Source organism: Puccinia triticina, chromosome 13A (genome assembly GCF_026914185.1).
Source record: "Puccinia triticina chromosome 13A, complete sequence".
NCBI classification, from domain to species: domain Eukaryota; kingdom Fungi; phylum Basidiomycota; class Pucciniomycetes; order Pucciniales; family Pucciniaceae; genus Puccinia; species Puccinia triticina.
The window spans coordinates 5081187-5182942 of NC_070570.1; the positions used below are offsets into that span (position 1 = coordinate 5081187).

The 101756-nt window shown below is 46.2% G+C and overlaps 15 protein-coding genes across 15 annotated transcripts in view; 8 read left to right on the forward strand and 7 right to left on the reverse strand.

Moving 5' to 3' along the window:
* PtA15_13A479 (uncharacterized protein) overlaps positions 1-129 on the reverse strand; it is a gene marked incomplete at both ends in the record, with an annotated part of 3391 nt that extends 3262 nt beyond the window's left edge. Inside the window, one exon of the mRNA XM_053162680.1 lies at positions 1-129. This exon is cut by the window's left edge and continues 279 nt beyond it. Coding sequence (XP_053026633.1) covers positions 1-129 — 129 coding nt within the window.
* Positions 130-8689: 8560 nt separating this feature from the next.
* PtA15_13A480 (uncharacterized protein) lies at positions 8690-9569 on the forward strand (the record flags this gene model as incomplete). Its single annotated transcript, XM_053162682.1, has 5 exons — positions 8690-8786; positions 8868-9033; positions 9147-9213; positions 9298-9375; positions 9525-9569. The coding sequence occupies 5 exons, from the start codon at positions 8690-8692 to the stop codon at positions 9567-9569; spliced, it is 453 nt and encodes a 150-aa protein (XP_053026634.1).
* A 1481-nt stretch (positions 9570-11050) lies between these two features.
* Positions 11051-12296, forward strand: PtA15_13A481 (uncharacterized protein; the record flags this gene model as incomplete). The annotated part of the gene is made up of 4 exons (XM_053162683.1): positions 11051-11230; positions 11335-11454; positions 11547-12018; positions 12283-12296. 4 exons carry the CDS (start codon positions 11051-11053, stop codon positions 12294-12296), a joined length of 786 nt encoding a protein of 261 aa, XP_053026635.1.
* A 9900-nt stretch (positions 12297-22196) lies between these two features.
* On the forward strand, positions 22197-22991 carry PtA15_13A482 (uncharacterized protein; the record flags this gene model as incomplete). Its single annotated transcript, XM_053162684.1, has 3 exons — positions 22197-22571; positions 22668-22770; positions 22885-22991. 3 exons carry the CDS (start codon positions 22197-22199, stop codon positions 22989-22991), a joined length of 585 nt encoding a protein of 194 aa, XP_053026636.1.
* Positions 22992-29655: 6664 nt separating this feature from the next.
* On the forward strand, positions 29656-34224 carry PtA15_13A483 (uncharacterized protein; the record flags this gene model as incomplete). The annotated part of the gene is made up of 8 exons (XM_053162685.1): positions 29656-29772; positions 29838-30552; positions 30635-31059; positions 31129-32656; positions 32722-33506; positions 33580-33653; positions 33721-33851; positions 34019-34224. The coding sequence occupies 8 exons, from the start codon at positions 29656-29658 to the stop codon at positions 34222-34224; spliced, it is 3981 nt and encodes a 1326-aa protein (XP_053026637.1).
* Positions 34225-34740: 516 nt separating this feature from the next.
* Positions 34741-35209, reverse strand: PtA15_13A484 (uncharacterized protein; the record flags this gene model as incomplete). Its single annotated transcript, XM_053162686.1, has 2 exons — positions 34741-34953; positions 35018-35209. 2 exons carry the CDS (start codon positions 35207-35209, stop codon positions 34741-34743), a joined length of 405 nt encoding a protein of 134 aa, XP_053026638.1.
* A 650-nt stretch (positions 35210-35859) lies between these two features.
* Positions 35860-36596, reverse strand: PtA15_13A485 (uncharacterized protein; the record flags this gene model as incomplete). Its single annotated transcript, XM_053162687.1, has 2 exons — positions 35860-35972; positions 36059-36596. The coding sequence occupies 2 exons, from the start codon at positions 36594-36596 to the stop codon at positions 35860-35862; spliced, it is 651 nt and encodes a 216-aa protein (XP_053026639.1).
* Positions 36597-39505: 2909 nt separating this feature from the next.
* PtA15_13A486 (uncharacterized protein) lies at positions 39506-39868 on the reverse strand (the record flags this gene model as incomplete). Its single annotated transcript, XM_053162688.1, has 1 exon — positions 39506-39868. One exon carries the CDS (start codon positions 39866-39868, stop codon positions 39506-39508), a length of 363 nt encoding a protein of 120 aa, XP_053026640.1.
* A 6966-nt stretch (positions 39869-46834) lies between these two features.
* Positions 46835-47094, forward strand: PtA15_13A487 (uncharacterized protein; the record flags this gene model as incomplete). The annotated part of the gene is made up of 2 exons (XM_053162689.1): positions 46835-46883; positions 46961-47094. The coding sequence occupies 2 exons, from the start codon at positions 46835-46837 to the stop codon at positions 47092-47094; spliced, it is 183 nt and encodes a 60-aa protein (XP_053026641.1).
* Positions 47095-52520: 5426 nt separating this feature from the next.
* Positions 52521-55478, forward strand: PtA15_13A488 (uncharacterized protein; the record flags this gene model as incomplete). The annotated part of the gene is made up of 9 exons (XM_053162690.1): positions 52521-52577; positions 52668-52680; positions 52814-53187; positions 53295-53622; positions 53700-53918; positions 53987-54501; positions 54607-54664; positions 54725-55113; positions 55209-55478. The coding sequence occupies 9 exons, from the start codon at positions 52521-52523 to the stop codon at positions 55476-55478; spliced, it is 2223 nt and encodes a 740-aa protein (XP_053026642.1).
* Positions 55479-57855: 2377 nt separating this feature from the next.
* Positions 57856-59000, forward strand: PtA15_13A489 (uncharacterized protein; the record flags this gene model as incomplete). The annotated part of the gene is made up of 5 exons (XM_053162691.1): positions 57856-58053; positions 58139-58319; positions 58389-58642; positions 58752-58897; positions 58961-59000. 5 exons carry the CDS (start codon positions 57856-57858, stop codon positions 58998-59000), a joined length of 819 nt encoding a protein of 272 aa, XP_053026643.1.
* Positions 59001-63298: 4298 nt separating this feature from the next.
* On the reverse strand, positions 63299-63823 carry PtA15_13A490 (uncharacterized protein; the record flags this gene model as incomplete). The annotated part of the gene is made up of 3 exons (XM_053162693.1): positions 63299-63537; positions 63659-63675; positions 63777-63823. 3 exons carry the CDS (start codon positions 63821-63823, stop codon positions 63299-63301), a joined length of 303 nt encoding a protein of 100 aa, XP_053026644.1.
* A 5311-nt stretch (positions 63824-69134) lies between these two features.
* PtA15_13A491 (uncharacterized protein) lies at positions 69135-71921 on the forward strand (the record flags this gene model as incomplete). The annotated part of the gene is made up of 4 exons (XM_053162694.1): positions 69135-69707; positions 69779-69905; positions 69991-71656; positions 71807-71921. 4 exons carry the CDS (start codon positions 69135-69137, stop codon positions 71919-71921), a joined length of 2481 nt encoding a protein of 826 aa, XP_053026645.1.
* A 4553-nt stretch (positions 71922-76474) lies between these two features.
* Positions 76475-77378, reverse strand: PtA15_13A492 (uncharacterized protein; the record flags this gene model as incomplete). Its single annotated transcript, XM_053162695.1, has 3 exons — positions 76475-76483; positions 76534-76835; positions 77054-77378. 3 exons carry the CDS (start codon positions 77376-77378, stop codon positions 76475-76477), a joined length of 636 nt encoding a protein of 211 aa, XP_053026646.1.
* A 1412-nt stretch (positions 77379-78790) lies between these two features.
* On the reverse strand, positions 78791-79129 carry PtA15_13A493 (uncharacterized protein; the record flags this gene model as incomplete). The annotated part of the gene is made up of 2 exons (XM_053162696.1): positions 78791-78817; positions 78923-79129. 2 exons carry the CDS (start codon positions 79127-79129, stop codon positions 78791-78793), a joined length of 234 nt encoding a protein of 77 aa, XP_053026647.1.
* Positions 79130-101756: the final 22627 nt, after the last annotated feature.

Genomic DNA, 101756 nt, shown 5'->3' on the forward strand with positions numbered 1-101756 from the left:
TGTGAGTTTGCGGATGGTTTCTTGTTCTTCTTCGGATGTTGGTGGTGGTTTGTTGCTGCTGATGGAGTGGATGTGCTGGCTGAGGCTGCTGGTCAGTTTGTGCTGGTAGGCCGAGTAGATGTTTTCCATGGTGAGCTCGTCAGGAGCAGGCCGAGGCGGGCATGCGCGGGGACGGCAGCATGGGCTGGATCAGCCGAGTGACAGCCGGGGGAACACCCTGCGACACCTCACCACAACATATGTATCAGCTCACATTAAAGAACTCTCAAGAAGCTCTTGAAATGGTTCACAGTCAACAATCTGCGAGAATACACTGCGGGTGCACTTCAAATTTTCCTGAAAATCACTAACCAAAAAAGAGATTGTGAAAGGCTAGTGATACAACAGTTGCCGGGGACATTGGATGAACAGCCAGCAGTTCACAGACTCAAAAGTCAAGTGACACTCACTGTCAGGAGTGAGAAAAATGGAGTTCGGATTCACCAAAGAGAGGAAACACCTGCAGACGCAACCTACTACCTAGTATAAGCTATGTATAGCATTGCTTGTATTATGGTTAGAAGCACACTACATATGGGATATGGGCATACTACCTCAACATGCACACAACCTTGCTGAAAACCAGAAATAAAATATTTGAAATACTCAAAGCTACTCCAGATCAGAAGTTAGTTCTTATGGGGGACAGAAGTCAAAATTAAAATCAGGTCAGAGATCCAATGGAAATAAGGAGCAGAGAAAAGTCATGATAGCAGATATACTCTAAACATATGGATTATTGCCATGCGGAACTGGCCATCAGGCTGTGCCTGAGTTGCACTCAAGATTTTTCTTTTTGTATACCTCTTTTGCTGTGAGAAAGAGGTCTGTTTTTTCATAAGAAAATCACAGTTCAGAGAATGCTGGATGATTAAATGAAGGCAAATTGATATATGACTGGCCCCAGGGGATTCTCAATGGAGAGTTAGCCTATGTGGCAAGTCAAGCATGCACCATTCAGAATTGTACAGTGTGAAGTGCTCAGGCTCTATTACTCTATGTTTGAGCCCTGTGCCAATATTATTTTTTGAGCTAGGAATGCCAGCTGAACCTCACAGAAGGCCATTGTTGGAAGATGATCAGCCAAAGACTTCCATTGTGCAGGCATTGTGCAATGAATTTTGTGTTGCGCAAGCCTGGCACAATGCATTTCATGTTGCGCAAGGCCTGCATCAAGGATATTTTGATGCAACTCCTTTGCAAAGGTGTTGTGCAGGAACCAGGAAAAATGAATTTTCCCCAGACATCAGGTGGCATCAAGCAAAAATGGCTGTCACTTTTTTCCAGCTGTGGCAGCAGTGGGCAGATACATTACTTTACGTTACAGCAGTTCAATTGGATAACATAACATCTTTTCAGTTATCCAAATTGGCCATTTGGGTAATGTACAAATTTTTTGCAGTAAAGTAAAGTAAAGTAACTTTTTTTCAACCTGATTCTTTATGTTTTGGGTAGCATAACCTTTTTGATATGGGGATTGACATGATTTCAAAAAAAGATCAAGGCGGTATAATAGGGGGTTTCATAGTTGGCCAAGTGCAACTTGAATGCAATTTTGAAAGTCAGTGTTCAAGTTTATTCTTGAACACCAAGTTGCAAAATTGCATGCAGGCCCCTAAGCCTTCTTGAATATCTTTTTGCAAGTTGGTCATCAAGAACAGCCTTGAACACCAACTTGCAAAAGTGCATGCAAGTCACAATTGGCCAAGTTTGAATCCCCTTAATGTCTTTAGCTTACACAGCCAACAAACAGGTGTCGTAATCCGGATTTCATCATCCTTTTGTAATCCAGATTCCAGTTTAAACCCGCGCCCTGCGTGTGTCGTCACCTGCCATTCTCAATGGCAGGTGCAAGAGGGAAGCACAACCCCCTTGATCACCGGTGCTAACCGGTCATTGAGGGCACATACACACCTCCCTTGATGGCCCGTCTGTACCGGTGTGGTGTTCCATATGTGTGACAATGCCAAAAGCCCATTGCAGAGGTATTATAGTAGAGGGAGTGTGTAATACAGTGCGGGGGAAGAAGGGAAGAAGGAGCAAGATGGGAGGAGAGGCCTTGACCCTCAACATTGGGAATGGAACAGGTTAGACAGTGGATGCAGAGTGTGTGGAAGAGGATGAAAGATGGCTTGGTTGCATAGCAACACATGACATCATGCAGCGCAGTACATGCATGAAAGTGCTGTGTAGCTCAAGCGCCTCATGCAGCATAAATCTCTCATTGTTTGTACATGAAGCACATCATATGCAGGTAGATAAGATGTACAGGAGGCGTCTCCTGCAGCATAAATCCCTCATTGTTTGTAAGGCAGTGCAGCACACGCATGCAGATGCTGTGTAGTTGAGTGTCTCCTGCAGCATAAACCCCTCGTTGTTTGCACATGCAGCGCAGTACATGCATGAGAGGCTGTGTAGTTGAGATCCCCTGCAGCAATAATCCCTCATGAGGAGCTTCCCTGGAGAAAAAATCCCTCACCCTTCAATATACAAGGAGGCCCTTTCCCCCCTCATCAGACTTTTCCCCATCAGCCTACAGAGGTTTGGTCACAGTGGTTAGTTAGTTACGGTAGTTAGTTAGTGTCGCGATCAGCCTACAGAGGTTTGGTCACAAGTGGTTAGTTAGTTTAGTTAGGATCAGCCTACAGAGGTTTGGTCACATATGGTAGTTTAGTCAGCAGTGCGGTTATTAGTGGTATTAGTGGTTAGCACAAGTAGCGTAGAAGTTAGTAGCAGTATTAGTGTTTCGGAAGTAGTAGAACCAAGCATAACACAACAACAAGTTCGAGTTAAACAGCATATTAGTAACATGTAGTACGAGTATAACAAAGTAAGTATATTGCCTGCAAGCGAAGAAGTTATAACAGATTTGTTAGCCTGTTGAATCAAGTGATCTAGGTCTGATAGAGATTACTATATGAAAGTAAGATCTATCTTGGAATCAGCCATATCTTTATAAATATTGATTACAAGACTCTTAGATATTTGCATAGTATTATTAGAGGGGCAGGTCTTTCAAACCACCCGTAAGTTGTAATAGCCTTTCAACCTATTAAGCAATTTATTTCCCCCTCAGCGGATATTTCACCAAATTATATTTAGTGTCCCACACGAGTCCTACACCGGCCATCAAGAGGAACACCCTACACTCTTGTTGGCCCGTCAGTACCGGCCAGCAAGAGTAAAGCACTATTTACACACTCAATGGCCGCTACTGACCAGCCATTCAAAGGCACATAACCCTTGGTGGCCTGTCAGTACACCGGCCATTGAGACAAAAACACCAAATTTTTGATGGCCTGTACTGGCCGGCCATCAAGAGCAAAACTCTTTTGTTGATGTGTATACAAATCACCCTCAATGGCCCGTCAGTACCAGCCATCAAGAGGAACATAATACACTCTTGATATTATATTCCTCTCAATGGCCAGTAATAACAGACCATCAAGTGGGGTGTGTATGCCATCTTGATGGCCAATCATTTCAGGCCATCAAGAGTGTATTATGTTCCTCTCAAATTCTATTTTGCTGGATCAGGAAAATGATCCAATACCAATAAAAATGCATTTATCAGTTTGGATTGGATTCTTGCATCTTTGCCTGGAAAAGATCCTCATGAGATGAATCAGCAGGAGCCAGTGGTCAGGTTTGATACACAAGGGAGATTCAGGCATTATTGGGTTACCACCCCTGATAACCAACTTGCCCAAACAGCTTAGTCATGGATAGGGAGGCGCTTTGGCACCTGTGAGCCTGTGTCTCTTATGTGAAAGCAGGACACAAGGAATTTGGGGGACACTGATTGAATTTCTTGGAATAAAGAAATACAAGCAGTAGAGAGAAGAGAGAGAGAGAGAGAGAGAGAGAGAGAGAGAGAGAGAGAGAGAGAGAGAGAGAGAGAGAAATAGATCTTTCAATGTTATGATTTAATATGGGCCAAGCTCTACCTGGAAAATTAGGCTGCCAACTGTGCTGAAGGAGTGCAACAGTCTCCACTCACACCAAGGAAACGGTGGTGGGAATCAGAAGTAGGGTTACTACCCTGCTCTGGTTTTTAAGTTCTTAACCAGAGATAACCTATAGATCATTTGATGTTTGAAGAGAGGAAGAGAAACAGAGAGAGAGCAGTCAAGAGCAACAGAGTTTCCTCTGAAATAAAAAAGGTCAGTGAAAGAGGGTACTTACTGTCAATATCCTGTGGTGATACTGGGAGTGAAGTGGCCTCTGGTTAGTGATCCTGGGTGTCTCTGGGGTGTGGTTCTGGTGTGCTGAAGTCTGTGGATCCTCCTGAGGCATGGGGGATCCTGACTTTGAAAATTTTCAGAGTTTGCTTACATAATGTACAGGTGGTTGGCGCGCCAGGTAGTGCTGCCACGTCACAACTGCGCATGCGCGCCATGACTGAAGAACTCAGGGAAGGAGTATAGTTACAAAGAAGTGGTGAGTTATAACTAGGGTTAAAATTGAATGAGGAAACAGAATTTGAAGTCAAAAAAAATAACTCTTAAGATTAAAAGGATATAAGGGTATTCAGGTGTAAAAGAGTAGAAAAGGCAGACTTTAGGCCAACTACGTTGGCTCTAAGGCTGACAGCACCTCTGGAACTTATGTGGTATTTTTGATGTAGGACTGTGAGGGATGGCCAAAAACATCATTTCCACTCCCGCTTCTGTGGCACTCAGTGAGTGGGTGATGGAAAGAGAGGCAATGAATGCAGCCCAGTGGCGGCTATCTTTACCCAGGTTGCCTGCCTGCTGCCCTCTTTGTGCAGGTTTCTGAACCTGACACAGTCAGTTCCAGGAAAAGACAGGGCTCCAAATTTGCAGAAGCCCCGGTTTGTTGGCCTGCGGGCCAACTATGTGCACAGTGTGGGACAGGGGAGGAGGAGGTTCCTTTGATGTGTCAGCTGGCTAGGCCTCTCTGATGACTCATGAATCTCCTCTAAGCAGTTTAGAAGCCTAGACTTGTCGGAGAGTGGGTTTTGAGGCGCTAAGCCCACTCCTTGCTGTGCTTGATGTGCGGGGGGGGGGGGGGGGGTGGAGCAAAAAAGAAAGAAAGCAGGAACAAAGGTCCTGCTCACAAGTATTGAACAGAATTGAGAGCTAGGAGACAATTCCTTGAGCTAGGAGACAATTCCTTGCTCAGAGTCATACTCTATTTTCTATGGTGGCCTTCTTAAGAAGGCCGCTGCCAATTGGCAGATCTTTGCTGGGTCTGGAGATCACTTTTGGCCAGAACTATTCAGTTTGCACACTAGCTTTTACTGCCTGACTACATAGCTCTACCTGCAGAGTGTAACCAATCTGGCTCAGTAGAGTCTTGCTTGAAATTCAAGACTCTTGAGCTAAGGTTACTAGCTCACCTCCGGCTCCCGTGGACACTGGGTGCCTCTGAGCTGCGCTCTGCTGGCCACCTAAAATCAAACAAATGTTTCTATAGCTCCCTTACCTCCAAAGACTTCACCAAGATTTTTGTATATAATGAAAGCCCAGCATCTTGTCTAATTTTTAAGGCTCTTCAATCATTTAATTTCCTCATTCCTTGCTCATAATAGAAAATTGAAGATGTGGGGTTTCAAAAGCCAAGCCTGAGAGCATCTCCACCGCGGGTGCTAAGCTGCATGGCCAAATCTTCACGTTTGGCAACTGGAGCCCATTTCAGAAACCTTCAGCAAGGCAGATTTGCACTTCAAGTTGCCATAATTAGGGTCTGTCCCAGTCATTGAGAGGGTTTTTTACTCCTGATGACCAGGATCTGCCCCGGTCATCAAGAGGAGCCAACCCCTTTGATGACCAAGACAGAACCCGGTCATCAAGAGGAATCAAGCCTCTTGATGACAGGGGTCTGTCCCAGTCATTGAGGGGGTTGATTCCTTCCCTCATTCATCCCTTTCCGCACTCAGCAGAAGTTTCTCAGGAACACTTTTGAGCTTTACAGCGTGTCGCCTGATAAGATAAGGTGCTCCACCTCATTTCTTGATAAATCTGGGTTTGAATGGTTACCAGCGCTGGGCTTCCGCAACATTCCTATTTCTTAAGTGCTCTGCAATGTGCCTGATATGATCTGCCTAGTCTATGTAACGTCCAACCGCTCCGCTTCTTCACAGTAAACTTTGCAAGAAAGTAAGAATTGGGGTGGTGAAAACTCTCCACAATGTATTGATACACAAAAGTTGAGTTAGAGTAAGAATAGCAGTAAATAAAATAATACCGTAAAGTGTGTATTATATAGAATGATATAATAGAATGAGATGACTATGAGTGAGAGAAAAGCTGCCCCAAAGTCCCTTTTCCTCCACTCCCTCCGCCCGCATGTCTCTGCTCCCAGCCAAAGTTGCCTGTGTCCTTCCTTTCCTGCACTCACCATAACTTTGCATGCATTTCTTCCCAGCCTAGTAGTTACCTCTCCAACACCTGCTCTCCTGCACCCTCTGACTAGCCTCCAACCCCATTCTCTACCTGGCACTTCTGCCCAAATGTCATCCGCTTCCACTGCCCCAGTTCACCTGGTGCCAGTCTGCACTATTCAGTCCACCCAGAAGTCCCGCCGCAGTCCTACTCCAACTATTCCGCTAAGTCCGCATTCCCAGAACGTGGCTTGAACTCTGGTTCCCTTGCACCTGTGTTGAGTCCCTGGTCCCGCAGCTTGCCTTGTTTGCCAACTTTCCACATGCTTTTGAAAGTGGTGCATTCAAGGTTTTCCTCAGTCTACATATGAAAACGCATAAGCACGCCTGCTTATCATTTGTTTGGATATGTAGACTGAGCATTTGCTCAGCAGCCCCACTGCATTTCTGCTTGTGCTGCAGTGAGCGGACATTCTACACCACTCATCTATATAAACCACCACACCGTAAAACATAATTTTCAGTGCAAATCCATATACTTGCCTCAAGAAAAAAATGACAGGTATCCAGGACTGAGGTAGGACCCCGGCAAGCTGTAAAGGGGGGTGTTGAAGCATGTAGGGCAAATGGACAAAAAGCCAAGAATCATACTCTTGAAAGAGGTATGAACTGAATAATTATTCCCAAAAGTGTAGACTTCATGAGCTTCAATATTTTTGAGTTCTTGATATGTGGAAATCTTGCATTTGTTGCTTTCATCAGAAGTCACGGCTTTCTTGCACAACAAGGGAGCAATGGTTAAATGCAAGTATTTTACGGGCTTGAAATTCAAGTCTCCCTCTTGCAATGTTTGAGAGTTGGAAGCGGTTTGGAAAAGACTATCTTCAATATTCCCTTCACTATTGTTGGAAGATTCTAATGCACACTGCACAAAGAGTTTTTTGCAGTGCACAAAGTAGGCCCATTTGGATAATGTAATTTTTCTGGAGTGAATTTTTTTGCTCAATAGTTGCAAATAAACTCTTTCTCTGAATAATGAATTCAGCTAATTAGTGGTTAATGCTTGGCTCTTGTGTGTTTTGCAAAGTGGAGGTTGTGGGCTCAATCCTCACAGCACACCTGTTTTGACCTGTTTTGACCTGACACCCTGGGCACAAACTGAAATTAGTGGGTGTTTTCCATTAAATTAAGCCCAATAAATACTTGCATTGAACAAACCAGACACACATAGCCATCTCCCTTGGAAAGTTACAGCTAAGTTACTCAAAATTGTAATGTAACCCATTTTGTTGGAAATATCTGGGTAACTTAACTAGCCAAAAAAGCACCCTTTTTCTGCAGCGGATATTTTAAGCTGTAACTAAAATTAAGATATCTGTAAATATTAGATAATGTAACTTTAAAGGTTGTGGTACAGGCATGTTCCCAATTATGGGTAACGTAACAGCCTACCGTTGCAGCTGCACGCAGAAAAATTAATCAATTTTGGAAGTGTGTTAACCTTTAACTGCTTGTGGAAATTGCCACAACAACTATATTGAAATCAAGATTGTTAAGCATGTTAGTTGTGGAAAGGGCGGCTGTAAGGATTTTACCTTTTGGGCTGTATACACCTTGGTTCAACAAGCTGCCAATTGCTAAAAAGAGCAAACCATTGACCTATGTGTCTTAGCATTGAGCAAGGGAGTCCCATGCAAAAAAAGGCTTCAACCAACTCCGCTTGCTCTCCCTTTCTCTTTTGGCTTAGACTAGTAACACCAATTGGATCTGGTGCTTTGAAAATATTAATAATTCTCTAGTGGCTCTCTCACTGACACACATGTGAATGTTGAGATCCTTCACCCATTCCTTATAAACATTCAAACAACTCTACTTTCATTTTTGATGTCAAATTATCTTCTGGCTTACTTTTATATGGCGGAAAAAATTGGATGCCTTGAAAATCATTGCCCAGTGTCCAAAGGATTATGGTGTTCAAAATTGCATATGACACTATTTACATAAAATCATAAAGCCAATTTTGGCTGGGAGATGTCAGCGTGCATAAAACTTCAAATGACATCTCCCAGCCAAAATTGCAGTTTATGATTTTATGTAAAAAAATCTTATGCAATTTTGAACACCATAGATGGTTTTTGGTGAATTGACTCAGCATATTGTCGAGTGAACTTCCTGAGCTCGGGTGTCGGCGGGGGTGTTGTCAGTTTGGCGGCTTGACAGCCCGGGGGTCAATTTGCGCATGCCTTCAGCCTTCCACCGTCAATCTGATGGGTGAGACCTTAAAACGTGCGACCGCCGTGGAAGATGCCGAAGATCAGAACCAATCGAACCAAGCCGCCTCCCGAAGGGTTTGAAGAGATCGAAGGAGTGTTGGACGAATACGAGCGAAAGATGCGAGATGGTAAGCGCTCCTACTAGAAGAGTCATGCACACCCATGTTACGTTCAACTAAAACAAGGGGACTTGGGACAATGATCATCAGCCGAATCAGCGACACATGAAGGCAAGAGGAAGAACGAATCAGTCTGGCCAATCATTCGGATCACTCACACCCGCTCCCGCTACATCTACGATCTGTACTACAAGCGTGAGGCAATTTCAAGAGAGCTATACGACTGGCTCCTAGAGCAAGACTATGCGGACGCCAAGTTAAGCATCCCTGCAAAGCCCTTCCTTTTCTACTTCCTTCCTGAATACTTTCTAACTGACCAACAAGGGCTTTTTTTGGTTGATTGAATGAACGTGGTGGGTGTACGTTCAGCTTGATCGCCAAATGGAAACGGACTGGGTTCGAAGGCTTATGCTGTGCCCGATGCGTCCAATCCAGAGTAAAACCCCCCTGCTTTCTTTTGTCTCCATCTTGGAAATATAGTTTGGATAGGGTGGACTGAGATATTTCTGTTTAAAAATAGGACATGAACTACGCCGGGTCGGTGTGTATCTGTCGGGTCCCAAAAGCTCAATTGAAGCCTGGTACAGTCGTCGAATGTGTCCATTGCGGTCGGTCTCTCTTTTACCTACCTGCTGTCTCACCCTTTTTTTACTTGATCTCCTAGAAAATGCCGGGAAGGATCATCTTCTTGCATTAATTCGGATCCTTCTGCTTACTCATACTTCTCTCCTCCTTCAATTTATATAGGGTGTCGTGGCTGCGCATCTGGTGATTGATAATTGGAAAGAATAGAAAAAGTGTTGGATTTTCACTCCCGCCGTACCTCTGAAGGTCAAGAGATATGGCGGCATGACCATGATCAACCCACCGCAGGTCTGCCGGTCTGTTGCCGGGCGGCCACTTGGTGGCTTGACTAACCCCGGGCTGACTGTTAGCTACCCGATCGCTGACCTCGTCTGCGCCCGCCAGGCTGCCGCTAGGCCTTGACGGTCACACGCCGAGCAATTGACGCCCATGATTGTTGGCAGTCCACAATCACACAAGATGTCGGTCAGTCGACCAGCTTGTGAACTGGCAGCCCGACCATACGAGTTCTATTGTACGAGCTTGCAATGCCTGCCAGCCTCTGCCAGCTAGCCATGAAGGCTCGCATGGTCAGCTGCCGAGAATTTGAGTTGTGCTAAAACCAACATGCGGCCTCCCCTAGCCTAACTACCTCTCGAACAGAGGGGGGGAGGGACTCTCCGTAGGCTCCGGGACTTCCGAGGTCGCGCTTCGCGCCAGCCCAGGCTGTGCCAGGGCCCTCCGAAGTGGGGGACTGTTGAGTTAGCGGCCTCCCTACTGCCGCTGGTTTCGCTCGCTTGCCCGCTCCGGCATTTCCATCGATCCGAAACCGTCACTGCCCCCACCAGGAGCTGCCCTTCAGCGAACTGTGTACATCTGATAGCTCGGGACCGGGAGGATGGATGTCAGAGTCGACTGACAGACCGGTGGCTGCAACACCAGTTTTCCCGGTGTGCAACAGCGCGGCTGTGTCACATCAACCACGGCGGGGCGCCATGGTCGACCTGGTGTGTGTACTCACAACGCCTAGCGAGTCGCTTACTCCGGTTCCTAGGCCTGGTGGATGGAGCCTGCGTTGCAAGACTCGAGGCCGCGGCACATCGTCATCAGCTGATAAACTGCCCTGGTAACTCGCATCGTCATTTCTCATTTCCTAACCTACGAACCAGCCATGTTGGCTATAAGTATTCCCGGTTCTCTGCCGCTAAATCCACCTCACGTTGCTTTGGTATCCGTTAAGTTATTTATATACATGCAACTCGCTGTTTTAGTTAGATAGCTTGAAGAATCCTCAACACGCAAAAGATGATAGTCGGCAACCTTATTAGTATTAGTATTTATGTATTGTTTATAAGCCTACAGGATAGGACAAATAGCTTGAAGCTCCGTAATACCTCCTTTCAAAATTCGATTCATTCTCGTCAGTCCCCGTTTGCCGGTCTGGCGACCAAACCTTCCAAAAGCGCGGGCGGTAGTGGTGGTAGTGGTGGCGGCGGTAGTGGTTTAGCAGATTTGGGGAGTGGTGGATGTAAATCTTACATGATGATGGGGTAAGTTTTTTTTTCCCTCAATCACGATACATGACAAAAATTCGGCAACGATTATTCGATGCGCATGTTTCGTACCAGAATAACCGACTCCTTGCTTATCTTCTTTTTAGTGCTCGAGGTACCACGGAGACCCAAGGAAGATCGGTGGCTTACACAACAATGGCACAGGAGGTCATGAGAGCTGTTCCGGGCGGAGTTCTCCATGATATCAAATACTCAAGTTCAGCCGAGTACATGAGAACACCCAAAGAAGGAGCGCAAACCGGCCTCACATATCTCAAAGAACATGCCAAAAAGTGCCCAAGGATGGTTTTCGTCTTGATGGGTTACTCCAAAGGGGTAAGTTGATTTACCATAACTGAAAATCAAGAAACGAACTTGTGTGTTAACCATATATACCTGAACAATTTTCATCATCACCTCCGCCTTTTTTTTATCTGAAGGCGATGGTCGCGACTCAGATTCTAGCCTCCAAGGACTTACCAGCCGGTAAAGTTGTGGCCGTAGTACTCTTTGGAAATCCATACTATAAAGGCGGCCTCCCACAGAACAAGTGTAGCGCGGTAAGTGGTTTTTTTAGGATAATTATTTGGTTCTTACCTGAATAAAAAAATGATAATTCTTGATTGATGATTCTTGAAATTATGGCATGAAGAAAACTGGAAGAGGAATTGCAACGCCCGTGATGGTCACCGCACCACAAGCATACGCCTCGATCATTTGGGATTGCTGTAATACCGGTGACATGATCTGTTATGGGGGGGCCAATATGGGGCCCCATTTGCAGTACGGAGGTAAAAAGGACGAAGCAAAAGCGTTTATCATCAGTAAGTTGAAAGCAGTGTCGGCAGGAGGCGGATCCGGAGGACTTAAAGATACCACGAAAGAGACCGAGAGCGATACCGGGGCCGGGGAGTCAACCGGTGGCGGGTTAGGTGGTGGCGGGTTAGGCGGTGCCGGGTTAGGCGGTGCCGGGTTAGGCGGTGCCGGGTTAGGTGGTGGCGGGTTAGGTGGTGGCGGGATTCTCTCCATATTTGGCGGCGGGTCGAGGTCCGGTGGGGGGATGGGCGGCGGCGGGTCGAGACCCGGTGGGAAGGCACCGAAGTTCGGGGGGATGGGAAAGCTCGGTGGAGGGACGGGCGGGGGGTACACCACGGCTGCAACCTAACGTTTTGAAGTGGTTTTCAAAGCCACTTCAAAACCTTTCGAACTCAATTGCAGACGACGTCGGTGGTGCAGTCGCCATAGGTTTTTTGAAACGTGTTGGAAAACGCTCCGTGAGAAAGGGCCCGAGACCAATTTATTTACCTTGAAAAGTTTCCAGAACCATGCTTTAACCTGGAAACGTTACAACTTGGCCTCAAGAAACTTTTCTTGCAGCCATGGTGTAGGGTCGCCGGACTAAACACATAATAACTCCTAGTCATGTATATATTTATGAATATGTATAATACGACCACAAGCCTGTCAGACTTGGCTGCGGAACATGAAATATGTTTATCACACAGAACAAGGACAATACAGACGGCCAGAGCAATAACAAACGGACTTTGCGCACTGTGCAGTACGCAGAGTACCAAACACTTTGCGCACTGCGGGTTTTCAAAATAATCATTTCAATATTTTTCTTGATAAATCGATAGAAAGGCTCTTGATCAGTCTCTGTGAACTTTGTGGGTATTTTTGAAGTTTCCTTGTATCAATGCTGAAACCATTACACTACATGTGTTTAATACAATGTCATGTGGTAAAATTACAGCAGGCCCAATATATAGGCTTGCTAATTTTGCCTTGACTTCAAGAGTTTTCGCGGCAGAGGCCAAACTTTGTGCAGCTGGAATTGGGGATCACCAATCACAGGGGGATCCACACCAAGCCTGCATGACTGCTGCTGCCGCACCAGATTTTTTTCTCTTCTTTTTGGCAACTTGTTTCAATATCAGCGGTAAATTGGTTTTGCCTTTGATGCCATTGCTTCTTCTAGAGCAACCTGATTGGCCCATGTCGCCATCACAATGCTTCATCAAGTTTGATTGAGTGTCCTTACCTTTTTTGTAAGTTTTATGGAACCCTTTGCATTTGTACAGAAGCTTTGGTCTGATAGTCTGAGAAAGAAGATGAACAGGTGATAAGTGAGTTTCAGAAGTTAAAAACGGACAGAAAACAGCATACTTTGCCTCCAGCATGCACAGGCTCCTGAAAGTACAATTCAATATCATTGTATTTTGTCACAGCATTCTCTCAATTCTTTTTTTGCTTCCTAACCTTATCATTCTCTCTGTCCAAGTCCCAAGGGAGATTCATGAGTAAGAGTCCTTTTTCTGTCTGAATCAGACTCTGGAGTCTTCCACTTTGCTTTGGTGGCTTTTCTTTGCATTTGAGGTGACCACTTTTTCCTTTTTGTTTGAGGTGGCTTGATTTTATTCTGAGAAGATTTCTTCTTATTTTTCTTCTTGGAAGGTGATTTTTGGGAGTTGGTTTTGGAGGAATCAGATCCACTGTTGCTAAGTATAGAACAATGGTTGTCATTGCTCAATTGAACATAACTCCCATGTGTTTCAACCAGGGTGGTAACTTGGCTTGATTGGCGCGATGGAGGTCAAGAAGGAAGGCCAGAAGATGGAAGACTGCCAGAAGGAGGTGGTTAGGCAGAGCCTGATGGAAGGATTCATTAGGTCAGATGCCAAGGTTTTGAGAGGAGGTGCTGTATTGGCTAACAAATATTCCAGTTTGTCTTGAATCATGTTTTTAATCTTGTTTGAATTTGGTGTGCATTTTCTGAGAGGCAAGCTGGATGAATTTTTCACAAAAGCTTACACGTGTACATTTTAGAGAATGTTGATTGGTCCCTGTGGAAGGTTCCTAGTACTGCTTGGCGGGTACCAATCACACCCGCCTCACACCTGTGAAGAGGTGCCAGGTGCAGTGCAAGGTACTGTGAAGCCCACACACCCCTTTGGTTTCACAAGGTTACACAAGACTTGTTCTTTGATTACATCAGCTGTCAATTGTCTCTCATCTATATATTCCGTACTTCCCCGCTCCCCACCTAGCTCAGTAGAGACCCTGGACTGATCCCTCTCTCACTGAGCTACATAGGTAAGCTTCTCTATTCCATTTCTTCATATTACTCCATGATTCATCTTGTACAGTAGAGACCCCGGACTGACCCCTCTCTCACTGAGCTATCTACATGAAATAAAGCCCTCCAAGAATTTTTCTAGAATTTCTCCAAGGCATCCCTGCCTTGTCCCTTTGTCCCCTACAGTTAAGACAACGGTGGGCCATTACAGTTACCTGCTAACTTAAAGGTTTGTAAAGTATTGAAAAATAAGTTACAATACCAGAAATATGGTTATCTATTTTGCCAACAAAAGTTAACTATAACCTTGAGGGCTTAAAAAATAACATAAAATACCCTCTATAGCAGCCAATACAGGCCATTTTTCATCAATACAGCCAAAAATGTATTGTAATCTATTGTAAAGTATTGAAAATTAAATATTTTTTTGTTAAAATTAACGGGTTTTCCTTGAAAATAACGGCCGATGTTTTACACAAATCAGCCCATATATTGCAACACATCAAATCGGCCCACCATTGGCTAAGAGCATTTACATCTCTTACAGGTCCCTCCCAAGGACAGTGTGGTACCCAGATACCGCCCAAGCTTAACAAAGCCTCTCTGGAGGTGTTCCCCACAGGGTCTCTTTCTCACACGTGGGCTTGCCCCCAAGCATCAAAATTTGGTGTCAGTCCTGACGGGCCTTAGGCCCGGCCAGCACCCATTTTGCACTACATAGCTCATTACACATCAACTGCTTCCCCAATGGGTTCAAGAGTGGCACAGCCTTGAAGGGTAGCTTCTTGCGCAGCCATCCAGCCATCCATCATCCATTTAGAGCTGCTGGAAATGCTTGCAAAAAACATACCAAGCTTATTCCAGTGAGCAGAGCATTCTTTTTTCAACTCCTGTACACATTTTATATGTGGCCTGTATGCCAAATTTAGTTCATTTTGCTGTACGGTGGGGTGGAAAAACTCCACATTTGGAGTATGGCAGACATAGGAGGCGGGCGAGTTGGAGCAATACAGAATCAAGGATTTAGGCAACAACACATTTTTCAGTTCAAACAATATACATACCAAGGTGGGCAGTTACGTTACGGTACGTTACGGAGGGCTAATTGGATACCGTAACTTTTTTTTAGTTATCCAAATTAGCCATTTGGGTAACATAACATTTTTTTTGAGTAACGTAACGTAAAGTAACTTTTTTTATTTTTGAGTTTTGGAGGTTTTGGATAACGTAACTTTTTTGGGGTGGACATTTTTTGTTCAATATTCTCAAAAAATAGTTCATTTGAATAATGAATTAAGCATAATGGTTAGTGCTTGCCACTTGTATGTTTTGCAATATGCAGGTTGCGGGTTCAATCCTCACTGTGCACCTATTTTGACCTGACACCCTGGGCAGAAACTGGCATCAGTGGCTGTTTTACATCAACTTGAGCCCAATACGTACTCATATTGAACAAAAAAACCCACAAATAGTCATTTCTCTTGGGAAGTTACGGCAAAGTTACCCAAATTTGGGCAAAACTGTAATGTAACCCATTTTGTTGAAAGCTTCTGGGTAACGTAACTAGAAAATAAACAGCCCTTTTTCTGCGGCAGATATCGTAACTAAAATCAAGGTATCTGTACCTACTGGGTAACGTAACTTTAAAAGTTACGTTACAGTTACGTTCCCAATTACGGGTAACGTAACGGCACACCCTTGTACATACATATTCATGTACTCATGAGCAGCAATTAAAACTTTCATGTAATTATCCAATAGTACTAGAGGCCAAGGCGGCTGCACCGCTGCAGGGCATTCATGTCCCTCTTTGAAATTCTGCATATTTTTTATACTGAGTCCTGTAGAGGAGGATCTGGTTCTGTGTTCAAGATCTTGTGTGTATATTGCAAGATGAAGAGGAATTGGGTTCTCTCTCCAGCACGGCTCTATAGATATGAGCCATGACATGTACATGCATAGAGCCCTCATGGCTCATAACAACAATTCCCATTGCCCTGAAACTCCGCAAACCCTCAACACCAAAACCCTGTGTCTCACCATCACTTCTCTCCCCAAGGAAAGCAGTTGTGATCTGCCCATTGATCTCCTGTCTTTGTGAAAACTGGCTCAGCGCCGCAAGCCATAAATTTCAAGGTCTCTGGTTACATTCAAACTAACCATGTAAATAGAATTTTTGCAGAGTTGAATGTAATAATTACTGTCTAATTTCTCTTTGATGCCACAACCTTGGTGAAACCTGTTGGATTTTAGAAGGGAGCCAAACTGATTGGTGTCAGGTTCAAAAATGAATCTGTTAATTAACAAGAATGACCACAGCCTCCCAAGCACAGGCTGGATTGATATTAATACTTTAAATTGCTTCAATGCTCCACTTTTCAATACCGGAAGATATCAGAAGCCGACAATTGCAAGTTTAAGCAATACTAGAGGCCAAGGCGGCTTCGCCGCTGCAAATGCAGAGATTGATTTCTTTACTTCCTTGGTATTAGTATAATCCTCCCTGCCAGGAAGTTTTATCCAGACATCATGTCACAGCCTTAAAATTTAAGCACTCCCCATAGGCTTAGTCCAAAGAGAAATAGGACAGTTTGCATCTAAGGTTTTAGAAACTCTTCTTATCGCATGCGCAGAGTGGCTAAAAAGCCAGATGTGAACCATCCTAAAGTCAAGGCTTTAAGCCTTGCACAACTCTCCCCAATGTGGAATATTCATCCTCCACTCTGATTCTCTTTCTGCACAAATTTCCCTTGACTGGTATTACCAGAGACCCATAACACAATTATGGATTTGATAATTGTTTTTTCTTATCATTTAGATATTATGGCAGATTTCTCACCCGTACCACATTGGTTATCCTCAAGTAGATAGATGAGAATCTGATTGTTACAGAATTTTCAATTGAGCTGACAACAATTTTCCATGCCTATCCATCCCATTCATCAGCTCATCACAATTGATAGTCTTATGATCCAAAAATTATCAGATCTAAGTGTTTTTTCTGTTATTGGGCACTGTGGAAGACCTTTAGTTAAGTTAATTAAGGGTGTTCAAAGTTGAAATCATAAAATTTTCAATGCATAAAATCATAAATTATAAAACTTTCAAGTGATGATTTCATATGTACCATTCTAGAAATGTTGCTCTAATTTGAGTGCTTGGGTGCAACATATTTTTTTCAGCTTAGAATTTTATGATTTTATGCAAGTCAACTTTGAACACCCTAATTGAATAAATTGACAGCATTCAATCATAGCATTGCAATTTTTTTTGATCTATACACATTTATTTATTAGGGCAATGGATTATGTGATGTTTTCTGCCCAGATTCCCACAGTAGATTGCAAATAATCAATTGATTTTCACATGTCAATTAAGTCAGTTGTGTAGCCCTGCTTTGTGAATCCCACAATTTAATGGTGTTGTCAGTGAAGCCAGATACTGCCTTATGATCACGCGGGCTAATTCCAAGAACAGAATCCTTTTTTACAAGTGGAAAGATAATTTTTGTGCGTAGTGATTGTATTCTAAGAGCCAATGATGATTGACCTTTTGATTGAGCTAGGGAAGCCAAAGGGTCAGCTTTTATGCACACCAAAGAAATACCACATGCACACCATTTTTGGTGTGCATTACCCATGCACTCCAAAGAAATGGAGTGCACACCCACGCACTCCAAAACATTGGAGTGCACACTCATGCACTCCAAAAAATTGGAGTACACACCCATACACTCCAAAAAACACGGTGTGCACACTCATGCACTACCTGATTAGTAGGGGATTTCTATTTATTCCCACCAATGGTGGGCTTCTAGTAGAAGCCCACCAAGTCTAGCATAGAAATTCTATGCTACACTACACTTGTGGGCAACTCTGTTTTAGCCAAGCTGTGCTCACAGCAGCCCTTTTGCCTGTAGTGTTAAGTTGCTGCTACCACCCCTACCCTACAAAGATTTTGGCAGCAAGAAAAGACAAAAAACCATTCCAAAGAGCTTTAAAAAAGTGTAGAAGGATTTTTTGTGACCTGTGCGAGTTGCATAGGAGCAGAGAAGATGCAATTCACCTAATTCTACCATACAACTTAGTGGAATCCTGCAAAAGTTAAAACTACACCATAGCAATGCTTTGTTTAGCTTAGCTGGAACACTGTTGATCCTAAAATTGAATATTAGTCTCACCAGGATATACTTGCTTGATTTATTCACTTCTTTTAGCTTGGTTATTTCTGCCTCTTTTTTACATTGCTGGATTTATTGATTTCACACGGCTGCACCCCACTTTTTTCAAGTGATTGGGTGTTGTGGAACTCCAACCGGTGCTGGGCCGTCGGCAGTTACTTGAAGGGAAAAGTGCGCTGTGCGCTGCCTTTGCGGTGATCCGGAAAAAAAAGAGCCGTGCAGATTTGAAATATAGCTTTGGGAGGGGGGGGGGGATTTGTATTGAGAGGCGACGGGGGTTAGATCCTCGTCGGCGGTGGTTTATTTTGGAAAACTCAAAGGAAAAAAATTCCGGAAGGAAGCCGGCGAGAGGGGCCGGAAGTTGTGATCAGGAAGAGGTTTCTGCGACTCGGGAACCGGCAGCTGAGAGCTTGTAACTCAGAAGCCACGCGGGGAAGTGACCAATAAGCTCTTGATATGTAATTGCTAGGATTCGGGGTTGACGGATGATCTGAGATGAAAAATATGGTTCAGACAAAGTCCATGCCGCTCCAAAGCCTGAGTTTGAGCTGAACTCAAACCTTGGAGTTGGTGACATCTGTGGACAGGTCATCATAACACCCACGCGCACAAGCGCGCAACAACAACAAGAGAAGAAAGGAAAGAAAGAAACAACACCAACAAAAGAAAACCAACGGAGACAAAACAGAAACAAAACCAACCCTCCGCATAACAAAACCTCTCCAACGCGCGCATTTTAGAACCAAAGAAACAAAAGACAGGAAAACAGAAAAAGAAAAGACACAGAACAACCAAGCAAGAAACCGGGGTCCTTGATCCTGAAACATCTTGAGGATTCCGCCGCGCGCAAGGCGCGCTGATTGATCTTGACGTTCCATGATTTGTTGTCTTGATGGCTGGAAACCTGGAGAAATCCTCTGCGCCACGGGCGCCGCGAAAATGATCACCACAGTGTGCACTCCAATTTCTTGGAGTGCATGGGTGTGCACACTAATGCACACCAAAAATGGTGTGCATGTGGCAACGGTGGGCCGCTACGCTACGCCAAAAAATGAGCTAACAGCGGATTACGCGGCCCTTTCCGCAGCATTGAACCACTTAAACTGGTGAGAATATTCTAGGAGCCTCCCTGATCAAAATGGTCCAGCAGGACCATTGCATCAGGGAGTCAGGACATCCTGGTTACCAGATGCAGAGCCAAAATTCCATTTTGAGGACAGTTCAGCTCACCAGGAAAAAAAAGTAGTCACTTGATGGCAAGTGACATGACACAGCTTTCTTTTCAGCTCCAACACTGCTCCAATGCTGCTCCTCTCCACCAGCACATCTAGGGCTCACATGATAGGTGTCAGGATCAAAGCACTCAATGTGAAAAAACCAGATGATGCTCAGCTTTTGCCCTGGCCCAGCTGATGCTCAGCTTTTACCCTGGCCCAGATGATGCTCAGCTTTTACCCTGGCTCAGCTGATGCTCAGTTTTTCCCCTGGCCCAGCTGATGCTCAGATTTGGAACTTGCCACCTGATGATCATTTTTGGCCCTGGCACAGCTGATGCTCAGCATTGGCCGTGGCTCAGCTGATGCTCATCTTTGGCCCTAGCCAGCTGATTTTCAGCTCTGATCCTGTTCAAGCTGATTCCCATCTTTTTCCCTGGTCTGGCTCAGCTGATACTCAGCAAGCTGATACTCAGCAAGCTGATACTCAGCAAGCTGAGCATCAGCTGGCCAGCTGGCCCAGGACTGGGTCAAAGCTGAGCATCAGCTGGGACAGGACTAGAAAAAGGCTAAGAAAAGACTGGTACAAAGCTGAGCATCAGCTGCGCCAGGACTAGTAAAAAGTTGAGCATCACCTGGGCAATGTGCATAAGTGATTGGGGGAGAAGGGTAAAAACTAAGGGCGGACAAGTTCGTTGGTGACAGACGAGGTTTTAACATTCCTTAAGGCAAAATAAAACTTGAAAATGTTTGTTTGGACCGGGACCGGGTGGCCCCCACAGTCGACATCAATCGTGAGAAAAGTTGCGATGGAAGAATGATCAGTCGGGCTTTGGAATCAAGTAGGATGGTTAGAGAACCAATACTACTGCAATTTATCGCGGTTCATAACTAAACTAGGTAGGTTAAAAAAACTACGGCTGCGGAGTACAATGTGACTATCAATGGTAGTAATAATAGTGACGTGGCCCGGGCCCCATACATGGTGCTAATGCAGATGAACTAAGAGCACGATGGTAAATAAGAGCAGTGGGATTCCGACAACATACAAGGAGGGATTCTTGAGGATAGAGGGGCAGTCACATTTGTAGCGCTCTACTGTCTTCACTTTCTTGACCAAAAGTTCAGATCCAACTCCAACAACTGGATAATCTTTCAAATCTGAACGACTCGGATTGGCATTCTGGTTGTACCTGCAGAGCTGACAGATGTCGTACCATACTACCTGGCGTGGTCCAGCACATTTCCGATGGAGAGCGTGTCCGCATGTTGGCCAAGCTAATATGGGGCTTTCTGGTTCCTCGTTCGGGGCATTTTTCGGATCATTTGGCGGATCGTTTGTCGAGCCAGGGCTTGGATGACTATCTTTCGGAACACTTTCTGGGTCTTCTTTCCGATCATCAACCAATTCCTCACGGCAAACCGGACATTGTCTTGGATAGTCTTTCCCATTAATCTTTATTGTCATCTGTTGCGGATCCTCTATTGAAATTACATGTGAATGAGGAGGGGAATCGCTAGAATGACCGTGGCCATTGAGCATCTGTTGATGAGTATGAGAATCGATTTCTGAGACCGGGTTCCCGCTCGAAGTAGTTCCGCCGTGGCTTATTTCTTCGATTCCTTCATCAAGCATGATCTCCCATTGGGCCTTCTGGGGCTGCAAAAGAATACATGAGTGTGGTGGTTAGTTATCGAGAAATCATTGAAAGATTGAGTCTGCTTTGGCAGAGGAGAAATAAGAATTCTTAACAAACTTCATGATTCGAGTGTAACGCCGGGTCTTCAGTTCCACCAGATTGGGATATACCCTTTGGAGATGATGGGAGACAGATGGGAATGGAATCTGATAATTCGCTGCTGCTGCTTGTCGGATGATGTCTTGCGGCCGATGAACACTCAGTCATTTCAGTCATGCGATCGGCTCCTACCGACTCGAGCTGAGTCGCGGGTTCCTCATGGAAGACGTTCATCGCAGCCACAGTGCTTCGGTCGACGAGCTGTTGATGGGCATAAAACACAGAGATCGCTTGGTGAGCTTCATGCATACTGTTCCGGAGCTCCAATCCTCAAGTAGGTGTAACGTAGACTTACACATGTCCCGAAAACTAGGAGAATAAATAACTTAGTAAAGGTCGGGACCAGGTTGGCCATTGGGTATGTGCAATAATGATTGTTTCACTGGCGGATTGTGATCTTTAAATGTGGTCAAAGCTAGTGGCGAATAGGAGGAAAGGCATTATATATTCTTCAGCCCGCTTCCGCTGGGCGATTTTTCTTTCCTTGAAGAGTGCTCTCAAACAGGTACACTTTCAGAGTAGTTTCACGCTGATACATACCAAGGTCTTTGTGAATGGTAAAACTCTCTAGACTGTTCCTCTGACATATTTTGACTGGGATCTTCTCCAGAACTCTTGAAACTAATGCCGAACTAATCTACATACTAATCCTCTTGTTGAGCGGTTAAGCCGGTCATTGAGGGGTGTGTCACCACAGTGAGTCCGTGAGAATATGGTATCTTGGTATCTTCGAGCATCACCCGGGCGGCCAGGTATGTAGAGACGAGGGAATAAGGATAAGATGAGGATGAAGCCATGCTTCCTCTCTATCGTTTGGTGTAACATACCATACAAAAAAGCCACGAAATGGGGGTATAAAAATGATGCAAAAAAACATCTCCATTGAATTTGAGGCTCACCGCTTTACCTCAAGGTCCTGCGGAGGGCCTTCGGGCCCCCTTGGAGGGACTTCATAAAAACCCCCGCTGTGTGTCGGTATGACACACAACCATCCAGACACAGAACCCGTCCGATTCGCAACTTATCATCGATGTCATCCGTAGCGCCACGGGCTCCGCCATCCACCACGATTCAAAACCGGCCATCACCATCGCAGCGACCCCAAGATGAAGCGGGACCAAGGCCGACGATCATCGGGCCTGATAAAGGCCCCGAGCCCCCATTCCCGGTCAAGCTTTATGGCAAAGTAGAGCATGGATTCAAACGCGGCTCACGAGAGTTGGGATGTCCGACTGCAAACCTGCCCGCATCACTCACAAACAATCCAGCACTCCAGCGGAACGGCGTTTACTTTGGTTGGGCATCCGTTTGGATCACCTCGCCCAATCCGTTGCCACCTGTCATCAAACCGATGGTCATGAGTGTTGGCTATAATCCAGTTTATGGGAACAAGTCTCGGACGATCGTCAGTTTCACTCCTTACTTCCTCCCGTTTACATCTTCCAACTTGACTCACATCTCATCATCACTTGGCGTTCTGGCTCTCTGTCCCATCTACCAGGAGGTTCATGTGATCCACACATTCGACCAAGACTTCTATGACGAAATCGTCAAAGTAATCGTGACCGGTTTCATCCGTCCGGAATATAACTACACGTCGAAAGGTGCTCCCGTTTATAACTATGCTCCCCGGGCCTCGCATTTCTCATTTTTTTTTTGTGGGGAAACTGATTGCAAACATCTTCTTTGGCTTGTTGACGGGTTGCAAAATTGTTCAGAGGCACTGATTCAAGATATTGAGATCGACAAAACGGCGGCTCTTGAAAGCCTCAAACGACCCGGATATCAAACGTTTTCTGAGGATGATTTCTTACTGAACATCTAGAGTCCGTCTACGATTACGGAGAATTCCCAGTATTTAAATGTTAATCCATAATCTAAAGATCATCTGTATATCTACGACGAGGTTAGCTACATACAACTGGCCAGAGCTGAGTAAATAAGACACGCACCAATGAACTGGAGACATGAGGATGCGCAGAAATGTTCGTCTTTCTCTTCATGGTCTGATTGACGAACTTAACCCCAGGCCTTCACTAATGTAGGCCTGTGTCTTGCGAAGCGAGCCTCCAACAGCCCTCGGCAGGAGGGACTTGCACCCAGTTGACCCATTTTGCGGGGGCTAGAATCTAACTAGAGGTGGGGGGAATTTCCAAACCTTTACGATTCCTTGCTTCTGTAACTTTATTTTGAATAAAACTGCCTGCATAGGTTGAAAACTAGCCTGCACCTGTCCAACCTATAGAATTTGGGACATTTGACAGCATTCCTTCCACTCCAACAAAAAAATGTTAAATACACCCAAATTGTTGATTTTGGACAGGGAAGGTTTGTGCTGTGGTTTATGAAGGTGGGATAAACAGAGATAGAAAAAAAATGTATTCTTTCCTCCAGCATGTTCTGCTGACATTGAGCTAATGACATAGGAGCAGGTGTGGTAGTTGAGCTGTAGGAAAAACAAGCAAACTACCTCAATAATACCATTGTTGGTGTGTCAGTTGGGGGAGCTAGGGTCTAAGTTCCTCCTGGTGGTGTGTCAGCCACAGAGTGCATGTCACAGTACTTTACACCAGGAAAAAACAGTAGTGACTTGATAACAATTGTCATTCTGCAACTTTGTTTATAGCTCCCAGGCTATTGCAATCCTGCTCTGCCTTTTATTTGATGCTTGCTGGTGGCAACGGTGTAACCAATACAATACATGTATCTGTATTGGTCATGTATTGTATCTGATAAGGGCCAAAAGTATTGTATCTGTATTGTATCTGTTTTACAGATACAATACAAATTGTATTTTAGTTTTGTATCATCATTTCAGATACAATACATGATATCACATTTCATGTATCTGACTGATCAATACAATACAGATGAATTACAGATACATGCACACATGTATTCAAATTCCAGCAGACAGGCCCAGCTGTCACAGCCTACTCACTTTGACTCAGGGCAGAGACCGGTTGGACTTGTTTGTAGTCATAGACGGTGACCACATATATACAATATCACATCCTCCACGGCCAGTATCGTTCAGTCTCTGTTTCTGTTGCAACCATCACCATTGCCGTTTCAGTCCGTCTGAATGCCTCGATCATCCGCATCTCCAGCTCGCGTACGGCCTCCCTCCCGCCAATCAACCCGGGCGATCACTCCTGCTCTTACCAATCCAAACTTTATCCAACCAAACCGAGATGGCCGTAAATCACTTGCTTCAACTCCAATTTCAGCTGCAAAACACGCCCAAGCAAGATCGATCTTGACAGCGGAAAGCCCCCAAACCTCAAGAAATGCGAAGAGGAAGCAAAGTTCACGAGTGGTTGAATCTGATCTAGAGAGTGGCTCCCTCGCTGAGCATCCCCAAAATGCAATCGATATCCAACAAGATTCAGAAGACGAAAACTCCAAAGTTAAAACCGCCCAAAAAAAGCGAAAGAAGAGGGATGATGATCTTAACTTGGATGATGTCGAGGATTTCTTCCATAAGCCCACATTAGCTGATGGTCAGGTAGGCCTCTTTATGATCTGGCCTTCAAGGCATCCGTTTGCTCAATTTGTTTTGTTTGAAAAGAAATCAGGCCCTCCTGTGCTGTACAAATGTCGATGGTGCGGGAATAGCTACAAACAGACATTGGGAACTCGCGCAAACCTATACAAACATCAAGACGGGGACAAAAACCGAGCACCATGCCCATCACGAGCGGATGCGATCAAAAACGGGGCCAAGCTACCGTTAACTCCTAAAGAGATCGAGAAAAAATTGACCCAGAAAGAGAAGGATCCTATTGAGATCATGCTGGAATCTGGAAGCTATGACACCAAGGTATTCAACCACTTGATGCTTTTTTGGTTAGTTCGACATTCGCTTCCGTGGAGTCGTTTTGAAGACTTTGGACTCGGGGTTGCTTTAAGCTACCATCGGAAGGGCGGCGGTCTATTCTCTCGCGCATGGGTTGCAAAGGAATCCCACAAGCTTTACTTGAATTTGCAGACCAAAGCCATCGACCAGATCAAGGTAACATTATTTTCTTTTGTTGATTGAAATCTATCGATCCCTTTTATCTTGCACCTCAACATGCAGAAACTGATCTGCTGATTTAATTACATTAGGAATTGAGCTCGAAGATAACTATTATACACGACGTTTGGACGACTAAGGGGAACCGACAAGCTTTCATGGGAATCTCAGCAGCTTATGTTTCGGACGACTGGAATTTCCGCATTGTCCATTTAGCGTTGAAGTATATTGCATGGACACATGCAGGGAAGTATTTAGCTATTCCTTTTGCGCATATTTTGAAAAAGTCGGGCATTCATACTAAGATAAGTTGTTCTAACCTCTATTCTTCTCTCTGATTTTTCATGAAGTTAATTTGAACGCCACAAACTGATGCCTACTTTGCTTTTTTTTGGAATATATACATATTAGCTCACACGACTGATTCTGGGTCAAACAACCGAACCCTTGCTGCGGAGGTTGATCGTATCATCCTCAGGGATACTTCGGAGAGTCTCAACTTATCCAAAAACCACATACGATGCTTTTGTCACAAGATCGCTCTCATTGTTAACGCTGGTCTCCGGGCCCTTTCGCTTTCTTCTGCTGGACTGACCAAGGCCAAAAAATCAACTCTCGGATTTGTACCGGCACTTTTCGATATTGAAGAAAAGAACGAGAATGAAAATCAAGACTCTGATGGCTTAGAGGTTCAAGTTGGTCGGTTCCGAGAGAAAATACCAGACAATGGACCTTCAAACAGCGATGATGAAGTGGACGATGAAGATTTCAATATTGAAGGCAAACCAGTTGCGACAACATTGGAGAAGGTTAGCAATAATCAATCCAATGAACTGATCGTTTTTTTTGTGAAGCAGCTAACATACCCATTTTGCTGTTGTAGGTTGACTTCATTATTTCGAAAATCACTTCGTCGGCGGCACGACGATCCGAGTTTGACACGTGGTGCAAGAAACTCGACTACTCGGGGCCTGGCTTGATTGCGGGCCATGGGATTCGATGGAATATTAAATTCCAAAGCCGCGAACGGGCTTATAATGCTCGCCACGTGATCAACAAGCTTATCGACAACGAGAAGGACCGGCAAGAGAAAGACGATGACTCGAATTACTTTGACAATGTAGAGCTCGCTCGCTCCGATTGGGAAGTGGTGAGGAAGCTAAATGATACACTTTCTGTTGGTATTTTCATTTTGAATACATGATAGAGCGATCAAAACTGATTTCTGATTTGCTTGGCAGGAGTTTTATTTTATTACCAAAAGGATGGAAGGAGATATCTCCTCTGGTAGTATGATGCTAGGCAAATACTGGGGCATAACCTCGTTCCTCAAGAAAAAACTTGCCTCCAAAAATGAAGAGGAATTCCATCCTATGTTCGTCAAGATGCTTGAAAAAACAAGAACTTATGTCGATGAGGCTATCAAGTGCGACACAATTGTTCTTGCAACAATTTTAAATCCAAGTTACCGGCTTTCGATCTTCCGAGCGTGGTACCCATCCGATCACTCACATGCCGAGTCCCTAATTACCGAACACTTCAACATGAGAAAGATCGAATACGAAGCCAATCTGGTGATCAGTGAGCCACCTGCCTCGCTTGAACATTCCGAGTCAGACAAACAAAATCTTAGAAAGCGGGAACTTGAAGAGGTTGACTTGTTTCCGGAGACTGTTGAAACGACCCCCACCGACGAGCTATTGCTATACCTTTCGGGGAAATTCAAGCAGCCTACGTCTCAAGCACATGAGGCACTACAATGGTGGAAGGTTTGTAAAGCATATTCATACATTGTTCCACCGTCATAGTCAATTTCGTACTGACCTCAATCTTAATCTTAATAGGCCCACAGCCGTGATTTTCCTATCCTGGCACTCCTTGCGCGTGATTTTTTAGCTACCTGCTCAACCTCAGCAAGCGTTGAGAGGTGTTTCTCGGCAGCATCAGACACTTGTGGACGTGATCGTGGAAGTCTTTCTGTCCGAACCATTGAGAGGTGTGTGAGCTCCCACCAATGGTTGCTTCAAGGATTCAATCCAGATGGTGAATTTGAGCTTCCCAACAGTATATTTGTGCATGCCGAGCAAGAGCATGATCACATGAAAAAAATATGTCTCCCAGAAGAGTTGTAGTTTTCTTTGACATATATTACCTTTTTATTTATCCTATTTCTTCCACGCAGACCAAGAGTTTCCCAAAGAAACATAGTTTTTTTTATTTGTTTCTTTTTCTGTTTTCAGCAGGTATGACAGATACAGTACCAATAATGTATTGGTATTGTATTGCCTAAGAAATACATTACACAGTATTGCTTATCCATGTATTGGCTTTCCAATACAATGTATCTGTATTGTATTGGTTAGCCAATACATGACCAATGTATTGTATTGCCATGTATTGGCTAACAAATACAATACAGATACATTGACCATTATTGTATTGTATTGTATTGGTTTCACCGTTGCTGGTGGTTAAACAAATAGTTGATTTTCCACTTGAACAGCTCAGTTTTTGTTGATTCACTTGGTTTTCACTGAATCTGCTCAGTTTTCACATATTCTGTTCAACTTTGACATATTCTGCTCAGTTTTCACTGATTCTACTCAGTTTTTGTTGATTCTGCTCAGTTTTCACTGATTCTGCTCAATTTTCATATATTCTGGATTGGGAGCCACTGCTTTTAACAGCAGAGACTGTGTAAAAGGATAACCAGCAGTACACGGCCACCAGAGTCTCACCATTCAAAGCAAATTAAGGCTACAACCCAATTTACAGTGTGGTGATTTATGTGGGCATGTGTGGTAGAATGTCCACTTGGAGATAGCGCGGGCAGGAATGCACAGAGTGGCTCAGGCAGAGTGCATTCCGGTGACATAAGCACTGAGGATGATGTCAGAAAGCACGCTAAGAAAGCTTACAAAAAGTCACGCATAGATGGAATGCGGGGATTGCGGATTGGGTGTTTGGACTGGAGCAGAAAGACAGGACTGGACTGCGGCGGACTACACACGTGGACTGGTAGCAGCGGCGCGTCAGCAGGTGAGCCATGGCAGACAAAGCGGGTTCCACTACAAGGGTGGAACTGGGGCGGAGGCGGTGGCAATAGACTGACTGACGGTGGGAGGTCAAGCGTTGGAGAGGAGCGGAGTCTGGGACGATGACATGCGGAAAGCGGGCGGAGCTGACGGACTAGTGCGGAAAAGTGTTGGATCTGCGGGATCAGGTGGGAACAGCGATGCGCAAGGAGAGAAGGATGGGGGTAGACGCTCACGGTTTCTCTTCTCTCTTCTTCTGCTTACTTATCCTATCATCTTATGGAATACTCACTATTGTACTTACACTTACGGAAATACTAGAGTATTAGGGGATTTTTCTGTGACCTTATCTTTACTTACAGGATTACTTGTGGATTCTGTGCTTGCGGAGTGCGGAGCTTTATTCACTTGCGGATTATTACGCTATAGATCAGGCTCAGAGAGGAGTGCTGAAGGCTAGTGGATGTGAAACTCCATAAAATATTATGTGTCCTATGGGAGTTGAACCCATGTCTCTTATATCCATGTCAAGTGTACTAACCACTGTACTAGGGAAGCTTGGATATCAATGGCTGCAGGTGGGTCAAAGAACATCCACTGGTGTCACATGAAGATCTCTAATTGAGGGTAAGACCTGTAAATGACAGGTCATGAATGAGTGACACCAGCAGGTATGATATAGCTAAGAGTAGCAGAACCACAAGCTGACAGCGGATAGTAGCAGTGCGGGGCTGAGACACCAATAATCACACAGCCCCAACACATATATTCTTGAAGAGGGCGGTTAGCAGACATTTCTACCGACCAACCAGCCTTTATTCTCACAATGGTTGAGTCCCATTGGCCAAGCAGTGTGCACAGCTCCACCGATTAGCAGAGGTGCAGATGGAGCTCAAACACTGCCTTGAAGTGGCACAAGAGGCAGATCCCTTTCAGCCAGGGGGTGAGAGATACGCTGGAATGGGCTGTTGGAGACAAAGTATGGCTGAACGGGTGCAAGATTTTGACCACCTGGCTGAGCCTGAAGTTGGAGCACCACTGGCTAGGACCATTGCCTACAGCTAGCAGAGCTTCCAAGTCAGTGTATAAACTGGCACTCCTGCTCTCTATTCAATGTTGAGGTTTGGTGGCTGCTGTCTCTGCGGCTTGATAAAAAGTTACAGCTCTTTACTAGTTCAGAGTCTGTGTTCTCTTGGCCTGTCTTAGCCCGGAGAGTGTGATGCTGGAGATGATTTTCTGGCTGGTTGTCGTGTATGGTATGGTAAGTGAGTGTGGTTTGGGGTGTGTTTGGGTTAGGTTGGGGCTGCAGATCGGGATCGGCTGGGTTTCCATTTCCGAGCTTCCTCCCTCTGGCCAGCTGCCAGCACTCGACTTCGATATAAATACTCTCGATCTCCATCTTCTTCTTCTTCTTCTTTACTCTCCCCCAGGACACGATGATGATGATGATGGGCCAAGTGCAGCGGATGGCCAGCCGGACCAGCCTGAGGATGCTCACCCGCTACGCCTCAGTGTGCTCAGCCAACCCGATCGAAACCATCGTGACCACCCTGGTGAGTCGACAGCACTCGGAAAAATCGAACACAGAAGAAACTAACCACTAACCACAACCATCCAGATCATCATCACCCTCGCATACTTCCAGCTGCTCCAGGCAATCAAACACTCCGAATTCCTCAACATCCCCCCCACCAACTCATACCACCCCACAAACACCCTCACCCTCAAACTAAACAGCAACCACAACCAAAACAACACACACAACATCACCCTGCTCACCCTCAACCTCGCCTTCCCCCCATCCACACTCGCCTACCCCGCCGCACAGGCCAACCACACCCTCACTCAGGCAGCCAGCCACCTCAGCCAGCTGCTCGCAAAGAAGAACTACGCCGAACTATGTCTCAGACAACCCACAAACAACAACAACACCCTCCTCCCCCACAGCATCCGATCATGCTTCATCCACATCCACCACACCTCCACCACCAACCAGCCCAGTCTGCCCCTCACCATCGCACTCAACGCAACAGCCACCACCACCATCCAGCCATGGATCGACAGCTTCCTCAACAGTCTGCCCCCCACCATCCGCCTCCTCTCCCCCGGACCCACCGCCGCCGCACGCGAGGCCCACGAACGGCTCGGCGAAATCAGATCCATCCGATGGATCGCATACGCCACTCGCGCATTCATCATCCGCTTCTGCCAGCTCATCGCCAAGGCCGACTCGGCCGACATCTTCATCATGCTCATCGCCTACATGCTCATGCACCTCACCTTCTACAGCCTCTTCAGAAACATGGCCAAACTAGGAGCATCCATCTGGCTCGGTACTCCCATCCCTCTATCTAAACAAACAAACAAACAAACAAACAAACAAACAAACAAACTGACTACTTCTTCGTCCACCAGGCGCCCTCACCGTCCTCTCTGCCATCTTCGCCTTCATCCTCGCACTCATCACCGCCCACCTCCTAGGCATCAGGATCAACCCCATCCTGCTCTCCGAAGCCCTGCCCTTCCTGGTGATCACCGTCGGCTTCGACAAGCCCTACGTGCTGGCCCACGCCATCCTCAGCCGCTCCAACCGCAACCCCGCCCTCCTCCGCAGCCACCAACAGCTCCCACCGGCACGGGATATCGTCGGCGACAGCATCGCCAGGGTCGGCGTCCGGATCGTCAGAGACTACGCTATCGAAATCACCGTCCTCGCCCTCGGCGCTATCAGCGGCATCAACGGCCTCACCGAGTTCTGCCAGCTGGCCGGCCTCAGTCTGCTCTACGACTGTCTGCTCTCCTTCGGCTTCTACATCTCCATCCTCACCGTCTTTGTCGAGGCAAGTCACATACACACACGCACACACACCCTGAGCTCTTTGCTAACACACTCTCTTTTCTCCACACAGATCCATCGGATCCAGGTGGTCCGTGAACTCGCAAAGAACGACTCGACCACCGAGCTCTCCAAGCTGCTAGACGACGGCGTCGAGCCCTCGGTCGAGGAGGTCAAAGAGCAGATGGCCGAACAAGAGTCGATCCGCGCCAAGCTCATCGAGACCTTCATCAACGACCCCAAACCGCACCAGTCGGCCGAGAAGATCATCATCGGCAGCAGCCGCCTCAAGCTCGCCCTCCTCAGCATGTTCGTCGGCCTACACACCCTCAACCTCTGCACCACCCTCACCCTGCGCACCGCCATCACCCGCCACTCCTCCCACCCCCCATCCTTCTCCCTCACCCATCCCGCCAACCTCTCCACGAAGAACTCGGAGCTGGGCGGAGCACTGGCCAGTCTGGTCATCGAGCAGACCAAGATCGACCCCAGTGCACCCATCTATGCCCAAGCACTCGAGAAGCTGTCCCAGGAGATATCTCAGTCCGAGGAACATGCCCACTCAGAGTGGCTGGTCCAGATCAGCCAACCGATCGAGATGCGCGTGGCCCGGAACACACGCTTCCGGAGCTCCCAGCCGGGCAAGTCGTCCCTCGTCTTCCTCGACGAGCTCATGTCCTCGTGGACCGAGTTTGTCGGCGACCCAGTGATGTCCAAGTGGATCGTGATCGTGCTCGCACTCAGCGTGCTCTTGAACGCCTATCTCCTGAAGGGCATCGCCATCAGCACCGTCGACCAGACCCGCAGGTTCAACCACCATCTGTCCGTCCAGAGGGCCATTCGACGCAACAAGGATCAGCCAGCCACGAGCGACGACGACGAGGACGACTTGTCCTCCGAGAGCGAAGCGCTCAGCCCGGCCGAACGCGCCGCCCGGATCATGCTCGCCTCCACCCCCGCCGGCGACGGGCTTGGATCCGGGAATCAGCTCAGGAACCGGAAGACCAAGAAGAGCCGCCACCAACGGCGCTGGAGCAGCGGCCTGATGGACACGGCAGACCGCAGCAGCAAGCCGCACCAGCTGATCATCCCTGCCCATCTGCCCAAGGTGGAGCTGCCGACGGAAGAGGACGACGAGGTGCTGGAGATGCGCGGGCCGAACAAGACCCAGCCCGTCTGTCCGCCCCCCGCCGCAGTCACCCCGACTCTGAAAGGCTTCGGGGCGGCCGAAGAGGGCGGCAACAAGGCGCTGGTCTCGCTACGGCTGATCGACGAGATGGGCCGGACGTCCAAAACCGACGAGGGCACGGACAGCGACGAGCCCATCACTACCACCACCACCACTACTACTACTACCGCGACCAACACCGAGTCCAACCGGGCCGACAGCCCGCTCCTCCCCGACCAGGACAAAGCCCCCTCCCCCCGCTCCCTCGACGAAACTCTCGCCATCTTCAACGACCCCGTCAACCGTGGTCCCGCCTGCCTCGACGACGAGGAAATCGTCCTCCTCGTCCAGCAGGGTAAGGTCGCCGCCTACGCCTTGGAAAAGCTGCTCAAGGATTTCCCTAGGGCGGTTCGGATCCGACGGGCGCTGATCTGTTGAGTGAGATGGCTCTTCTGTTTCCTACGTATACGAGACTAATCACAGGCGGCGTATGTACAGCTCGGGCGTCGTTGACGAAGACGTTGGAGACGAGCGTGTTGCCGTATCTGCACTACGACTACGGATTAGTGATGGGCCAATGCTGCGAGAACGTGGTTGGATACATGCCGATCCCCGTGGGCATTGCGGGGCCCCTTCGGATCGACGGGACGGCGTTTCCGCTGCCGATGGCGACGACGGAGGGTGCGCTCGTGGCGTCGACGTCCCGGGGGTGCAAGGCCCTGAACGCGGGGGGCGGGGTGACGACGGTGGTGACGGCGGACGCGATGACGCGGGGCCCGGCGCTGGAGTTCCCGGACCTGCTGGTGGCTGCGCGGGCGAAAGCGTGGGTGGAGTCGGAGGAGGGCCGGGCGGCGTTGAAGGCGGCGTTCGACTCGACGTCGCGCTTCGCCCGGCTGATCTCGCTCAAGACGGCGCTTGCGGGCCGGACGCTCTACGTGCGCTTCGGCACCCGGACGGGCGACGCGATGGGCATGAACATGATCTCCAAAGGCACCGAGGCCGCCCTCCGCCTCATGAAGTCCCCCACCTACTTCCCCCAGATGAAGGTCCTCTCGCTGTCCGGCAACTACTGCATCGACAAGAAGCCCTCGGCCATCAACTGGATCGAAGGCCGCGGAAAGTCCGTCGTCGCCGAGGCCGTCGTCCCCGGCGACGTCATCTCCAAGATCCTCAAAACTTCTGTACCCGACATCGTCAAGTTGAACATCTCTAAGAACCTCGTCGGCAGCTGTCTGGCCGGCTCTATCGGCGGCAATAACGCCCATGCGAGCAACATCTTGACTGTACGTGTACTGCTCTCTTCTTTTTTTCTTTTTTTTTTTGTGGAGGGTGTTGATGTGGGAGTTGTTGGTGCAGGCTATTTATTTGGCGACGGGACAGGACCCGGCGCAGAACGTCGAAAGCTCGAACTGCATGACCCTAATGGAAGCGTGAGCAAGCCCGGCCTCTGTGTGTACAAGGAGACGAGATCTAACGAGAGAGAGTATTTTGGGACAGGGTGAACGGGGGGCAAGACCTGTTGATCACATGCACGATGCCGTCGATCGAGGTCGGGACGATCGGGGGCGGGACGATCCTGGGCCCGCAGGCGGCGATGCTAGAGATGCTCGGGATCCGGGGGCCGCACGGCCAGTCTCCGGGCGACAACGCGCGCCAGCTGGCCCGGATCGTGTGTGCGGCGGTGATGGCGGGCGAGCTGAGTCTGATGAGCGCGCTTGCCGCCGGCCGTGCGTCTTTCTCTCCTCTCCTTGTGACTTTCCCCGGGGGCTGATTTGAAAACCGCTGTGTTTGGCAGATCTGGTCGAGAGTCATATGACCCATAACCGCTCCGCACCCCCCACCCCGCAACCCCAGCTCAGCCCCGTCGCCAGCAGACCCGGCTCCCGCGTCGGCTTCGTCCCGCCTACCCTTGCCCCCGTCGCCACCCAGGGCTACCCGGCGCCGATGACCGCGCTCATCGGGCACGGCACCGGCGCTCCTCGCCCGCCCCGCCCCGAGTGACCCTTTCTTGCTTCTAGGTCCGTACATCCCTTCCCCCCCCCTCTTTTCCTCCTTGCGGCCGGCCCACTCATGTGCTCGCCCGTCGTCCCCCCTTCTCATACCCCACACAGATCTTCTCTTCATCTCACTTTGAAAAAAAAACAGCATCTCTCGGCTGTCCATGCTTGCTTTATCCCCCGCTTCACTGCCCACATCCGGCGCCCGACTCGCCGACGTCTCCGCACTCCCTCTCGCCGACCACGCAAGGATACGGTGGGCGCGGGGCTGTCGTGTCTGCACACGCCGCCGCCGCCGCCGACGACGAGCCCGATATATATATACATAGATACACGTGCAGTAATATAGAGCTTGATTTTGTGTGCTCGGCTCCGCAGTTCATCTGTGCCTCGGGCCCCGGCGTTGGATCCTTCGGGGCGGCGCTTGCGGGCCCGCGTGGTGCACTCTCGGCCCTGGTGGGCCCGGATAGGCCCGCACGGACGTGCCGTGTCTCCCCCGGTTGGCCGGGAGCGCACCCGCTCATTCATGCGCGGCCGCTCCGGCCTTGCGGGGCGTTTTCCGGGCTGCTGCATCAAGGTATCTTTGGAGGGGGTTGTGGACAAGGCAGTGCGCCCGCCGGGCCGTGCGGGGTAAAGGATCACGGTTTCTTGGCTCTCCCCGGCGCCGTTGGCCCTCTGGGGCGCTCGCGATCGGGAAGGTGCCCGGGGTCTGCTGGGGCCGGGAGCCTCGGGTCTTGAGACGAGCGCGAGCATGGGCTAGAGGTGCCGAGACGCCCACAGACGCGCAGAAAACAGACGTGGATGATCCCTTCCTGCTGCCGCCGGCCCTGTGCGATCCTCGCAGGCCCGCTGAGGAGGCGGTTCGTCAGCGCGTGAACTCGCCCCGGGATGGCCGGCACGCACTCGCGGAGCGAGGCAAGCTTGTGCTCCTCTCGATGCCCGGCCATCTGTGCGGGCCGGCCGGGGAGTGTGGCTCCCGCTCGGGCCATCTCGGCCCCGCGGCTGGGGGGTTATTACTGGGGAGGTCGAGGGACAGGCTGTGGCCCGAATAAATTTTTTTACATGATGGGATTGGAGGACACCTCCCAAGATTTTTGGGAGGGGGCAAGGAAGACACCCTCTTTTGATCCCTCAAAAAATCCGGGAACACCCCCTCCCTCCTTCCGGGGAAGTCGACGTGCGCAAAGTATTTTTCGGCTTGTGCGCACCGCGGGCTCGACGTCGGGGGACGGTTGGTTCTGTGCGCGAAGTAGGTCCGTATATAAATTGTTGGCGCTGGATTTTATGGATTTGTAACGGAAGTCAATCACAGTGCATCAACCAAACAGGAACTGAAGAAATTTCTAGAGATTTGTTTTATGTGTTCAGAGCAGCTTTTTTTGAGACTTGGAGTGAAGGTCAAATTGACAGTGATAAGCTATGCTAAAGAGTGTATCTATTGATGCAAAATCATAATAGAATCAGTAAGGATGAGATTCTGGATACTACTCTATGGTGAGCTAGAAAGACTAAGTTGTAGGCATTGATTTTACAGCTTGTAAGAAATGGTGCACAGTTATTAAGCCTGCAAGTGCTCCAATGATTTCTAACTATGTGCACATAGGTCTCAGCCAGATGATAAATTGATTGTTGAAGATTTTCAACACAATGATATGGGCATAGACTTGGCCTTTGCCAAATTTTGCAAAGGTTTTGATGCAGATGGTAGGTCTTCTTGAGGAACATTTGATCCCTGTGATTGTTTGCCTGTAGCTGAGATGGGAAGAGATGGGAGATTAGGAGTCATTTGAGCAAGCTGGAAGGATTCTATTTTTCGATCATACTTGTGAGTCACTGACGCTGGATTTGTGGTTCTCGTATGGATGACGCGGGTTCTAAGAGGAGACGCTCATGCATCGGCCTTATGAAGGCAGCCTTCAGGCCCGGCGGACCTATTGCCAAATGGTTAACGATTGTATCCACTTGATTTGCATTCAAGTAGTAAGAAATTTCTATCAACGTTTTCTTCCCGCTTTTGCGGTTTAATGTGCCAATAAAGTCGCCTGACGGCGTGCTTGTTTGGAAGTAATGTTGCTTGAGTTGGTGAGAATCTTGAGTGATTCTGTACCAGCATCCGCAGGGGAACGGATTGTTTGCATAGATGGCTCCATCTGGGTCCACTTGAATTCTGGTGTAGAAATCGTACTTGCCCACCACATGCGCCTTTTCGTGGCCAGGATGGGAGAAGGGCGCATCGATCGCTGCCGGCTCATCGACTGCTTCTTGCGCATCGATCACTCTGCTTTCAATTACGACCTCGTGATTAAGCCACAAATGTGCAGCTTTAACAATAGTCAGAGTAGTAAAGAAGATGAATGCAAACGACAGCCCATTCATCTCGCGGGGAAAGACACTGCGTAATTGTGTATCTAGCAGCAAAACTGGTCCACCCACTTGAAATGGATTGGGAGGAGAGCCTAGTCCGGGAACGTCTGGTGGTGGCAAGGGAAGGAATGTTAAGACGACGAACGGAGTCGATTGAGCAATGGAAAAGACCAGCTCTGTAATGATAGATCCCCTTGCCAAGACGTTTACGTCATCTTGAGTGCCTGCCAGTCAGGCGAGTTGTTCATGAGGGGGTTACAAGTCCCGAGACGGTGAGATTCGTGCACATGTGACTCGGGCTCGGCAATCGACGGGTTGGTGAAAAGATCGTTTGAAAGAGATACGGCCCGGCGGCTGACGTCAAGCGTTTTACAGCTGACTACATTACTCTAACTTCATCGAGACGGTTCTTCCGGACTCCACTAGCCATCCCCTTACAGCCACCAATGGAAAGGATTAGGTAATGGGTATTACGCGTTGAGGGGGTGATCGGCTCGGGTGTTCCATGAGGTTGCTGAGCCTCAACAACAGCGTGAGGTGTTTGAAAGGCTCTTGCCAAACCGGTTTGAAGACGTTTTTGTTTTCCAAAACCATCCAAAAGTTAAAACCTTCGACTGCAGCCTGCCTTCCCGCCTAGCCTAACACAATCTCCTCGTTCCAGGGGCCGGGGGCGCCTGCCTCTGAAAGAGGCAAAAAGTCAACTGACTTTGTTGGGGGCAAACAATAAAAACAAATTATGAACTCCGACAGGACTAAATGGAGGCGCCGGACCGACGACAACGGCCGAATATTTAAGTGTTTTTTTTTTGTGAAATGCTGGTGAATCCACGACAAAATGGACAAATGAACCAACAAAACGGCAATTGTTAGGGCCCAATTATAAACGGTAATTGAAAATTATGGTATTCAAAATTGCATAAGATTTTTTTACATAAAATCATAAACTGCAATTTTGGCTGGGAGATGTCACTTTAAGTTTTATGCACGCTGACATCTCCCAGCCAAAATTGGCTTTATGATCCCAACCAGAGATTTCCCAGTTTCTGAAAAAAAAATTCCAGCATTTCCCACGACCTGAGGGCTTCCATAGCAAGCCTGAAACTCCGGAGCCCTGGTCCATTTCCTCTCATCAAGATGCCCTATTTATGTATACCTTTCAAATCCCCTCACTCAACGCCGCCGCCGCAGACAAACATTGTTCTCAATTCTATTGTATTCCTAAGGCCATTGTTCCTGTTCTCTGTTCGCTATTCACCATTTCCATCTGAATCACACCAATAAATATTTTATTTTCCCGATTCGTGTTTTTCCCCATCCCTCCTACTTTTATTCCCTGATCAAACAATCTACAATCACCAGTAATACAGCTTCTTCCTTTACCAAAACAATTATTGACGAGGTTCCACATTGTTCACCCGGAAACGTTGACCGACCACTACGAATCCAGCCTGTCATAGTAATTCTAACGTGCTCAAAATATTCCACCCGCGCTTCACAGCCGCAATAGGAAGGCCTCGCTCACAATTCCAGGCAGAAATACCAACTCGTACGCTCCTCTGCCCATAATTTCCCTTTACCCAAGACTGTGTTCATATCTCAGCCAAACTCCTCCAGAGTCAATGCTACCGCCGCTCACGTCCAATCAGAACCGCAATAGGAAAGCCTCGCTCACAATTCCAGGCAGAAATACCAAATCGTTGCTCCTCTGCCCGTAATTCTTCATCAATCAAGACCGGGACTGGAAACTCTTCTCGCCTCAAATTCAACTACCCGCACCCCTCCTCCCTCTATCCGAGACTGTGTTCATATCTCAGCCGAACTCCTCGAGAGTCAATGCTACCGCCATTCACGTCCAATCAGAATCTAACTTCTTTCCTTTCCCGGATCTCAAAGGTATCTCGTCCTGTTTTACCTCCCAAAATGGCATTGTTTGCGGGCACATGAATTCTCGACAAAGTTACTCTGAAAATCAAATGCCTGACCCGGGCATTTTGCTACCACTGCATTCCCCGCCCACGGAGTGCGCTATGTATAATAATTTTAATAGGAGATTCATTGATTTCATTTTTTGAGGTGCTCCCCCTGGTCTCCCCAATATACTTGTGTTAATCCATTTGCTTACCTGTATTGTACTACTTGATTGGCGAGTATTTCCATAATTACACAGCTGCAGGAAATAACCGTGACAAAACCAACCTTGACTCGATGGCTGATTTCGTCGTTTTCTCTGGTGAATTCTCTCCGATACTCTATTATTTTTGGAGACCACCTTGACGTAGCTCTTGGCAAAAATCAGGGTTTGGCCGACAAGCAGGCCAACACTACAGGCCCAGATTCCTCATGGAATGGTCGGCGCGGCTGAGCAACCATCGCCCGATGGCGCCCTTGAGGCCTTCTGGGAGCTTTGTCGGGAGCGAGAGGAGGGGGGCAAGGAAGGCGGTGGTGCGTGTCCGGACCCCTGTTCGAGCCATCCGCATCTCCGCCCCAACGCAGGACCATATTCACATCCGTGGCCTCGTCTCGCGAGATCTGATTGGCCTTGAACGTCCGCTTCTCCACATATGTATGTTCGCCAGGCAAAGGACCAGAGATTCAACTGTCTCAAGGAGGACCAGATGCGCTATCCAGGCCGGCCGGGCCCAGAGCGCTTCCAGGGTGGAAAAAAACATGTTTGGCTCCTCGTTGATCCCCGCTTGGCGGATGTTCCCAAAGCCAATGACCCCAACGACCCCTAATATCAACACTACCGTCCCAACTGCATCTATCGTCGAGATCTTTGTCCCGAATAGCCATCTTGCAAATAGAATGCTGAAGATCAATGAGGCCTATCCTAGAGGCACCACCTACTCTGTTATTTCAATCAAGCAAAATCCAGAATCCAGACTCGAGTTTTGTCCAACAAGCAAGAGAAAAAATTGCTCCTACCTATCTGATTGCATGTACTGTAGGGCCAGAATGCTACCCATGACTTGGGAGAGGCCGTAGAGAAACAGTTCAAGCAGCCAGATTGGTCTGAAGCGCGATTTCTGGAGGTGAAGGCTGGTGGCCAATTTGGACTGTTTATTGAGGTCAAGTTTCTGGAGATTGTTGCCAAAGGCATTGAGGATAGAGGAGGAGATGGTGATGAGGAAGCCAATGAAGAAGTAGCCAACGGTGTAAAGATTGGGCCCCGGTTGACAATGATGGAGGCCACGGAGGTTGTGCTGTTGCTCTTGCTGCCCGTGGTTCTGTTCAGGCTGGCCATCGTCTGTTTGATGCACAAACTTGCGTGATTCAATGATCATGACATCCTCCTTCCTAGCACCAAAAATTGGCCCTGAATGCTGTATCCCCTCCTTTCTTGAACTATGTATCCCCAACACACCAGTTTTCATCCTCTCTTCTTTCCAATTTACATTTGAAAACAAGAAGCAAATAAATAAATGTTGTGCTTTCTATCACGGATGGATAGATATGGACCAATTTTCCCAAACTCATAAATTCCCTCAGTTCATTTTTTCTTACAATTTGTATAAGATAAGAAATAAATAAAAAACTGCTGGTTTATTATTCTGTGCCAAGTTCATCTTCTGTGGCGTATGAGATGAGTTCATTTTCCGCGGCGCAGCCGCGAGTTCCCTAGTTTTATGTAAACAGTGGCATATGCAATTTTGAATACCGTAATTTTATTGTAATATTTTCCAACCTTGTTTGAAAACAGAATCTGTTAAACCAACCAGTGCCATAACCACAACCACACAAGATCAATTGCTGCAAATGATCCCCCCCCCCCTCCCCTTGAGCCCACGCAAATTCATATGTTTGCCATCTGGAAATGACAGCAACTGCAGCAAGTCCCAGAACAAATGAATTTACGCGCTGGCCTGACCGCCTTCAAGAAGCCCAATTGCTGGGAACCTTGGAATGACAACTGGATACCCGCAGTCAGGTTTGTTGAATACTTCCAAATGTCTTTGGGGGATTTCAAATGGCTTTGCAACAAATTGTGTGGTGAATTGCAACAAGATCTGCTTGGCCAAGGGGAGCCACTCACTGTTGAAGCCCAATTGGCTGGGTCATGGGGCTACATATGTCAACATTGCCCATGTATTCAATATAGGCAAGGAGACCGCGGACAAAGCCTCAGGTAGATTTGTCAAGGCAGTGCTCCGGGGGCTCAGAAATTGCTCTTTAAGGTGTGTAATCTTTCCTCCCGCTACCGCATGTCATATTGCACCATTTAACTGATTTTCTTCCTCTTGATAGCTGGCCTGCTTTGGACAAGCCTGAATAATGGGATTTGATTAAAGAATCCTTTTCAAGAAAACAAAAAATCCCCAACCTTGTGGGGGCAATTGACAGAACCCATATTTCACTGGCTGCATCCCCCAATGAAAAATGGAAGGGTTAAATAAACCGCAAGAGCTGGGCATCCATTGTATTCCACTGTGGGGTTGACGGCAACGGTAAATTTTGCAATTTCAGTATCCTTGCTTACCCTGTCATGGGAATCCTGCACTAATTTGGCGCTGGTTGTTCTATAGGTCAGTGGGGGAGGACCCGGGTCCATGCACGATACACTTGTTTTCAGGCGGTCCTTGCGGGTGCAAAGTCTCCTGGGGTTTGTACCTCCAATGATACCACCAAGAGCCATGTTATTCAGGGAGGCAGGCTATCTGGAGAACATGGCAACATCTGCCACCTGGCATTGATTAGGAATTTTTTCCACTTGCTACTCTTGTAGATGTAGTGTGACCAAACCCAAAACTCATTAACTCTGTGTCACATAATAGAACAGAGCTGACATATAAGGTCTCAGGCATCAATAGATGCACTAACATCCTGGCTATCCATCTATGGTGTCTGTTTTGTGATTACCTGTGAATCAGCCTTGAAGGCTGTATCTTGTGTAAGTATTCCGTGGCCTTGGGGGAGGGGGGGGGGAAGTACTGGTCAGGTGTATGGCAGGCATGCTGAGCTGTAATCAAATTCAAAACAGTATTGGGGGAACAGTTTTCCCCAAACCATCTCCCCAAGGTGGGTTGGGTTGTTTTGATATTTTCTCTTCTGGAAAAATTAGCAAAAAGCTATCTCAAACTTATCTGGAACCCAAACCAAAACCAGCCCAAAACTTGTTTGTAATTGGGCCTTAATATGTGTGCCTTTATTTATTTATGTAATAACTGGTGACTAATCTTCATCTTGGGCCTGACACCAGTGACTTTGGTGTTTCAAATTCAATATGCCTTGAAAGCTATGTGTACCTACACGCCCTTGCGCATACTTGTTTTGACGACCAATATTTGTTTTGACATCCCGGCAAGCTTGGTAGATTTTGTATTTTCCTCAGCAGTTTTGGAATTTCCTCACGCCAACAGCTATGTTCAGCTATATATATATAGGGGGTTGAGAAATTGACTCCCAAAAATTAAACATTCGACTCCCAAATCGAGTTTACGTCGTGCGGACCGCCGCGCGACGTCTGTCCCGGGTCCCCATGACCCAATTTTGACCCGGGGGCATTTTGGGAGTCGATTTTGTAATTCCGCGATCCCAAACGGGAGTCGGAATTTTAATTTTGCAAAAAATGCCGGAAAATAAAGAAAACTTTATACCTCCGCACTGGGGCACCCAAAGCCCCCCAAAGTTTTACAGCACTCTAAATACACTCTCTAGAGCATATGTTAAGCTTCACGGCATTAGCACACCTCAGGGAGACCCTGTGTAGCTGGGGGTGGATTTCCTACTAGCGCAATGCGCCATGTCCTGAGATACGGTGATCCAAATGCCCCCAAAGTTTTTCTGCCACATAAATACACTCTCTAGAGCATATGTTAAGCTTCACGGCATTAGCAAACCTCAGGGATATAACTCCGCACTGGGGCACCCAAAGCCCCCCAAAATTTTACAGCACTCTAAATACACTCTCTAGAGCATATGTTAAGCTTCACGGCATTAGCACACCTCAGGGAGACCCTGTGTAGCCGGGGAAGGATTTGGTGGATTTCCTACTAGCGCAATGCGCCATGTCCTGAGATACGGTGATCCAAATGCCCCCAAAGTTTTTCTGCCACATAAATACACTCTCTAGAGCATGTGTTAAGCTTCACGGCATTAGCAAACCTCAGGGATATACCTCCGCACTGGGGCACCCAAAGCCCCCCAAAATTTTACAGCACTCTAAATACACTCTCTAGAGCATATTTTAAGCTTTACGGCATTAGAACACCTCAGGGAGACCCTGTGTAGCCGGGGGCGGATTTGGCGGATTTCCTACTAACGCAATGCGCCATGTCCTGAGATACGGTGATCCAAATGCCCCCAAAATTCTACAGAACTCCAAATAAACTCCCTAGAGCATATTCTAAGCTTCACGGCATTAGCACACCTCAGGGAGAACCTGTGTAGCTGGGGCGGATTTGACGGATTTCCTACTAACGCAATGTGCCATGTCCTGAGATAATATTTTTGCGGTATGTATTGGTAATTGTAGATAGGAGGGCGGGGAATCCTTTGAGCGCCCTCCTTTTCTTTTTATCTCTTTTTGATCAGAATATATAGAGGGTTCAAGTGAGGATAAGTAGTAGGAAATCCGCCAAATCCGCCCCCGGCTACACAGGGTCTCCCTGAGGTTTTCAAATGCCGTGAAGCTTAAATTATGCTCTAGAGAGTGTATTTAGAGTGCTGTAAAATTTTGGGGGCATTTGGATCACCGTATCTCAGGACATGGCGCATTGCGTTGGTAGGAAATCCGCCAAATCCGCCCCCGGCTACACAGGGTCTCCCTGAGGTGTTCTAATGCCGTAAAGCTTAAAATATGGTCTAGAGAGTGTATTTAGAGTGCTGTAAAATTTTGGGGGCATTTGGATCACTGTATCTCAGGACATGGCGCATTGCGTTAGTAGGAAATCCACCAAATCCTTCCCCGGCTACACAGGGTCTCCCTGAGGTGTTCTAATGCCGTCAAGCTTAAAATATGCTCTAGAGAGTGTATTTAGAGTGCTGTAAAATTTTGGGGGCATTTGGATCACTGTATCTCAGGACATGGCGCATTGCGTTAGTAGGAAATCCACCAAATCCTTCCCCGGCTACACAGGGTCTCCCTGAGGTGTGCTAATGCCGTGAAGCTTAACATATGCTCTATAGATTTTATTTAGAGTGCTGTAAAATTTTGGGAGGCTTTGGGTGCCCCAGTGTGGAGGTATAAAGTTTTCTTTATTTTCCGGCATTTTTTGCGAAATTAAAATTCCGACTCCCGTTTGGGATCGCGGAATTACAAAATCGACTCCCAAAATTCCCCCGGGTCAAAATTGGGTCATGGGGACCCGGGAAAGACGTCGCGCGGCGGTCCGCGCGACTTAAACTCGATTTGGGAGTCGATTTTTTAATTTTTGGGAGTCGATTTCTCAACCCCCTATATATATATACTTTTTTGTCTGAATCCCACAGACAAAAAAATTCTGAACAGCTCATTCAAAATCAGAAGGTTATAACAACTGATCAAGTAGAAAATATGCCTGCACATGATTGGAAAAACATAAATTTACTTTGCTTCAGGATCCTGTGGACTGTCTTTCAATCATCTCTTTATTTCTCAAACTGTAAAGGCTTGTCAGCAATTAATGGATCACCGGGAACGGAATTTGAAATCTCAAATCTAGCGGGTAATCAAAATATGTTTGATGGGCTAAAAACAACCAATCATGGAATACTCTTTGGTTCCACCCAATCACCTTCATGGGAATATTGGGGTATACCTGAGCAAAAGTTTAACAACAAATATTTCCATGACAATCAAATTGAAACCCAAATCCAAAATGCTGACTTCCTAGGCACCTGGAACACTCCAGTAATCAATGGACAACCAGGAATGAATACTGAGAGATGGAAAGTAAATGAACATGTCTCATATGGTCTTCCCACTGACACTGTGGCTGATGGAAATCACTGGGTCTCAAGGCCCCGTTTGGAGCCAATATAAATATAGGTGATATAATCATTTGTAAATTCAATAAAAAATACAAAACTCAACATAAAGAATCCAATTTTTTTTTGTAGGAAACCTACAGTACTGGTCTCATCAACTATGAAGTCAGATTTAACTGATTCAGCCATCTTCAGCACCATAATACCATTATATTGCTTTGTTTTGGTCAAAAGCAATATAATGGTACTACAGCACTGAATATGGCTGAATCAGTTGAATCTGATGTCATAATTGAAGAGACCAGTGTTGTAGGCTGCCTAGAAAAAATATTTGGAGGCTTTATGTTGAATTTTGTAGTTTTCATTGAATTAACCAATGATTATAACACCTATATTTATATCGGCTCCAAACAAAGCCCAAGTCTTTTACCACTGGGACGCTGGGATACTGAACAAAATGACAATCTTCTATTGGGAAGATTACAGCAGAATGAAAATACTGGCAAGGTTTTTGTGATTCTGGTCTCTTTAAAGGCAGAGCTTGTCAAACAAGCTAACTAAATTTCAGAGTACTGTGCTTTTGGAAATATTAGAGGTCACATCCTCTGAATTTACATCTTCAAACTACTATGGAAATCCTATGCAGTGTATGCCAATACTGTTTTTGCTTTAATTTTTCACATTCAAATTTACAAGGAAATATCAATGAGAATTCATGGGGAACTGAAATTGGTTTTTTCATTTTTTCAGCATCATATAACTTTGAACCTTCCATTTGGGGACAAAATCATCCAGTGACTTCACAAGACGCATTACAACAACTTATAAGACCAGATAACAAAATTCCAATTAGTAGTAAGCAGAAAACTAATAGGAGAAAGCACTTCTGAAGATCAAACCAAGGTCTGACTCTTGATTTTGAATTGATTTTCTGGTTTAGATTTATCAGGATTGAATTCTAAGGCAAATTTGTTCACTGAAACACCAAGAGAATACTATCAGGCAGGAAATTTCCCTCACAAAGATCAAAGTAAAGCATTTGGTTCACTTTTAGAACATCAAAATTCACAAAAAGCAGTTCAACTGATTCCAGAGCATAAATTTTCACATCAGATTCGGGGTAAGTGGAAGTTTAGTGAATACATGATAATACCCAAAGTTGTATTTATTCAGATTTTTTTTCTGTTTTAGATGAAGATACCTTATCAAGATTAATTCCTGATCAGACAGGCTCACTTCCTATTCCACAAATGGATTACCATAAAGTGGGAAAATCATTCCAAAGAAATATGGATCCAAAATTTATGGAAGAAAATCATTTAAAAAACAAGATCAATGGAAGAAAAGAAGAAAATTCACAGGAAAATGTTCAAAATTTATTTGATAACATCCAGAAATTATCCACTCAATATACCTGCAGTTTATCCTCAAAATGTCTGGAAACTCCTAATTTACCAGAACTTTTGAAGCTTATTTCCTCCAGATATGATGATCTCTGTTTCAAGAAGAAACTTAAATGTGAGAAAAACATACTTGGTGGACTTAAAGCAGCTCATCATTCCCATTTTGTGCAACCCATTCATGAATCCACAAATCAATTTGTTTCAAAAAAAACATTACTTAGTTGCTCAAAACTTTTGATCAAGATTCTTGTCTTCATTGACGCTGCAATTCTCAGAGGATTCTTTCTAAATTATATTCCAGAGAAAGAAATTCTTTCTTCAAATTAATGGTTTAACATTAAGCGGACCAATGCCCCCACCAATTTTTCTTTGGCAGCATTCCTCCCCTCCTCCGAGCTGTCAACAAAATACAGGTACTAATTGACCTGGATTGCTTGGCTCTTTAAGCAATTGGCGCCGAGCAAGAGCCAAGCAATGACCTGCAATCATTCAACTGTGTCTCCTCTTATACTCTCCCCCATACCTCAATTGTGCCGGACACAAATAATTAATTTCCTTTTCCCCTCCCACCTTTGCACACATTGACCTTCCCCCGTTCCACATGCAAGTGACCCCCCCAAAAATGGGAAACTGAGCCCCTTTTCCAAACTCATAATTTTATTGTGCCGCCGGGATTGGATTCTTCTCCGATGTACTCTGAGGTTGTGTCCAGGATAGGGTCATCCCCAAACCTGATTAAGTAATTCATCCCTTTGTCCAAAGACCTCAAGCCATTTCCACCTCTATTTGTACCTAGCCATTCTCAGCCTGACAACTTTTCCGGCGCCCCTCCGAGTCTGCCCGGTTGCTTATCCTGTCTCTCCCATGCAGAAAACACAAGTTGGTCATTCCCAGATCGATACCAATGACCGGCCCGGAGACCTTGCCGTTAGATGACCAAAGATGAAGGAGACCACTGAAGGTTACCTGACAAAAGACGTTAAACATGCTGGTCAGTAGCTGCTTCTCTTCTGATCTGAAATGCCTTTACCTGGTCACCAAGCCCTTTCCGGTTTTTTTTGCTTGCAGTTAACACCTTCCCTGCCTACTTCAACAACGCCCAGCGGCAAGCAAACAAGGATGCCGGTGCAATTGCCAAGCTGGATGTTCTCCGTGTTATCAACAAACCCACCGCTGCTGCTTTGGCATATGGTCTAGATTGAGAAGAATCACGGTTGATCGCGGTCTACGACCTTGGAGGCGGTACCTTTGATTTGTTGATTCATGTATCAAAATTATGAGATCAGTCAGCGGCTACACAGGGTGGCGTAGCCGCCCTACGCCGCCCTTAAACCCTAGTAGTAAATTAATTGGTTTGTTAGCAAATGAAATATTTGATCCTGAATTCAGCCTGCCTGCTCTAGGATTAATTGATGGAAAAAGGGAAACATATCCAATGGATAAAAGTGCATTTCAAGAACTTCAAATCATTTTCATTGAATTCATATCTGCAAGTAAAATTTCAAAGCCAGAATATTTCAAAACTGCTCTTCATATAATTCTCCAATTTGTTCCTAAACATAATCCACAAGTCATGGATGTTCTACAAGGGTCTGATGGAAGGTTAAATTATGAAATTTTAGAAAGATGGATCAAGGATGAAATTATTTTCAAAACAAAAAAGCAGTGTGAAATCCCTTCATTGAATCAAGCCCATGCTGGTAATCTGTTCTTGGTCAATTTGAACAGAATCCCCCCAGAAATAATCCCAAATAAGCATTCTGGTGAAATAGACTTCTTGGGAACAAAGGATAGTGAAATAGTCAAAAAAATTAATTCCTGATCTCAAACCAGGAGAAAATTTGAAGATCTTCCAGTTTATTTATTAAAGGTATTACATTTAGGCGTGAAGTCACAAGTGGTCAAAGTCACAGATAAGTTCAATGAAACAATTGTAGCTTCAAAATTGTCAAAGAAAGTCAAAAGCATTTTAAAATATTCACTCATCTGTCATAGTTTATTAATGAAACATGCATCCAGGAGGTCAGGGGATATTGAATCACTTGAAGAATCACAAAGCTTATATCTTGATTGGATTGAAGATAAATTATTAGGATCAGAGCAGGTTCTTCCTTTGTTTGGAATAGTTCCTCATGCAGTCAAACCACCACTCAACCATTTAAAATTTGGAGCCGTCAAGAATGCCATGATACATTACTTCAGTATAGATCATGCATATCAGATGCTCCCACAAATCTCAGCTTATCTAAATGGGCAATGGTTCAAAGAGAATCATCCAGCTGAATGGAATAAAATATTCTTAAATGAATATAATTTTTCAAAGATTATGATTGATTTGATCTTAGAGGGTAGAACATCTTTTCATGATTTCAGAAGAGCCCATTCATGTCAATTGAAAAGAAAATTTGATCATTCAGCTTCTTGATTCAACATTCAGTTTTACAGATATTTTAATCATTCCATTCAATTTCCAATCCAGTGTGATACATGGCATGTTTCAAAAGTCATTGCTTAGTATGATCTTTGTAGGAAATTTGAATTTATCTCACCTTTCCTTTGTTTAAATTCTTGATCTTCTTTCCCAAATTGCAATCATCCTGATCAGTCATGTTTTGTTCATCAACTTTCTGATGCTACCTAATAAAATACTCAATATCTTTGACCAATCAACCATTCAACTCATAATACCACTGGTGATTTCCTTTCATTTACTCATGAATTTCTTCTCATTAAAATTCTTATTGCCTTTTTTCTCATGCCAATCAACCCTTTTGATCTTTTCTACTCTCTAAAGAATGTCAAAGTAGACCCTGGTACCATTTGGCACCAGGGTCCCCCTGAGTTTTCAGCCAAAGTTGGTACCTAGTACCGCACCCAGCACCGCCTGGCGGGTACCACGGGTACCCCCAGGCCCATTTCTTGAACTTTGCTCAACAAAAACCGGCACCTGTAGCTCTCTTCACATTTGAGCATTCATAAATAGTATATATAGTAACATTCTTGTTTATAATATCAGTCCTACCTACTTGTAATCCAGCTCTGTCAAATATTTATTTAAAAAAACTTCAAAGCAACTTCAATCTTCATCCAAAACAATCACCTTTCTTTTGCTTTTAGATTTCTTCTTGGTCTTCTTGGCATTGCCAATGCCCTCTTTACACCCGGCCAAGACTCCCTCTTTTATCATCTTGTTCTTTGAATAGAAGGCTACAGTCATCCCCCTGCTCATTGAGACGGGCTTGAGTCTGTGTTGCTTTGATGACACATAATCCCGGCCAAAGCTAAAAGCTCGCTTGACATCAAAAACATCTTGATGCATGTCTGAAAGTTTCACAGGCTACCTGGCTGTGGGACCATGGTGATGGGCGGTACCTGGGTACCACACCGCTTTATGGCCAAAAGTACATAACTAGTACTGCACCGGCACCACCTCACGGGTGCAGGGCGGGTGCGGGCAGTACCCGCCATGCGGTACTAGGTACCCGCCATGGGTACAGATTGACATTCTTTACTACTCTCACTAGACTTTCAGGGTGGCTGCAACACCACCTGATAATAGGGGGATTCAAAGTTGGACATGTACAACCTGCATGCACTTTTGCAAGTTGGTGTTCAAGGCTTTTATTGAACACCAAATTTCAAAAAAACATTCAAGAAGGCTTAGGGGGTGTAGTACAGTGTGGCTTGCATGCACTTTTGCAACTTGGTGTTCAAGACTGAACTTGAACACTGACTTGCAAAAGCGCATGCAAGTTGCATCTGGCCAACTTTGAAACCCCCTAATATGTGCACTTTAACCTTCATTTCAAACTAATTTCTACACAGACCCTAATTATTCTTTGCGGCTTATCCATTTTTTCTCCTGAGGCTTTTTTGAATTTCAAGTTATGACACCCTTGTTTGATTTCAAAGCATCAGACAAATACAAAAACTGCTTGGTTGCAAATCATGAGAAATACAATCAAAATCAACATCTACCTGTTGCATGTTTCCCTTTCTTGAAACAATTTTTTTTACACAAATTTTCTCTACACAAGAACAGAAACTCTAAGCTTGAAGTTAAATTTGACTTCAAAGCTAAAATGTACTCAGGAGATGGGTCACAAAAACTACGTTCAAGAGCTGGTGCGCTCAATCTAAACCCAAATTTGGGAGTTTTCAGCAAATCTTTTGGAGTTCTTTTTTGAAGCCTTTTTTAAAACTGAGGAAGCTTATATTTTTCCTGTGTTAGGGTGTTCCCACAAAACCCGCCACAGCTAGCTTAGCTTTGGCCTCCCCACATCACTCCACCCAGTCTGCCACCATGATGTATCACCAGTATGGAGGGCTGTCTGACTGACCCATGAGTGCTACCAACCAAGTTACCAACCACCCAGCTGGCAGCCACAAGCGCTTGTAGCCTAGTTGGTCAAGGCAGCATTCTAGTATGTGTCTCAGCATAGCTGAGGTCAAGAGTTTGACTCTCACCAGACACATGTTCATTTTGCACTCTCTGAAATGAGCACCCCCAAAAGAACCCCCACAGCCAGCTCAAATATGGTGCTTGGGCCCTCCCCAATCTTATCTAGAAGTGAGGTGCACGTCCTCACCCCACTTTTTCCCAAAGGTGCGCACCTGGTGCGCGGGTCCGAGGCGCTGCTTGGGGGTACACTGGGCTGTCTGGTTGGGCCAACTTCGCAAATTCTCCAAAAAGGACGGTTTGCGCCCGGTCTAAACCCCGGTCGGCCCGCTGGCAAGCCCACCCAATTTTCACCAAATTCCGGCAGCCAATGAAGAGCCAAGGCTTTTCCAAACCACGGGCCTGGGCCAAACAGATGATCACTGGAGGACTGGAGGACTTCCCGCCAATCTGGAAACCCAGATTTTCCCAGATTTTGCAGGGAAATCTGGGAAGATCTAGGATTTGGGAAGATCGAGCCCAGATTTCCACGCAAAATCTGGAAAAATCTGGGTTCCCAGATTGACGGGAAGTCCTCCACTTCCCGTCGCAATCTGGGAGCAATCTGAGAGCCTCCCAGAGTCTCAAAGCCTAAATTTCCCTGCGAAATTTGGCTCAGATCTGGGTCTGGAAGGGGTTCCCAGTCCACTTCCCGTTGAGATCTGTGGGCTTCCCAGAAGTGATCTAGAGCCCAACAAGCTAGATTTCCCTGCAAAAATCTAGACTTTCTGGGTCTAAACCAACATCTGCGGGGTCCCAGATTGCAAGGGAAGTTCCTACAGCGCAAATACAGTGCCCCCCACAACTTCTCAACTACCCCACACCTGCAAAAAAAAATTGAACTTTGAACAATGTGTTCAAAGTCACCAGACATGTATCACATGTAAACTATACATTTTTGAGCCCTACAGACGTAGGAGAACTCAAAAATATAACTTTGAAGTCTGTGCAATGCCTCAAAAAAAAGTTTCATTTTTTTCAGATGCAAAATTTGGAACAGCTGGTTTTAAGACCATAGTATGTGGTTACAGACATGTACTATGGACTTATAGAATATTTATTATGTATTTAGAGACTAAATTATCTATGTAAATACATACTACAGGTGTAGGTATTTATGTAAATATGTACCTCCTTAGTTATTGATGATTGCCATATCCATCAGTACACTCTTTGGAATGTGGCAATGTGAAGAATATTTCTTCATTGCTCTCTTGGCAGCGGGTCCAGTGAAATTCCAATGACTTTGGACTATTATCATGCATATTACCAGGTCTGGTTGGTGAAATGTGACATTTGCATCAAAAAGTGGGCCAAAAAGAGCCCAGCATCAGCCCACTTTTAAAAGAATTTTTAGAAAAAAAAACTCCAAAATTTGGAACCCCTCTGTAATGGTAGTTGAGAAGTCGTGGGGGGCACTGTACTCCAAATGGTCATCCGATTCCGGGTTGGCTCAGCCATGGATCAGTTTGACGCCGGAGTTTGCAAAAGGAATGCCTCTTTCGAGTCTACGGGCCCGAGCCAGCTGTCGGGCAGGCTTTCTGTCAGAAGATCAGCCGACAGCGGCCCTTGACGCCAGGCCGGCATCGGAAGTTGAGCCGACCGCGGCCTCCCGCTATGATAAGTCGGGCGGGGCGTAAGTGCTTATGTAACGACATGCACGCCCAAGTTCCAACCGACATTGGGCGATAAGTTAGTGCAGCTATGACGTCACTTCACTCTTATCCCCGAAATCCTCGTTCAACACATGGGCGCCGCTCCAGTCTCGTCAAATGGAGCTGATCCAGAACACTTGGAAGCGATGGACTTTGCAAGGGACAATATCTGAAGCCAAACAAGTAACAATCGGAGGATGTGGGGAAGATGGATAAATATATGTAACTGGGCTTGGGGCTGCGTCGCCTAATGAGTATCTCAGCCGGTCATGAGTTTGGGTATCCGTCGAAGCCGGTTTAAATTTCCTGTGGGGTATCTGGTCGATCGGCAGTTAAATAAATAATTAAAGTGCACTGCATATTTACAAAAAGCTTTGTCACTTGGCAGGAACTCTTTAACCACTTCGGTTTTCCCTCCATCCATCCATCGTCATCGCTTCTCATCCATCCTTGAGCACTACTTGCAAGCCCAGTCGATTGACATCCTTCTCCCCACTCTCAGGCTATCCTCATCACCAATCCATCCTCATCGATCATGTCCGCACCAGTCAGGGATGTCCACAACCATCTTCTCTTTGAGGTTGCATGGGAAGTAAGTAATCTTTGTTTAACTCTTCTATCCTCAGCCCATCCACGGAAACTCACACATCTATCTCCTCCTCTGCTGTGCTTCTTTTATCAGGTCGCCAACAAAGGTTAGCTGCACATACTCAGCAACACTGCAGTCCATCCTGAGCTCCTGTTGATCCCCGTGACGTCTCAACGATCATCCGCCTAACCTGTTTGATCAAAAGGTATTGACCATCGATGCTTTCTTCTTGTTCACAGTCGGAGGTATCTACACAGTCATCAAGACCAAGGCCCCGGTAACCTGCCACGAGTATGGTGATCGATACTGTCTCTTGGGCCCCTTGGCTTACAAGTCGGCCCCGATGGAAGTAGAAGCCATCGAACCTGACACGCCCGAGATGAGAGACTCGCTCCAGTCGATGAAGGATCGTGGGGTCAAGTATCTTTACGGACGTTGGTTGATCGAAGGCGGCCCCAAAGTCTTGCTCTTCGACACCGGCTCCATGATGTCTCGCTTGGACGAATGGAAGACCGACTTGTGGAACCTGGCCGGGATCCCGGCGCCCCCAAACGATAGCGAAACTAACGATACGATCGTCTTTGGCTACTTGGTGGCCTGGTTTTTGGGCGAAGTACGTCGCATGTTGTTTTTTTCCCCCTCCGGATACGTCCAACGTATCGCAATCAATCGGTTGACTACGGAATCACCATCGCTGACTTACTTCAGTGATGGATTCAGTTTGCCTCCCGCGAAACTTCCAAGGCGATCATCGGACACTTCCACGAGTGGCTTGCTGGCCTTGCTATCCCTCTCTGCCGCAAGCGTCAAATCGACATCACCACGATTTTTACCACTCACGCCACACTTCTAGGCCGTTACCTCTGTGCCGGATCAGTCGATTTTTACAATAACCTACAGTATTTTGACGTCGATCACGAAGCCGGCAAAAGAGGGATCTATCACAGATATTGTGTCGAGCGGGCATCAACGCACTGTGCCGATGTCTTTACCACTGTCTCTCACATCACTGCATACGAAAGTGAACACCTACTCAAAAGGAAGCCTGGTCAGTATATCACGTAACTTAATTTCAATGACTTGAATTCAGGTGACTGATTGTTTTGTTTTTGCGTGCGCGTTCAGACGGAGTGTTACCGAATGGATTGAATGTAGTCAAATTTTCAGCCATGCACGAATTTCAAAACATCCATGCGATCTCGAAGCAAAAGATTCATGATTTTGTGCGTGGGCACTTCTATGGCCATTATGATTTCGACTTGGACAATACGTTATACTTCTTTACAGCCGGGCGGTATGAGTACCGCAACAAAGGAGTGGATATGTTTATCGAATCTCTTGCTCGTGCGCAACTTTTCACTCATAAGATGTTACATGTTGAGTCCTTGTTTAACACCTGAACTTGATTGCAGGTCTCAACCACAAACTCAAGACGATGAAGTCCAAGATCACAGTAGTGGCGTTTATCATCATGCCAGCAGCGACGCATTCCTACACAATTGAAGCTCTCAAAGGCCAAGCGGTGACCAAACAACTCCGAGATACGGTAACTGAAATCCAAAACCGAATCGGAAACAGACTGTTTGAGATGACGGCTCGCTACACTGGTGAGATTGGCACGGAAGTGCCTGACCCATCGACCCTGCTCTCTGCCGAAGACAAGATCTTGTTGAAGCGTCGAGTCTTTGCTCTCAAGAGGAACTCCCTTCCACCGGTCGTCACTCATAACATGGCCGATGATAGCGCGGATCCTATCCTCAATCAAATCCGTCGTGTTCAGCTCTTCAACGGAAGCCACGATCGCGTCAAAGTTATCTTCCATCCCGAGTTCTTGAACTCCAACAATCCCATCCTCGGCTTGGATTACGAGGAATTTGTTCGGGGATGCCACTTGGGCGTATTCCCATCATACTATGAACCTTGGGGGGTCAGTGCTTACTGCCTCTTTTTATTTTGTGTTCGACGAGTTCACTAACATCTAACACTTTCGTGCCTTGCCTTTACGCAAACCAATCTTTTCTTCCTTCAATAGTACACACCAGCGGAATGTACTGTCATGGGAGTACCAAGCATAACAACAAACTTGTCCGGTAAGCAGCCTGTGTTGCGTTGCCAGGAGATAAAAAAAAGTTAATACTCTTTCTATCTAGGTTTTGGTTGCTTCATGGACGAGTTAATAGAAAACCCCCATGAGTACGGGATCTACATTGTTGACCGAAGAATGAAGTCAGTCGAGGACTCGGTCAATCAACTCACCGATCAGATGTTAGAATTCTGTACCAAGACTCGTCGCCAAAGAATCAACCAACGTAACCGGACCGAAAGATTGTCGGATCTCTTGGATTGGAAGTCGCTCGGATTGGAGTATTCGAAGGCTCGACAGCTGGCGCTCAGGAGAGCCTATCCAGACAGCTTCACTGCTGAAGATAATGAGTTCGAATCAAGCTCGGCTAAGATTGGTGCACCCTTCAGTGCCCCTGGAAGTCCAAGATATAGGTCAGGAGCCATGACACCTGGTGACATTGGAACGCTCACTGAGGTATACTAAGGAGTTTCTCTCAATTGATGAAAACCTATCGGGATTTGAATGATAGAGATTAATGCCGCGCCTCCCTTTTTTTTTGTGATGATCAGGATTTGGAAGGACTTGGGACGTCAGACTACATGGGCAACGCGCGTTGGGATTCTACATCGAGTGTCAACCGTGACGAAGACAGCTATCCGTTCCCCTTGGTGATGAAGCGCAGGACAGGTTCGATCGGCGGGGCGTCTGGCCAAAGCACTCCAGGTGCCAACGGGAGCCATCTCAATGGGAGCGGTAAAGCCACTGCCGCTGCTGGTAAAGAAAAAATGCTGAGCGAGGGCGACCTTAAGAAGGCCGATGAAGCCTTGGTCAGCTGTTAAAACTCACAATCTTCTCGCCGCCTCGATCGCATTGGACACTTCCATCAAATTATCATCTTACGAATAAAACCATCAAGCTAGAATTCATGACGCTTTGAGAACAACACTCATCATTGATCTAAACTAAAAACAAACAAATATCAAAGCAGGGAATGTCCATCTGCAAGTGTGATAAACGTCAAGCTCTGCATGTGAACCGCATGTGGCAAAAAATCTCTCGATCTTTTATTATTGTTCTACTTAATTCCTCAGTTGCATCGCTCGCTGTTATAAGATTTCCTTACATGTTGTTGTTAACTTTCAAGTACTGCTATGACGCCTGATTTCACTCCTCTCTCTCCCTCTCTCTCCTACAAAGACGAAACGTCACATATTTTCTACTTGACTCAAAGACAAAAATAGCAAATACACGATGTATGTACTCTTTACAAGAATCACTGCCCGCCTCTCATCTCTTTCTGCTCCTTATCTTATCTGTTTAGTTTAGTTTATGTTATAGTTGTGTGCTGGCTTTTTACTTTCACGGCTTTCATGGTCCTCCTCTTCTCCTGCGTTCTCGTGCTTAATCGTGTCGCGATGCTCCTCTGTTAGGGGCCCACCACCAAGAGTTGTGTGGCTTGTCTTGCAAGAAAACAACATGAATGCACTCTCTCCCTCTCTTTTTCTTGTGTCAGAAAAGAACCAAACTTGGGATGTTTGATTGAACTTGCGCGTACATTAACATAGCCTTCCTACTCAATGGTATTCCGCTAGATATATTACAAGTTTTGCTTTTGGTGTGAAGGTCCCTTAGACTCTGTGCAGCACTGTCTCTCTCTCTCTGTCGCCAATCAGAAATTAAACTGGCAATGATTCATGGATTGTTCGTTTTCGATGAGTCACCGATCGGAGGCGCACAAGTGTAAGAGCACGGTGTGAGTGGACAAAAACAGGGTCAGCTTTCTCAGTCCAGAGATGTTTTTTATCAAGAAGCCATTTTGCGGCTCTTCGATCCTTGGTCTAGATTTTGACGTTCCCATTGGGAAATTGGGCGACCGCCTTTACCTGGATGTTTTCGTTATTAATTGTGGCATTTGAAAAGGCCAATGCTTCATTGATTTTATGGCAGATCGCCGCCGCTGTAAGATCTTTGAAAGGCTTTGGTTGATGAAAACTTTTTCTGGCCACCACTTTACCTAGCCTAAATCTGCGGTAGGTTCTTGGGCAAACCGGGGTTTGGTGCGCTGGCGGCCTTCTCCGAGTGGAGAATTGCTCGGTCTCGCAGTCAATTGGTCCATCCTGTTAGAAGAAGTCGGCAGAGACATGGTCTCTACCTTCTTTTCTAATCTGGCCATGTTGGCCGCAATCTCCTCAATCCTCAACAAGAGGTTGCTGAAGGAGTCTGCGCGGGCTGCTCCGGATGGCTTGGAGGCCTGTCCGGGGACAGCCCTCTCCAGACTTTCCAATCTGGGCACTAAGGAGTCAATCAAACAATTGAGTTTCTCCGCCAGTTGGTTTTCGACATCGGGCAGGGAGCCCTCAGCAACGTGTACATGTCCACATTGGGCATGTTGCCGGTCGCGGGGCCTCTTCCCGTGTGGCATGGGTGGGTGGGAACGGTGGGAACGATGCGAGGTCGATGGTTTTGGAAAGGGGTGTATGGGGGAAGAGCGGGGCTAGTGCTCTGTTTGATTTCAAGGGGAGTTGGAAGGGAGGGGTGAACTAGAGGTGGTGTTCTCAAGTGTGGGGACTCGGGAGTACATAAATAAATACAGATTTTAGGATAACGTTTTTGGACAAGCGGAAACTTGGAAAGTGTCAGCGAAAGGAGAGCCCTTGAGTGAAGTTTGCGTCGGGGTCCTCGCGCAACTTTAGCCCGCTACCAACTCAACCGCTTGACCTGTTCCCCTTCGACTGCTCAACACGGTACAGCTTTAGCCTTTTACTGCTTTCGCTTTTGGTTTGGGTCCGCAAACTAACGTTGATTCTTCTTTTTCGGTTTCACCAACTAATAAACAGGTCGCAATCGTTGTTTGACGTCAATCACACCTCTTTCAGAATGCCAAGCCAAAGGCAGAAGATCCTGACACCACTAAACTCGGACGAGGAAGTGACCCGTGTATTTGTGGAAATGTCTTCCGAATATAGTACCCAACGACAAGCGTCTTTCGAAGCGTACATGTCAGAATTGTGCAACGATCCATCCGGACAAGGTGGTGTATACCTTGTGAAACTTCTACGCACCCATTCATTGTCTTTTGAGAATATCGTTGACTTGAGAAGTAAGGAAGCTTGACCATCTTGCCATTGCCCAGCGTAACTACTCACTGGTGTTTTGTCTATCACCCTTACTTGCCTTTCATGGTTTCCAGAAAGATTCGTTCCATCTTTCTCAAATATGGAGTGGAAACACGCTAGACAACTATGGCCACAATACAAGTACCACACAAGTATTCCAGAATTCACTCCAATCGAACCATACATCCCCAAAAGTTTTGCCACCGAGGTTTTCCGCGCGATAGAGGAAGCCGAAGTTGACACATGTCCGTTAAACGCCGCAGCCGATGAGGCCAAGGTTGTTGCTTGGATGCAAGCCGTATGTGAGAGCCCTTCAGTGCCAGTTTGTTTGTTCTTTTATAAAGATAAGAAAAACATTAATGTTGTTCTTCTCTATTTCATAGATTCTTGTCAAGATCAGCAACCTTTTCAACGGTACTATCACTAACGATGCCGTGGGTGCTAGTAAAGGTCGCATCGAGTTCATATACATGGTACTCGAACTTTGTGTTATAGTCGTTTTGGGAGGAAAATGCGGAGGGATTGCAAGGAATAACTACGCGCAAATGATGACTGAATTAGAGGGCGAGTCATCCAAAATTTGTTTACCTCACTTGTACCTGGAATATTGCGTTGAATTAGTTTCTTTCCTAGGTTGTGCCATGCAAAATGTATCACGTGGACTACATCTTGACATTTTGCATGGTGTTCTGGCTTCACAGTCAGAGTGGTACTTTTGGACTTACGATGGACAAGGCTTCCAAGTCTCGGAAGTCATTGTTCCCTTTCACCGTAACGAGAAACAGGAAGTATTGAACAGATTGAGAATAACCTCGCGACTGCTTGGTCAGTTTTTAAATGGATACTGTTCGGCTCTTTGTGCTTTCATTCAACGGAGCGAAGAAGTGGTAAGCTAATTAGATGTATCAAATCCTCATTCTCTCTTGTGACTTGCCCTTTGATCTTTTCATCTCCCTAACTACATAGCATGGATTCTAACTTCAACCTTTTCCACAGGGTTTACAACAAAGGCAAGAACAATTTCATCCCAGCCATCGAAAGTGGCAAGAAGCCAGTGTTCTTGCCGAACAAGCCAAAGTGAAGGCTCTCTCAGCCAAAAATGAAGAAGATTTTGCAGTTTTCAAATCTCTATTGAACCAAAGGTATTCTACCTGCTGTTATTGACTTTGCCCTTCAAAACTGATTCTTGATCTACGTGTCTGAAGCTTTGACGCCCTTCCGGAAGAACACCAACCTCAATTGTGATTCCCAACACGGTCAAACATTATTGAAGAATGTATTGCTGAACTCCAACACTGAATGCCTCTAGAGCTTGTTATTCTGACATGTATGAGCTTCAGCTTTGGCATCTGTTAGATAGGGCAGAAATGAACACATAAATTGAGACAAACTTGTAAATATTGTATTTCATAGAATAGGGGGTTTCAAAGTTGGTCATTGCATGCACTTGCAAGTTGGTGGTCAAGTTGAGAACACTGAGTTGCAAAAGCGCACACAAGTCACATTGTACTCCACCCCTGCAAACCTGCTTGAATGTTTTTGTGGAAGTTGGTGTTCAAGAAAAGTCTTGCAACTTGCAAAAGTGCATGTAAGTCATGCGTGCATGTAAGTCATGCATGGTCAACTTGGAATCACCCTAATGCATGGACCTGAGCAAATTTTGAGGCTTTGTTGTTCCAAAACATCATGGAGATGTGTGTTTGAAGCTTTCAGTTTCTGCCTTCTGACATAATCCAATTTATGTGGCTGATGGATGAAACACTGTGACAAGTATCATTAAGGGTGTTCAAAGTTGAAATCATAAAATTTCCAATGCATAAAATCATAAAATTATAAAACTTTCAAGTGATGATTTCATATGTACCATTCTAGAAATGTTGCTCTAATTTGAGTGCTTGGGTGCAACATACTTTTTTCAGCTTAGAATTTTATGATTTCATGGTGTTATGATTTTATGCAAGTCAACTTTGAACACCCTAATTATCATTTGCATATCCATCTTTTCACTATCTGGCAGCTGCCACTTGATGACATGCCCCACCCATTCCATCAAATGTCCCAGCAATCTTGATCCATCCACCCAACCAAAAACCTCCTGATCCTTCCTCTGTCTTCCCTCAGCTTTTTGTGGCCTGCCTGCCCATTCATCATCCTCCAGCTCTGCAAACCCAACCAAATAACAACTATATAATAAATCATGTCACCAGCTCTGCCACCTCATAACAGCCAATTATCCCTTCCAGACATATGGTAGATCAAGCCTGTCTGGGCACTTGGCCAAGTCCCACGGGGTACTTGCCCATGCAAGCTTGAGCATGTACACAAGAGGATTGATTGGGTGGGTTGGGGTGGGGGGGTTGAATCTTGGCACGTGACCAAGCCCCGGATGAGCCTACACAACTGCTGGTTCAATCACATCCACCAGCTTCAAGCTCCTCCAGCAACCCTTCACCCCTTGCAAACAAAAAAACTGGCAGGCCTATTGAGTCTGATGAGGAGACATCTTGCCAACAGCGGGGCAGCTACGCTAACCCTAGCGTCAGTGTGGCATAGCTTGGCAGAGAGCTTTAGTGTATTTTTAGGGCAATTCCACCAGAAATGTGATAAGGCTACACATGACAAACAGTGCTCAAAAAATTGCCTGTTACTATTTGCTACAGCACTTTTGAGTGGTTTCCTGGGGCCAAAAGCACTTTAGAATAGTGTAACCCAGTTGAGCATCAGTAGCAGTGCACTAAAACTACAGAAAAAAGGGGCTGCTTTTAGCACTACTATGCTAATGCTAAGTGGCCCACCATTTATCCTTCTGTTCATGTTTTTTCTACATTTTTGTTTTTGATTTTTTCATCTGTTGACTACTTTTTTCTTTCTTTTTTGCTGTTGTTGACTAGAACACTACTCAGTCCCGGTCATTGAAGAGCCTATTTGAGGCTATAACAGAGGGGTACATATCAGTCACTGAGAGGAATCAATCCCCTCAATGACTGGTGTTGGTACCCTACCCTATTGATGAGGGTACAGACTGGTAATTGAGAGGGTTGAGTGCTCTCAATGACAGGTCTGTACCAGTCATTGAGAGAGATGGATCCTCTTGATGACTGGGATAGACAGGTCTCAAGAGGGTTGTTTCCTCCTGATGAAAGGTCTGTACTGGTCATCAAGAGGTATTAGTCCTCTCAATGAACAGCACCAATTGTTCATTGATAGGGTTGTTTCATCCCAATGACCAGCAGAAACGTTCATTCATCAATAGTTTTGTTTCCTCTCAATGACCAGTCTGTGCCTGGAGGGTTTTGGATGTATGTATTGACTCCAAGACACAGCTGACTGGCAGCCAAGGAAGGCACTCAATAATTTTTGGAGTAACTAACCTCCACTCCATGGAATGGGGAGTGCACAAATGTGCACACCAATTAATGTGGTGTGCACAGACTTGCAAACCTTTTTGGTCACGTGTGCAGGGGAATTTTTTGGTGTGCAAAAAGGCTGACCAAATAATCATATTGCGATGGGTGATGTTTTGTATTTTAAATAAGTCTTGGATGATTTCCCAAAATTTCTGGTTTTTTTGACCTAGGGCAATCACACATTTTGAATATCATTTCCACATGGTGCGTGTTGACAGATGTCAGATGAGGCCCAAGGCCATAACAAACCCTAGAGCCACCATTCCCCAGTAGATGGTCTGAGAGAAGGTTTAAGGAAAAACCAAGTTCATATTCTGAACCGGAGCAACTTCTTTACCCTGCTTGCCAACATCTGAGGTTGTAGGCCGCTGCCCTCTACCAGTACAGAGGGGACAGGGAACAACAGACCAAGCACTGGGTCTGTTCACGCTGTGGGATGGTCAACAAAGATCCAGGACAGAGTCAATCTGAAAGTAAAAATAAACCCATAACAACAAAACCAGAAAAGTTGCAAAAAAACCAACCTTTCTTGAAGAAAAGACAATATTTTGGTGTGGGTGTAGAGATGGCATATATCAATGTTAACTTTTGCTAATTCCTGACAATAGTTAGAGATGGTTGCCAACTTGTGGTAAGCCCATTGTGGGTACCTGCAATCCGTTGGTGGGTACTTGCCGTCTGTCAGTGGGTACCTGCCAGCAGATGTGGGTGTCTGATTATATGAAAATCAGCCAGGTTCCCTGGTATCTGTAGCGGGTACCTGAACTTATATGCATATGTTTGAGCGGAAAATACATATTTAAATGGAGGACTTCCCTTTGGTTTAGAATACCAGCTAAATGCTCTTTTCTATCTCTATTTTCAAAGGGAATGGTTTCAATGCTAAGAAATAGAAGATGGCCTGCTTTCCAAGTTGGTGGGAAGTCCTTTGTATTTAAATGTCAAAAAGTTGGCATTTACATGAAAAAAAACATCTGTCTCAGTCCCGCCTCTTTACAAGAATCACTGCCCGCTTCTCATTGGGCTTTTTAATTGAACTTGCGTACATAGCCTTCCTTGAACTTAGTCAGTCCTCCCTTCTGAGTTGGCAGGCTGGCGTCCCTCGCGCGAAGCGCGAGCCTCCGAAGGAGGGACTTGGGAGGAAGCGGGGAAATTTGGCGTGAGCGCTGAGGACCACCTCCAACCATTTGGCTGGTGTCAAACTTCAACACCACACTAAATTTGCCTCCTGCGGGCCAATCAGGCCGCCCTGGTGCCAGATTGAAGGCCTGCATCTCGCCTTCAATCCTACATAGATCACATGTCATTAACTCAAACGGTCTTGAAGTTACAAAGCTTGTAACTTCATCTTACCAAGATTCTTGGATTGTCCGTACCTTTGTACATGCGAGGCAAGTACATAAGAGCTAAATACACATGCCAAAGTGTACAGTTATGGTGGCCTCTGTACTATGTTTTTGTCACAGTACAGGTAGGATACAGCAAGTTTATTGGATAGTGGAGTGTACAGGAGTAAAAAAAAACAAGAGTTTGACTTTTGGAAAACAGCTCATCGTGTTTTTTGAAAGGATGTCTAGCACTGCTCTGGGGGGATGGATAGATGATGGATGGATGGCTGGCTGCGCAAGCAGCCAGGCTACAAGGCCGTGCTACTCATGACCCCGTATGTTGCGTGAAAAATGTGCAGGCATTGATTTAGTGGAATTTGGGTGCTGGCCAGGACTACGGTCTGTCAGCTCTCACGCCAGAATTCGCCGCTTGGGGGCAAGCCTCTCTGTGAGACAGAGACCCTGCGGGGCTCTCCTCCAGAAAGGCTTGGTTAAGCTCGAGCCTTCCTACTCAATGGTGTTCGGCTAGATATATTACACGTTTTGCTTTTGGTGTGAAGGTCCCTTAGACTCTGTGCAGCACTGTCTCTCTCTCTGTTGCTAATCAGAAATTAAACTGGCAATGATTCATGGATTGTTCATTTTCGATGAGTCACCGATCGGATTGAGTTGTATGCACATGGATAGATCACTTTATCAAACCTCGAAAACTGCAGGGATAGATGCAAGACTACGCAATGGGGGTACATAGCCAACGAGGGAGATGATAAGGAAGCGAGCTGAGGGAAGAGATATTTGGAGATGATATCTACTCGAACATCTTCTCCAACTGTTTATCGGCGTGGAGCGCTTGGAGTTCGGAGTTGCCGCCGACGAACTTGGTCTTGATGAAGATCGCAGGCACGGTGCGTTGGCCGGTCTTCTTCTTGATGTACTCGTGCTGAGCCTCGCCCTCGTCCACCAGGTCAAGCTCCACGACCACTGGCTCCCGGCCGATCTCCTTCAGCGTCTTCACCGCCTTGACGCAGTACGGACAGTGACTTTTCGCTGCAGTCCAAAGCGCAATCAGTGTCAGCTTATCCACACTTCATGTTGTGGAAGGGAAACAGCGCGGGAAAATGGCGGGCTGCAGGGCCATGGGTCGACTGGGATCTGGGATCGGACTCACAGAAAACAACGACCGCGCTGGAGAAAGAGAAAGTATATCGGCGCAAGATTGTACGATTTTTGTCAGCAGAAGGCATAGGACGAGCAATCTTCTATGTAGCAGAGGGCGAGGCACGAACCTTTTGGTGATGATCTCCTCGATCTTTTGGGCAAGATCCTGCGACATGCTTCTCTGCTTTGAAAGGGTTTATTTTAGGAGTGTGGGCTTGCGTGTTGTTGGTGTTGGAATGGTGTTGCAAGTTGCACGACTTGTTTATAAAATGAGGTTTGCTGTCTTGTAGCGCCACAGCGGTGCCGGGTGGCGCTACATAGCCGCTGGCGTCAAGCGGGGGTCTCCGAACGGAGTTTCGACATAAAACACCGCGTGTACTTCCCGTATCATATGGCATCATCGGTTATAATCAACCGAATCCGAAACTGTACATACTGGCATCATCGGACACGTGCAACGGCAAGCAATTGAAGAAGAGCTGTGCATACATACTTGTTGCCTTAATTCTGAAGCAGTTTCAATGGAAACTCTTATTTCCTTCCTTCCACCAGCCCGTTTGTTTGTTTCGTGTTCAAGGGCTTGCAATGGTACGAGTTTGAAAAATGGCCAGATTGATCTGGACATCACAATCAACACCATGTGACATGATCACAATACATTATTACAATTGCCAATGCTAAATTTCACATCATACTGCTCCTGCATGATTTGTATTAATCATGGGCTATCATGAGATCTTCATTCTAAAAGGTAGCTGCACACCTACCCTTGCCATTTCCCAAGGAATCAGTAAATGCTGACTTGAATGATCACAAGGTTTGATTACTGGTTTGCCACATCAAAAACACACATGAAAATGTCTTGATAGCACTTGAAAAGATACTGGTACACTTCCTGCTGATGTCTATAATCTACAGACCCTGCAGAACCAGATCTGCAGTGTCTGGGATTGCATTTATTTCCCTGCAAGAATTATTGTTTTGAGGAAGTAAATCAATATCTGCAGGAACTGAATATTTGACCAGAAGTCCTCTGCTTAGTCAACATAACAAGGCTCCACATCTCCAAACCACAGAGACTAGTTAGATCTTGCTAGCAAGATATCTGTTTGAAACAAGCTCTAAAGTTTAATACTTGTCTTTAACACTGGACAAAAACCTGAAAATGAAAATATGAAAATATACTTGAAATTGTCAACTCTATAGCTGATGACATAACATATCCAACTTAAATTTAATCAACTTAGTCAGGGCTTTCAGTGGAACTCATCTCCAGGTATATAACAGTCATTTTTGATATCAAACAAGTTGAGTCTTATCTCCATGAACAAGTCACAATGAACTGTATGGTGAGTTGGAATTGGATGTTATTTTATTCATGGCAGCAAACAATCAGCAATTAGGTTTTCATGAAAAAGCCCCCCCTCCATCACCAGAATGAAAGACACAAGCAAAGTCAAGAGTATGAAAAACCCCCTTTTGAGGTCGTTTTTCAGCTTCAATACTCTCACTCACCTAAAACTCTACTATATGGCTTTAATAATAAAATCAGCTCATACAGCTTTCCATTCAATTCAGGATGTGGATTTTGTTCCCAGCCTTCATGTAGAAAAAGATTATTGTAACCAGGTGACTGTGAACTGTGTCAAGTCATCAACCAACCACAGAATTCATGGAGAGGATCAAACAGGTATTGAAAATAAAGACTGCTCAAGATTCACAGCAGTTAAAAAAAATCATTTTGATATAAATGGATCCCAAAGTAAGATACACTTATTTTTACTTCTATAAGATGGGTCATTGTCATTTGTATGGCTGACCTCCCAAAGCAGTGGATCCAGCAAAACCTCTAATTAAAAGAAAAAAGGCAGCACACAATCACCCTGATTCAATGATGTTCAAGTCAGATCATGAATCACATATTTTGGCTGGTACCTCTCATAATAATATATTCATTAAAGGTACAAATGCAGGTGATATGACAGATCCTTTCTATACCCAATGAATTTGGAGATTTCATGGCTGAAAGAAGATGATTTGAACTGTTTTATTCTTCATTCAATGTTTGGAACAGAGTTAAGAAACCATCAAATACACCAAGAGGGGTGCCAACCTGCTAGCTTTCCCATGACTCAAACATCTACAATTCCCTCACTGGCCCATGTATATCACAATGATAAATGCTTTGTGGGTTCACATCAAGCTACAAAACCTTCTCTGATAGAATCAGGTTTTGGTTCCCCAGGAAAAATTGGGGTAGGTGAGACTCAAGACCAAGCCCACAACTACTGGCTATTGGAACCATTGGCTACTTTAGGAGAGATCGAAAAACTCAACTTACCAGAATTATTTGAAGAATTAAATGACCCCTCAAATTCATCAGAAAAATGCTTTGAAACAAAACAACAAGATCTTTACTCTGAAAAAACAAATTGGGTGGATGATGCCAATAATACAAGACAAGCCTCATTATTTTCAGATCCATCATACTTGATGAAACTGTGTGATAATCTAGAATTTCCAAACTTATTAAGTCCATGGTATGAAAATTCACTTGCATCTGGAGAGGGTTTAAGAAATGTAAAAGGTCACAATCATCTCTCATTTCAGTTCCAATCCCCAGCATACCATCACAGCCAAGGTAAGAATAAAAATCAGATTTAAAAATCTGGTTCACCCCCCAAGGTCTGATCACATTCTAAAATTTGATTCTTCTTTCTGACCCAGAATCATTGGATCAACATGTCACCAACATGCCATCCAATTTGAATCAGGATTATACCAAGAAGGATCATTTCCACAATGAAAGAAAAATTGCTCTCAGTTTTCAAGATAACCACCCCATGGATTCCAATCAAACATTTAGTCATCAGCTTCAAGTCCAGGAAAAAAAGAAAACAATGCCAATGTCATATGAAATGAATAAATGGCTTTCAGAGACCATCAAACCCAGACATTTCATGAGTGATAGATTTTTGGTGAACTTTACCAAGAGATTCTTTGAAAGAACTTCCTCCGTAATGAGCATAAGAGCAGTTGGAACACCATTTAAATTAGATAAAGAAAAAGAATTTCCAATCAGGATAAACAAAGATTATTTTGAATCACTTTATTCAATCAGGGTTTTATTATCAAGACACGGATCTGCTAGTACTGAAGAAAAACTAGAATATACTCACCAAGGCACAGCAGAACTCTGCACAAAATTCAATGCATTGATTGAATGGATTCTCCTCATCAATACATCCCTGTTAGTTCTTACAGAGCCTGGTGAGAGAAACTACAGCAAAGAAATGATTGTTCATGACTTGATAATCCAGTGGATCTTCAAGGAAACTTTTGAACCTGGGGAAGGAAGGATTCCTCTACTTGGTAATCTTGATAAAATTGATGATGGAATACATTTGGGAACTTGCCAGCTAGTTTTGCTTGATCATCTCTCAAGAAATCTGGATTCAAATAAAGCAATCAAGCCAGCATTAAATATCCTTATATTATATTATAAAACGTTCCAACCAACAGTTATCAATGCTTTAATGCAAGTTGGTTTAGATAAAGATGTGGAGAAATCATTGAAGATTCTGACATATACTGCTATTAAATCAAAGCTAAGAATTCATCATGAAGATGTAGAGATCATAAGCAATGAACTCAGTAAATCTGGAAAGTTCACAGCTTTTCCATTTATTAACTTTCCAGAAAACTTGCAACCCAAAACATTAAAATGTAACTGGAAAGTCAACTTTGAACCAGAAGAAAAAGAAATTTTGGATAAATTTGAGTGGATTTCCAAGTTGGAGACCAGGAATTCATGTACCAATCATCAATTTAAAAACTTGAATGAGATCCCAATCAGATTGGCATATCTCAAGGATTCTTCAAATAAATTTTCATCAACCAAAAGGATGGTTTCATTCTCCTTGAGTAAAGGAGGAAGGGCTCATAAAAAAATGATTAGTCGCAAGTTCTATGCATTGATTGTAAGCTTGAAAGCTTGTCACCTCTCCTTGGAAGATTGTTTTGTATCAGAGGAGTCACAAAGCCCTCAAAAAATCAGAAATCAAGGGTTTTTCAAATGGATTGATTATCTGTTGATGCCAAAAGGAGATGAAAGATTTCCACTTTTTGGGGAATTTGAATCAAGCATTACCAGGGATTTTGATAAATATCCTCTTGCGTATTCTGACTTTTCAGATCTACAGATTCTCCTAATAAACTTTTTTGCTGATTCCAATTCACCAATCAGGACCATACATTTAGCCCTGTATTTAATTGGTTGGTGGTATACAGATCAACATGATCCTACATTTCTTTCAGTATTCCCAAATGAGAATGATTATTGGGATAGAATGCAACAAAATCTGCAGAAAATATTTTCTCAAGGTAACATATTTTCTTTTGAAAAAGTTCAGCATTATTTAGCAAAGAAATCCCCCATACATTAAATGCCTCTGGTCCACATTTCAAGAAATAGAGCCATGTTATCTGGATCTCTCAATAGCTCCTTTAAATCTACTCATTCTATAATCATTGTGCTAGGTTTTGCCTTGTTATGTTCTTGTTTTCACCGCTCCCTAAGCTTGTGACTAACATGCTGAGCCCTCATTAAAAGGTGTGCTTTGGAATCCAACCACTCAACATTGTTCCAGCCCAACCTCATTGTTCTCCTTGCTCACATCTTGGCTCACTTCATTAGGTTTGTCATGTTGTGCTCTCATACTCACCACTCTCTAAGCTTTTACCTGATGTGTTACACAGTCTCCCTCATCAAAAGTGTTGTTTTATCATGCTTTTGTTGCGACCAATCTCTAAGAATGCACTCAACATGTTGCTCCTTCATCAAAAGACCAGTCAATCTTATATAATGTGTAGTCCACAAGTTCAGGTCAATCAAAAAGTTTGAAAAAAGTCAATTTGACTATCCTTTCTCTACTACACCCCAGCAAGATGATTGTAGCTGATCTGTGCGGATAAGTGATGTCTCAGTGGTGTTCATGCTTGGGATGAATCAACCTAGGAACTATTAAAGAGGGACGTGCAAATCTGGTTGCTTTGTGAAGTGGGTGGGGAGCATGATGGAAGGCGTAAAAGGAGATGATAGCTAGTGAAATGTTTAGCTCTCGTGTTGGCATCGGCTTCATAGAGCAAGGCTTGTCCTGCCGAGTAGAACCCACTCGGTCTCCTGGCAACCATCCGGGCTCATCCGGGGATCTCCATAATTCACGGCTGTGTATGTACATACCCCAACGCGGCTGGATGTGTATTGGCCGGTTTTGTATTTAGGTTTTAAACAGTACTTTTGGCCACAAAAGATGTATGTATGTATGCGTGGGGGGTATGGGTTTAGCGTGCTGATCCCTTTTCAGCCTGGGCCAATCTCCCTCCCGCCTCTTGACCGCCAACCACCAAGAACACCACACTACCACCAACCAGCACCCCATCACCATCCTAGCAGCAGCACGCAGGACAGGACAGCTACACCGGCCATGAAGGTGCTTCGCCGCTCGCTCCACAAAGAGAAGGACAGAATATCAGCCGGCTCGCCCACCAGACCAGACTTCAGCCATCCACCCCCCCCATCATCAAACAAACACAGCTCCAAACAACTACCCACTCAGCCATTCGCATCCCTCGCTGCCGGAAGCCAGAACCCAACCAACCCGAGATCGATCGGAAAACCACCGACACTGGTCATCAAGGCTATCACCGCCTACAAGTCAAAACGGATAGTCGAGCTCTCATTCCAAAAGGGCGACTTCTTCCATGTCGTCGGCGAGCGAGACGACCACGAGGGAAGCTGGTTCGAGGCCTCCAACCCAGCCACCGGCGCACGCGGCATCGTACCTAAACACTGCTTCGAACTATTTGGGAAGAAACAGAACGAACTACCCTCAACAACACCCACCGCGACCACCTTCCCACCTAGGAGCTCAGCCCCCGGCTTCCAATCCTCTGCCATCCACCAACCCAGCTCACCCCTACTCGTCCGAACGCCCCTATCTGCTGATCCCTTCAGAACTAATAATCCCAACTCGAAAACTCAGCCTCTCTACGGAATTGTACGACCACTCACTCATCCTTCTGGTGTATATGTCCTACATCATTCTCACTGATCTGTCTCTCTTTACAGGTCCAGCATGATTTTGTAGCCGAGAGACCCGATGAGCTTGATGCCAAGAGGGGCGAGCCGATCATCGTGATTGCACAGAGCAACCATGAATGGTTTGTAGCTAAGCCAATCGGCCGACTGGGTGGTCGTAAGTCTCACAACACAATTTTCCTACTATCTACATGACTCGCAACTCAAACCGCTTGCTTGCTTTTCTTTCTTTTTTTTTCCAGCCGGCTTGATACCCGTCTCATTTGTTGAAGTGCAAGATGTCAATACTGGAAAAGCACTGGCACCCAATCAAGTACAAGACCTGATCAGGAGTTCAGTGGTCCCCGCAGTAGAAGAATGGAAAAAAGCTACAGCGGCTTACAAGGGCAACAGTATCCCGCTCGGCAAGTTCGACTTTGCAGCCTCATCGCCCCCCATGCCTGCAACAAACAGCCACGTCTCCGCCAACCCCGGCTCATTCAACCACCCCACCTCCTCCCGCTCCACATCCACCTCCCACACCAGACAGCAGTCGTCTGGCGTAGGCTACGACCATCCTTCGTCTGCCCGAGCCCCGCAGCATGACTCGTGGCATGGCGCCGGTGGCGGCGGAGACCCGTCCGCGTACAATCGGCACTCCAGGCAGTCCTCGACTAACGCACCCTGGAACGGCCCCTCGACCTCTTCTCGGCAATCACCAACTCAGCAGGGCCGACATTACCAAGATGAACTGCATCCAGAATCAGGCCCCGAGGGAGATGGCTATGCGACCGTCGATGAGCTCCGAGAACGATACGGGGTCGTCGTCCATGCCAGTGTCGAGTCCTTCCACTTCGAACAGGGCCACTACTGGTTCCATCTCCGAGCACACTTCAGCCGGATCTCAGAGGATGGGCAGGACGAGCAGACCACCGTCCTGGTCCTCTACCGGCTCTACGAAGATTTCTACGACTTCCAGGCCGCACTCATTGAGACCTTCCCAGACCAAGCAGGGGGTCCCAATCTGCCCCGGATGCCCGGGCCGACGGACAACGTGGACGAATTAGTGTGTGCGCAGAGGGTCGAAGACCTGTCGACCTATCTGCACGAGCTGTGTGAGCTGCCGCTCTACATCCGCGAGTCTGAGCTGGTGTACGAGTTCTTGGGCCCTCGGGAGGGAGATGTGGAACTGGAGGGCGACCCTGGCAATCTGGGGCTGGATGACCGCTCGCCGACTGAGGTGGAGGGCGAGGTGGTGGAGTATCTCCAGCGGATGGATTCCTCGCATGGCGACGATGGCCGGCTGACGGAGCTAAACGAGTCGATCTCGCGCCTCTCGACGGGCTCGAACGGCCCGCCCGATTCCTACCAGCATCACCAACATCATCGCCGGCAATCGTCGCACGCGTCCCAGCCGGGCTATCATTCGCGGATGAGCCGGGGCTCGACGGGGCCGGCGGGCTACCATCACCGCGCCCAACGCTCCCAAGATCTGCGTCCGTTCTCAAGCTCGACGACTAGCTCCGAGGGCCTTTCCTCCCATCTCCCGTCTACCCACACGTCGGCCTCGTCGGTCCAACTGGGCTCCCGCGTGACCTCAATGACACCCGCCGGCCCCATCGATCACCAACGCGTCTCCTCTACCAACACCACCAACCCGAGCACGGGGTTCTTGAGGATCAAGATCTACCAGCGCCAGACCGACGACCTCATCGCCATCCGCGCTCCCACCGGCGTCCAGTTCCAGGAGCTCCTCCAACGCATCCAGGAGCGCGTCGGCACCGATGTCCGCTCTATTCGCTTCCGCGACGAGTCCGGCGCCGGATACTCTACCGGCGGATCGACTCCTCTTAACGCTAACAACGGCGCGAGACTTATCGGTATCGATAATGATGGCGACCTCGATCGCTGGATTGGTTCCGGGAACCGGTTGGTCCTTTACGTTGATTGATCTCTCTCTCTACCTCTCTTTTCTCCCTCCTCATCCCTCCCCTTCCTCCCCTATTCGCCCCTTTTGATACTCCATCGAAAAATAATCGATATCTACAAACATTTCGGTGTGCCTATTTTTGAAAACAGTTGGAATCCCTTCATACAAACCAGACCTTACTATCCTCTTGTCTCGACGCTTTTCCTACTCGCCTTTGTCCTTTCTCTCCCATCTCTTCCTCCTCTTCTATTTTATATTATATAACTGAATATATCTGGCACGGCTGACTATATATATAACAAAAAGAACAATGATATCAAGATATGTATATCTATCTATCTCCACGCACACATATATATACATATACAACATGAATGAATACCCTATTGATGCATCAAAACACATAAATATATGTTCTGTCTGTTTACGGCGCGGACTGGGCCTGGTCCTTGCCCCGCCCTCACAAAAATGTATACCACTGTGTTCTTCCCTCCTATCTCTCTCTCTCCTTTCTCTCTTTTCCTATCGGCACTGAGACCATCCACAAAGAGATCCTCTGCTTCAGACAAAGTCTCATTCTCTCATCAAGCTCTTGAGATATGTTGAAACCCTCATGCTTTTTCCGGGGTAAAGATGAGAGGAAATGCGGATAGGTGTTCCCAACTTTTGCTATTACAATTGGTGTCCTGAAGGATTTGGTTACATGAAGGGATGGTCAGTGGGAGCTGCTTCACCCAACACCCCAACTATTATGCTACATTTAGCGCATATGGCAAATTTTTTAGCGTAGCGGTCTGCCAGCTACGCTGCAATTTAGCGCAGTTGTCTTTCAGCTACAGTTACAATTGCAACCTGAGTTGGGAGAATAACAGACAAATTTAATCGCTAATGTTTAGCGTTTGTAGCGCAAAAAAACTACGCTACATTTCTTTTAGCGCCCCATTCGCTAATGCAGCGATTAATTAGCAAGTTAGCTCGCTAATTAGCGATGGGAGTAGGTATGCAACTCAGATATATTTTCATTGAATTAATTAGTAATAAGAGTGAATTATTGGTATCTTTGAATGTATATCAACTACTTTGTATTAGATCGCATCAAGAGAGTCTTATTGCTCTTATGATGTTTGATCTTTTCCTTTCGTATTTGAGTTGCAAACTTGAGTTTTTTTTCAGCTTTGTCATAAACCGCCTGGCAGTCCGCAAAATAACCAGTGGCTTTTGCGCCCTTCTGCAACCACATGTGAGCGCTGACCAATTTTTTGATTGTTGGAGCAGCCAAGCTGCTTTGCCCCGGCGCGCAGACGTCTGATGCAGCCGAAAAAGTCCTTTCAACTGTAAGCCGAGCTTGCAGAACACGCTAAAAAGTCTCTTGCAACCAAAGCAAGATGGGGAAACTTGGTTGCATGAGCCTATAAAGATGTTTGGATTGCTTAGTAAAAGAATGGCAACAGTATGAAATTTCGGCAAAGGGAGAAGTGGACATACCTTCCACCAAGCACAAGGGTCACCTTTCTTGTTCAATGGCCATGCACCACCAACATATTGTGTGATCTTGTCATCCTGCTGAGATTGGAAGATCTTCTCGGGATAATAGTTGAAGTCTTTGTCATCAGATTCAATAAGCTGTTCCTTTCGAGCTGTTACAGGTTCAGTTGGTTTTGGGTTTGCCTCAAGCTTTGATTTGAATTCCTCAACCAGGAATTCCTTTGCAAGATCAGCGTATCCAATCCGCCTTAGGGATTTGCGGTATTGGTGAGTCTAACCTTAGGTCATTGCAATGGTTAGACTCACTCGGAGTCAGTTGGGAAGTAATCACACTTCTTGTCTAGGTCAACCCAGGAATTCCTTTTCCTCAAGTTGGCCGGGTATGGGTTGGAGATGTGCTCTCTCTTCCCCCCTTTTCGCCTTGTGTGCTGTCTCCCAGACATCAGGTGTTTTTCGCGGCGCGCTTCTCACGGAGAGCGCGCCCTCTTGGGGGAAAAAGGCATAGCAGCCCCAGGCTTATGCCCCACTTAGCAATCAAGGTCGAGCCCGCCCCTACACTCCGGGGTTCCGGAGCCTGGCTCGCCTTGGGGTGTGTCCAACCCTAGTTATCCCGGTGCTCCGCTCTTTTTGAGCCTATTCATTGCATCACTACTCTACCACCTGGTATATCAGGCTCCTCAGGTCTTGTGGTATGCTTACCATCATCTGATCTTCTTCCCTTCTCCCCTCCCTTCTTCCTCTGGACAGCGCGTCAGCGCGGTTGTCCTCCGAGCGAACCCTTTTCGCCACTAGATCGACCTGGTGTTCGATCAGCAGGTGTTGGATTGCTTTCCACTCCTCGTTCACGAACGTGTCCTTTGACCTTCTCTTGAGGATAGCGTTCTCGGTCGTTGTGTTATCTGTCCACACGATGAAAGATTTCCCTTCTTCCGCCCCTAAATCCAGCAGCATCAGCAGGCCTAGCCGTACCGCTACCGTCTCCAGTCTAGAAATCCTCTCCTCTTCCTTTCCGGTGTCTAGTCCGGAATTGAGTTGGTCCACGGATTTCAGGCAGAATTGGGCCCATCGTCGGCCAATGGTCACCCCGATTCCAAAGCTTGTCGACACGTCGCCCATCCACCCAATATCTGTCGGCTCTGGTCTTGCAATAATTCTAGTCGCGTCAAAGGTCTTGAGCGTCTCCCTCTACTCTTTTAAGTCTTGTTCTACCTCTTTAGGGACCGCTCTTGCCGCGTGTCTATCAATCCATTCGCTTAGCCAGTGATAAATGCTATTGAGGTAGCACTTTAATTGCGGGAGGCAATAGGTTATGTGGTTCAGTCTTCCTACTAGAATTTCAACTACATCGTATTTGAACGTCGCTTTTGGTACTAGGAAGGCGTTAATCTGTGTGATTCTCTTCTCCCGCTTCTTTTCCGGGAGGCGCACCGTCTTCCTGATACCGTTCCATATGAAACCTAAATACTTTTGTTCCTCCTTGAAAGGTGAGAACTTTTCGGCGTTTGTCTTCACCCCTAGCTGGTCGGATCTTTTCACAACTTCTTCCATTTCCAGCTCGGAGGTCAACTGTTTCACAAATAGGTTATCGTCGACCCACCGAAAGATTGTCAAGACATCGAACTCCTCTATCATGATTCGTTTCCAGGCATCCGCCGGCCTCCCAAAGGAGCCGCATCCCGCTACGCCTCCGAAGGCGATTCGCGTATCTAGGATTATATTATCGTTGAAATCGCGTACTATCAGGAATGGCCACTGGTCTGGGGCCGTTGGAATCTGCCGGTACACTTTTTCCCAATCGAAGAGTGCCAGGAGGACTGGTTCCTTCGTTTGCCGGAAGAATTCTGCGACTACGTTGTAGTTGTCCCAAGTTGTCTGGAATTCCTGTGAGTCCACAAAGGAATTTACCGATGGGATTCCTGCTTTTGAATGTGGGTACGACAAATCATTGATTGGCCTCAATGATCCGTCACCGTTGATCACCGCTCCTAGCGGGCTTGTCCTAAAGAATGGGAAAACCTTGTTCACTTGTTTTCTTGTGAACGGGCCGAACATCCGCCTCGCGGCTATCTCCTTCCTAATTGATTCCTCGATCTTGGTCTTTGCCTGGAGGGCCGAGCTGTGATTCTCCGGGGTGTAGAAGTTGGTATTCTCCCCTACCGTGTGTCTTGGAATGCCCTGGTCGAATCCGTGGATAAGACCATGAATCACATCACCAAATTCTTCCATCAGGTTGTTCTCCTCCATTCACCTATGTTCACCTCGCACCTCGCGCCTGTTGGCCACTCAGCTTCACTCCGTCTGCTCGACCTCCGTGTCTCCAATTGATCATTGGAGGACTCACGGGGGGCACTGGATACAATACGGCTGACGAGAACCGTACAGCAATTAGACACTCATTTCTTTCATTACTCCTTTCAAAGGTGTAACCATAGTTAACATCAAACAAAGGCCCCTACTTTCTCCCATATCCCCCATCCCTTTGGTCCTCCCTTCCATCATGTTTGGTGCCCCGGTATCCGTTGGTCCTCGGGCCCCTCGATCCGCTCGGTCTCGTTGGGTTTGATGGTCCGGTTGGTGGTTGTTGGTTAGGCGTTTTGGAAGACGGGGGGCTTACCGATTGTTGTCGTCCGGCTGAGTTGTGACCGCTTCCTCCACCACCTCCTCCCCCTCCTCCGCTACCGCCGCCTCTTCCTCTGTTCTCGGCCCCTGAGCTTTTCTGGAGCCCCGTGGCTGGATCCCAGTTCCAACGTTCTCCTGTTACGGAGTACGGGTTATCCGTGTACTCGAGTTCATTGAACTTCCTTGCAGTGAGGTAGGCCTTCTGCGCGATCGTTTCTCTAAACTCTCCGATATTCGCTACTGAGAGGGAACCGTCTTCCATGGTCACTCTGCGTGAGAAAACGTTGTATCGGACTTGGATATCGTACCTCAACCCCACAATGAAACGGTTGGATAAGATGATCCGGTCGCAATTGGCTTTGTGGACCATGAGCCAACTAGCGAAGCGAGTATAGTTGCAAACCTTGATGAGTGCTCGGTGGAAACCTTGGTAGTTTATCGACCACTGTGCGTAGGTCTGGGAGAATTCGCTCGGGTAAGGGAAACCAGTATACCGATCTTTGTCCGATGAGTTCTTGCTGTGGCACGGGCGCTTCTCAGCCTGGTATGCGATTGCCTGGCTTTGCCACTCCTCGTTGAAGATGGTGAGCGGCAGAGGACCTCTCAGCTCCCTGAGGTTATCTTCGAAGAATCTAGTGAAGCCTATGTCGTCGGTGGTCGCCCTCGCTTCCTCGTTGAATGTCACCCCCCCCGGCATGACGTTTTCTGGTCGGCTATCGTTTCTTCCAGAGCTTGCTATCTCTGTAAACCTCAACATCTCATTGACTGGTACCTTTGAGATGGGGATCGAGAAGATCGGCCGATTCTTGCCACCTTCACGAATTTCACTCCTGGGGGCCGTTTGGGATCCTGGCGTAGTGGCGGGCTGGTTCTGCTGAAGTGGGTGTTGAGACGGGTTAGCCTCCTCGTTTCCTTGTGCTTTGCCCAACGCTGCGACTATTTCAAAGAACATTGTCGCCTTTGCCTTATCTCCCGCTTCATCTGCTTCCCACGCCTTCTCCAGTACCCTCATTATATCTGCCGGCCTCTTCCGGGAGTTATCAGGTTCGGTGGTCGGCCGCACTGGATCATCCGCTAAGTGATTTACATCAAAGGCGTTGTGATCTCAGTGTTCCTCTTCCCTTCCACTTCCTAGTCACGGTACTTACAAGTCCCTTTCCTTTTCCCCTTCGCTTCTTTTCCCTCTCCCTCCCCTATCCATCTTGCTCCCAGCGCTTCCTTCATCGAGTCGGCTATCTCTATCGCCGTCCTTTCCTTCCCGGATTGTTGGCCCGAACCTGGTATCTCTTTACTTCGCTCTCCTCCTATCTCCTCTTCAATCACCGTTGGCTCCGTTGGTGCCTTTGATGTCGCCCGAGTCGATTTCCTCACCGCTACCTTCTTTGGTTGCTGTTTCTTCGCCTTCGACTTGGACGAATTCGCTTGTCCTTGCTGCCCGGCCGCTGTGGTCATCTGCTCTTCCACCTCCTGTTTGGATTCCTCCTCGTGTTCGGATAGGAACTCTTCACCATCTGCTTGGCGCGTTGGTCCTTGATTTGCTTGATTTATCGAGATTGGGTCCGCTGTTGGTCCAGGGCCTAAAATGCCTACTGTTAGTTCGTCCAGTCTGTTAATCATGGCGAAATTTTTACTCTGATTTCGCTGCTTCGATTGTACCGGACTCCTTTGGGTTTTGGCGCCTCAGTTCGGTTAGGGAGATCGCTAAACCGGACTACTACTGAGTTCCGGTCCAGGATTGCACCGGTACCCGCAGCCCCGCGCCGTGGGCCCAAACCTAACTCCTCCCCAGGATCGGTCCGGGCCCCGCGGGCCGCAATTCAAGGCCCGGCTCCTTGGACATCACCACACTCCATTACACTACGTTAAGTACCAATTCCGGGAACTTGTCTCAAATTAATGAAAGCCTCCACGCAGGATGCAAAACCGTTGCTAGTAGTGTTGCACAACATTCAAGCGCAAGTGTTTGATACTTCTTTGCAAGTTTGATCATAGGGCCAAACATTGGTTTCAAAACAATGCAATTGGGCAAAAAACTTTTTTTCTCTAGATTTGCAATGAGCCGGTAGTGGAGGACTTCCTGTTGATCTGGAAAGTCAGATCTGAGCCACCAGATATCAAATTTCACAGGGAAATCTGGGTCCCTCAAGATCCCCGAAGTGATCCAGAGTTCCAGATTCCAGATTTCCCTGCGAAATCTGAAATTCCAGATCTGTTCAAAAGCAACGGGAAGTCCTCCAGTATTTGTACAGCACCATGGAAGAGCAAGGGCCGTCTCCTTCCATGTGTAATGTTACTTCCGAAAAATCCTTTAGTGTTGAGCCCCAAGGGTCAGAAAAATACACATGTCTTGCAATGTATTGATACCAAAGACCGCTCACCTTTAAAATATCGCAGAGGTCATTCAAATTTTCCCATTCCTTTTTTGATATCTCATATCCTTTAAAATAATGCGCAGAAGCCAACTTGCCCGCATATTTATCTGATTCATCATTGAGGAGTTGTCCAATAACTTTCCTGGCAGCGTAGGCCCAACTCCAACTGTTGTATGCAATGTTCCAGCAAATTCCATATCCGGGGATTTAGAGATGGCAGCAGGTACCTGTTGTCTGATTTTTATAAAACTGCTTCCAAGTGCTTGTGATTAAAGAACATCAATAGGTAACACTTTCATCTCATGAAGTACAATTTGGACTTGAGGAAGACACTCAGCTAAATGTAGGAAGGCACACATAAAAGTACAGATGCCAAATACCTGCGCACAGGTACCTGTCAACAGGTATACCTGTTGGCAGGTACATGTACAACATTATTTGACTTCTTTAATCTCACTTGTTCTGGCCTATCCAGCTAGCTGAGTATTTTCCTCAAGTCCAAGTGGTACTTGATGGACTGAAGCTGTTACATATTGATTTTAGTTACTCACAAGTACTTGGAAGCAGATTCATTAAAATCAGTAAAATCAGACAGCAGGTACCTGATGCCATCTCTGCGGGGATTAGTTGGGGCCCACCGTATCCCATCTTTTCTTGCTAGGAGTTTATATTCTGCTCGTTTAGCTGATGAAGCGCACACACGTTGACAGATGTAATCAACCTAGATAAAGCTTGTGTGAATAAAAAGGTTCTTGGTTCCCAACTTGAAGTAGAGAAAACAAAACTAACCTTGAGTAAAGTATAACCAAGGTCCCCTTCAGCAAAGGGAACATCCTTCTTGGTTGTTGGATTTGCTGCGGAAGGTTTGTTGGTTTCAGAGAGCTTGCCTTCTGATGCATCTTGGGGGTCAATCTCCACCATTTTGTCCTTGCCTAGAAATGGGTCAATTTCTTTGATTTCTACATCATTGGCCATATCTTCCTTGTCTACAGGCATGGCGGGCCCTCTGACCTCTTGGATTGTTGCCAATGCAAGCTTTGGAAAGTATTTGGAATTGGAGGATGATTTGGTCAAGCTCAACAAAGATGGGAGCTTGAGAGCCTATAGGCCGGCTCCCAATATCAAGGCCACTACATGACAAAAACACCAAGGATGATTTTTGACGTAATGGCTAAAATCACCATTTTGATTGCGGAGAATTTTGGCAATTTCTCTGGCCATAGTGAAGTTGTTACTTCCCAAGTCAGTTGTTAAAGCAAGGATGTACTAAAGTCAAACAAAGTGCATAATTAGTTGAAATTCACAGAGAAATACCCTAAAAAATGATACATATCTTATTGTGAAGCCCATTTTTTATTAGGAAATTGGCAAACGGCTCAGCCAAGTATTTTCCGTTATGGTGCCAAGCCACATATTTCAAAGATAGATGCTGAGACACGTATTCCCACTCCTTGTTGATATAGCAACAGGATATCCCAATGAAAGCCTTGTGGTTGCCTTTTGTGGTCCACACATCAGCAATCAGACTTATCTTTGATCCAGCGTGCTACATTTGGACTCCAACTTGTCAGCATTGAAACAGCTTTCAGATAGCAAATCTGATTAGAACTCACGTGTATTTGCCTGATGACCTGTTTTTGAAGATCTATATACAACCTGCGAGCCTCAAGCGCAGCCCATGTTTCAGAGAAGACGTGTGTTGTTGCGTTTGAGTAATCAAATGTTACCCCCAAACCTTAGTCACCAAATTGTGCCCATGGGAGCAAGTGTTGTATTAACCAGAATACAAGTAACTTATTGAACGTTTTGTTATCAAAACAGCTTTTTTGAACAAAGTTGACAAGTGTACCACTTGTGCCTTCCTTATTTTTATTTTCAGTCATCATCTCCTTGGTACTAGGGGGAAAGTTTCCCCCTTCTGCTATTGCTTTGGAGCGGCCCAAACATGCCTTACAGAAGCCCGTTCCGTTGATTGAACCATCACAATGGGTCTTCATATTTGAGATTGTTGAAAGAGGAACTTGCACAGACTTTGGGCACCAGCAACATTGGTAGGTGAGTCCGTTTTCCTAGTTTAATGGAATGTCAGGCGCAAATAAAAATGGACATAGAATATAGAATCTGCAAAATGATCAACTGACCTGATCCGCGGCTTTTTTTCCTGGGAAGTAGTAAAGCTTTGGATTGTCAAATCCACCCTTCACAACCTTCAACTTTTTGACTGCCTTTGCATTCTCTTCATCTGAGTCTTGTCAAACGTCAGGATGGCCTCTCTTTTTGCAAAACTTGTTTTTATCCTACAGTTTTTGGAATGAGAAAATTTACCCAAAAACAATCAGATGCAGGTTTGGGATTCAGTTTTACCAACAAGATGGTACTTACAGCCTGATTTGAGGTGGTGATATCATCACTCCTAGTTTCATTAACTAGACTCGGAGCAGTTTCTCCTTTCTTGTGTGGTTTCTTTGATACCTTACTGCTTTCCCGAGGGGTCTTGGGTTGAGGGGAGGGATTTGTTGTTGGACTTTTGGGGGCAAGTGATTGCCGGGAGTCATCACGTGTTTGAATAAAACCAGGGCGTTCAAGAGGGGTCCGAACACGGCTTGACTGGCGCCGATTAGTTGCTTGGTTGGGAGGGTTTGATTTTTGGCTGGGGCTCATTTCAAACAATTTAAAACTGGCGAAAGAATCTGTAGCTAGAGTTGAATGGAATCTGATAAACGGTTTGAATCACAATATAGCCAGTGGCAGGAATATAGCGCAGGGGCTCACTTGATTTTTTTATAGAATTTCTATGCAAACTGATTTATGAAACCAAAAGTTCTGTCAAAAGTTGCCAGAAAAGGGTTTCCCCCTTTTCTGGCCGCTTGTAATGTTTTGCCCCCAATAAACCCGGGGCTGAAACTTGTTACAATCCTGGCACCTGCACGGTTCCATGGGTACAAGATTCTAAGCAGTAGCTAAAGTGCCCGCTATAAGACTGATTTCTCATTTTTAGCGGTGCTGGTGTGTTCCAACCAGGTCAAAGTCCTGCTAAAGTGCCCCTACACTGCTAATTACTCAATGTAGCGGTGTAGTGGGTACTTTAGCAATTGAAAGCCGCTGCACCGCTAAATTACATGTAAACTTAGTGTTAACGCCCTCATTGTAGCTATGCTACATGCAAGGCGTAAAAAGATTAGCGGCACCTTCGATACACTACTCCTAAAAAGTGTATTTTTGCGCTACCGCTAACGCTAACCGCCATTTTATTTAGCAATGGTGCGCTACGCTACGGAATTAGCGCCGCTAATGTAATTTAGCGTAATAGTTGGGGTGTTGCTTCGCCCCAGGCCAAGGTATAGATGAGCTGGTGCATGTCTGTACACAGGAAAGCTTGGGGGCACTCCCCAGGGAGTGCCTTACCTTGAATTTTTTTCATAACCTGGTGCAATGTCTACTACATCATATGTATAATCAAACATGAAATGACATACAACTATTTATGAAGTATCTATAACTCAGCTGGAACTCATCTGTAACTCAGTAGTAACTAAACTGGACCACAGAACACAAAGTGTCTGTAACCTAAAGCACCACTCACACACTGTTTGTACTGGAGGGTGACATCAATCTGAATGGTGCTAGAACCATACCACCCTCCTGTACCCATTGCTGTGGCCTCAACAGAATGTGATTGGTGTGTAATTTGTCACCCTATTGTATACGCGTGCAATAGGGTGACAAATCTTAGTCCATCAGGGCATTTACTGCTCAATTGTATTAAATTTTACCCTCATTTATTTGGCAGAAATCCCCCTCTGGTAAAAAAAGTGTCTGATTTGTCACCCTATTGTACACACGTACAATAGGGTGACAAGTCACATGCTTTTCAGACCAGAAGTGAAATTTTGCCAAGTAAATGAGGGTGACACACGGATTGGAAAAAATTCAGCTGGATGTGTCCCTCTGGTCTGGGAAGTGTGTAACTTGTGTGTGATTTGTCACTCTAATGTACTAGGGTGAAAAATCACACACTTTTCAGACCAGAGGGACATGTCCAGCTGAATTGTTTCCAAACCATGTCATCCTCATTTACTCGGCAAAAATTAACCTCTGGTCTGAAAAGTGTCCAATTTTTCACCCTATTGTACGCGCGTACAACAGGGTGACAAATGACACACTTTCTATACCAGAGGGGGATTTCTGCCAAGTAAATGGGGGTAAAATTCAAGAAAAAAACTGGCTGTAACTGCCCTGATGGACTATGATTTGTCACCCTATTGTACGTTGTGGTGTTCCCATTGGTACAGGCGGCAGAGTTCAGCAATCATAAGCGGAGCCAGCGGCCAACGGAGGTCTCTCAAGCAGCTGTTGGATTGCAGAGCTATGGTCTACATTCTTTTTTCCCTCTTGCCTTCTTGTTTCTCTTACTCTCATTGTCAATTGTACTGTGGCTTTCTTTTCTCTGCCATCCTTTCCCACCCTTTTGTCCCGTTTCATGTTGTTGCAGAGCGTCTAGCGCATTGTTGCTGTTGTTGTGCGGTTGCAGACGTGCATCGGACACGGGGGTTTGGCGCATAGCGAGCTCCGCTGGAGTCAAAATTGGGAGTGATGGAGACCTTTTTTCCCCTATGCAATTCCATCCTGATCCAAGGGGAAGACCATCACTGCAAAAAAAACTGTGTCAACTGTGAGCAGTTGACATGCGGTAACTCTGAGGAAGCTTGTGGTGTTACACCAGCCTTACCCAAGGTTTGACTCAACCAAAGCGTCAATGCACAGTCACTGTGCACCTTGCACAGTGACTGTGCCAACAAAGGCACTTGTGCATTCAGGTGGAGTTACAATGGTAGCTTGGCTTGAGTATCCTGCATGTCAACTGCAAGCAGTTGACCAAGTTTTTTTTGCAGTGCATCATTTTCCAAGCATTCTTGATCCCTCTCCGGTGTTTTTCTGAGCATTATTCCGCTATCCTGATCCCATCCCGGCACTGATTTTCCTTACTCCGCACGCATTCCCTGATTCTCAAATCTTGTTTATCCCGCTCCGCTCTTTGTTGCGGACCTTACTCCGCCGATTTTCATTCCTCACGACCGCCAAGGGTATCCATCCCCCTTGTTTTTCTCAACAAATCCCCCCTCCTAACTCCGCTATCATCTTTTGATCCCATATTTCCGCTTTATTTGACGGACCGCCACAAGGGCAGCTACACAGCACTGCCTACGGTCTGATACTGTAGGAGCTCCATAACGTGCATACAATAGGGTGACAAATCACACTTTTTTCAGAACAGAGGGGCATTTGCAGCTGAGAGATTTATGAACTGTGTCACACTTATCTACCCAGCTGAAATACAGTTCTCCTGCTCTTGTGCAAATACTAAAACTTTTTGCACTTCTGATATTTTCTTTATCCAAATCTAGGAAGTTGTGTTTCAGGTGTGATATTTATTTGATGAAGGCAGTTCACCCCAATGTAAAAAAAATGGATATGCAAGAGCTACCTGATTTTGAAATGTAGAACTTAAGTTAGGATTGAAATGAACTTGACTTCAAGATGAATTCAATCTGTTGAATGATAGTTCACGTCCAATAGGGGGATTCACAATATGATAAAAGTAAAATTTTAGAGTCAATTTTAAGGTCTTTATCAACAAATTTTTAAAACCTGGCAAGGTGTACAGGACTGGGTATCCCCTGAGAATCAGAGCAACATCTTTATTTTTTAAAAAGTTGTTCATAAAGGTCTTAAAATTAGCTCTAAAGTTTTATTTTTATCCTATTGTGAACCCCCCTAATGGTTACATATCACTCCAAATTAGATTGGTCTATAGTTCTTGCTCAGTAATTGAAAAATTCACCATCACATTGTAAGGACTTCTGCTCCAGTTCAGAAAAAACTAAGCCCAAATTCAGCTGTGGAACTTCCTAGGGAGTGCCCCCAAACCTTCCCTGGTGATAGGGCATCAAAATTCAATTTTCCCAATTTTATCTCCCTCAATACTTCTTAAAACTCAAGATAAAAATCACCAGAAGGCATTCATGAGCCCAAAAGTGAAGAATTTCAACAACTGAACCCTCCTATTGTTTTCTTTTTTTGTGCAGAGGACAAGAAAAGTGGAAATTTTGCAAAATTGAAGCACAGGCCCTTACTTTGGTTACCCCACCTTGGTGCGCCTAAGGTTTGATTTTTTTTGGGTCAGTCTAAATGCACCCCAAAAATTTACTTCATGTACACCAACATTTTGGTGTACCCACATGTGCACCCCAATATTACTGGGGTGCACTTCTGGAGTACCCCAATTTATTGGTGTGCCCTGCTTACCCCAAAAACGTTGGGGTGCAGGTGTTAAAACCCCCAGACTGCTTCAATTTTTGGGGTGAAATCTATTGTACACCAAATGAAATGGTGTACATAAGTAGTGCACCCCATTGAGGCAAGTTACTCCCCCACCCACCTGCCCGGCTTGTTAGACCTGCACACAGCTGTCATTGAGGGGAGTAGCACCCCTCAATGATCAACACAGAACGTTCATCAAGGGTGCTACTCCCCTCAATGACCGGTGTGGTGGGTGTTTGGTGCGGGGCGCCAAAGTGTCTGATAAGGTTCCGGCGCGCGGCTGCGGCGGGGCATGAGGGCTCCGCAGGCGGTTGGGGCGGCGCGGGATCTTCAAGTGGCGGAGGCGGAGCGCATAGGCTGGGCGCGGAGCGTTTGGTCAGAGACGGCGGAGCTGCGGCCTGCGGAGCAGAGCGGACTTGCTGAGTCCAGGCATTCCAGCGCGGACTATCTAGCACTACGCGGCAATTGGGGGAAGCCGTGGCAGCTGAAGCGGGTTACGTCAGTGGATGTAGCTGGGGCAGAGGCGGCGTGTGGGATCCCAACACCGGAGGCTAGACAGGGGTGTGGATGATGGATGATTGGAGGTTGGGTGGCTGTCTACGGCGAGCAGTGGAGGCGCAAATGACAATGTGGGAGCGGAGGCATGTGGCGTGCGTGGGATGGGAGGAGGATTTCTATTTGTTATTTCATTTTCTATTGTTTTATGACATGTGGTGGAGTTTTCTCATGGTTCATTTTTCTATGGTGGAGCAATGGAGAGTTGTTGATATGGGGGGGGGAGGAGGAGGATCTTTCCCCCACGGACCTTTTGGGAGGATTATGATTATTATTATTATTGCGGATTCTTACTTTACTTTAGGGGGCGGATTTTGATTGCGGAGGAGTGTTTTTATGGTTACCTTTTCTTTACGGAACGTTGAGCGGAGTTTTTCAGAGTGTTACTTTACTGTTTGGATGGACTGTTCTTATTATGATTGCTTTACGGTTATTTTAATTCTGCGGAGCTATTTTTGATGCTTTCATTACGCGGAGTTCAGAGTATCCCTTGACTACTCGGGATTATCTTGCGTAGAAGAAGGCTCCACCAAACATTTTGTCACGGTAGGACGCTTTCTGACTACCACACCGGCACAATTTTTCATTGAGGAGAGTAGCACCTTCCCTCAATGACCAACACAGACTGGTCATCAAGGGTGCTACTCCCCTTGATGACCGGAACAATTGTTCATTGAGGGGAGTAGCACCTCCCCACGATGGCCGGAACAGATTGGTCATTGAGGGGAGGAATTGATGACCAATCTGTGCCGGCCATCAAGGGGAGGGAGCGTAGCACCCCCCTCAATGACTGGTCTGTGTTGGTCATTGAGGGGAGGTGCTACTCCCCTTGATGACCGATTGTGCCGGTCATCCAGAGGAATAGCACCTCACATCAATGACTGGCACAGATCGGTCACCAATTCCTCCCCTCTATGACAAATCTGTGCCGGCCATCGTGGGGAGGTCCTACTCCCCTTGATGACCAATCTGTGCCGTTCATCAGTGGGAGGTGCTATTCCTCTGGGGGACCAATCTGTGCCGGTAATTGAGGAGAGTAGCACCACCCTCAATGACTGGTCTGTGATGGCCAACAAGGGGAGGTGCTACTCCCCTTGATGAAAGATTGTGCTGGTCATCGAGGGGAGTAGCACCCTTGATGACCAGTGATGGTCATTGAGGGGTGCCACTCCCCTCAATGACTGATGTGTAGTCGGGCAGGTGGGTGCTGGGGTGTTGAGTGGCTCACCCCTTTCACAGGGTGACATATTGGAGTACTGGGGGTTTGCACCCCAGTATGATGGGGTGTTGCGGCTGTGTACACCATAGATTTCACCGGCTTTGGGGTACCCTGTGACTCACCCCAAATTACATGGGGTATGAGGTGCTGTACTCCATCTTCACAGGGGTGCGCAAAAGTACACCCCAAGTGGTTTGGGGTACATTTCAGCAGTACCCCTTTTTGGTGTACATGAAGTAAATGTTTGGGGTGCATTTAGGCTGACCCTTTTTTTTCACCCCCCCGCCCCCTTTTTTTTTTTAAAAAAAAAGTGCAGATTTGATTTGACATTGCACACTGTAGTGTCAACGGTGGGCCGCTACGCTACACTACGCTACAGGGCCACTTAGCGTTAGCGTAGCGGCAAAAAGCGCCCGCCCATTTTGAGTAGTGTTAGCGCGCTGTTAGCGCCGCTACACTGCGCTACGTTTCAGCGGCGCTAACAGCGCGCCAATTGTTTGTTAGTGTTAGCGCGCCGCTACAGTCACTGCGCTACGCTACGCTGCGCTACAGCGCTTTTAGCGGAAAAAAAGGCCTTTTTTTCAGCTAAAAGCACTGTGGCGCACCGTAGCGCGCGCTCTTTTGCACCCTGCGTGTGTAGCGTTAGCGCAATTGCGCGCATCTGCGCTAATGCTACGCTAACAGCTAAATTAGCTGCGCACCCTTTGCGCGTAGCGTTAGCGCAGAAAGGCGCAATTCCGCTAACGCTACGCTAAAATTTAGCGGAATTCCGCTACGCTACGCCACGCTAACGCTACGGTTAGCGTAGCTGGCCCACCGTTGGACTAGTGTATATCTGCTACACATCCAAAAAAGGGCATTTAAACACCAAAAAAAGAAACTGTGTGTGTCAAAATACCAATTTTTTTTTCGGTTGGGATTGGATATTAATAAAGCAGCTAAGTATGAAAGTGAGAGGAAGAAGGAGGGGAAAAAAATGGTTATCAAGTGTTCCAATGTTGTTGCTTGCGGCTTTGGATGTCTTGCTTCATTTGCAGGCATGATTCTGACCAAGGGGGGTGAGCGAACTTATCATCCAGTGAGTTGACCGGCTTCACCAAAGATATCTTCTCCTGAGTAATGCAGATACAGAATTTGATAGGGCCCATTGAATTTGTGGTACAAGCATTAGAATTGTGTTGTTCATTGCACTTGTTGCGGAGTGGCAAGTTTTTGCACCATTGAGCTGTATGACCTAACGGCAGCAATGGTAGGCATTAAAAATATATGAAAAACTGAAAAATCCCCTGAGTGTAGGCATGAAATGTGTATGAATCAAGTCAAAAAATGTATGAATTTCGGCAAAATTCTGGATTTTACATTACCCCCATTTATAGGGGGTACATAATTTCCAGGGTCCTGATTTGGGGTTAAACCCAAATCCCAGTCTGTCCGCCATGTTTAACCGCCGACGGCTACTGTTAAGCACCTGTTTATTCATCACTCCGCGGAACACGGGCTCTCTTTGTGAGCTTTCCGGACCGGGTATGTATTCCCAACTTTGCTTAATCATTTTTGCTGGCAAACAGAGACCTTCTCATCCACAAAAGTTGAGCTCATTGTGGTCTAAAGTTCGCACTAGTCCCTCGCCTGCCGCCGTGCCGGGGGGCACCGGCAGTGCCTCAACACTAAGTTTGGGGCTTTATCCTTGGCTTTGCTGTACTCAATTGCGGTCACGTGGTAGCTTCAGATCAATGTCTAATGTAACATTGTTTGGCGTGCAGGAACGCTTTTTTTGCGTCGTATGATCAGCACAAATATACCTCGAGCCTGATGATCAATTTTGCTTATTAACCGGGAGACCAGATTGATTAGACCAACTTATTTTGCTCCATCACCCAAGAAACAGGATAAAAGATGTGTTTTTGCAAAAGAATGCGTGTTTCTAGTGAGACAACTACAACTAAAGACTGGAATTAAGACGGGTTGTAGTTACTAGACAACACTAAGTCAGAAGAAGGATGGGTATAAGTTAATCAAAAAAATGTATCTTCCATCCCAGCTTTAGATCAGAGATCATTAGTGTTGTAGCTGAGGAGTGTGATCATACTTGGGATAGGATACAAATATTTCTCATTAATATAATCAAAGATGACAAGAAGATCCACTCCAGTTGAAATAAAATCCGCCAGCAATTAATAAAGAAGTTGGCGAAGCCTGGTGTCCAAATTCAAGAACGATCGATTGTTTATCCAAGGGGTTTGGGGTTCAATTGTTCATTAGTAGCCGAGGTGACCGAGAAAGTTCATTATCGCAGTCGACAAACTCTCATGAAGGGCGGTTGAAGGATGTAATATGTCCTACAATCGGTGCCCGAAACGAGGGTTTTCAAATCAGTTCGCGAGTTAAAAAGCCAAGGGATATCTGTGTCAATTGTTGGCACAAGTTTTACTGACCCAGTACATGTGTTCGCGCGGTTTCTTGCATGGCGGCTTTCTGGGGTCGGTGACGCAGGCGTCCAAAGACTTTATCCCAAACTATAAATGAGAAAGATTGAATGAGTCAGTTTATATTCTATCTGATGATGGCCACTTGCCGCCGATCAGCCAGATCACAAGATTTCAATGGGGCGATTACCTTCTCCGGTGCGGAGCTAACATCATTCCAGAGCTGCTCAGTGTCAAATACGGTGATTCGGCTTCGTTTTTCAAAGAATTGAGGCGTTATCCGCTGGATGGCTTCGATTAATTTCTTCAAAGTTTTTGCTACTTGGTCAATCTGTCCTATCCAAGGACGTGAAAAAAGAAGATGGTGTTTAATGTGAAGCCACTAACTGTGTTAAAGCGATCGGTGAGTCGTCCAAGTAATTGTCTGTTGTGTTGAGCTATGGTGTGATTTCCTTTGGCCGCATTGGAGGATTCCATAGAAGCTAGCAGCGTATTGGTCAGAGGCGGAATGGTCATTATCATGTAATCAGCCTGGCACCTAAATTACAGTGGCAGATCAACAGAATTGCACTAATTAAGCTATGGTGTTAAAAATTCAAGTTGACCTCTCATGATGCAATAAAAATATTTGGGCTGACTGAGAAATGTTGGGCTTGGTCAACAGCTCAACGAGTTGCTGGCTGAATTGTTCGACTTGGGTATCGAGCTGGGCAACCAGCTTGGGGTCCAGGAAGGTGTCCGAGTCACAATGTGTTTGATTGCCATAAATCTCTGATCTCCATATCGCGATAATCGGATTGATTCCAATCCACAGCGCATGAAGGATTCTGCCCCCAAACACTTTCTCCGAAACAGGGTGTTCAGCGCGTTTTTGGAGGTCCTTCAAATAAGTCTTGATTTGGGTAGCGGTGTCAGGAACCGGTCTGACAGGTAGCTTGTGTTTTCTGTTGTCGATGAAAGCACCATTGCTTATAGAATGAAGAGATTTTGGTCTGGTGAGAGGGCTTGCGAATAAATTCTGACTCGAGTGGTGATGAAAATACTGACTAGGCGTAATTAAGGAATGTAATGTTCGGACCCGCCGGCTTTGAAAGCTTTCGAGCTAAATATTCATCCCACACGGCTGATTGGTGTGGCAGTGAAGAACAAAGACATCAGTTTCGCACATTCCCTGGATATAATTTAATCGAGCAACTGACGTCCATCCGAAAATCGCCCGCCTGAAGAAGGTTTGGCTGTTTCGTACTCAAAAGATTTTGAGCAATTTGCCGCCACCAGGGCATTCGCCATCAAGTTTAAGATAACGTGATGAAAAACAATTTCTGTTCAACTTACGGGCGAGAGAACGTTGATCTTCTGGTGAACGAGGGTGTCCATTATCTAGTGTGTTGAATGTTGTCATTTCTGTGGCCATGATACAGCAAGACCACGCGACAAATATCACGAATAACAAACCTGAGTAAGAATCTCCGAATACAACAAATGCTGAGTAGTTAGTCCATGAAGGGCTCGAAGATTCTTGAACTGCAAGGGTATGCAATGGGAAGCTGCTGCAAAAATTACTAAAAGTGAGTTCCTTTTTCAAAAAAAAAAAAATCGCTTGCCGGCCTGAATCAACTGTTAGACTTACCCTACACATGAGGCCTTACTGATAACCTGAAGCGATAGAATAAACAAGCCACAGAGACGACTGCACATGCCGCGACTTAAAATCCACATTGCTCTGACTGGGCGAGGAAAAGACTTTTCTAGCTAGTTTACCTAAAGGATTGTGTGCTCGCCGGATGGGCAGTTATTCGAGACAAGTTGTAGGCATATGTTCGGGGGTGATATTCTGAATGAAGGAGGGTGGTGCTGATAGTGTGGGCGAATCTGCCTGAATCTGCCGTCCCTGATTAGGTAGTTTCAAGGCTATACGAGATGTACCACAAACAAAGTGGATGTTTGGGATGCCCCCATCTCCTGTCGAGAAATCGGAAGGAAGTAATTCCACAAACTTTCTTGAGCTGTCAGTGGATAACGTAATATACCTGTAATGTCTCACAGGTATTGTAGGGTTTGCAGGGGTTTACCATCTTTTCTCATTCGACCAAATTGAAATACACGTAAACTCAAGGGAAAATTGGTGCGTGGTTAGCGCGCGGCTGCGGCAAGTCCTTCCGTCGGCCTTGCCAACAAGATAACGAGAGCGATTTCGGCTCCCTCGGACCGACAACCCAACGACGAAGGGACACGCGTCGGGCTACCGTGTGAATGCACGGCAGCACGGCGTCGGGGTGTCCCTCCTGTCAGGCTGCCGTGTGAATGCAGGGCAGCACGTCGTCGGCGTCTGCGACGGTCAGGCTGCCGTCCCTCTTGACGACAGGCGACCACCTCGGTCATTCCGCCGCAAGCCTGCCGGTCAGTTGCCTGGCGGCGACCCGGTGGCTCGACCCAACTCGCGCTGCCTGTCAGCCGCCCGGCAGCCGTCCTCGTCCTGGGCTCCCTCGGAGCGACAACCCGACGACATACACGGCAGTTGCACATCGCCGCCGAAGCGCCCAAAGTTCGGCCGTCAATTTGACGGACGCGCCCCAGCCATTCTCGACTGTTCAGATGCCGGCCTCCGGTCAACCGTCAAGCGGACCGCCGAACTGGGCGGCACCCCCGCCAATGCGCAATCGGAGAACGCGCTGGCAAAACATAGGGCACCTTGACCCATCCGGCAACTCGCCGTCCAACCCGAGACCCCCTAGAAAAACCGGTCAGGGCTTGTTGACCGCCCTTTGACGACAAATGGCCACCAATTTGCCGGTAATTACGCTCACTATTCTCGGGTCAACTCACAAGACACACTCATTTTGGTTTTACAGCCACCTGGGCACTTTTTTTTGTTATTATTGCATTTGACATTTTTTTTTGGAACATGGTCGGACTTGAGCGCCGTGCCGAAGTTGACGACTTTGGTCCGGAGCTCGTTTGAGCTTGCTCGCCCATCCAGATGCGCCTCGATCACCGCCCCGTACGGCTCGAACGCCGCCCTTGTCAGGGGGAGAATTGGCACCCTTCTCACCATCTCCGCCGCTTTCTTCATCAGAACGCTCGTGGGCATCAGCACTCCATCTTTGATCGGAACAAACGGCTCGGTGATTGATCCTATGGAACGACCGGCAAAAGTTCACACCACTGGATCAGATTCAGGCAGGCTCTTGTCAGCTCGAGATTGGAGCGGATGTGGGCTGGTAATGTAAATATGTACATGCGGAGGGCACACCTGAGCATCATCCGGCAAGTCCGGGGCAGGGCTGAGTCTGTCGAGGCCATAGACCAAGCAGGCTGGCGCTTTGTTGCCACTAAAGAGGGTTGTGTTGATGTCGAACCCAACAATCGTGCCCGAGGGAACGCCGAGCTCAATAATCACCCTTTAAGAAGCCAAGCGAGGTGCGGAGCTCAATGGATGATGTGGAGGTTGGCGTGCTGTGGATGCGGTGTGGGCCAGGCAAGGAGGAGGCAGGCACAGAGGGACACATTGAAGGATGTGGGTTGGTGATCAGGGTGGGGGAGATGGAGGGTGGTGGTGATCCGATGAGTGGACTTAGGCCCCGTTTGGCAGCAGTAATGTCATGTGATGACATGCACTTACCTAATGTGATACACATCACTTGTGTATTTCATATATTTCTACATAACTCGAGTGTTTGGCACACTCGAGTCATGTACTTTGATCTACATAACAAGCTGCATGGCCGGTACATACCGGCCATTGGATTGTGTATTAGGGGGGTTCACGTAAGGCTGATTTCACAAATCAGCAACCAAAACCAGCAGATGCAGCTTTTGAAAATCGTGAGAAAGCAAAAAGGTTTGGCTGGGCAGCTCCCCTTTGGAAGCAATCTGCAAGGCATAAACCTTACTCACAGGTGCATGAGCAGACGAAATCAGCATTGCTTTTTTTGCAACGTGAACCCCCCTATTCAATGGCCGGTAGAAATGCTCATTGAGGCAAGTTCAAGGTCGTTTCGATGACCAACTTGATTGTTCATCGAGATCAGGGAGTACATATACATACATGTAGACTCTTTGATGAACAATAGAATTGGTCACCAAAGGGAATACAAGGTCATCTCCCTTTGATGAATGACTGTATTGGTCATCAAGGGATCATCCACTCCCGATAATGGCCAACACAGTTGGTCGCTAACAAGGATGGTCGGTAGATCCAACCTTGCAGGGGGCATATTCTCTTGATGAGCGGGTGTGTTGGAATCAATGGGAGTGGAGTGTGGACTAAGTTCAATGGCCGGTACAAAGTCTGTACCGGCCATTGAGGGGAGTACCGGAACAAATGTACTGGTGGGAGGGTATGGTTGGGGATGTGTTGTGTAAGTGTGCCGATATCATCCCAAATACACCCCCAGGGGTACTATGTGGGAAATGGCGGGGATGATGAGCGGTAATGACAAAAGTTGTGATGACCTTCATCACTTCTCAAATCTGCCAAACGCGCGAGTGATATGATTTGGGCCTCGGTGAGGCCCGGGTATAGAAAAGCAGTAGTTATTACATAACATCACTGCTGTCAAACGGGGCCTTAGAGAAAATGAGGCGGGTGGATGGGTGGCCAAGGGTGACGTGTCCCTCTGATGGGCGGACTTTGTCTTGGCCCCCTCTGCCCTTTTTTTTGGGTTAGCCTTGAGGCCGGCATCTTGCCACTGTTCCCAACGGCTGTTGTCAGGTCAAGCGCGTTCGTCGGCAAACCAACCCCAGGCAAGTTATGTTAAACTTGCCTGAAGTCAAGTGCCGGCCGTTTGGCTGTTAATTTGGCTGGCAGTTTGACAGCTGACCGGAGGCCAACAGGTGGGCGGTCAATCAGGCGGGTGTTTTGTCTTTGACAGCAGTTTTGACGGGCAAAACCTTAATCCGCGCAACTGCCGTGTAGGACACACTGTTGGGCTGCCGTGCAAATGCAGGGCAGCACGTTGGCGGCGTCTCACAAAGGTCAGTCTTTTTTCTGACACATCTGATACTGCAGACTTGAGCTCACAGGGATGTCAAACCAACCCGGAAGCTGTCTCGCCAAGGCTCACCCGGGTCAGGATGACCGCGTTTTGCCGCCGGCTTGCCATCGAGGCCTCCCTCAGCGTAGGGCTGGGCCCCGGCTGATATCCGACTGGTCAGAGAGTCTACCCGGAGGGGAATTCCGGGTATACCCGATCTCGGGTATTGAAACACTTTGTATCCGTTGGGTATCGGGCATACCCGTTGGAGACCACCAGTTTTGATTGATTTTGCCATCCGCTCTCCTCCGACTCAATCCGGCTCCTCTGAACAATGAAAAAAAGACCGGCGGACGATTTGGAACCTAATCAGCTTGATAACCAGCCATTTCCGACCTCACAAAGCACACAAGAACCGGAGGGCTTGCAAACACTGCAGAAGTCGTGGGTCTGGAAGTACTTTGTTGACAAAGTGGACAGTGACAAGGTCCAGTGTACCGCGGTCGTGGAAAAGACAAGTCAACCTTGCAACACCCTCCTAACCCGTGACCGCAGTGGCAGTACAAAATCAATGAGTGAACATCTTGTTTGTAAACATCACCTCCTTGATCCAAGCAAGGTTGCAAGCACCCCAGAAAAAACAAACCGGGTGAGAATATGATCAGACTAAGGTTTTATTTAGGCTCAAAGCTGATCTATTTCAACTTTTTTTCTCCTCATAAATGCAATGAACAGCTCACATCCAATTCACTCATGTGTATCTCCTCGCCGACGCCGACCTGCCTTTTGCTTTTGTTGAGCAACAATCTTTCCGCGAACTCCTGTGTCTCTTAAATCCGTCAGTTTGGGCCAGAAATATGCTGTTCTCTCAAAAAACAATTGCAACGGAAGTCTGCTACTTGCACAAGTCACATTCCAACCATGTCAAGAAGGTTTTGAAACAAATCAACTATGTTGGATTTACACTCAATGCATGAACCTCACCAAACACGCTTGCCTTTATGGGAATAACTGGCCATGCAATTACCAATAATTGGAAGTTGATTGATGTCATTATTGCCATGCCTCAGGTTCATGGTCAGTTGTTTGTATAGTTTATGCAAACAATACAAAGATAAACTGATGATTCAGTTATTTTTAATTCCTTAGGAGCTCATACTGGTTTCAAATTCAGAAACGTATTTACCAAGGTTCTTGACACATACGATCTTGCAAGGGTGTTAGTTAGCATCACCGCCGACAATGCCAGCAACAATTCAACACTTGCTGCAAGGGTTGAAGAGCTGCTGGACGGCCAGTTTGTGGCATCCAAGCACCTGCTAGGATGCATGGCACATGTGATGAACCTTGCCGCAAAAGATGGCCTTCAGGCCTTTGGAGCCAAGTTCGATGAGCCGGAGATGGAGCTGACAATGGATCAGCTAGACCTGAATGAAAGCGCTGGCGAAACAACAGGCAAAACAACAATTGATGTTGATCTGAAGTCTGTTATTGGACACATCCACGGCCTAACGACTTACGTCCAAGCAACTCCTCAACGTCGTGAACAGTTCAAGTCAACAATGAATCTTTGTGTCTCGCAAACCCGTGATACCAGCAAATACCAAAAAACAAAACACTCTTTGCCTTCTAAACCTCAAGCTCCAAACGAAGGAGCTCATCTGGCCCCTGAAAACTTCAACAAAACACTTATTTTAGATGTGAAGACACGATGGAATTCAACCTATCTGATGCTCAATCGAGCTGTCCAACTGAGGGAAGTTTGCGAAATTTTCTGTCATGGCTCTGAGATTTCAAAATACTCGCTCACACAAGTTGAATGGGAGAAAGTATCCCAGCTGGTGCAGTTCTTGAAACCACTCCATGAAGCGACCAAATTTGACAGCTCTGTTTATGAAACTTAGGGCAGAAAACCCGTCAAAATAAGGGTTTTGGGCCCTAGTACTATAACTGTACTGATATAAACACTGGTAATTTAAATTACCAAACTTGTTACGTGGCAAATATGGCCACTACAAGGGTTTTAACACTCTGTAACAGAGGAAGGATTAATTATGTAATTAATAATATGTAATTATTAATTACAGGGGATTAATTTGGCGTAAAAGTAGTTGGTAAGCGCTTAAACTGATTGGCTGCTTGACAGAGGCGGAGGTCTTACGGCAACTACTTATAAGAATAAAGCTTTAAATATACTAATAAGGGATTTTGATGATTTAAAGGGTTTAATCCAGTGGATTTTACGTGCTGGGGATGGTTTATAAGGAAAAGTGGCTACAATTGTAGCAGGGGAGAATATTCACGGCAAACTTACAGTTTATAGGCGGTGAATGGTCTGGGGGATCTTTTCCTGAGGGCCAAATAGGCCTCTATTTATAGAGGGGACTTCAGTGGGCGTAAACACTGAGTCCTTTTCTCCCTATGGGAGTATCCAGGGGTGTAGCCGTGAAAAGGGCTTGGCTGTGGGTAATTTAATTGTATTGTAATAGACTAATTTCCCTGACTCTGTCACATGACATGTTTATAACCAATTGTCATGTGAAAGAGCTTCAGTAGAATTCTACATAATACTTTCACGGGGTATTTTTACACGAGTAATATTACTCATTAATGTACAACAGTTTATTTTTATGAAAATTGTTTGTTTTACTAAATTTAAGTATGTAATACTATTTTTTGGGCGCTTTCTGGGGCCAATTCTTATTTATACAATTAGTACATGAAGGAGTAGGAATAAGGGGGTACTTTAAGTGGGTGACCCCCCTTAATTTATGATGAGGAATCTGATTCTGCAATAATAATTTAATAATTATTATTATTTACTAAGTTATTGCAGTCTTTTGGATACTTGATGTATCTCTAAGGCTGACAGAATTCCTATGTTCTTCGCGATATCCAACACTGAATATGCCTCTGCCAATATATATATCGCTCATGAAACAAATAAAGAAAGTTCAATCAGCCTACAAATCTCAACAGCTTGTGCCCGCTTCTAAGAGTATGATTTCAAAACTCACCAAATATATACTAGCTGCTTTGGAGAAGATCGCCCCTCTCTGTGCAATGGTACTTGATCCACACATCAAGATGATGTATATTGAGAAGAACTGCGAGTTCATTCAACAAGAAATCAAGCCTGACTTCAATCCATTGTTGGTCCTTTCCGACTTCAAATCCAACGCGCAGTATTTTGATTGTAGCCAACCCAGATTGAGCAACACAAGCGAACCTCAGCTGCAACCACATCAGATGAGCACTATTATCGCCAACATTTTTGGATCAGCAAATTCTGAAAATTCCAAAAATAGCCTTGATTCAGAGATACATCAATACCTGAAGGCAAATAATGAACCTGCAAATACAGACGTTCTTGAATACTGGCGCAGCAAGATGTTGGTATATCCCTCTCTTGCAGAAATGGCAAGATGCTATCTTGCCATTCCGGCCACTAGTGCACCTTCTGAGCGAGTATTTTTGCTATCCAAGTCAATTATTGGTCCTCAGCGCGGTGTGGTCATTATTCCTGTGTTTGTAGAAGGAAAAATTCAAACTTTTATGTGTACTCACAAAACGCCTCAAGATACGGCCAAATGGAAATCAGAAATGGAATCTAGGACCAAAATAACCCCTAGTCACCCACTGAAACCACTCTCATATCTCTACCGGATCAGAAGATACGCAAATCATCCCTTTCACGCACCAGTCCAAGCGGGTTCACACACAGACTCAACTCTCGGCTACCATACTTGGCATAATGCATACGGCACATGAATTACCTTTCTTCCTTCCTTTTATCAGTTCTCACCTCCTATTTTCATTTGCATATGTTTGTTTTCCAGTTGCATATCTTTGATCTTGGAAAATCCCTGTATGAATATATATGATCCTGTTTGCATATCAAAGGGACGCATTGTAAATAGTCTAGCTAAATTCCCTCAGTTGTACTTTCTCACCAGCCAAATTCCCTCATAGCTGCTCCCCTGGAGCTAAATTCCCTCATCATTGTCTATATAAGGAGGCCTCTGCCTGCCAGTTGTTCCCGGCCGGATGCCATCGGGGGGCAGTCGATATTCTCTACTCACTTATCACTCATATTATCTATCCATATCACAGTTATCAGCTCACATCACCACTCACTTTCTCATACCTTTCACACTTTATTTGAAATTCATATCGCCGCTCAGTCACACACCTTTCACCAGTAACCAGTCCCCGGTTCCACTCCTGGTTGAGCTTAGCTCCCTCTCACCCTCATCACCCCTCACTTTCTGAACTTATATACCCCCAGGCCAAGGACCTAGGTTCAAGCCCCACTCGAGACATCAAGTCACCGTCACCTACTACATACATCAGTAACCCCATCAACCTCGGACATCGACAACAATCCTCTTATACATCTCATCTTCGAACATATCCTATCACAAAATAAATTGCCAAGCTTACCTTGGTGGTCTTGTTTTCTGATATACAGAAAGGCAGAGCTTGCTCCTCATCCATACCTTTCGCCATTCAGCAAAAGGGTCTCACGACACCTTTTGAGTCTTACAAGGGAGTCCCCAACGTGATCGGATTACCGTATAATTGGATTGTTGAACGAAGTCAACCAAATTAGTCGAATACTCGAATAAGAAGAAAGAACAACAAATCTATCAGCCACTACTGTCATTTAAATAAACGGAAAACTCAGTTACTCTGAAGATCAACTAGTCTATTGAAAAAGACTATCCAGCGACGAAAAAGACTCAACATCTCTGAAGAATAAAGATTGAACAACGAACCAGTACTGAAGGACATATCTTGAAGAAAGCAGCCAGTTATATACCAGAAGACGGAAGATTGCCAAAGGATTTGGATAACTAGGATCCTGTTAGAAGAGAACGTTGGAGCACCACTCGAAGAAAGCGGACGATTAGAAGCTCGGAAGAAAGGTTATTGCACCTGAAGAAGCCGGACAGAAATAGACTCTGGATAATCGTATACTGTTAGAAGAACCCTCCCAACTACTATTAGTTATTTGGAATAAACCCCTCAGCTTGCCCTGGTAAAGAGACCAGAGACCATTTATAATCGAGAAAATCAGAGATTAGCAGGATAAATACTCAACAGATAGAATTTTTTAGAACAACCAGAAAAGCAACAGAAGTCAACATGGGCTTACCATTTACAAACATGCCAGAATTGGAAGGCGGATTTGCTCCTCTAGAAACTCCTTCGAGAAACCGATTTTTTTCAAACACTTCGAACTGGAATCCACAAACCGGTTTACCACCACCACGCCCAGACAAAGGCAAAGGACCTGCAAACACGTATAGAGATCAAGAGGAAGGCGGAAATGAATCAGACTCCGGTACACCTCAGAACGAAAGTCGACCTAGACCACAAGCTCAGGGATACGGGATGCATAATGTTCGCCAATCTGAAGGACTTATGGAAGAAGAAGACGAGTCTCCTGTTATGCAAAGAGGAGCACCAAAAATTATTAAAGACCCGGTATTGCTCTACAAAGGGACCCACTTTATGAAGTTTCTGAAACGATACGAGAGAGCAGCAAGGACATACCAGGCAACGGATTACGATAAGGCGTTACAGATCGGACGATTTGTGCAGACGGAGGAACTCAAAAGCGAACTCGAGGCGATGGACAGATACGACGAATGCGATTGGAGGAAGTTACGAAAAGATATGGTAGAATCGTGGGGCGAATTGGACGACACAGTTCTATACACCACAGCCGATCTAATCAAAGTAGCAGAAGAATACTCCAGGGAAGGTCAACTTAGCAGTCATCGAGAATACAAAGCATACCTTGGGAAATTCACCACCATCCTCAAGTATCTAGTCAGCAATGAGCACATAAACAAAAAAGAGGATGCCTCGCTATTATTTTTAAGTGCATTTTCAAAAGAAAGTCAGAAGAATATCCGGAGATCGCTCGTCAGCCAAGGAAGACTACCCAAGGGGAAGGATGGAAGTAATAAACCACCACTCTGGGACCATGCGATAGAAGCAGCCGAGTTGGAAATCCAAACGGAAGAAAATGGATATGTAGATGTACGAAGCTTTGCCGATTCGAACCGGGTCATGCAAAAAACCATGGACACTCAGAAGGGAGATGGTCGTCAACGAGAAAAGATGATTACCGACACGCCTAATTCCAAAGTAGCAGATAAACAGGTTCAAGAACTCACTCAAGAGATATCAGCTCTCAAACAACAAATGCGAAGTTTAGTCCCAGTTACATACAACCAAAACCGTCCAGAAAGGCCATCAGATCGATCAGAATTCTCACGAGGGAATGGAAGACCTTCAACACCGCTCTATGAAAGCCAGACTTGTTACTACTGCCATAGGGAGGGTCACTCCACTACTCGGTGCGGGGAAATGCTAAAAGATGAAGCACAAGGTTTGGTAAAACGTAACGGGAAGGATTGGTACTTACCAAACGGCCAGCACATTCCTTGGAATCCAACTAGGCCTATCCGAACAGTTGTAGCTACCGCGTCAGCAGACCCTAAAATGCAAGAAGCAGCTCAGGAACAGCAAAATTCGCAGCCAGTCAAAACCTCCGCACAAATAATTGAGTGGCAACCACCAACCCTGGGGGCCGAAAATTACCTTAAATCACATCCAATGACAAGGTCAGAAGCTCAGAAAGGACGAAGAAACGTAAGGATCCAGGAGCCCGGCCAAGAGGAACAAATGGATGTCGACCAAGAAGAAGAACTCGAAACACCAGTACGCAGCCCAGCAAGACGAATGGTTGAGAAAGTATGGAGCAAAGAGAAGGGACTAGCTGGAAAAGAGAAGGAATTGAATCCGGAAGAAACGCTACTCCAGGAACTAGACAACGTCAAGATACCAACAACATTTGCTCAGCTCACGGCAATCTCTCCGGCATACACAGCCCAGATTATTTCCAAGTTACAGAGCAGGTTACCAGAAAAATCAAACACCACATACATTTCAACAAAGGACACCAAAGTAGCAACTATGGAACTCAATAACCAGGAAGAGGAGAGGGACCCGTGTTACTACAGCTGCGCCTTGGGATACGTTTCAGCCGAAATTAATGGAGCAAAGGTCGATTTCATGATAGATTCAGGATCCATGGTCAATGTCATACCAACCTCAGTAGCACACGATCTTGATTTAGAAGTTGTGGCAGTGGACATACCAATGAAAGGGGTAGGCGGTGCGCAATGCGACATCAAAGGAGTAGTGGAAAATTGCCCGGTAACCATAGGAAGATTCTCAGGGCCAGCTCACTTGTTTGTATCGCCGAAAGCTCAAGATTGCATCCTTGGACGACCCTTCCTTTTCGACTACGAATGCACGTTAGGATACCAGGAGACAGGCGAAATTCTCACGTTCCTGGGCGACAAAGGAAGACAAGTATCAGTACCTCTTGCAAAAGTAGGACAAGGAAGAGGGTGGAACAACATGAAGGATCTCGGCGCAAATAATATACGATCGTTTGGGTTCAGCTTGGTTCCACAAGGGCTCAAAATAGGACAGGTTTTGTTATGTTGGATAATGGCCTTAACAATGATGATTGTGGAGGGATTCAAAGGGCTAGCAAAGATCAGTACATCAATTTTTAAATCCTTCAACAAAATACTGTCGATCACCCTTTCATCTATCGGTGGCTACGTCAAAACGGGAGCAAAGAAAAGTTGGGAACTAGGAGCGAAATTAAGACGCCCAAAAATGGAGAAGGAAGAATCAATAATCTGCCGGTCCCTATCCTCAATCAAATCAACTTCGAGGTTTTCCACCAACCAGCTGCAGCATCTACTAGCAAACGGCTTACAGATCTCGTTCCAGGAGCAATTATGTCGGAACTGGAAGGATGGGGGGCTTTGGTGTCTGACAAAATACAAGCCGGTGGGGAAGAAGATCAGACCAATCAAAGAAGCAATTCCTCAATCACTCAATCCACCACTTCAAAGGCCTGACCTTTCTCGAGACCCCTACAAAACCCCACTCACACGAAATCCACCAGAATTCGAGCCAACGCTGAAAGTAACCGAGGAACGACTAAAGATGGTTAACTTCGGACCTGAAGGATGGCTCTGGAATGAAGAATTAAAACTCTTTAAACACCTGATCACGATTCGAGAAAAAGC